Raw genomic sequence first — 135022 nt, 5'->3', positions numbered from 1 at the left:
CAGCACCCACGATGAGGCAGGGCCACCAGCCCTGTGGTTTGAAAAAGGGGATCAGGAGAGCTGCACAGTGGGGATCCCTTCTTCAGGTCAGGCCAGGCAGGTTCAGGGCAGCACCAGCCAGGAGTGGTCCCACCACGGAGGCTCAGGCACTCCGCTGTTCCCAGCAGGGATACAGCAGGATGATTAAAGCTTTCCCACCAGGACCAGCCTCATTCCACCAGCTCAGGGTATGTCACCCCATGGGGCAATCCCTGGGTGCCAACACTGTGCCGTGCCAACCCAGGCACCCGTTGATCCAAGAGTGGCATGCGTGCCCCCCTCTCCTGGCCACACCGTCTCATCCCTGAACAGCAAGTCCCACGTTTATGTAGCGACCTTGGAGCCAGTGTCCCCAGCGGAGGGGAAGGGGGGGTCACTTCATCCCAGCCAGAGCATCCTTCACTGTTTTGCAGGCCAAAGGGGTGTAAGAAATCAGAGTGGATCTACAAGCAAACAGGCGTCCCGGGTGAATACTACAGCCCCGGTGAGTGGGGGGCAGAGGATGGGGCAGAGGCACTTCCCATCATCCCTGCCTGAAGCAGCTGGGTGTCCCGGGGACATGGCCCTCAGGGGTGCCTGTCTGCCTCTCCTGAGGTCCTGGGGTGGGACATCCCTCCGTGGCTGGTCACCAGCTGCAGGACAAGGCTGGTCCATGCCAGGGCTGGTGACCCTCCAGGGCAGCGGACACCCTGCTCCTTCCCCCTGGGAAGCTGCTCTGGGATAAGACAGACACGTTCAGACCGAGCTTAAACCCTGGGGAAAAGCAGGTTCATTCTGCAATGGGGCTGTGGATGGATGCTCCCAAGGGACGACGCAAGAGTGATTTCCCACCATCCCCAGCCCAAGTGTTAGTCTGGCACTGGCCGGGCTACTCCGCTGTCTGCAGCCACCATCCCCAGAGCCTTCTGTGTTCGATGTTCCTGTCGCTCCGCTCTGCCGTGATCTGTGGGCTCCCCCAGGCTTTCAGAGGAGCCTGAGCAAGAGGAAAAACCAGCAGGGGGAGACACAGAAGAAAGACATGTTGGCCGGAGCTGTCCCTGGGATCCTGATTCACGCTCCTACAGCCCATTGCAGTGTGGGATCTCGCAGGGGGAGGTAATTAATTTTTCACTTTCCTCCACGTCCTTTTGCAGAGAGAGGCAATAAAACGGCGCAAGTGGTGGATACCGACGGCAAGACCTACGCAGTTATCTTTGCCTCCAGAGTGAAGGACGGGAAGACCTTGCACATGCTGAGGCTCTACAGTGCGTAGCCAATGGGAGTCTGGCTGGGGTGAAGAGCTCGGGGGTGCTGGGGTGTTTCGAAGTGTCCTGAGCAGCCAGGAGTCAGGAGGCCGGCGGGAGAGACCCCCTCCTCACCACTGCCCTCCTGCCGGCATCTCTTGCCCTGGTGCGGGAGTGGGGCAGGGGAAGGGGCAGGGATTGGGGGCTGGCGGGGGAGGCTGGGGCTCAGGGTTCTGCACTGTGCCAGGAGTCCATGGCCTTGGGTAAGTCTCTTGGTGAAACGGGGTGAAGAGTGGGGGTCCTGCTGCAAGCAGGGCAGAAACAGTGGGGATGGGAACCAAGAGAGGAGACACTGTGCTGGTGCCAGGACCTCCGCTTCATCTTGTCCCCTGGGAGGAGTGTCTCCTGTCCCTGGCCACCACCACTCTCCAGGATGTCCACCACTGCTTCCAGCCTTCTCCCAGGGACCGTCATCCATCCTGTCTTTGCCTGGGCACACTCATCAGCTGCCGAGGAGATGCAGGGACAGGCCATGGCCTGGAGCTGAAGCGTGTCTTTGCCTTTAGGCAGAACCCGGGAGGTGAGCCCCAAAATCACAGCACTCTTCAAGAAGCTTGCGCAGGAGAAGAGCTTTACCGATGAGATGATCAAGATGCTGCCCAGCCAGGGTGAGCACTGCCCAGCACCGTGTTGGGCTGGCTTGGTTGATACGGGGAGCCAGGACGTGCTGGCAGGGACCAGCTCGGCCCATCACTGCCACCACTTTGTGGTCTGAGCTGGCAGGAGAAAGCACGGTGGTTTTGGCACGTTGTGGCTTTCACCCTGCTCAAGTTCATTCCCCGGTTGTCTATTTTGGGTGCTAAATAGGACTAGCCAGACCACAGCCCCAGACTCAGCCTTTCTCTTTATTTTCACAGAGGAATGCAGCCTCGATGAAGCGTAGGTGAGTTGCTGCAGTGCAACACGGTGTTCGCAATGTCCTCAGCTTGAAATTGCCCCCCTTGGTGCCCCAAGAAGGGCCACCATGAACTCCTCGAATTATTCAGGGGCTGAGTCATTTGAACCTGTGCTGGAGCTCGCACCCAGGTAGGACTGTTCCCTTTGGAGCTGCTCTGCAGTGGGGACCCCAGGGTGCAGCGGGGAGCAAGGGCACTTGCACCAAACCCACTGGTTCGGTGGAGAAACAGCTGCAGTGCTCATCCAGCAGCAAGGACTGGGACACCGGCTCTTGCCAAAGGGACCTCAGGGTTGTGGACCTGCAAAACCAGCCAGAGATTGGGTTGGTGTCTCACCACGGTGAACCTGGTTGTTGTTGGCCCACCCTGGCACATGATTTCCCACCACACCAGAATGCATTCAGTGTCGGGCTTAGCTAGAAATCCATTGCTGGAGATGGCTAACCCTACAGAGCTGGAGTGAACTGGAAAAGAAAGCACTGATCCTGGTGGAAAGCCCTGCTGGGCCCTTTCTGTTGGCCTCCTCACCTCAAATACTCAGCCCACTTCTCCTGGCTTTTTTCCAGGAGGTGTGGGCTTGCTGGCGGATGCTCCTGCTGAGCAATGCAAGATCCACGTTCTGAAGATCCAGGCTGCTGCTCCGCCATCCCTCTTCTGAGCTTGGTGGTCAAGGCTCTGATACGTCTCCTCCTCCTCCATCACACAGTCCCTCCTTTTTGCCAAATAAACAGAAACTCACCCTGGAGCTTTGTGTAGCTGTCTGGGGACAACATGGGGTGCTCGGGCACGTGGTCCCTTCTGTTGTCTTCCCAGAGTCTGTGGATGGTGAGCAGTCAGGGGTGATCCTGGACTGAGCTTGCCCAAGCAAGAGCATTTTCAGAGCCCACCAGGATTTTCCCTCCTGTGTGCCTCCTGTGGGGCAGGACCATGGCCAGGCAGAAGTGAGACGAGGGGTGCAGTGAGGCTGGAAATCCCATGGGCATGATGGGCTGGGTGGAGAAAAGCCACAGACCTTGGCCACAGAGATTGAGGCTGGAGTTTGGAGGGCTGCAGCCACCGCCATCATCCAACTGGTCTTCCCTCCACTTGCCCTGATGCGATTGCAGCCCTCTGCTCCCCTGGAGCCCCGCTCGTCCACACATTCAGGCTGGGCCAAGGCAGGGGCAAGACTCAGCTTTGGGACCTCTCAGTCCCGTGGTGCTGCAGGGCTGGTGGAAGGTGGAAGTGGAAGATGGGTGTCTGAATCCTCCAGACCCAAACCCAGAGAGCTGGTGCGGGGCTGCCTGTGGTCTCTGCTCCTGGGCACCGTGCAGAGAAAGCCCACCCCAGGGTCAGATTATCATGGTGTTGGATATCTGCCTCCAGCGACTGTCTTGCTTTGAATTTATATTTCTGAAATCCCACTCCATCCTTCCCTTCCTGCTCTTTTCAGCCCCCCCAAATCCACCCAGGAGAAACCACAACCTGCCCAGGGTAAACCATGTCCCCAGCAAGGCCCCAGCACCTCACACGTGCTCATCTCCAAGAGCTTAGCCAGTGCTTACAGGTACTGAGGTCTAGCAGGGTATGAAGCAGCTTGTGCCTCTCCTGGAAAAGGAATTTCCTCCAAAATCCTCTCTGCTGGCCTTTCCACCTTGATCATCCCTGGCCAGTCTGGCCGATCACCCAGGCATTCGTTTCTGCTCAGGATCTGCTTCGTTGCTGTGTGACAGTAGCAGGTACACCAGGAAGGTGTTGTCCCAGCAACTGAGCACCTTGAGATGTTCCCAGGTACTCCTTCCTCCTCTGAAGCATAGGGAAAATACATTTGGGAAACTGTCCCTCCTGGTCTTGGTGCTGAGCAGGGACGAGAGCTGGACATGTCCCGGCAGCAGCAGGGCAAGGGACCTCTCTGGGACTTCCCAACCCAGCGTCATCTCCACCCTTTTTGGAAGGACTCCAGCATTTCCAGCAGGAATTCTCCCCCGCAGTTTGGACTGGAACAGTTCAGCATTTGCCACGCTCCCAGGAGCACCGGGCCCACATGCAGCTTTGCCTCAAGGCTTGTTTTCCGTACATGTGTTGATGCAGATGAAAACAACCCGCTGCCAGCAACGCCCTTCGCCAAGGGCTTTGTGTGACGGGGAGTCCCGGTGTCTTCACATTGTGTTCCAGCCAAATATTTCCTTCCTGCCGTGTGCAGGCATCACCCTGCCAGACAGCGGTGAGATCATTTCTCTTTGCCACCGGCATTCTCCACTCCTCCTTTTGTCCGTCTGTTTCCTCCCCGTGCCCTGGCGCAGGATGCACACAATTTCAGATCTGTTCTGGGTGTGAGTCCCTTCCACACAGAGCAGGTGGGGGGCTCCCCACCGCAGCCCCTCCATCAAGCCTGTCCCTGTACCTGCTGCTCATCCAACACTCATCGGACCACGCGGCCCCTCTCCCAGCACCCTGCCTTCAACAACAGCCAGGTACAGGGGCAAGGAGAAGCATGCAGGGACAGGGTGAAAACAGGGTTGTACCTGCTCTATTGCTCCAGCAAACCTGGCCAGATGTCCTCATATATGTAATGACACGGGACTTTTCTTCCCTGAATGTTTCTAAGGGCTTCCTGGGGTGAGACACCTCCTTGGCACTGGTGGCATCCTACAGTGAGGAGCTTCACCGCCCATCTCTGCACTGCCTTTCGCTTGTCGCAGTGGTTTCACCTGCCGCTCCTTTTCTGGGTGCTGTGGGAGCGCATTGGTGATGAAGGGCTGGCAGGGACTGGGAGGGTGCAGCAGAGATAAGCCCAGGCACCTGGGTCCCAACCGGCTGCTGGAGAGAGCAGAGAAGTGTTGGGGCAAGGGAGGTGCTGGACCGGCCTTTGATGTATGAGGAGCAATTTGGAGACTCAGAGCTGATGGCTGCAGTGCTTGCTGGGGATGTGAGGCTATTGTCTCTATTCATCCACCTCGTGCTGTTCCAGATCTTAAACCTTGAGCAAGTCTCCTTGCTCTTCAGCCGTGCCTCTCATCCTTCTCTCTCCCTCCCCTGCTTAGGCCATGTCCTTGCTGGGCCTGGGTGACCAGACCTGGACCTCTACCCATCCGAGAAGGTGTGGGTACAGCTTAGATTTGCATGGTGCTTTGTCCTGCTCCCGAGTCTTCTCCTAACTTCTCATGCTGCATCCGCCACCTTTGGCACCTGCTACACGTGGCTGAGATGCTTTACAAGATACCTGGTGGCACGATGAGCTGCCTGAGTGATCCTCCTCCTTTTTTTTCTCTCTCAGCCATTCAGTTATCCAAGTGAGGATCTTCCTCCCTAGCCTGTGGCAGCTTGTCCCCTGACAAGGGGGGGGTCTCAGCTGACTAGGAGATGTTCAACACCCATATCTTGTTGATTCCTCCAGAAACAATATTTCTGAGGTGTGATTTTCCTGTGCAAAAGTTGGATTCAGTCTCCCTGTGACAAAATTTGCCCATATATTAACCAGGTCAGCCATTTATTACAGCTTCTGTATCTGCCCACACTGCATAGTAGATTTACTTGTCTGAAGTCTCTTTACCACTGACAACCTCTTTAAAAGCCAGCATATTTGCTTCTTCTAGTCTTCTGGTGAAAACTAGAGGTAGCAAAGGTGATTCTAATGAGCAGATGGCATGCTGCAGCGAAAAGTTTGAGTTTCATACCTGATTTACTTTGACTGGAAATGTCATCTCCCCTGTCTTACCACTCGCTTGCACTTCTGCATTGGTAGGACAGACTCTTTCAAATGTTTGCAAAACAGATTGTCCAGCCTGGGGATCCATAGAATCATAGAATGATTTAGTTTGGAAGGGACCTTGAAGAACATCTTGTTCCAACCCCCCTGCCATAGGCAGGGACACCTCCCACCAGCCCAGGTTGCCCAAGGCCACGTCCAGCCTGGCCTTGAACACCTCCAGGGATGGGGCCTCAACAGCCTCTCTGGGCAACCTGGGCCAGTGCCTCACCACCCTCAAAGTGAAAAATTTCTTCACATGTCTATCAGCTTATTTTCTTTGAATATTCCCTCTGAATTTGGCTACAGGCCAAACATGTCCTAGTGTTAAATTCCTGCTCCTCGTGCTTTTGAAGAAAGGAATACATGTAAGTGCAGATGTCATTCCTCAGAGTAAAGGGGCAAGGGGACAAATTCTGGCATCTTCATTGTTTATCCTGTATTTTGCCAGTTAACTTACCCGGGGTCGTTTTACTGTCCTCATGTGGATGCAGGTTCAGCAAGTTTGAGAACTCATCTTATTTCTGATCAGCTTCTTTAAACTGATTGAATCATGCTGGCTTCCATTTAGGCTTTCCCTTTGTAACGTTGTTTAGGGTTTGTTTGCTAATATCAGCTTAAGCGCTCAGAGTGAAGCTAAGCTGGTCTTTCCTGACAATCTCTGTGCCATATGTGATATTTAATCCTCTTGACTTTCCATTTTTTCCCCTTTTAAATGCGACTGTATTGGATCGTCTGCAGTTCTCAGCGTAGCACTGGCTGTCATGAGAATGGGGGTTTGATTTCAGCCCATGAGCCAGGTCCTGCTTGCTGCTCAGGATCTGTGGACTCTTGGCCATCCAAATGACCCAAGCCCATGGGTGCCCATCCAACCTGCTTGGAGCAACCGTGTGTTACAGCCTTGTGGATGTTCCTTTGCGTGTGACGGGCTCTGGCACCACCGTCACCAGCTGCCGGTATCATCACCGCAGCAGGAGTCACTCCAGCGACATGCAGTCATCAGGTCTTGTCCGTCCATCTTGGATGGTGCAGAGTCAGACCATGGGGTTCCCCAAGTGCCACTGGACGTGGGACCTGGTGGGTACCAGCCCAGCTGAGCCTTCTCCACCCTCCAGCCTCGGGTCAGCCCCTCCCCGGGATCTGGGCGATGGGCATCGACTCTTGACAGCACAAGCATAAACAATTTGAACTCCCACAGGTCAGGAACCAGTCACCTCTAAATTGCCAATTACTGCTTGAAGACACCTCTGTGCTGGTCTGAGCCCCACAGAGGAATAAACACTGGTTTTGCTCCCTGTTTTGGGAAGGGGCAAATATAGCTCCTGTCCCCAGGCACTGCTGTGGCACAACAAGGGCCCTGGAGCCTTTTTGGAAGTTAAGACTGCAGAGGTTCAGAAACTTTTAACGACACCAACTGAGACCCATTAAAAGTGAAGAAAAAAACTCAGTGCTGCTGGGGCAGCAAGGTGCTCTTTTGGCCACAGCCTCACGAGGCGCTGCCGCCTGAACCGCAACCGGCTTTGGATGATCCTGCTTCCCCAGGTGTGGAAAGCCGTTGAAAGCATGTGCCTATTTTCAACATGGATCATCTCAGGACATGGTTTAATACCCCGGCTCCATGACTGGCTGACCCAACGCGGCTGATGGGAAGTGTCTGGTGGCCTGAAGGTGGGAAGCAATGTGGCTGGGGACTTCCCAAGCTGCCAGGGTCAGTATCTCCTGAAATGTGAAGATGCATCAGTCCCAGCGATGCCCAATATCAGCGATGATGTGCCTCTTGGGGACAACACAGCTTCGGGGACGGGTTGCCATTCAGAGTGACCTCAGCCACCCCCAGAATGGGGTAGCACAAACCTCCTGACGTTCTGCCAAGGCAAATGCAAACTCCTGCCGCTGGGCTGGGCTAACCCCGTGCAACTGGGCAGACTGGGCCTGCAGGGAGACAGCAGCATTGCAGGAAAAGCCCTGTGTCTTCAGCAGGCAACAAGCTGAACATCAGTCAGCAGAGTGCCTTTGCAGCAAAGGCAGCCAGATGCATCCTGGTCTGGGTTAGCAAAGGGCAGCCATCAGCTCGAGGGAGCATTTGTGAGACCACACTGGGAAAGCTGGGTCCAGTTTAGGGCTCCCCAGAACTAGAAAGGCCCTGACAAACCACAGAGAGCCCAGTGGAGGACACGAAGCCAGTCAGGGCCTGGAGCACAGCACGTACAAGGAGAGGCTGAGAGAGGTGGGCTGGTCCAGCCTTCAGAAGAGAAGGCAAAAGAGACATCTGGCTGCTGTCTCCAGCTGCCTCAGGGGAGGATCTGGAGAAGATGCAGCCAGAATCTTCCCAGAGTGCTCAGAGGTAGGATGAAGAGCAATGGGCAGGAGCTGTAACATGGCAAACTCCAGTTGCACAAAAGGAGAAAGTTCTTCATTGTGAAGGTGGTCCTGAACTAGAGCAGGTGTCCAGAAACATGGTGGGTTCCCCATCCTTGGAGGTATCCATACTGAGGTGGACAAGTCCCCAAGCAGCCTGATTGAACTTTAAAGCTGGTCCTGCTCGGAGCAGGACCAGAGACCCCCAAGGTGCCTTCCAGCTGAAATCCTCCTGTGGCTCCCCACGTCATGCAAGTGGGACTCATAAAGAGGAACCCAGCTGAACAAGGCCAGCTGAGCACTGAATGCTCACAGAAAGTATTTATTCATTATTGACCACCCATAAATTATAATTGTGGCCAACACCAGGGAAGACCATAGAATCATAGAATGGTTTAGGTTGGAAAGGATCTTAAAGACCATCTAGTTCCACCCCCTGCCCTGGGCAGGACCACCTCCCCCCAGCCCAGGTTGCTCCAAGCCCCATCCAACCCGGCCTTGAACACCTCCAGGGATGGGGCAGCCACAGCTTCTCTGGGCAACCTGTGCCAGGGGCTCACTGCCCTCACAGGGAAAAATATCTTCCTAATATCTAATCTAAATCTGCCCTCTTTCAGCTTAAAGCCATTCCCCCTCGTCTCATCGCTCCCCTCCCTGATCAAGAGTCCCTCCCCAGCTCTCCTGTAGCCCATTTAGGGACTGGAAGGGGCTTTAAGGTGTCCCCGGAGCCTTCTCTTCTCCAGGCTGAACAGCCCCAACTCTCTCAGCCTGTCCTCACAGCAGAGGAGCTCCAGCCCCAGAGCATCTCCTTGGCCTTCTCTGGACCCTCTCCAACAGCTCCGTGTCCTTCTTATGTTGGGACCCCCCGAGCTGGAGGCAGCACTACAAGGGGGTCTCCCCAGAGCGTAGCAGAGGTGCACAATCCCCTCCCTCAATTCCACTCCTAACAAGCATGGTCTTAGTGTGCCCTCAGCCCTCCCTCCTCTGCTCCGTGACCATCCCCTGCGCTGCTGCCGGACACTTGTGGGCAGAGCAGGGAAAAGCCAAGGCTACTGTGGTGAAATGGAAGGAGGGAGACTTTAGGCTCCAAAAGTCACTTGTGTGCGCTGAAAGTGGGAAGAAGGGTTGAGTTGGAGGGGCAGGGACAAGTGTCGCAGCAGGGAGAGGTGCTCCTGCTTCTGGCCAGCATCCCCATCGCTCTCCCCTCCCCAAAGATCCGCATGCTCTCAGGCCCCACACTGTGTTTTGCAGATTGGTGCATCTGGGAAGAGACTTCCCTTCCAGAGGTGGAAGGTGTCCGAGGAGCAGTTCAGAGAAGCAACACACCTTACACTTGCTAGAGCCCCTTAAGTCACTCTTAAATCTTGGTGAGCTTGTCTAGAAGAAACCAAGGTTATCCAGCAAAGCCAGGAGGTACATTCTTGGTTGCAAAAGTGGGGAAATCAAGCTAGAAAAGGAAAGCACAGGCTGAAGATCCAAATTCTGACATATTCCTGGACTCTCTTGCTTAAGGGTGACTCTGACCCACTTTGGTTGCAGAGCCTGCTGTGCTACTCCAGCTCCACTGCCGGACCACCCCTCTGGGTGTCTCTAGCTGCTAAGAATTATAGAATCGTCTGGGTTGGAAGGGACCTTTAAGATCATCGAGTCCAACCATCAGCCAAACACTGCCAAAACCACACTAAACCACATCCCTCAGCATCATGTCTACCTGCCTGTTAAATATCTCCAGGGATGGTGACTCCACCACTGGCCTGGGCAGCCTGTTCCAGTGCTTGACAACCCTTTTGGTGAAGAACTTTTCCCTAATATCCATCCTGAACCTTCCTGGCACAACTTGAGGCCATTTCCTCTTGTCCTATCGCTTGGGAGAAGAGACTGAACCCTCCTCGCTACCACCTCCTTTCAGATAGTTGTAGAGAGCAATAAGGTCTCCCCTCAGCCTCCCTTTCTCCAGGCTGAACAACCCCCATTAAGAAGTTTAAAGACAACTTCAGTCCCGGCCCCTGGATGTTTGGGGCCCTCTTCATGGGGATGCTGCTGGAGCACCCCTCAGGGGGATGTCCACGGTCAGGCACGGAGCACAGGACTCAGCACACCATATTCCCTCACGGTGTGCTTCCCTGCTCCCACAGCATCCCAAAGCACCATGCCCGAGGGGGCTGTGCGGAGCAATTACGGACTGTGCTGTAACAGGGCATCTTTTCCCAGGTGCCCCCCAGGAGTACATTGAAATCACCCCGGTGTCCCAAACAGCTGGTGCTGCCAGACACCCCTGGTGTGAAGAGAGAAAGCATCTTCTCAAGGTAAGCCGTGCAGGCGCTGGGTGTCCCCAACACCTGTGTGGGGTGAGTGCTTGAGGGCAGGACAGTTGTAGGATCCAGGAGGGAAGAACTCAGCCCCATGCCGGGGGCTGCGAGGCCAGCTCTGCCCTGCTCTGCTCTATGCCCCTCTCCTACAACCAGCAGACGTGGGTGTCCTTGCAGTCCCTCCCACGGTCCGGCAGCCAGAGGAGTACCTGGGTGCCTGGTACACGTCTCAAAGTTCACAGCACCGCAGCTCACCTGCTCACAGCACGGCAGGAGCCCTGCCCCTACTGCAAACACGGCTCTGCCCGGCTGCAGACGTGTCCCTTGTTCACCCGTGCCACAGTCTGCTCCCCGTCGGTGCTCCCGGTCTGCCTGGGATGCGGCTCTACAAACACAGCGAGACGGTGGTGTTGGCCGGTGCTTCACACACAGCAGCGCCCATCAGCTGCTCCCCAGTCTACCTCGAGCTCACTTGTCTCGTATTAGATTTGATTGCAAATCAAATGCAATTTAATTAGCAGAAAGGCAAACAGACACTTCCAATGATGGGCTGATCATTCAGCTAATGACTATCAGATCAGCAGATTTAATTGCAAACCCCTACAGTTATTGGAAAATGAAATGAAGATGCCGCTTGCATCCCAGTTGCACAACACCTTTGACATCTCCTCCTTCCCTGTCTCGCAGGCTGGAGGGCGATGCTGGCGACACACACAGTCTGCTGTGACTCATCTCTCCTGCCCCCTCTACCTCCCAGTGAGGCAACTGGTGCCAGAGATGCCAATCTGGTTTTATAGTAGCCCAGGCTGTGGCGATGCCCTGGGGAGAGTGGATTCCCTGGTTCTGGGGAGGCCATGGGGCACTGGGAGGGAGCTGGGGCTGGGTGCCCTCCTGAGGGGTCTCACGCCGGGTTTGTCTGTGTGTCATCTTCCAGGTGAACCAGGCATGTAGTTTTCCACCTCTGCTTCATTAAACCAACGCAAAGGCTCTGTGGACACCTACTTGTACTTAGAACAAGTTTATTTTAGATAAAGGGAAAAGTTTTCAGTGGTGACAAAGAGATTTAGGAACCAACCCCCCCCCCCCACCTTTGCCCCATGATGTGAACATTTTGAGCCCCAAACCTCTTGAGAAGGCATCAACGTGAGACCTTGGCTCCTTGTCCAAACCCTGGTGTAGGAGATGATTCCTGGGTCAAAGTCACTTAGCTCTTGCAGGCTTGCCTGTGCCAATGTTACCCACAGCAGTGTGCTCCAGCAAAGGGCTCTGCTCCCCAGTGCTGCAGTCATCTCCCTGCTTGGTTTTGCTTCTCCAGGCTGACCACATCGCGCCGTGTCCTCTCCAATGGACTCTCCCCTCTCCAGGCATCCTGGCAGCCCAGCTTGGCTTCCTCCTCCTTGAGTGAGCTCCCTGTGCACCACTCGGCAAGGTCTCGCTAACGTACCACAGCATCAGTATTTTCCCACATGGACTGGAAACCTTTCTGCTGTCCCCATGGCCAGTTTGTCACCCTGTACCACACTCATGACCCTTAACTGTCCCGGGCTGACTGGACCACTGGGTCTCCAGCTGAGGACCCTGTAAGCAGGCAGACTGCTCTGTAGCGCCAAAGGTCTTGTGCCCACCTAGTTTTCTTTCTTTTTGTCTGCCCTGGAGCTTTGCAAATGCCTGGTGCTGGATTCCTCTTCTCCCATCCAACATAGCCCCCACCATGAGGACACTTTGCATCCTTGCTGCAGCAGAAGCAGCATTCATTTTTCCCGAATTCAGGTGCAGCCATGCTCCCTTCCCGCAGCCCTGCTGACATGCAGCAAACCTCTGAAGGCTCTCCTCCCGCCTTGATGCTGCTGTCCCCGTGCCCTCGTGTTGTCACCGGCCACCCTGCCTTTGCCATAAATTGTCATTGTCCTCCTGGAAAACTGGTAGCGGGCGATGTCTGACTTCCAGAGCACTGAACTGCGAAGCACTGCGTGGCTGCCTGTCCTTCAACTACACGGCTGAAGGGCGTATATTAATCGCATAACACTACAAGCAATTTTCCCAGTCTCTCTGCGCTCCTTCGTCTTTCAGTGCAGACTTTACTTACTGCTTTCCAGGCTCTTTTCTTTCCTTGCAGACTTTCCACTCTTTCCACCCATCCTCCTTGGGGTATCTATGTTGCTCCTTTGCTAGGGGAGAAGCCCTGCTCCACCAGCCTCTTCCTTGTGTTCGAAAGGGAGTTTTTAGCTGGGTTTTGCACTTTTTCTTTCACAAAATCCCAGCTTTTTTCTACATTTGCATGCTTGACTACCCAAATCTGCCCAGCTGCAGTAACCAGCTCTCCTCGCTTGTCCTGATTTGTGCTTGTTCACAGCCGCAGCCACCAATCTGCTCCTATTGATCTTCCCATTTACGCAAAATGGCATTGACTCATCCCTACTCTAGCTGAAGTTATTTTCTCAGATAGCTCTTCTAAAAACAGCCTATTTTTCAGGAACAGGTACAAAAAAAAAAAAAAAACATCAGCTCACTTCATCCTGTGACCTGGTGAAGAGATATGTGAGATGTCATATCCAAGGACATCTGGAATGACCATTACCGACAAGGCTGTGATTTATAATACCACCGCTCCTCCAAAGAGTTATTCTTCCTGGAAGAATTTCTCTCCTGGGGCTTTGTCCTCACCCCAGTCTGGCTGGGGGATCTGTGACAAACTCCCAGCACCGTCCGGGCAGACCTTCCTTTCCCTCCTTCCCAAGGCAATTTAGATCAAGGAAGATCTTTTTGATGGTGCCTTGATCTTTTGATGGTGACTTTGAAAAAAGTCTTGTGCTGTCCTACCCTTCCTCCTCGCCTCCTTTTCTTGCCCTCTCCTCCTGTGTTCTCCATTGCCTCTGCTCTGGTCACACCAGCTATTTCTCTGACCTCTGAGATCATCTGCTGCCATGGGTGGCTCCATGTAATAATTTGAGTTCTTCCATACCAGCTTTGCATGAGGGCACAATCATTTGTGTTGTTTGCTACGGACCATCTGCTCTTCCTGAGCCAGAGGAGACACGAGCCTTTTGCTGCCCGTATCGCTCTCCCAGATGATGCTCTTACCCCTACAGGTGCTTCCCTTCCCTCTGTGGTTATGCCCTCGTTTACCAGCTCCTACTCTTCCAGCATATCCCAAACCAGCTTGGAAAGTCCATGCCTCTCCTTCGACCTCCATTCCCTTCGTTGCTCAAAGCCTGACATCAGATCCCTGAAGCCTTCTCCCCTCCCGCTGGCGTGCCTCCTTGCATTAAGAGGAGTGTCTCCTTGGAGGCTTCCAGCTGCTCGAGCACCCCAGCCCTTCCCGTGGCACCCAGCCTTGGGCTGGCTGCTCCTGCCTCCCTCCCTCCCTGCTCACACGCTCACCCCAACTGCTGGGCACCAGCACAAACCCACAGCCCATCCCTGAACCTCCGCATTGTGGAGCACATCCCCAGCATGGTGGAGTTGTCCTCATTCCCTCTTGGAGGGAGTTTGCCATGTCATCTGGGGGTGCTCAAGTCTTCTCAGCCTGGCACCCCCCTCCTCTTCGCATCTGGCAGATGCTCCCACGCTTCTCCCTGGAAGGACCTGGTGACAGCTCTGTCAGTACCAGCAGCTTCTTGCAAGTTTGTGCAAATCAGTGATCACCTCCTTACTGCTCTTCCTGTGGATTCAGTAGTTTCAGGTTCACACTCAAAATCTTCTGTATCTCACCTTCATTTATCCCTGAGCTCCAGTTTCTCATTAGATTCAATCTTCCCCTTTTCCTGAGGGCTAGCAGTTCTGCTTTTCCTCGCCACCCTCAAGCCTGTTTGAATTACACAATCACCTCGAGACGCCTTTCTGGTCCTCCTGAGATCTCTCAGAGGTCCCTCCTCTACATTGCTCTCTAGGTGTGAGCATGAGGCTAACAAGTACAGTGCAATATTTGCAAGAAGACACCTTTGTCTGTAACTTTTAACAATTTCTTTTTTTTTTTTTTTTTGGAGAGGGGTAAGGTCTGCTCCCACAATCTGTGACGGAGAAGGGAAGCAGGAGATCTTTCTGTATCTTCACTACTGTTGTAGACAGTTTGCTCGCAAGCTCAGCAAGGCAGGGTCCAACCTGTTGTGTTGGATGTTTTGTGGGATATTTAGACCATGCTCCAAAACCTGGAGAGGGGAGAGGAGCTGCCCTTGTCTGCCCTCATTTAACAGTCCCTGGGACCCTTACTGACCACAGTGTCCCAGCTCTCACTGGTATCCTTCAGGTGACACAGTGTTGTGGGTTGCCTTGAGGGTTGAAACCCCGTGGGTTGAGACCCACCACCTGCCCCCACAGATACATCCCCCCCCTGAGCCCTTGCAGTGCGGTGTGAGGAGTGCCAGGGCAGCAGCACAGCTTCAGTCCACCATGCAGCAGAGCTGGTGATGTCCCACGGCAGCGGTGAGTGCTCACCCTCCTTCTATCTGTCCTTATCTCCTCCTGCTCTCCCTATAGATGAGCCCTGAATCCCTGCAGTGGGGAAATCTCAGCAGCCCCACCATGTTCCTTCTCTTGGGGTTTTCCAGTGCCTACAGAGCACAGGTGACCCTCTGCCTGTGCTTCTCACTCATTTACCTGGTGACGGTGCTGGGGAACCTGCTCATCGTGACCCTTGTCTGGCTGGATGCCCACCTGCACTCCCCCATGTATTTCTTCCTGGGCCACCTCTCCTTCCTGGACATCTGCTACTCCTCCGTCACCCTCCCTAAGATCCTCGGAGACTCCTTCTCACCGCAGAGGACGATCTCCTTTGTGGGCTGCATCACACAGATCTACTTCTTCCTTTGCTTTGGGGGCTCTGAGTGCGTGCTTCTGGCTGTCATGGCCTACGATCGGTACCTGGCTATCTGCCACCCCCTCCACTACTCGTCAGTCATGAGCAAGAAGATGTGCCACTGCTTAGTGGCTGTTTCGTGGCTGAGCGGCTCCTTATCATCTCTGATCCAGGCTTTCCTCACAGTCCACTTGCCCTTCTGCAGGTCCAATGTGATCGACCACTTGTTCTGTGAGATGCCCTTCTTGCTGAAGGCATCCTGCAGCCCGAACGCTCCCCTCAACAAAGCCGCCTTGTATGCTTTGGCTGGAACTATTGCAATGGGCTCTTTCCTCCTTACTCTTGTGTCGTACGTTCACATCATCGGGGCTGTCCTCCAGAAGGGAGCAGGGACACAGAGGGCCTTTGCCACCTGTACCTCCCATCTGACCGTGGTGTCCCTGTTCTTCGGCGCGGGGGCCATTGCGTACCTGGTGCCTCACTCCAGCAGCTCCAAGGAGATGGACGAGGCCCTCACCCTGCTGTACGCTGTTGTGACTCCCATGCTCAACCCCATCATCTACAGCTTGAGAAACAGCGAGGTCAAAGAGGCCATCAGGAAAGCCCTGCACAGGGGGGTGTTATAGAGGTCCACGGCAGGGATGCGGCTCTCGGTGACCCAACACACGAGGGGTCTGGGGCTCCCGGTCGGGCGGTGCCGTGTGGAGCTGGTGGGGCCACAGCTGTTGGTTCCTCGCTCTCCCTCACCAACGCAACCAATGCTCAGACTTGTTACTGCCTGGTGGGGACCCAGGGGCTCGGTACCCATTTCACAGCGTCATCTCCCTTTGTGTCTGAAAGCCCCTAGCCCAGCTGGCTTGAAATCACAGTGCCATCTTCACGAAGCCCCTCATGATCCCAGGAAGGTCAGGGGTGCCTCATCCCATCCCAAGAGCCAGGTACCACCCTTCCAGCGTGGAGCACTGCAGAAGTCTTCACCCTCTCGGCCCGGTGGCAGGAGGATGGCACACAACATCCTTGGAAGACCTGAATAAACTAGGAGGGGATTTTGTAAAATTGCTAATTGCTTGGCCACAGGAGTTCTCCCAATAAGTAATTCTGGGAACTTTTTTCCTAAGAAATAGGTATTGCCCAGGTAGAGAAGCTGTATTGGCTCCGTTGTGACGGTGCCCTTGGTAAGCCTTATTTTTTTTAATCATTTATCTACACCAGGGCTTTGTCAGGCATTCTGGAAAGAGCTTTTATTCCAAAGCAGAGCCCTTTCCGAGGTGAAACACCGTGCAGAGCACAGCAGTAATGCTGGGCTGTTTGCATCTCCTTTTAAGTGGTGGATAATCTCGTCTGGGCTGGACTTGCAGACACTGCAGAGCCGGATGTCTTTCCCCTAATGCAATAAAATATGTATAAGTAGGAAAAGCATTGTCAGGGGATTGATCTTTGTTGTTTCAGGAGCCAAAGTTAATCCTGGGAAGAGTGAGCTGCTTCCACATGCAAAATGGTGGCGATAAAGCAGGCGCGAGTGGCATCCGAGCGTGTCTGTGAGAGCAGATTAATCTGGCTCATGACATGCCTTCGGGAAGGGTTCGGGGTCTCTCAGCATCACACGGAGCCAGGGAGGCATTACCTGGTGGTCGTAAATAAATGGGTGTGAAAGGATGCTGTGACCACTGCTCAATGTGTGCAAGAAGATACGCCTACAGGAACAGCGAAACGCGTCCGCCTCGGACCACGGCCGAGTGCTGCGTTGGGATTTCTTTACAAATAAGAGTCTGTAAGACTCCTACTTGGCAGAAATAATGGGAACTGGAGCCAGGGCTATCTGCCACCCCTCTGCTCTCTCTACGGACAGGGAAACCTGTGATTTCCTGACTGCTCCTGGCAGCTGTAGCTACGTTAGTCTTTGGCCAGGTAGGCACCTCTGGAGGTGGCAGGCAGGGAAAGAGGCTGGAGAACCCCTGCGGCAAGGAAGGGTCAGGCACGGCAAGTCCTGAGTGTGCTCTGTGCTCAGCCTTCAACTCGTGACACTGATGGGTGAGACCACACCACGCTATGGACCAAGGGAGCTTGCCATAAAGACCAGCAGTGTCACTAGGGATAAAAGAAACATATATCCCTTTCATCGGGCTTATCTGTCAGGGGAGATCACTGCTTTCTCTAGAGCAGCGGTCTCCGAAGTGGGGTGCGGGAAGAAAGTATTTTTGGTACCATTAGTAAATAGACTAAAATAAAATAGTATTTTTAAAACTAGTGTTTATTTAATCTTTATCTCATCCTTTTAGAATTTCTATTATTGTGTACATAGATACAATTTATGAATAAATATACATAAATTGGGGGTGCACACTCAGATGTTTTTCACTGATGAGGTTGTGCGATCAGAAAATTTTGGAGAGCACTGCCCTACAGCACCACATCTGAGCAAAAAGAAGTCTCAGGGAGTGAAGCTTCACCCACAGCAAAGGAAGATTTAGGGATGAAATGGGGTTCACTTATGCAGACAGGATACATGCCACCCCTAGGACCAGGCGGGACGCAGCCCAGGTCGCTGAGGAACTCGTTTGGGGCTCTTCATCACTCTGCAGCCTCTTGCGTTGACCTCACGGAAACCGTCGGTGGGGCAGAAGCTGGCAGGGAATTTCTCGCCCCCTTCTCCCTGCCCTCTCATGGAGAACCTGGGGGATCGCTCTGACTCAGACATCGGCAGGAACATGCTGTTCGGCTGCAGGCAGGGAGAAACCCAACTACCGACGTTATCTCGGCACCGGCCGTCGCACAGATGGGGAAAGAGGAGAGGTTTGCTCTGCTGCGCCTGAGGACCTGGTCACAGGGATAAAAGCTCGGAGGTGCCTGTGAAGCTCATCTTTCTCACAGGTGGGCTGAAGATGAAGGTCATTTTCTTGCTCCTGGAGTTGACGCTTCTGTTGGTGTTTCAGGCCCGGGCAAAAATCCTTCTGAAAGAATGTTTTGATGGAGAAAAGGTAATGCCGCTGGAGGGAGTTTTCCCATGGCGAAGGACAGCGAAGATGCCTTGCTTGGACACAGTCTCCCTGAGGGACGCAAAGTCAGACAAAACCCACCTCCCTGTTTTTGCAAGGACCCCAGTTCCTGCTGTAAGTCAACGTCCCTCAGGCTTCCCGGCATTTGACGTCATGACGTTTGGATGCTTGAACACTTTAGTGGGGGAGTCGGCGGGCTAGTGAAGGTCACAGAGACCTGGGTTTGGCCAAGTGGATCTTGCATCTGGTTAGCTCTTTATGGCAGACCACTGCTCAGCCTGGCAGAAGAGATGCTTGTCCACCTGTAAGCAGCCGGGGCAGAGGAGGGAGTGGGGAGTTCCTACTCTATCCCCAAATCTCTCCTTGCTCTCTGTATTAATCAGTGCAGAGCCATTCTCTCTAGCTGGCTGGGAAGTGGCGTACCATCGCCATAGCTTCCAACTCCAGCTGGATCGAAGACCGCAAGAAAAACGGGAAGATGTCTCTGAGCACCGTATTTCACTGTGATGGTGAACTAATCATCAAAACTTTAATTCCTGTAAGCGTCGGCGCAAATCTTCTCATTCGGTGTGGCTTTCACCCAGGGCTCCTCTCCTTCTTGCTCTTCACCTCGGTTAGTTCTTGAGTTCTTCATAAAACACCAAAAGGAAGAACTACATGGGTCCCTGGGGGGTGGCTGCTTCCCGTCCTGGTAACACACGTGCGCTGAAGGTGCACACAGGAGTAGAGCTGTCAAGAGCTGGTCTCTTGCCTCCAACCTGGAACGGCGATCAACCAACTGTAGAAAAATACAGTGGACTTAGGAACACCCGCCACATGGCTGGAAACCTCAGGAGGTGAGACCAGAGGAGCTGCTGTGCTACAGCTCTGCGGCCAGGCAGATGTCCAACAGCTGCTCCTGCTGCCGATTTGGATTTGAGGTACAGCTGAGTTTGGCAAAAAAGGAGTAAGGGACTGTGCCAGGAACCCTCCGGTCCTTGGGGGAGGTTTGCTCCTTTCGGCTGCAGGTGGAGTCAGAGAATTAATTCACCGCTGGGTGTTGTAAAGCACCTTCAAGTGGATTTTACACATGGAGGGGACTCCATGACAGCATCAGGGACTGGAGAAGCATCACTAAACCATAGAAATTAGAGAGAAACACCTTTGTATTTAATCTACCTTTACCAGTGCAAGACTGCCTCCAATCCCCATTCTGGGACCCTGTCTGAGAAGAAAGGCTGAAATCAACTGTAATTCTCAGTGGAGATGACTGATATGGCTTCACATGCTTTAAAGACCTGATGAGAAAATTAGTTTCTTCTTTTGTCTAGCACTGGCCCCCCCCCACCACCTTACACCTGCATTCAACCCAATTAATTGGGTGATGACCCTGTTCCCCCTAGAAAGGTGGAACCATCTTGTTTAAAAGACGATGAGAGATGGAAATCTTAACATTGCCTTGACAGCTTCCTCACAGCCACCCCGACATTGCTAATTATACCTTGTTTCTAATTGGAATTGCCTGAGCTCAAGCTCCAGCTGCAGCTTCATGCCTCCCCCAGAAGCTGCTTGGGCTGGAGTAACCAAATAACCTCTTGAGCTGCTTTTTGAGGAGTCCCACTGGTAAAGCTGAGAGCTTTGCGTGCCATCAACTGGAGTCCAATAGTCTTCGTTTGCTTTCCAGACTTGCAGGATGCAAGCGGAGGATGATGGTCCTAAAAAAAACAGATCAACCTGGTCAATAGGCAAACTGCCATAAGTACCAGGGGAGCGCAAGGGCGGAGATGGGACCTGAGCCAGCAGCAGGGCTTCTCCCCTTCTCCCAGAGCCATGGCATGAACATGGATGAAAGCTATTCCCCGCTGTGTAGGCAGCAGTTTCATGTACTACAACAAAGTGTATCATGGGGAGCTAGGAATTTCCATGCCATGCTCCCTGGGCTCCCCAGACCAGGCCCTTCAGATAACCATGCTTCCCTGTGAACATCTCCACCCAGGCACAGGGACCCCTGTCACGGAGCCCAGCCCAGCCCCAAGCAACCCCCCAGCTCTCCGGCTCTCTCTGCGGAGCATGCTGGAGTCAGGATGACTCCATGCGGGTGATGCCATCTGGGGCAGAAAGGTCCATTTGCTGTGAGATGCAACATCGCAGGGTGGCCCAGGAGAGGCAGCTCGGTGGCTGTCGGCGTACACTGGTCTACCTTCATACCCAGTCATCGGTGAGGGTCCGTGCTGGGTTAATGGAAGAATTATGTGGGAGCATCCTCAGAGACCCCCAACCTCCAGCATGTGAGATGCAGTGCTGGGGGACCCCAGCCTCTCTCTTGGTGCTATTTAGTCCCAGTGGGTCCCCCATGAAGGGGTAAGCTCCTAAAACTTGAGAATTTGGGCTGTTAAAAGCATACTTTGTTCCCAAGACTAAATAAACTACTTTCTTCGGGCTCTTCAGGACTCAGGAGGTCTGATCATGGTCTGGAGGAATGAAGTGATGCTTCTCAGAACCGTGGTAAGAACCAATGGCTTTTAGGGGGCTGCAGCCCTGGGTGGTCCCTGGTCCGTGGGATCACCCTGAGGGGGAGACATCCCAGCCCGGAGGGCTGGAAGTGACCGTGTCCCACTGCCAGGGGAGAGGCACAGGCAGTCCTGGGGACAAGGCTGACGTGCAAGGGTGTCTCATGTCATGCCGAGGTGGAGGCAGCGGGGACTGGATGGGGAGCTGGGATGTGGAGGCTGGCGGGGAGGCAGAGCGAGGGACTTCAGGCACTTGCTGGAGCGCGCGCACAAGAGGGCAACGAAGCTGGTGAAGGGCCCAGCAGACAAATCCTATGAAGAGCGGTTGAAGGAGCTGGGACTGTTTAGTTTGAGGAGGAGGAGGCTGAGGGGAGACCTCATCACTCTCTACAACTATTTGAAAGGGCACTGTAGAGAGGTTGGTGCTGGTCTCTTCTCACAGGTAATTAATGACAGAACAAGAGGGAATGGCTTCAAGCTCCAACAGGGTAGATTTGGACTGAACATTAGGAAAGAATTTTTCACAGAAAGGGTGGTCGGGCATTGGAATAGACTGCCCAGGGAGGTGGTTGAGTCACCATCCCTGGATGTGTTTAAGAGACGTTTAGATGCAGTGTTGGGGGATATGGTGTAGGGGAGAACTTTGTAGAGTAGGGTAGATGGTTGGACTTGATGATCCCAAGGGTCTCTTCCAACTTAGACAATTCTATGATTCTATGATTCTATTCTATGATTCTCACTCGGTCAGGGGTGCCCAGAGGTGCACAGGGGGTACAGGAGGTGATGAAGGGGGGTAAGAGATGTGCAAGGGGCGCAGTGGAGGGGTGCGGGGCAGGTGGGCTGCAGGGGAGGGGTGTAGGGGATGCTGGGTGCGGGGGCTGTGCGGTGTTAAGGAGGGGTGCACGGTGTGTAGGGTGGAGGGGTTTGCATGTGGGGGGGGCAGAGGAGGAGGGCAGGGTGAAGCCCAGGCAGGCAGGACACGAGAAAATATGTGGCAGCCCAGTGGTGTCTGAGGCTTCGGGAGCTGTTGGAGCACCGGGAGCCCTGTGCATGAGGAGGCTCAGCCTGCATCCCAGAGGGTGGTGATGCCCAAAGCTCATTCCGTCCCCAAACCACATCTAAATCTTCCCACCAGTTTCTCCTGCAGAGAAAGATCTCACCAGCTGTGGCCTGGTCGATAGGGACTGCCCCAGCCACACCATCCACTGGCAACGCCGGGGCTGACCATTGCAGTGTTGGTTCTCTACACTAAGTGTCAGATGAAGCACAAAAAGGCATAGTGATGTCCACGGAGGGAAGGGACATGGGGAGCAGACCCTCCAATAAGCCCTACCAGCAGGATAGGAGCTGCTGGATAGTTTGTCCCACTGCTCCGGGGGTGTTGGGGGGTTGGGTGCTCTGGCAGGGCCGTATGGGACACCCAAAGTGTTCCCGGTGCCACTCCCATGGTAGGAGGAGGTCTGGGGACATTTGGCCAGGCTGCAGCCACATCTCTGTCCCTGAAGGCAGAGACGCTGCAGTGAAACCCAGTGTGACAGAGAAATTCAGAGGCACCATGAGCCAGATGGGCCTTTCCAAGGAGCAGATGATCGCACTGCCCAAAACGAGCAAGAGCAACCAGCAGCTCCTGTCCCCGGGTCCTCCTTGCCCAGGGGTCCCCGCACTCAGCTCTCGCACAGAGTGCAGATGTGGTGAGAGGCGAAGGGTGATTTTGGCACCTTCCCATAGCTGCTGCGCTGAGGACCACGGGGAGCATGGCTGAACAGCCAGGGTGGTGGTACCCTGGCATGCACTGAGCTGGGGCAGTCTCAGCCTGTGTGGGCAGTGCAGGGGGTGGGAGGCAGAAACATTGCAACCAGTTGGGGTCCGTGGGGGATTTTATTCTCTGCATCCTTCTGGGTGGGCGCTGTGCAGCTTTCCTCAGTGCCACGTTGCTCCTCGGGCTCCCCTCTGGAGTAGGAGATGAGCCTCATCCCTCGTTGTCTTTACAGAGGAGTACACCCCACCGTCGGAGTAGGTGGGACATAGCTCCAGCTCTCCCATCCTGGGGCTGGGACAAACCCGCAGCATCTTCCCACCCTCCCAGGCAGAGGCTTGGGCACAGGGACTCCCAGCACAACTGGCCAAAAGCAGCCCAAAAGTGACCCCCAGCCTGAAGCACCATCCTGGCTGAGCACAAGGCAAAGGCCAGAAAAGCTACTTTTTTTACTTTTTTTCTTCCTGCAAATGAAATTGTAAGATCTGAAACTCAGCATTAGCAAGAGATGTGGCCTCAGCCTGAGTTTTGGGAGGTTGGGAACCAACCAAGGGATAGGGAAGCCATCTGCAACGGGCCGGACCCTTGGAGCTGGGGCTGGACTTGTGGCGAGTAGCAAGCACTACTCCAGAGAGGTGGAATGGGATTAGGGCATCTCGGGATAACTCAGGCTCAGGAGAGCAGGTCCCACCTTGCTGCCAGCCCTGCTCACCCCCGACGGGTCAGTGCTGGAGGATCCAGCTCCCCGCTCCGTAGCCCCCAGTCCCGCCGCACTTGGGGCTGTCTCCCGTGGCCCCCTCCGCCTCCCCACCAACCTCTTGCTCCCAAATAGAGACGGTGATCCTGTCCCATGCTGCTGGGATCCTCACAGAGGTACTTCGGGCTCCCAGACATCCCCTGTCCGGGTAGGCAGCATGGGGCGGGGGTCTCCTCCCCACCTTGCCATGACTCACAGACTCCTCTGGACACACACCAGTACCCCCCCCCAGTGACCTCCCATTTCCTCCCACTGCTCTTTCGTGGCCGCAGACTCGATGTGCACATGGGGAAGCAGTTGCACCACCATCCATCCCCACCTGCCTGTCCCACAGAACCCCTCACCGGGGTGTCCCCGCTTGGGGCTGCCCTGGTCCCAGCACTCCTGCGCTGGCCCGGCGCTTGCTGGGTTTGCCGCTGCACAGACCTATCGCTGGTTCCCAGCCATTAGCCATGGGTGGCTTTTGGTTGGTCCCGGCCACAGCCATGCTGCGGACCTGTGATCACAGAATCACAGAATGCTTTGGGTTGGAAGGGTCCTTGAAGATCATCTCATTCCACCCTGTGCCCTGGGCAGGGACACCTCACCCCAGCCCAGGTTGCTCCAAGCCCCGTCCAACCCGGCCTTGAACACCTCCAGGGATGGGGCAGCCACAGCTTCTCGGGGCACCCTGTGCCAGGGGCTCACCGCCCTCATCGGGAAACATTTCTTCCTGATAACATTTCCTCCTTCTACATGTCCCCTCTTCCAGTTTGAAGCCATTACCCCTCGTCCTATCACTACCTGCCCTTGCACAAAGTCCTGCTCCAGCTTTCCTTTAGGCCCCCTTCAGATACTGGATACTTCCCTTCTCCAGGCTGAACAACTCCAACTCTCTCAGCCTGTCTTCACAGGAGAGGTGCTCCACGGTCATCTCTGTAACTCCTCACCACTGCAGATCTGGTCCCCATGTCCTCGCCCCCACCAGAAGCCAGTCCCTGGCCCTGACACCAAGAAGGGGAAACCCCAGGAGTTATGGGGCTCCTGAGAGCCCGCGGTGGGGCAGGGCCACCAACCCCCCCATCGAGGGTGCACAGCACCAGCAGGGCCAGGTGGGCTGCGGTGCCTGGGGGACCTGGCTCATTCCCCTGAGTGAGGGGTCCCAGCCAGACCCTGCCCTGGAGGTGCGGAGCCCTGAACATGTGATGGCACCCTCAAGCAGCACAAGGGCACCCGGCTGGGAGCACCAGTCCCCTGGGTGCAGCCGGAGGTGCTGGGTTGGTGACACATGGGGACAGGACCTGGCAGGGACTTTGCCCACTGACTGAGGTTGGCCTCTCTGGCACTTGGTGACAGGGACAATGCAGGGCAGAAGAGGAGCTCGGCTCTTTTGGAGTGTATTGAAATCACTGAGTTTATTAGGGATTTATGTCAGCATAAATGGGACCAGTTTGTCCCAATAACCCTTTGGTTTGGCCCAGTATCCATCCCTGTAACCCTCCAACTCTGCCTTCCTGTGGGGCAAAAAGCAGCAGGTTGAAGATGTGGTTACTGGCCCAGGTGGGGGCACTTGCCTTGGTTCTCCCAGCACCATCGCCTGGTGAGCTTGCTGGTCTCAGAGGTGAGTGTTAAAAATTGAGAAGCAATTAATGAGTACAGAGCTCCAGCAAATTAGAGAGCAAAGGAAATGCAGGGTCTTTCCTTTGGAAGCAAAATCCCGGGCTTGTCCAGACAGCCGGCAGCAGCGAAAGCCCAAGGAAATTAAGGAAGAAAGAAAACTTTGAGACATCTATTCTGCTGGAGGCAGATGACAAGGCTGCAAAGAGCATTGTCCCCATGGCTGTCCCCATGTGCTGTCAGCCGTCCCTGCCGGCACCTTCCTGCACAGCCTTGGTGGCAGCGAGAGCCGTGGGCAGGCGACAGCCCCTGCCAAAGCCCAGCCCCGCATCCCCGAAATGCTGTACCCCCGGCCGCTCGCTCTCGGCAAACCTTGGAAAGCCACGGAGCAGGCTGACAGCCTGCCAGGACACCGCTGACGCTCTAACAGGGCTCCTGCCGCGAGCGCCATCGGCTGGGGCCGAGCCCAGCCACATAGCGGGGCGCCGGCCATGGGAATCCCTCCACCGAGAATTAGGGACTGAAATGGCAGCACATGTCGGACAGCGGGATCCCGGACAGGGGGATCCCGGACAGCGGGTCCCGTTGAGCATCACGTCGTCTCTTGCCAGTGCCAGTCTCGGGTCCGTGCCCGGAGCACGGGGCTGGAGATTGGCCACCTGAAGTTTGCAAAGCTGCCTGTCTCGGCACCCCCTGCCTCCGTGGGGGAAACCCTCGTGCAGCCCTGAGCAGCTCCGCATCTCACAGGGACACTGGGGACAATAACCTGGGATCCCGTCTGGACATAGCGGTTGGCACAACTGGGGTGTCTGTGGGGCATTCCCAGGGCTGGCAGCTGCGGAAGCACATGTCCACCGAGCATCCGCTGTCCTGCAGCCGGCTGGGATGTTCGTGCTTTGAGGAGGACCCAAGGGTGGGAAAACAAATCCTAGAGAGGTGAGACCAACCCAGTGTACGTGAAGAGCGTTCAGAAGGGAGTTCACGCAAAGGGCCCCGGGGATGTGGCTGTGACTGGGAAAGGAGGGGGTGTTTTGGCTGTGCACAGCTCTATCCAAGGCCAGTGGCTGCAGCTGAGGTCTGACAAACTCAGCGCTCGCAGTCAGGTGCCACAGCTGCCTGGCAGGCAGGGACCAGACACCTCCTGCCACCAGCCCGGGCATTGTCCCAGCAGCAACCTGACCCGCACGCGGGATTTCTCAGCCCCTCATCCCCAGTTCATGCCACTCCTGAGGGGACTGGAGCAGTAACCGGGTCCCAACACCCACCAGCTTCCCCTGACCTCTGTTCCTGCAGCTGGGCAGAAAAAGCATCTCTGCTGCCCCGCACTCCCCACCTCTCTTCGTGCAGATTATGTTTCTGCTTATGAGAGTTCATGTTATCTGGTCGGGGGGAAGCAGGATAAGCCTCGTTACAAATAATGCTTAAAGGACCTTGAAGTAATTTTTAAACAGATCTATTTTATATTTCCTTCAGTGCTTATCTTTGTAGTATTAAAGACTGAAAAAGTATATTATCTCACTCTTTGGGATTTCATAGAACTTTATTCTTCTTTCAGCTTCTTGGAATCTTTATTTCTGTCTCACTGCTTTCTTTTTAATTGGTGAAAATACAGCGGGGAAATATTTTTAAAAGGTAGTTAGGCAATCAGTGTTTGCACTGGTTAAAGTAAGATTCAATTGTAAACACTTCTCTATAGCTCTTGCAGATCGGCTTTTCTTATTTTCGCACGGGTGCTGTTAATGGCATTGTCATAGCTGACTATGACTGCGGCTCCTAGTCACGGGCAGAGATTCGTGTGGTGCGCCCTGCTCTACCGATAGATCTGAAGACTAAGGGATTAAAATCTCGAACACATGACAAGATGAGGTGTTACACCAGGAAAAATTTCTTCACTGAAAGGGTTGGCAACGACTGGAACCAGCTGCCCAGGGCAGCGGTGAAGTCACCGTCCCTGATGGTAATTAACGGCCGGGTGGCTGAGGGACGCGCTTGAGCGGTAACTTGGCGGTGCTGGGTTAACGGTTGGACTCCCTGATCGAAAAAGCCTTTTCCAACCCAAATTATATCCATAATTCGATGACAACCCCTGCTTTGGATGGCCCCGCTGCGGGGATGCTGGCAGGGATGAAGGCTCCAACCGCGATGCTGCAGGAGGGGCGTGGCGTGGCCCGGCGGCGGGGGGGCGTGGCCCACACGCGGGGCGGAGCCCCGCGTGTGGGCCACGCCCCCCCGCCGCCGGGCCACGCCCCGCCGCCACCGCCCGCAGCCGCCGCGGCCCCCACGCCCGCCCGTGTCCGTGGAGGATGGTGGCGGCCCGGGGCGCTGCCCCCCGCCGCGGAGCGCTGCTGCTGCTGCTCGCCGCCCTCGGGACCTGCCGCCTGCGCCTCGCCCGTGCCGGTGAGTGCCTCTCCGTTTCCACCCGTGTCCGTGGCCGCCCTCCCCCGGGTTTGTGTGGATGCTCCTGTCCCCATCCCAAGGGACCCGCGTGGTCCCTCCCACGGCGAATACGGTGCGGTTGTTCTCCCATCCCCACCCCCGCGTGGGCTCGGCATCTGTGGGTGCTCAGGTTCCCAGCTCCCACGGTGCCCCCCCCACCCCCACCCCACCCAGCGCTGCGGGAAGCTGCCGTGGGTTAGGGGCCGCACAGCATCCTTCCCCCCGAGCAGCGTGGTCCACTCATCCCCACGGCCTGAAAGCAGGGTGGGAAACGGCCCGTGGGCTTCCCGCCCCCACGCAGCCCCACGGGGTTTCTCCCACCCCACCCGGCTCCCAGCCAGGCCCCGCAGCGCTCCCCGGGGACAGGCAGCGCCATCGCCCTCCTGCCCGCTGCTGCAGGGTGGCATCGGCGCAGGGCTGGTCCCCGGCAGCGGTTTGGGGTGGCAGGAGGTGCCCACGGCCATGGGGCCTGATCCTGGATTAGGGAGAGACCGTGGACTTGTTGGGAGCAGCCCTATGCAGTGGCCCCCATGAAGCAGCACCTTTACTGGGTGGGGGGGAGAAAACCAAAAACAACAAAAACAAACAAACAAAAATCCCTCAGATAAAGCCTCTGTGGTGACCGCGGTGTCTGAGGGAGCCGCCGGGAGGCTGTGCCAGGCCGGGAGCACCCCGGTTGCTCACCAGCCCTGAGCCGCTCCCTCGAGGGGAGCAGCGGCAGCGTCGCCCCGAGCGCTGAATCGGGCGATGGAGGCATTTCTCCTTTCTCCTGGGGCAAAAAAAAATGCGTGGCTTTCATTTCCCTCCCAGCAGCACCGCCTTCGGCCTTCTTGCTGTTTTCTTAAGGGTTGTTTAGAGGGGTTTAGGGTTTGGATTTGTTTTTTGTTTGTGGGTTTTTTTTTAATTTTAGGGTCTAGGTTAGTGCCTTTCCACTCCCGGCGGGTCTGGCACTGGACGGGCACTGTGTCCCCTCGCTCTGTGCCCTCTGCTGGGGTGTGCGGGGCCACCATGGGTGTAAACACCACCCCTCCAAAACCCCCCCCTGGCCCCGAGTTTTGCTGCCTGCGGGGAAACCTGGGGGCTGCCCGCCTCTGCCTGCCGTGGTGGCAGGGGCCGGGCAGCGCGGTGTCCCTGCCTGCGGGACGGCCTGTCTCCGGGCAGGTGCTTTCCGCCTCGCTGGCCGCAGGAACCGGGGAGCGCCTCCTCGCTCCCAGCATTGTTTGCGGATCCGATATTGTTCTCCCTGCTCCAGCTCGCCGGTGGGGCGGACGCCGGGCAGGCAGCCTGCCATCAGCCGGGGACGGCGTGGCCTTGCCGTGCTCTACGGGAGGGCGAGAAGGTGCAATGTTTTTCTTTAATCTCCCAGCGGTTCAAAACATCCGGGTCTTTCCATGCTGGGGGGCCGGAGGCGGAGGTGGGGGATGCTCCTGCGCTCTCCCTCTTCCCACGTGTGGGGGCCAGGGTGGCCTGGCTGCGGGGACCGGTGACGCAGGCTGCGATGGGAGGAAGGAGATCCTCACGGCTCTGATGCAGCCACCGGCGTATTCTCCATGGCCTCCGAATTTAAGGGGTTGGGGGGAGGGATAAGCTGGCCTGGCAGTGCTGCTGAGGGGGTACCCCTCGAGGGGTTGCTCAGTGCGGCTTTGCCTGTGGGCTGGGGGGGAGGTTGGGGGGGGAGGTAGCAGAGTTTCCCCTTCCCTTCCCAGCCCCGGGGGGTGCTGGGCACGAGGAAAGCGTGGAGGGGCCTCGCTCTGCCGGCAGCAGCCTGCGCCGGCGGCTGGGTTATCACACGCTCTCGGCACAAGCAGGGTTGAGATGGATGGCTCAACCTCTTTCCCCCAGGCGAACGCTGGGGAGGGTTTCTCTGTGCGCCTTTTCCAGTCACATTGTCATACCACCTGGAAATGCTGACGGCAGCATCCCGCTGCTGGGAGATCGGGTTTGTGTGGCACACGGCGCTGGGGAGCTCTGGGCTGGCTTCTCCTGGGGATGTCTGGGGTGCCCGGAGGAGCATCCCTGGGGTGCCCGGAGGAGCATCCCTGGGCTGCCTGGAGGAGCATCCCTGGGGATGTCTGGGGCGCCCGGAGGAGCATCCCTGGGATGGCTGGGCAAGTAAAGGAGTCACTGTCCTGTCCCCGCAGTCTTCTGAGAATGGCAAAGCAGGGGAAACATTGGCTGTTTCTTCCCATTTTATAATTTCCCTTCCTGGGCGGATGAGGCAGAGGTTGGCTTTCTCTGGGGACGGCTGTGAGGTGGAGGTGGCAGGGCCAGGTGCAGCTCCTGCTCTGGGGCGTCCTGGTGAAGCTGGCTCCTGGCGAGGAGAGCCGGGGGAGAAGGTCCCAGACCACCATACCCGCATCCTCCTGCCTCTACAGCTTCAGCGAAACCTTCAAATGGGGGCTGGCATCTCCTCCTCCCCACTTCCATCTGCCAGTACTGCAACCCAGAGACCCCTGCAATAGATGCCATCTCCCGGGACGCCAGCAGCACATGGCATGGGGACATCCTCGTGTTGCCGAGGGCCTGATTCGAGCTGGAGGAGGGGCAGCAGCTAGCTTTGGAGACGGTGCAGCCAGTGGTTTAGTTTTGGTTGGTGGTCCTTAATTGTGTTTTTATTCCCCACGTGCCTCTATCCAGCGCAGAAATGCTTCCTCGCCTGTTTTCTGGCTGCATTTCCTGGAGCATTAGTGAGAGTCAGACTTCTCACCCCTTCTTGAGTAATTTGGTTGCCAAATTTAATCTATTCTTATTATAAACAAAAAAAAAAAAAAAAAAAAAAAAGATTTTCCAAATGGGATGACGGGGCGAGAACCTCTTTTTTTAATAACCCTGAAAACCCCGGCCCTGCTGCCGCAGCCAGCACTTTGCATCAGAAACACCCGGAGAAGCTGTTCAGCAAAAAACGAATGGTCCTTCCTGGTCCAAGTGACCCATTTGGCCACATGTGAACTGCCAGCTCCTTGCTGCCTTTCCTCCTCGTGCCGCTCCTCAGGGATGCAGGTGGGAGCACGGATGCTGGTGCTGCCACCGGCTGCCCCAGCTCTGCAGTGGCGGCCGTCCCCAGGGACCATCATCCTGAACGCTGAAGCTGGGGCAGTCCCTCTTGGGAGCATGGCAGCGGCAGCCGGTGCCATGCTCGCGGCACGGCAAGGGACTGGCTGCCCTGCAGCGCTTCCCAGGGCTCTGCCCGGTGGGCGAGCAGGGGGTGGGCTCCGAGCCCCCCAACATTGTGTGGGTCAGTCTACCGAAAACAGGTATTTCCAGCCCCAGCTTTTTCTTGAGACATGGAGAAGGTCATCTGAGTCCCCCTGGTAGCGCTGGGCAACAGTGGGCAATGGTCCCGCTCAGGGGCGTGCAGCCACCCCTTCCCTTCAAACCCCCCCCCCCGGCTGCGTGTCGGGGTGTCCTCTGCCACACCGGTGCAGACCAACTGTTTCCCGCGTGGCAGCCGCGGTGCCGCTGCTCTTGCTCCCGAGTTTAATTTTCTGTGTGATTTTATTCTTGGAGATAACGTTTCCCCCATGTTCTCTGGGCTTAGATTTGCTCGGCTGCCCTGAGCCGCGAGCCCTCGTGGGTAAGCGAGGGGTGGGGGAGCTGGGGACGTGGGGCATGGGTGTCCCACGGGGCTCCCCGGGTCGGTCCCTGTGCCAGGGGCTCGGGGCAGGGCTCCGTCCGCAGGCCTGGGGAGGGGGAACGGGTGGGGAAGAGGCCCCTCATCTCCGTCATCCCAATTCCCGACGTGGTCAGCACCGTGGAAGAGTTTATGGTTTATGGGAGAGTCGCAGTGAAGGTCCTTCCTCTCCTTTCGCTGCAGCTTGCTGGGGACCCGCAAACGCCTGTGCGCCCAGCTGTGCCCTGTGGGTGCTGGTGTGGGGTGAACCGGAGCTCGGGGTGGGGAGACCGCGGTCCCGCAGCCTGGGAGATGCGGCGGTTACGCTGCGCGGGGTCAGGCCTTTTGGATCCACAATTTCCCTGGCAGCTCCGGGAGCGGGTTTGGGATCCGCAGGCGGTGTCGAGGGTCTGGAGCGGGACATTGGCCTAACCCCGGGGCTGCGCTGCCTGCAAGGGGCTCCCTGGGGCTGCCATGGCCCCGCAGAGCCCACCCCTCCATGGGGTCCCCTCGCTCCTGGGGGGGCGCCTGGGCTCTTCCCACAGCGCCAGGGGGGAGACAAGTCCGGGACGTCTGCCTGAAATGGCTCTTCTGGGCCATGGGGGTATTAAGGGACATAATCGGCTTAGCTCCACTGCACGCTTATGGGGGGGGGGGGGGGGGGGGGGGGGCGCTGGGGACAGGAGGGGTTATGTGGATGCTGGGGACAGGAGGGTTGACAGCGTGATAGGGGCACTGGGTACAGGGAGGTTGATGGTGCTGGGGACTAGGGGACGCTGGGGATAGGAGGGATGCCAGGGTAGCAGGTGTGCCAGGGACAGCAGGGGTGACAGTGTGGCAGGGACCATGGGGACCGGAGGGGTCATGGGGTGGCTGGCGTGATGGGGACAGGAGGGATAGAGGGACACTGGGGACAGGAGGGGTGATAGCATGGTGGGGGCACTGGGAACAGGAAGGTTGCTGGGGTTGCTGGGGGCAAGAGGGATGCTGGGGATGATGTGGATAGGAGGGGTGATAGGGGTGCCAGGGACAGGAGGGGTGACAGGGTGGCCTCTCCCCAGGTGCAAGGCGCTGGGTCCCTGGGCACTGGGGAGAGGAGCTGACATCGGTCCCATCCCTGCATTAATCCCATAAACACAGTGCCCTGCTGCGTCGTCCCTCGAAGGGGCACTGGCTCAGGTCCCCGATGGGTGCAGTGGCTGCCCCCAGAACCCCAGGGCACAGCCCCAGTGCTGCACCAGTGCCGGGGCATCTCCTGCCCGTGTCTGGGCTTTACTGACCGCCGCTGCTGCGGGGGTGACCAGAGCACCAAATGGCGGCAGCAGGCCTGTAATTAGCTGCTGCATGAGCTAATGATAATTGCAACGGGAAGAAACTGGCCGTTAAGTGCCTGGAGTGCGCTTTGAATTGGAGGAAGGAAGCGCAGCCGGAGTAGGTCCCGGTCTGTGTCTCCTCCCGTCCCGGAGCACCAGGGCACCGTGGCCTGGCCGCTGCCCACCCTAACCAGTGCACCCCGTGGTGTGTTGCACGGATGGAGGGGCCAAAGCTCTTGGGGGAGGGAGGTTTGCTCTTCGGTGGGGGGGACGCATTGCTTCAGGCGGGTGACACAAGAAGTGACCTGCCAGCTGGCGTGCTGGCGGGGACACTGGCTTGTCACGGCACAGGCTTCCCCCCGGCTCCGGCTCCCTTCCTATGGAAAGGAGACGGTGATAGAGGTGGAGGGCAAAAGGTAGGGAAGGCACCACTCTTGCTGCGCACCGGTAGCACCCATGGGTGCTGCCTGGGCTCGGCCATGGCTCTCGCGTGCGGGAGGAGCAGCTTTGCCTCGGGGAGCTCATCGTCTCACATCTGTCGGGGATTATTTCCCAGCCACCCTCTAAGCCAGGAGAGAGGGCAGCTCTGGTGAGCTGCCGGTAATGTGACCTGTCCTGCGGCCCTAATTCTTGCCTTCCTGGCTGGAAAGGAGAGGGTTTCCCTGAGCCAGCCACCTCCTGCGGGGGATAAAACCCAAAAGAAATCTCCAGGTCCAGTTGTTTCGGCACCATCTGCAGCCCTTTTCCAGGAGCCCCGGGATGCGACTGCGCATCCCACAACCCCCCCATTTTCTGGGCTTCACCGCCGGTTCCTGCGCTCTCTGCCCCAGTGAGACATGATGCCCCGCAGGTCTTTATCGCTGGTGGCGGCTGAGTCAGCGCAGACACAGCCCGGGCAGGGTGGGGTGATGTGGTCCCTGCTTTTCCGCCTACCTCTCGCCTTGCGTGTCCACCACCACACGGGCTGCCTGCACGGGGCTCCCTGCTCGCGAGCCGTTGGACCGCCGGTGGTCAGTCCCTAATAGCCCCCAGAACCTCACGATAAGTGGCCGTGTCCCCAAACCCCATCTCAGGGTGATGGGTTGATGGGAGCGCCGAGGCCAGTGCCAGGCATGGGGTGGACAGTGGAGGCAGGACAGATGGACTCCCCACCTCGAGCAAAGCTGCCTGTGCTGCCGCCACCGCCTCCAAGCTGCCCGAGGGTGTTTAATCAGCGAAATCGTGCTGGCGCATCGTTACCAAAGGCTGCAAAACGTCTCCTGGCAGCGTGGGATGCAGCGAGGTGTGGGAGGGCTCGGGCTTTGCCAAAGAGCATCTGGCCCCAGTGGGTGCAGCGGTGCTTCACCATGGAGCTGCCGCTCCGGGGTTTTATTCCCAGCCTGGCAGTGGGAGCGCGCCGGAGCATGTGGCTGCTCGCGGATGGCCGAGCCGTGCCGGTCCTTGGCCTGGCGGCTCCTTGGCTGCTCAGCTGGGGGAGGTGGGCTCACATCTCCCACCTCCCCACCAGCAGCAGTGGGTCTGCAGGGAGAGCTCGCTGGTGGCAGTGGCTCTGCTGTGCCGTGGCTCACCGGGCAGGCGGGTGCCCTGAGCATAGCTTGCTCCGGTGCGGGTACGGCAGTGGTGCCAGGGCTGCCCATCCCCTGCGATGCTGGCACAGCGAGGGACCAGCACCGTGCCATGCTGTCCATCGGGGTGTCCCGGAGCACCGCGGGGATGGGAGGAGGGGTCCCCCTTGCTGGTGGAGCCGCCAGGCTGCGCACCCGGTGTTAGCACACCATACCTGTGTGGAGCCGGCCCCGGTAACCCACTTGCCCTGCACTTTGGCCCTAACCACCGGCTGTTTGGCCCGTCGCGCTGTGCCAAACCTAGTAAAAAAAGAATTTAAAAAAAAAAAAAAAAAACAACTCCTGCACTTGCCACAGCCCCAGCGGGCTGTGGGGCAGGTACAAAGCCCGTTGGTATTTGCGTGAGTAAAACCTGATAAACAAGACTGAAAGTGGGCGGGTTGAGCTGTGAAGAACAGCAAGGTGCCTTATGGCATGGGGTGGCACTGGGGACAGCCTGGGGTCCCCACTATGGGTGGGGGCGCACACCTAGCCGAGCCGGGGCCGGTGATGCAGAGCCAGCGGCCAGTTTGGGCGGGCAGCAGCGGGGAAATGGTGGATGGCATCTGGTTTTCTCTTTTTATTTTTTATTAATTATTTCTTTTCTTCCTGAGTATCTGAGGCAAAGCGCTTGTGGCTGGAGACAGCCCTGGCACTGGGGGGGTCACCCCGGCACGGTGAGGGATGCAGTGTGTCCCCCTCCCAGAGGTGGCGCAGCCCTGAGCGGGTGGACGGGGGCAGCGAGCCGGGGCCGGAGCCGGCAGTGCCCAGGGATGGCTGGACTGGGGGACTGCGGGGGTCTCGCTCGGTTCGGTGCCCACCTCACCTTTCGGCTCTGCTGGGGTCTGGAGCTGCCATTTGCCAGAGGAGCCATTTCCATCCATCCGGGTGCCGTCTCCCCTTCCCGCAGTGCCCATCGATCCAGCTCCTCTTCCCCTGGGGCTCCGGGCGGGTTGCCAGGGCAAGGGAACAGGGGTTCTTCTGGCCAGTTAAGGGGTTTGAGTAGCGATGACGCGAAATCCCGCTCCCTCGGCCTGGCAGGGGGAGGTTACCTGGTGCTCCCCCTTCCCCCAGCTCCGGATCGCAGGAGCAGCTTGAGATTTTGGGGTGCTTGTAGACGGGGGTCTGCCCTAGAGCGGGGACAGGCTCCGGGGTGATGCCAGCGGTTGGGGAGGTGAAGTGTTTGGGGCGGCTGAGGGTTTGGCATCCCCCACCCCTGGGGAAGGCTGGCTCAGCCCCTCCGGCCCTCCGCGGCCCCCACGGCGTTGAACCCGGACGTGGCCTCAGGGCTGCAGCAGGCAGCTGCCGTGGGCATGGCTCCGGTCTCCCCTGCCACGCAGCCCCGCTGCCGCCCCGCACTCCCCCCGGCTCTTCCAGCGCCGGGTGCCCGGCACGCTGCCTGTGCTGCCTGTACACGGGCAGCGGCGCGGGCAGCCCTCCCCTGCCCACAGTGGCGTTTTACCCGGGTGACTGCCCGTGGTGGCATTTTCCATCTTTCCTGGGTGGGGACGCTGCCGGTGAGACCGGTGGGAACACGGTGCGGCCGAGGTGTTCGCTGCGCAGGCCGGGGGATGCTGCTGGGGGGTCACTGCGGGGACACCCCTGTCCCCCGCCTGCGGCGCAGGGCTGCTGGTACTGTCCCTTGGCCGTGACATAAGCCACATCGGGGACCGTCTCTGCCGGCGTGCTTTATCGGCTGAGCCAGACCTCAGCGCCCGCCCGGCTGAACCAGAAAAGCTGGAAGCTGGGACACGAGCCCCAGTGGCCTTGGGGACAGGGAGCCGGGCGGCACGTGGCCTTTTCCTGGACAAACCTGCCGAAGCAAAACGCAAACAGGCGGTTTCAGCTGCAAAGTGCTCTCGGGTGGGCCGGCACGCGCCGGTGCTGCCGCAGGAGGGATGGCGAGGGGGGGACACACACAGGCTGTGTGGCCGTGCCATGTCCTCCATCCCCACGAGCGGCCTGACACGGCCAACGTCCCCCTGCTCCCGCTGCGCGGGGGTCAGCGTTTGCGGAGAGCCCCGCTCAGCCGCCTCCGTGCGCAGGAGGGGTCTCCCGTCTGCTGCATTTTCGGGGGCAGGAGCACAGCGGTGACGTGAGCGGCTGCAGGCAGCGGCAGGGCTCCCCGTGGGGGCTGCCGGAGCGGTGGCAGAGCCATGCTGGCCGAGGCCGTGGTGCCAGCGGCTGTGCCCGGGGAGGGGGATCGCTCCCGGGGGGTACGGCCGTGCCTGAAGCCCGGCTCCCCTCCTCCTGCTTTCAGGCGCAAGAAGCAGCGGGCATGCAGCCGGGTCGGGGAGCCTGGTAGGGCTCAGGGCTGCCGGCGTGGTGTCCGTCCCGCAGTCATGGTGTGTCACCCGTGGTTGGTGTGTGCTGCCAAGGTGGTGCCAGGGCTGGAGCAACCCCAAGCATCCAGCCTGGCTTGTGCTCTATTACTATATCTGCTGGTGACCCCCCGGCTCACCCTGGGGAGCGTGTCCCTGGGCATGGGGGGAGCGGGGTTGGGGCTTTCAGGGTGTCTCAGCCCCCCGAGCATCTGCCCCGGGGAGGCTGTGGGGCGGAGGGAAGTGAGACCTCGGGGCCTGGGGCGCGATGTGGGGCAGCACGCCTGGGCGCCCGGCGCTGGCTCCAGCCCTTCAGAGCCCAGAGCAATTCAGGCAGTTCCCACATCACCTGGCTGGAGGAGGAGGAGGAGGAGGAGGAGGAGGAGGAGGAGTGACCTTGGAGTGGAGCTGGCAGACACCACGCCGCCGCAGAGCCCGGGCTGCTAGTGATCCGCCGTGCCCTCGGCCACAGATAGCCCTGGGCCGCAGCCGTGCGCCAGCGTGCAAAGGCTCAACGTGTGAGCGGAGACCTGCACCCCTGTTCCCCGGGCACCCCGATGTCCCCCCATGCCTGGTGTGGCCCCATGCCCTGGCCCGGTGACCATCCCCCACCAGAGGCGGTATCTTGCTGCCATGCAGGGCCGGACCCCGGCGGGCTGCTCCGGTGGGCAGCAGGAGCTCCGTGCCCACTGCTCTGCTGCGGCTGATGCCCAGTGGGCTCTGCCAGCTCACGCCGCTGGCACCGGGGCCCCGTCAGCCGGGAGGCTAGGTGTTGGCACCGCACAGAGCGTAAGCGCTCAGACCAGTGCTCAGCGCTAATTAATTATCCTCTTACGTTAACTTTTATCTCTCTATCGGCAGCAGTGACGCAGCGGGGGCAGTTCCTGCCTTCCCGGCCACCACCCGGACATCCTCCACGGTTTATATTTTTGTTTCTTTTTCACCTGTATGTTTTGGCATGAGTGTTGAAAAACAGCTTCACCCGGACCGTGGCCAGACGCTGCCGGACCCCGCGGCGTGCAGAGGGGCGCGGGGGGCACCCCTGTTGCGGGGGCTCCGCTGACCTCGGGGCACAGCCCGGCTCTCCCCGGGGTGGCTCCTCGGGGCTGGGGGTGCCGTGCTGCACTTCCCCCTGGGATAACCTCTCCGGGGGAAAGCGTGCGTGTGCGCGCACACCTCAGAGCTCGCACGCCAGCATTTCCTCCTGCGCACAGGGCTGTTCCCGCTCCTTCGTGTCCCCGGCTCGTGCTCACCCACTGTTTGTCTTTCCGTGCCGGCTGCACCGTGTCCCGCTCACCCCCTGGCCTTGGGCACAACTCCTGCCTGCATTTTTGCCTGCAGGGAGCCACCCTGCCTTCTCCAGCACCGGCAGCTCGTCCCAGCCCAAAGCCCAGTCCCCAGGGTGGCAGTGGTTGGGGTCAGACATGTCCCCACAGCTCCTGGGTGCCAGCACACACGGTGCTCAGTCCCCGGCACGGCGCAGAGGTGCCCAGTCTCACCAGCCCCGCTGGGGAACAGCCACTGGGCTTTGCGGTGGGCTCAGAGAATGGCAAAACCGCAACAAACCCCCACCCCGCAGGGTGCCCACGCAGTGATATCTGCTCGCTAACCACCAATTGATTACACATGGGGAGCTTAATTAGATCAGTGCCCGCCTGTCTCGCTCCTAATCCCAGCCCGTGACAGCTGGGCAAGCACAGCTCGTTCCTCAAACAGAGATAACGACCTTTTATATATTCCAGGCTGGGGTTTATTTATCCGGTTGCTGGGCGCTGGCTCAGTGCTGCCCCCTCCTCACCCCTCCCGCTGCCCCAAGGTGGCTCCGATGGGGTCTCGTGGTGCTGGGTGGCTGCAAGCGCCAGGTGACCCATTGGGGTGGCTTAGTCCCGCCAGTGAACAGCTTTCGGCACCGCCTGTTTTGGGGGGACGTGTTTCCACAGGTCCATTGCACAGGCGGGGGTCCCCCAGTGCCCCACAGGGATGTGGCGTGTGCCCACCCCTGGGGCTGCACAGTGTCAAAACCTCCCTCCTGCCCCTGAGCAGCCATGTGGTTTTGGCTGTTTTGTGATTTTTAAACAAAGTGGCCTTGAGAGCGAGCCCGGGGGAGGGGGGTGGGGGGGGGCAAAGCAGGCAGCCGAGTCCAATTTCTATACTTAAACGCCTGATTATTTTCCCATTAAGCATTAATTCTCCCCCAGCCATGCCCGGGGAGCAAACCCAGCTCCTGCAGGCACGGGGGTCTCTGTCCCCTGCCCTGAGCGAGTCCCCTCCAGGCTGCTGTACCCAGCGTGGGGTTCAGCCATCCCTAATCGCCGCTGCCGGGAAAACCCTGCCCGCAGGAGCAACCGCTGCAGCAAAGGCAGCTCTGCCCTTTTTTGGCACTGCCGAATGTCTGCGATGCCCCACGGGGTGCAGTGGGGAGGGGTCCGGGTGCAGTCTGGGAGCGATCGGTACCGGTTGCACCCTCTGGTCAGCATTTTAATGGTGAAATAGGGCCTTGCAAAGAGGGGTATGTTGTGGGTGGCATCCCGCATGTGTTGCTTTGGGGTGGCATCCCGCTTGGCACCCGTGCCCTTGCTGGGGGAGCAGAGCTGCCGCGGTGGCCCTGGAGCTTCGTGTTCTGGAGACTCCATCCTGTGCCGAGAGTCTCCACCATGCCATGCCTGGGCACGGCAGCGGCTGCTCCCCCTCACCCCCTGGTGTGCTGCAGGTATGGGGATGCTCGGGAAAGCCCCCGGAGTTGGGGTGCCCCTTATCCTGGGGTGCTCGGTGCCATACTGCGCTCCGGCTGTCCCTGGCACTTGCTGTCGCCCGGGGCGCGGGGACAGGCAGACGGCGGGCGCTTTGCCTGCGGTGTAGGTGTGGGCGGGCGAGGGCTGACGGGGATGGCTCAGGGAGCGTGGGATGGTGCTGGGAGCCGGCTCCTGCCATGACTCACCGCCGGGCCGGGGGCGGCCAGGCCTGGCCCTGCTCCCGGTGAGGGTCCGCAACAGGGCTGTCCTGCCTGCTGCTGCCTGCAGGAAGGGTGCGGGCACGGCCACGCGCGGCAAGGTGAAGAGCAGGGCCTGCACCCCCATCCAGCTGTGCACCCCCGTCCAGCTGTGCCCAGCCCAGGACGCTGGTGCGGTGAGCGGTACCCAGCTCTGCGCTGCCACCAGCTCATGAGGGAGGGACATCTGTGCTCGTGTCCTGGCAGTGCCAGCAGTGCCCCCATCCATCTGTCGCAGAGAGCCGGGATGACGCCAGAGTGTCCCCCCCAGGTGAGACCTGTGCGCTGGCCCTGCGTGTCACTGTCCTGGCTGGTCACGGTTCCTGTCTCCATCTCCACACACATATTTTGCCACCATCACCCGGTCTCAGAACTCAGCTCTGCGTAGGACCCGGGGACTTTGTGTCCCCCTGGCTTGAGCCAGGCTGGAGGAGGACCGGGGCTGCTCCTGGCCATGGCAGGCTGTCACAGCATCACGAGGATGTTGGGTCTGGATGAGGTCCAAGCCTGGGGAGCTCGTGCCTGTCCCCAGGTCCTGGAGAGGTTCCTGGGTCTGATATGGAAACAAGATGCCCAGTGAAGCTACGAAAGATTTGGGCCGTGGTGCATTGCTGGGGAAGGGCTGGGTCATTTTCCCCTGTTACGATGTCAGAAGGATGGAAACTAAAGCTGCTGCTGCCTGTGATGACCTGTCATAGCCATGCTGAGGCTTTGGGGGATGTTGGTTTGTTGTGTTTTGGGGTTTTTTTCTTGTTTGACAGCTGCCACATGAGCATCCGCTTGCGTTGGATGGATTTCAGGTGCCAGCCTGCTCGGGCACTGTCTGCGTGGTGCAGGCAGGGGCTGGAGACCCCTGTCACTGCCAGCTCTGTGGGACTCAGGGTGTCCTGCAGCACCCTGGGGCTCGGGACATCCCATGGGATGGTGACACGCTGGGGCTCGTGGTGTCCTGTGGGATGGCGGCACCCTGGGACTTGGGTCATCCCAGGGGATGGTGGCATCCTGGGGCTCGGGGTCCCCTGCAGGAGGACAGGCACTGCCCGCTCTTCCCTGCAGGCAGCAAACAGCCTTGCGCAAGTCATAAAACCATAGACCATCTCGAGTTGGAGGAGACCCATAAGGATCATCGAGGCCAGCTCGCCAGTCATTAGAGCCCGTGCTTAATTGCAGTCAGTAATGGCTCTGCAAAGGCAAAGCGGGGCCGAGGGGCAGCCCCGGCGAAGCCCATCCACACCCGTTAGCTGCAGTGGGACCTGGAGAGCTGGGTCCCATGCCAAGGGCGGACCCAGGGGAGCGTTTGACCCCTCTCCTCCTCCTGACCTGTTTTCTCCTGTCCCCACAGCAGCATCGTGCCCCCGGAGCTTGGACTGTGCCCTGCAGCGCCGGGAGTTCTGCCCGCCAGGGTCGGGCGCCTGCGGCCCCTGCCTGCCCCCCTTCCAGGAGGATGACCACGGGCGATGCGTCCAGAAGCAGTTCTCACCCAGCGGTAGGTGCACCCACCCTGCAGCAGCCCTTTCGGCGACCCCCTGCCTGCAAACCTGCCTGCAAACCTGCCCTGCACCTCCGCAGCTCCAGGAGGTTCCTACGCCTCGGGGCACCCCGGCTCCCCATCCTCTGACTTCTCCTCTCTGTGGCAGCCATGTCCCCGTGGGGACAGCAGCTCTGCTCCCTCTCATCCCAAGCCCCGGCTCGCTGCTGTTGCGGGGTGGTTTTGGGACCGGCGGGGAGCACGCGGACCCGACCCCGCTCCTTGTGCATCCTCCTGCAGCCGTGCTGGTGACCGCCTGTGCCACCGGCCCTGCCAGCGCCCAGGGGTGCCCAGGAGCCCAGGGGTGGGAAGGGGCACGGGTGGCTGCTGGGGTGTTCTGGGGTGGGGACTTTTTGGAGTGGGGACGTGGCCATGCAGAGCCCCAGCCTTTGCAGGAGCAGGGTAGCGGCTTTTGGTACACAGAGCTGGGACTCGTGCAGACCCCGTGGCCAAGGCAAACGGGTGCCCGTGGCCTCACGCGTCCTGGGGCTGAGCTATGCCGGGGTTTGGGGTCTCTATAGCTGATTCCCATTGGTTTGAGATGTTGGGCTGTGGTTTGGGTCTGCTGTCTCCTCCTCTAGTGATGCCCAGCATCCATGCCAGGAGGGCTGGAGTCGGCAGCGCCGGATAGGAGCCCTGCCTGGCTGCAGACAGGGGCACCGGCTGTTCCTGCCCCGCTCCTTTCCCGAGGGAGTTGGGGGGCTGTGGCATCCTGGGTGGCTGCGCTGTGCCAGTGGGCAGAGAGACGGGCAGAGCATCCCCGGGGAGCAGCCACCCATGGTCACCCGTGCCGCCCCACGCAGAGCTCTCCCACCCGCTGCTGCGGTGGGTGGCAGGTGCTCCCGGTGCAGCCGCGGCAGCTGCAGCCCATTTTGGCTGCACGGACGGTACTGGGGGCCGGGCATGGATGTTTTTTAGGGTGACCCTCAACTCGTCATGTGGCTTGGAAAGCTGAGCTGGTTCTGTGCCCCCCACCTCATGGGTTTTCTTGCAGATTCAACGAGCAGGGAAATTAAGACTGTAGTTATGGCTCCACCCAATTATTTTTGCTTTAACTTAAGTGGAGCGGCTTCTGTGCATGGGGAAGGAGCCGGGACCCGGCCGTGCCCTGGCACACTGCTCCTGGGGGGTTTCGCTGGGGAGCAGCTGGGTGCGGGGTGGGGGCTCTCAAGCACCTCTGAACCACCTCTGCGCCTGCTGCAAAGTGCATCAGCACCTTCCTCCAGCCCACCCTTCTCTGCCGGCTTTTCTCTCCCGCTGCCCCCAAAACCCTCTTGGTGAAGAGGGGGGGCTTGTGTTTTCCATGGCGGGCAGAGCCCACGGTCCCTCCCGGAGCCTGGCTCCTACCCGACGTGGGCAACCCGCAGCGTTGCCTGGCCCCGACGTGGGGCTGAGCTGGTCCTCACCCGGCGCCATCCCCACCGGCACAGCCCCCACCGCAGCCCCTCGCCCCCACCCCAAGGCCTGGGGAGCTCCTGAAAAACGCACAGGGTGGCTCGTCCCCCTGCATCCGAGCTGCTGCCTGCGCGGAGGGGCGCTCTGGGGTTTGGGGTGAGTTGCTTTGTGTCCTGGTTCCTGTGTCTTGAGGATTTTTGGGGTCCTGCCAGGGTGCAGCCAGAGCTGCCCTTCTCCCGCAGCTCAGCCTGTGCTTTGCAGCGGGTGGGCACATGGGGGGATGGCGTTGTGCCCTTCGTTGCCATCAGCTTCTTGGCAGGAGGAGCACCCCTTAAATCCGAGGGGAAACCCCCAAAACAGGGCCTTGGCTGCGCGCAAGCCCTTTGGCTCTCGGGCAGAGGGGCCGGGCTGCACTGAAATGGGGGCGATGGCTGGGGGGGGGGAGGGGGGGACACGAGCGAGGGGATGGTCCAGGCTTGGCGTTTGGTGGCGAGCAGGGGTGGGATGGGCAGATGCTGCCAGCCACAGGCTCGACATGCACGGGTACCGAATGGCTTTAACAGTTGTTTGTGGTTTATTTTTTAATGTGAAGTCTTGGGAGCAAATCCCCCTCTCGGAAGGGCTGCACATGCGCCGGCATCTCCATAGCAACTCCGCTCCGTGACGGCTACGGCAGGGAGAGGCGGCCGCAGTAGCATCTTTGCCCGGTTTGGCAGAGGGATGTGGGACTGCAGTAACATCTTCTCCCAGTTTCTCTGGGACAGTGGTAGCATCCTCTCTCTCGGCTTTGTCAGGGGGATGCGGGACTGCAGTAGCATCCTCTTGAGAGGACGCTGGGAGGATGCCGGGAGGATGGAGACTATCTCAGGGTCTCTCCTAGCCCCGTCCTGTTCTCTCAAGCAATGCTACCACCTTCTGGCAGCTAAAGTCTGGGTATAGCGGGGGCGGGGGGAGGAAGAGGGGGCTTCCCTCCCAAATCCTCTATTTTAGCACGCGGGGGAGCAGTAGCATCCGGAGGATGCCCAGTGGCGGGGAGGTACCGATTTTTTTCCACGGGTGCTTTTGCATCCTGCCTGTACCTCCTCGGGCTGGGGAGCATGCGAGGATGCAGAAGGGCTGTGATAGCTGCATTTTGGGGGGTGGGGTGGTGTGCAATGCAAACAGGGTGGGGGCTGCCACGGCTCAGGGATGCCTAACCCTTTAAAGGGGCTGCCCACGCAGCTCTGCTGCGTGGGCAGCCCCTTTAAAGGGTTAGGCATCCCTGAGCCGCTTGCGACTGCCGGTGACGCCGATCCTGGGATCCCAGCCGCCACCGTACTTGCCGCCGCGCCGTCCCCAAGCTTGGTTGCAGCTCCTGGCAGAAGCGTGGGCAGCAGTCAGGGCTCCTCTTCCCCAGCGTACCCGTGCAGGCGGGTGCCCAGAGCAGCTTTTTGGGGTGAAAAGCGGCGTTTTGGGGTCTCAGGAGGGCGATGCACGTGAGCAGCATGTTCCTGCCATTGGTGACGGCATGCATGGGTGTCTCGGCGTACCCGGCGCAGCACCAGCATGGAGGTGAGATGCGATGCGCGGGACCTCATGATGCGGTGCATCCCGCAGCCGCTTCGGATGGGCGGGCAGCCAGCTGCCTGCACCTCACTGGCGCTGCCTGCACCTCACTGGCGCTGCCTGCACAGGGGGCCGAGCACCCGAAACGCTGCCAGCACCACGGTGCTGCGTGCCGTTTGAGCGTGCCGCGATGGGTTGGCATGATGCGGTTTGGGCTGCTGGGTCCTGTCCCCACTCCTGCCTGCAACGGAGCCAGGGCTGAGCCCCACGGAGCTGCGGGAAGCGCTTTGGGAAGAGCGGGGAAAAGGGGGGTCCCGGCTTGTGGACCTGGGGGTTCCCCCCTCCCTGCTTGCTGTGCTGCCAGCAGCCAGGAGGGCATCAGCCATCCCGGGGCAGGACTATAGCAATAAGTGGATTTGTAGGAATTTTGTGCCCCCCTGTGGAGACTGTCAACATCAGGTTTTCTCTGCCCAGGCAGAAGCCACACATGTCCCTTCTTTTCCACTGCTGTCCCCAAACTCCCCAAACACATCACGGTGACTGGCAAGCCCCTTGTGTGCATCCCAGGGTTGAGCCCTGGAGATCCTGGGGAGGGGAAAGCCCCGAGGAAGGGTCGGGGGTGGGGGGTGGGGGGGGTGGAGGAGAGCGACTGGGATGCTGTGTGCCAGCCTGGCCGGGACCTACCATGAGAGGGCACCCGTGCCCTGGGCAAGCCCTGGGCAAGCCCTGCATGCCCGGTGCAAGCCCTGCGTGCCCCCTGTGCGTGCCCTGCATGCCCACCTCGCTGCAGCGGGGGGGGGGGGGGGGCTCTGGGAACCCGGGGCAGCTGGGCAGGAACCGGGGGGCAACCCCAGCCCCCTGTTCCCTGGGGAGAAGCCCCGGGCCGGCGTTTCACCGCGGTGTTTCACCCGCCTGCAGTGGCCGGCAGGAGCCGGCCGTCGGTGCCGGGCTGCTTCTGCCCCACAAATGTTGCGGGGTGGCAGATGTCGTGTCACTGGGGGACATCTCAGCTGCCAAAGAAAACAGGGGCACAGGGGTTTTTAGCCGATGAAGGGGAATTTGGTGACAAAGGTGGTTAATGCAGGTGAGCGGCGCGGCTCAGGCGCTGCCGGCAACACCAAAACCCACCAAACAGCACAGCTGCCTTGGTTTTCCTTGTGCCGCTTCGCACAGTGGGAGGCTCAGAGTGACCTGGCAGCCGCTCCTGAATGGTTTTCCAGCTTTTTTTTTTCCTTTTCCAGCCGTTTCACATTCATCCTCCTGAAGCGTTGGCTGTTGCAGCCACATCTGCCCAAGGCCAAGGGATGCCCGGGCAGCGCTGGGCTGTGCGCTCTGTTACCGGTGCCACCAACACAGCCCGGTTCCCCCAGGCCAGATGGTGACACACGTGGGCACGGGCAGGGCTGTCCCCTGGGTCCCATGGGAATGAGGATGAGCCTTTTGCTGAGTGCAGTGGGGAGCTAGAGCCGGGCTGTCCCCATCCCGGGCACCGGGATGTCCCCGTACCATACACAGGGCTGTCCCCATGGGGCACAGGGCTGTCACGCTCAGTCCCACGCCAGCTCCCCTGCCCATCAGGAGAGCCTGGCCCTGTGATGGCACCTTGGCGCCATGGCACTCACCCGTTGGGCACAGTCCCAAAGCTGGCACCGGCACCGCGTGGCCGTGGCACTGTTTTGCAAATAACGGGGTGCAAAAAGCCGGGGAAACCTGGGGCACACGGGGGCATGTGGCACTTCGGCTCCTGCTGAGGACAAGGGGCTGGGGGTGTCTGGAGAGACAGGGGGCCGGTGGTGGTGGCTCTTGATGCACTTGTTTAAAGCAAGTGTCCCCCTTTTAAGTTGTTTTTTGGCTTGTGTGGCTCTGAGTCACAGGTTGGCCGAGTGGCCTTTGTGCTTGGCTCCAGAGGGAACTGGGGTTTATTTCCAAACATTGAGAGCGAGGACAGATTCCAGAGGAGCTGTAATTGTTATAACCTTGAATTATCTGGGAACCAAGCTGCCGGTAGCACCTCGCCTTTGTATGTCTTGATTTACCCTGCAGGGCTTCCCGCTGGGGACAGCCTGAATGCAGCAGCACCGGGGCAGAGGGCGCAGGGATGGGGACAGGGACATCTCCTGCCTTTGAAGTTGAGTTTAATCCTGTTAAAAGCGGAGCAGTGAGCAGCAGAGCTTGACTCTGCTCGGCGAGCCTGGGGACAGTGGGTCCCCTCCTGCTCTGCGCTGTCACCCCACGGGTGGGCACCCCCAGGCTGGGGTGGGGGTCCTGCCCGTGCCCCACGGCACAGGGGCACGTGGCACTTTGTGTGTCCCCAGCATGCACCGTGCTTGCTTTCACCCCCCCGTGATATGCCCAGCCAGCCCCTGGGGGGTACCTCGTGGTCCTCGCTGCACGGGGCACCCCGACCCCCCTCCCCAAAGGGACCGCATCCTGTCGGGCGCTGGGCAGAAACTGGCCCCTCAGCTGGAGCGACGGTGCCCACCAGCTCCTGGACAAGCCCTGCTCTGGGGTGGCTCCAGCCCCCTGGGCCATACAGGACAATTTGGGGTGACAACCAGCATTCAGGTGTCCCCTGCCTGTTCTTGAAACGGCCCCACTGCCCGCAGCGGGTCTGCGATTCATCCTGCCAGCACTGCCCTCGCACCCCGCAGCAGCAGGGCGGCTGTGGGGTGTCTCTTCTGGTCCAGCTCATGTCCCTCCTTGCTCGGGGCCACTGTATGCCCCCAGGTGCAGGGACAGAGGGCAGCTCTTGAGCAGCGGGTGCTGGCAGCCTGTCTGCTCCGACGGGGCTCTGCAGGACCCACTGGCTCTGGCGCGGTGGCAGCTGCGGCTGCTGTTGCTCCTGCAGCCTCCAACATTTGTGGGGTGAAAACCACCCCAAAAGCAGCGAGGATGTGGGCAGATCCCAGGTCTTGGCTTTGGGACCACCAATGTCCCGGAGCACTGCATCCGGCGGAGGTTGGACTCCCCAAACCACCTGCGTTTGCTTGTGCTGGGACGTCACCCCCTCCTCGGGGGATGCTGAGTTTGTCCCCGGGGCTGGGCGTGCGGCCGCATCCCGGGGTGCCTGTCTGATGCCCGCTCTCTCCCGGCGCAGGGCGGACGTCCGTTCCCAGCTTGGAGGAAGAAATTGATTTTCTGGCAGACGTGCTGGCCAGGCACGAGGCTCCTCGCCCCCACTCACTGCGGGATGGCAAACCCAGGAGTAAGTGCTCCCCCGCTCCCACTGCTCTCTGCAGCAGTTGCCAGGGACCCGGTGGCAGCCAGACCCTGCACCCCAGGCTGGTTTGCCCTCCAGAGCTGTTCGGGAGCTGCTCTGCTCACGGCTCTGCCTTCTTCTGCAGCCACCCCGGTCCCCGCCGATGGCAGACAGCGTGTGGCCAGCGGGCTGAGAATGGGGCTTCTGCAGCGGGGTCCCGCCGGCAGCAAGGCAGCAGCCACCCTCCCTACCTCCACCAGCGCTGCGGTCCCGAAGTACCCGGTGGAGGCATCTCCCATCCCTTCAAATGACGACGTGGTGCTTGGTGAGACCCTGGGGCTCATGGGAGGGGGTTTCACGTTCACACCATGGAAGCATGGGCTGGTGGCACCGGGCTCACCCACTGTCCCTCTGTGTCCCCTTCCACCTCTGTAGGGCTGATTGTGGTGTGCACGGTGGCCGGGATCTCGGCGTTGATCGTGGCTGCAGTCTGCTGGTGCAGGTGAGCCGGGGGCTGCTGGTGCCAGTCAGTCCCTCGGTGTCCTTGTGCCCACGGGAGCTTGTTCCTGTGCTTCCCGGGCACATGGTGGGGTTTGGAGGAGAGGCAGTCCCCCTGCAGACATGCTGTGGCCACCAGGGTGTGGCATCTGCTGGTCAGGGCTGGAGGACAGTGGTGGGACACCCCTGTGCCAGGCATAAGCCATGAATCCTGGGGGTGGGTGACACCTGATTTGGGCATCGTTGCAGCACTGGGTGCTGACATCCCTGGTGCATTGGTGCCTCGTGCCCGGGCCCAGTGGGATGGAGGTGGCTGTGATGAGGTCCCTGCGCACGTGCAGGGCCACCTCGCCTGGGGATGCCACCCATCATGGGTGCCATTGCAGGGAACGGGGATGTGGGTGGGAGGACTGAGCTCCCCCGGGGGGTCACTGGCTCCCATGTGGAGTCGTCCGCTCTGGTGGCTCCTGCTGACCCCTCTCCTCTCCTCTGGCAGGCTGCAGAAGGAGGTCAGGCTGGCACAGAAAGCAGACTACTCGGCACAGCGAGTGGCCAGCCCCTTGCCCTACGACAAGATCTCGGTACGGTGCCCATGTCCCTCCTTGGGGGGTGTTTGGCCAGGCGTGTGCTCTGCTTGAGGGGCTTCCAACGCAGCAGGGGACCCCTGCCAGCCGGGCTGGGGGGGGTCTCCAGAGCCTGGCCTCCATGCCTGTCCTTGTTCTCTCCGCAGCCCGGGGACAAGACGCTGGCTCAGAGTGCTCAGATGTACCACTACCAGCACCAAAAGCAGCAGATGCTCTCCATGGAGAAGTAAGCAGCCCCGGGAACAGACAGCAGACCCGGTTGCTGGTCCATGCCCTGCCATTATCTGGGGTGCTGTTATTCACCCCCCCCCTGGTCTTCACCCCCTCTCTGCATCCTCTCCCCCCAGGCATAAAGAGGAGCCCAAGCTGCCAGACTCGGCCTCATCCGACGAGGAGAATGAGGATGGAGACTTCACTGTGTACGAGTGCCCCGGGCTGGCTCCGGTACGGCGGGCGCAGGGTGGCCACGGGGGGACCCTTGTGCTTGCTGGGTGGGATCCAACACATGCTGGGGATGTGCAGTTCCTTGCAAGGAACCTTTTAAACACATCCTTCATCAAGCCCTGAGATGGTCCCTGCCCTGGCCAGGTCTCAGTACAGCTCTCCAGTGGGCAGGAGCCCTGGCATGGGTGCCCTGGCATGGGGCCGTTCCCTGGGGAGCGCTGCCCCGTGGCCCGGGGAGCGGAGAGCAGGAGCAGCCCTTGGCAGACCCAACCTGCCGTCCCTGCAGTGCCAGGGACACGGTCACCTCGGGTTCTTGGGCACCGGTACAGGGGAGCTCGTCTTGGTGCCTCCCCAGCGCCTGGACCGGGGGACCTGTGACCCCTCAAAGCCAGAGGGGGGACTTTCCTGGCTGGCAGGGGACCCCGGGGAAGGGCAGCTCCTAACAGCCCTGGGTACAAAGAGCACAAAGAGACCCGAAAGGAGCCTTTCACATGGTAATGGCTGCGGAGCCCAGCCATCAGGGCCCAGATTAAGGGTCATCATTAGGTCTTTACAGGCCCATTAAAGGGCACTTGATGGCAGGCAGGCAGTCTGGGCAAGGAACCCCATTCCTGGCAGCCAGGATGGGGCTCCTGTCCTGGGGTCCCCAGTCTGAGCAAGGAACCCCATTCCTGCTAGCCAGGCTAGGGATCCCATCTGGGGGTCCCATCCCAGCTGGGACCATGCTGGTTTTGCACCAGCATCTCATCCCAGCATCCCCGGCTGCTCCTGGTGGGAAGGCAGTACCTTTCCAGGGGTGATGGCAAGGTCCTGGTGTATGTCACCCCATCCCAGCCCACGAGGTCCCCCCCTATCCTGCCTTCTCCCTGCTGGGCTGGGGTTCAGACTCAAACCCCCTGGGACAGGGCGGCTCAACCCCCGGCTGGTTTCTGACCTCCTGCCTTTTCCCTCCCTCCATCACGCTCCCTCCGCCGCCGCAGACCGGAGAAATGGAAGTGAGGAACCCGCTTTTTGACGACTCCTCCTTACACCCCTCCAACCCCAAGTCGCACCAGTAACACCCCTCCTCTCCTCTGCCCGAGCTCGCTACGGACTGTACGCCCAACGCTGAAGCCCGACGGGGCGGCCGCGCCGGAGGGGCACCCGCAGCTGGGCGAAGGGACGCGGACCCCGTTCTGCCAGACTGTTCGACACCTGCCCAATAAACACCCACTAACAGCTATGGGAGGGGGGGATCGCCCCCGTTTTCAGCGTCCTTGTCCTCTTTGCTGCTGTGATCGCGTCCCTGCCTTGCCCTTTGCTCGCTGCTCTCGGGGACACGCCAACCCCGCGGGGGGAGCGGCCGCTGCCTTGACACCGAAACTGTGTGACCGCAGTGCTGTCCCCTTGCGTATGGCTTCGAGGAGGGGGCTGCTGCCCCGGCTTCGGCTGGTCTGATGCAACAGCAGCTGGGAAAGGACTGGAGAGGGGGTTGGAGAAAGGGAAAGGGGCCAGAGGGGGTGCAGGCATGCTTGTGTCTGTGGGGGAAGGCGGCAGGGCTGCCAGCCTGCCCAGACCCCCTCTGCCAGGGACGGAGACTTCTTTCCCCGGAGCGGGTGGCATCGCTAACGGCTCTGGTGCCTGGTCTGCCCCCTCCTCCCCAGCCCGGGCAGCCCCTGGCAGCAGGGTCCCACTCCAGGAGCCAAGGGCAGGAGCGGGCTCGGGCAGGTGCTGGCATCGCTCCCCGGGATGCGCCTTCATGTGCCACCCTGCGCACTGCCCGGCCGGGAGCAGCGGCTCTGTCCTGGCCCCGGCACCGGCTCCATCCCCTTCTAGGGCTGCTGGTCCTCGGAGGCCCCCGCGCACAGACAGTCCCAGTGCCGCTGTGCCAGGCTGTGCCAGCGGAGGTGGAGGCTTTCCTCGCAGCAGCCCTGGGTGCTGGCTGGGCTCTCACCCCGAGCCCCCATGGGGTGAATGCTCAGAAAAGGCTTGGGGTTTTGGTTTCAAGCCTGTGTGGCCATGGGGGAGGAAGGAGCGAGACTGGTGGGGGCTCAGGAGGCCTGGAGGGGTAGCCAAGGAACGGTGGCTTTGCTGTGATGCTTCTCTGCCCCACGGAGCCCATACCCTTTGCAGCGTCCCTGCGGAGCCCGGCCCGGCGCTCTCTCCAGGCATCCCTCCGTGGCAGTGTACAGACTCTGCTGCTCCATCCCGGGCACGTCCCGGGCTCCAGAGACCCCCTGCTCCCTTCCACTGCCCATGTCTGCATCTGGGCTTACCAGCCCCCACCAAGTCCTTGCTCACAGCCCGGTGCCGTTCCCCAAACCCGTCCAGCGTAAGGCCCGGGATGAGTTTTGGGTTGCTTTTCACAGATGTGGCTTCATGTCCAGACCCTGGCGTGGACTGTTACGGCCACAGGTGACCTGTTGCACGCTTGCACGGGGGTGACCTCTTGCACACGGGTGGCCTCTCGCACGCACGGGAGCTGCTGCATGCACGGGAGCCATTGCACGCTCAGGAGCATCGCACGGGCAGGCAGGCACAGGCAGGGCAGGCAGCAGCGGCAGGGCCCTGTGCCGGTGAGCGGTGGGTGGTGTGGGAACGTCCCCGTCGGGGCTGCTGGCAACAGCTGTCACTGCACAGATCCTTTCCCCGCACTCTACTCCCTTACCCGCGGGCTGCTGCCCTTCTCCCTGCGCCCCTCGTCGTTGTATGGATTGTAGTTCTTTTCAAAGGAGATTTTATTAAACGACCATGTTTGAGACCCATGCGAGTGTGTGGTGTGGGGCCAGGCTCCCCGCTGCGGGGCCCTCGGCTCGGAGCGCTCCTCTCGGGCGCGGGATGGGACAAGATGACAGCGAGGGAGGGTGCTGCGGGTCCCCCATCCCAAAACCTTCCCCAGCGAATAGCGGGAGCAGCTGGGATAGCCTCCAAACCCTTCCCAAGGGGTTGTTTGTTTTTTTTTTCCCAGACCTTGTAAGAAACAGATTTCATTTTCTGGCTTTTCAGCGTTTGCCAGGAGAGGTTCCCCCAGCGAAGGGTTGGATGGGTGGGAGCCCCGGGCTGTGCCTGCCCACCCCCAGCCCTGCAGCACCCAGCACCCACCCGCCCCCATCGCCCCCCAGGGCCGGGCCCTTCGCACCTCGGCGGGGCGGCAGATAAGGGCTATCGGTGTTGTCCCCCCATTGTGTGGAGCCTGAGCTCCTCTCCCGGCCCTTTGATCACGCCAGCCCCCCATCAGGCTGATACAATCTCATCTCCTCCTGGTTTCGGCAGCCTGGAGGGTGGGTGCTGACTCACGGCCAAAGCGCCCGGGCACCCTCGGGGATGCTTTGCTCAGCCCCACTCCTGGGTGGCCCTCGGGGTCTCCAGCTGCAGCCCCAGGCAGGCAGCATGGCACCCCAAATCACCTGGGACAGCCCAAAGGCTCACCCCTGGGGAAACCCAGCCTTGCACCCCCCTCTCCGAGGTCCCCAAATTTGTCCTTTCTTTGTTCTCAGAGCCCAGCAGCCTCTCAGAACACGCCCAGGCGTTTTGGGAAGCTCTAGCTTTGAGGAAAACACAGTAGCTCCTCCTGGGAAGATCCCCTCGCTCAGCCCCCCCGGGAAGCTGTGTCCCCACCGCATGTTCGGGCACAGAAGAGTCGTTTGTCCTGACGCACCATATCTGTGCCATCCCAGGACACCCCGGGGCTGGATGTCGGGGCTGTCTGTGCTCAGCACCAGCCTGTCTGTGCCTCAGTTTCCCCAGCTGTAAAACAGCAGGGAGGACCAGGTGGTGTGTTCAAGCACTGCGGTGATGTGGGTGATACCCAAATTACACCCCAGGCTCTGTAATGCAGAGGCCTTTTTAATGAGGGGACAGATCTGGACCAAATCATCTTCCAGGACTTTCATCTCAGCTGGGTTTGGAAGCACCAGCCCTCCATCCCATCCACCCAGGCCAGCAGCCAAGCAAGCTGCCATGGAGGAGCTTCGGTGTTCCTCCCAGGGATGGGGCTTCTGAAGTTGAACCCACTGCCCAGCCCTCCTCAGACAGACCTGGGGTGAAGACTGTGGCCGGCTCCTGACCGTGCAGCCCCGACCCACTGCGTGCAGGGCTGCGGCCCACCAAACCTTAGGCATGAAGCTCAGGGCGATCCAGCACAGCCCCAATGATGGCTTCTCCATCACTTGCCCCAGGAGAGAGGGTGAGCTGACAGTGAACAAAACATCATCTGTGGTCCTATGCTCTCTTAAAATCTTGTCTCCAAGCCATACCGCTGCCAAAACAGTACACTCAGCAAAGGCAGGGCAAGCAGATGTCCATCTCTGTCCCCCTCAGCCTGCTGTCATCTCAGCGAGCCGGGAAGGACAGACGCCTTTCTACTCCCCTTTTGCTAGGAGGATCCCACCCATCCCTGGCTGGGTTACAGACCACAGAGCTGGACCCGAGCCTGGAGCTCCAGCCATGGGGGGTGATGGAGGCACGCATCCTTCCTCCTCCGCAGCAGGCAGGAGGCTCTGCCCCAAAGGAGAGGGATGGCCAAGCCCCAGCCATCGGTGCACAGTGACTCCGCACAATAACTGGGCGCCTCACACAGCCCCCCCAAACTTGCCCCATTGAAATGTAGGGGGGGGGGGGCACACACCGAGAAACCCCACTGACTCCCTCCACATCCCCCAGCTAAAACCATCACTGCCACAATGGGCCCCGCTCCTACAAAGGGGCCGGTTCAAAGTCAACGTCTCCCTTCCCCTCTGCCTGTATATGAAAGGGAGCAGGAATGCGTTTGAGGCCTTGGCGGGCTGGGGGGCTTCCTGGGGGGATGGAGAGAAAGAGCAGGTTGGCAGGAGGAGGGGGTCTGGCCCGGGAACAATAAATCAAAGAGAAGGGGAGTTACTGCCCGGCCAAGGATCTTCTGAAACCCTGGGCCACAGCGGGAGCCCGGGAGGAGCAGGGCTGATGGCTCCGATTGGAGTCCCGCAGCGAGACTTCCTCTGCCCGCCGGCAGCAGGGCAGGCAGAGGGGCAGGCAGCAGGGCAGGCAGCGGGGCAGGCAGTGGGCAAACAGCGGGGCAGGCAGTAGAGCATGCAGCGGGATGGGCAACGGGCAGGCAGCAGACAAGGCAGCAGGCAGGCAGTGGGCAATCAGTGGGGTGGGCAGCAGGGCAAGCAGCAGGGCAGGCAGTGGGCAGGCAGCAGGGCAGGCCTGCCTACACGGTGCCGGCGCGCTGGCATCCCCAGCAGCACGGTCCATGGCCTGGTTCTCCCCGTGGCATGGCCAAATCCAGCACTGCCACAGAAGGTGCCTCACTGAGTCTGGGCAGTGGTTCCCCCCAGGCAGGTCCCACAGCCGTGGGGCTCATTCAGCACGTTGCCCATGTCCCCGCTGATGGGCTTTTTGCATCCTCAGGTCATTTTCCTGGGGCTGCCCTCCCTCCCCAGAGCAGCCTGGCACAGCCGGGAAGGGCAGCCTGGCACATGCCCAGCCAGGAAGGAGATAGGAAGGGGCTTTAATTCCAGCTCATCCTCTTGGTTTTTATTTTTAATTTACAGGAATATCATTACAAGGGAGGAAATGTTTCACTGCCCCCGCTGTGCGGCGGTGCCATGTGCTGGGCTGGGGGCTGCTGCTGGCACTGATGGGACCAGTCTCTGGGTACAAGTCCCTGGGTGCCAGCTGCTGGGTACCAGTCCCTGCGTAGGAGTCCCTGGATGCCAGTCCCTGGACGCCAGCCGCTGGGTGCCCGTCCCTGGGTGCCAGCCCTCTCGGGAGCTGAAGCAAGTGCTTCATAACCAGCATCAAGAGCCTTCCCCCAGTCCCACCAGCAGCCCCGTCCCCATCCCACCGCCGTGGGGGAGGCTCCTCCAGCCTATCTCTTTGGCATATCTCCAGTGCGAGACGGCCGCAGGCTCCCAGTAATCCGGGTTAATAAACAGGGAGCGGTGCTGGCAGCGGGATCGCCTCTCGCCCCGCTCTGGCCGGGGTCAGGGGGTGCCCGCGCTGCCGGTGGCTGCCCGTACGCGGGAGCCGGCATCGGGCAGGCGGATCCCGGCAGAGCTCAGGATCGGGGAAGCTCCGGGTGCCGCGGCGGGAGGGAAGGGGGAAATGCCCGGAGCCGGCCCCGATAGCGCCATTGTGCAGGGCAGCGTGAGAGGAAAGCCCTTAAGATAGAGAAAATATCAAGCGCGCTCCATTGTGGAGCAGATGGGGCTGATAGCCAAGGCTGCAATTAGCTCGCCCGCGGCACACCCAGAGCTCCGGGGCCTCTGCCTGCACGGGGAAGGGCGCCCTCCCTCCGAGGCAGGGCCTTCCTCTGCCGGGCAAGGGAGAGGAGAGGGGCGGTGGGAGAGTGAGGGAGCCGGGGAGCCCCAGCTTTACCCACGGGGCACTCCGCAGGGCTCGCCAGGGAGCCCCGAGACTCCGCCGCTGGGCCCAGGGCGGGCAGAAGGGCGAGAGGGGATGGCCGAGCCCTCCTCCAGCCCTCCCGCTGCACGACGGCACCAGCGTCCCCGGGGCTTGTCCTGTGGCCAGGGGGATGCTGCGGCCCCGGGCCGGCTGCCATCCCCGCCCCGCCTGCCCCCGCTCCGTCCCGGCTCCCTGCCCGCACCCACACCCTGCGGCACCGGGGAGCTCCCAAGTGGGGAGACCTTGGGGCTGATGCTGCCCCAACATTTGGAGACGTGGGCCCCACCGAGCACCCCCGAGCTACGCGGGGGGGTGCAAGACTCCGCAGCGGGGTCCCTCGCCGGACCCCGGCTCTCTCCTCCCGCGCCCCGAGGGGACGGGTGCGCCCACCTCCCATCGCCCCTTGCCCCCGGGTGCCCCCCCCTCGCCCCCACCCCGGGGATCAAGTTCACGCCCGACCCACCGATGTGGGGCCAATGGGGCCGGGGCCTATTTCCATACGGCCCGGCCCGGCCCGGCCCGGCCCCGCCGCCCTCACAGACCCCGGCGGCGCCGCAGCAGGGAGGCAGCGGCCGGCGGGCGGCCGGGCCGAGCCCCGCAGCCCCCACATGGAGCCCTAGGGCGGCGGGCAGCATGTTCAGCCCGGACGGGGGGCTGCCGGCCGCCCCCTTCGGCCTCCTGCCCGACGCCGGCCCGCCCTTTCCCCGCGGCGGCTTCGACGGGGCGGCCGCCCAGCCGCTCTTCTTCTCGCCCTTCGCCGCCGAGCCCGAGGCCGCCCGCGACCCGCAGCCGGCCCGCGCCTGGCTGCCCCCTCCCGCCGGGCCGCCCGCCAAGGCGGAGGCTCGCCCGGGCCGGCCCTGCCGCCAGCCCTCGCCCGAGCCCCGCGCCGCCGGTTGCTGCGGGCCGGCTTGGCCCGCACCGCCCTGGGCCGGGCCCGCCGCCCCCAACGCCGCCAACGCCGCCCTGCCCGGCCCGCCCTTCCCCGGCCCCGCCGCCGCCGCCTTCCCCGGCCCCCAGCTCTGCCCCGCCGCCCTGCAGCCGGGCTCCGGCGGCCTCTCCGGGCTGGGCAGCAGCGGTAGCTCCAGCGGCGCCGCCAGCGAGGGTGGACACTCCAGCGACAGCGGCGACGAGGTGAGACCCGACGGGACGGGCTGCCCTGCCCCGCTGCCCTCCGCCCTCGGAGGTACCGCGCTCCCCTCCGCGCCCCTGTGCCCTGCGGAGGCGGGGAGCGGAGCCTGGGCTCGCTGCCGTGCCGCCCCGTCGGGGCGAGAAGCCGCCTGGCCACCCCCGGGCATCGCCGGCTCGGCCCGGGCTCTGCCACGCAGGGACCCGCCGATGCCCTCCTTCCTGCCTGTCCCCTCCGCCCGCTGCCTCTGGGAGAGGCCTTAGATCGGCCCGACGTGTCCCAGCGCTGGGGCTCGGCCCGGCTGGTTGGAGGGAGCGCCTCAGGCAGTCTGCTTTGGGGTGAGAAAGGTGGTTTTGGGAGAGCAGTTTTCCACTTGTGTGGACCGTTCCCATATACGCGATGCCGTGTGGCCGTCCCTCCTACATGATGTTGAAGCCCGGCTCGGGGCCATGCATGGGACAGACAGCGCGCTCCCCCCCCCGCCCCGGCTCTGCCCCATCGCGGTCGGGCTCCTGACAGCCCCCTCGGCCGTACGGGGACGGCGGCCGCTTCCCCGGCCGGGGCTCCGCGGGCACCGACGGCTGCCGGGACTCGGGCAGAACCAGCCCGGAGGCGTGGGGGGGGGAGGCTCGGGGGGTGGCCACGGTAGTTATCAGCGTGACTGAGCGCAGTATTTGGGGTTTGGTTTAAATATTTTTAAATCTTGGCATAAATTCAGCCCGTCCCTCCCAGGCAAACACGCCTCGGGGGCAGCAGCGGCAGATGATGCCGGGGTTTGTTGCAAGGTTCCTGCGAGCTGCTGCGGGTGCGTTGGGTGGGATTGTGCGGAGCTGTGCCGGGTAACGTGCCGTGGGGGTTCAGGAGCTCTCCCACGCACGCCCCGATGGGAGCGGGGGGATGCGCGTCCCCCGGGTGGCGGACTGCCGCGCTGGGTGGGGGTCAAGAGGAACGGGTTTCCGCGGCTGAGCGCGGGTGGGGGTGGTGGGGGTGAGGGTTCCCCGTAGGAGGGATGCTCCCGGGCTTCTTGCTGCCGATATACGCCAGGAATTAAAAGCCGAGATTTCGTGGCGGGAGGGACGTCTGTAAAATCCAAAATTGCGCTGCAAATGTGGAAACGGGTAAAAAGATTGCAAAATGCCCCCGCAGCAGTTGACGGCTGCGGTGCAGGGAGGAAGGGAAGCCCCCGGGTAAGCAGCTTTCCAGAGGAGAAAGGGATTTTTTTTTTGTTTGTTTGTGGCGAAGTGTTTGAAGCCCATTGGAGTCGCGGGCGGTTTCATCGTTCGCTTCGTCTGAGCCTTTTCACTTGCCCTGGCCACAGGCGGGAGAGGGGCTGGCGAGGGGCTGCCCCGTGCCCGGGAGCCGTGGGGAGGTGGGTGCCCACACCCCGGGATAGGAGAGCCCGTGGGGACGTGTCGCGGGGCGGTGGTGGGGCCATCGGCTAATGCGGCCATCACTGCTGCCTCTGGTCAGGCCACGAGGCTCTGAGCCCGGGGGCAGAGGGAACATTCCCAGGGCACGTTAGGGCAGATCAGGAGCTCAGGATGCTCCTGGCACCTGCTTTCTGTCCCCGGGTCCTTGTGCCACGCTGGGCCTCTGCCATGCAAGTGTGGTGTGAGGTGGGGTGGTGTGGCATGGGTGGGAGGGGGGGCTGTCCAGGGGTCCTGCGTGGGGCAGGGTGGGGTGGATGCACTTTGGGGTCTCTGAGCAGAGCCCCTTGTTCAGGGGTTGGGGAAAACCCTTCTGCCACCTGCCCCATCGCTCCAAGGACCCCATCGCCCAGAGGGGGCAGCGGCTAGAGGGTGTCGGTGCTGCCACGGGCTCAGCTGAGCACTCTCCTCTCCCCGACCCCGCTCTTGGCAGCCCCTGGGCGCGAATGTCCCCTCTCAAGTTTATCTCTGCCCCTGCCAGGATGCGCCAACCTCGGAAGAGCTGGAGCAGTTCGCCAAGGACCTCAAGCACAAGCGCATCATGCTGGGCTTCACCCAGGCTGACGTGGGGCTGGCTCTGGGCACCCTCTACGGTAAGAGGCCGGTGAGGGTCCCCGTCCCGTTCCCCCCCCCCCCCACACACGCCTTAGGGGTCCCCATCTCTCCCCCCACGCCCGGGGGGAAGGGAGAGGCCTGGGAGGGGGATGGAGCACCCGGGCAATGGAGATCTGTGCTCCTTAACGACCTGCAAAGGAGGCGGTGAGCACCACCCCCAGGGCTCCTGGGGCTCCCCAGCCCTGTTAAGTACTCGCTCAAGCTGGAAGGGTTTGATAACAAGAAACTGGTTTGAAATAGCTACAGCTTCTTATTGAAGAGTGTTTCGGTGCTTTAAATGCCTTTCGTGATCCCCCATCCCCAGGGACAGGGGATGCTAGAGGGGGGGAGGATGCTGGGGGGATCCTGGCTGGGGGGGGGGGGCCATCCATCCCCCGGTGCGGGGGCAGGAGCGGGGTGTGATGCCCTGCCTGCCCGCGCAGGGAAGATGTTCAGCCAGACGACCATCTGCCGCTTCGAAGCGCTCCAGCTCAGCTTCAAGAACATGTGCAAGCTGAAGCCGCTACTGCAGCGTTGGCTCAACGAGGCGGAGAACACGGACAACATGCAAGAGGTACGGGGCTGGGGAGGGCCGGGAGGCGGGGGCGCCGCACACCACCAAGGCATCAACCTGCAGCTTCTCCCTTTTACACGTGCTTTTTAGGAGAGAAAAAAGGTGTCCTACGCCACAGCAGCATCTTGCTGCCATGGCTTCAGTCTGGTTGTAGGGGGAACCACTGGGTATCGCCTTCTGCCAGGCTGGGGGAGCCCAAATTCCCCCACCCGCACCTTGTGACGCCTGTGGCAGCTCCTGTCTCAGAGCAGCCAGATCCTCCTGGAGTCTCACAAAAGGTGGAGGTGCCGCTTGCTGCTCCCTGGGGAGCCTGGAGGGATGCTAGGAGACGTGTCCACCCCACCACGCCCCCCCCCGGCCCCTCCCGCATCAGCTTACAGGCACTGCTGGGACACTGGGAATGGCCCCAGTAGCAGTGGGGTGACAGTGGACAGTCACGGGGACAAAGCCTGTCCCCATCCCTCCCAGACCTCTGCCGCCAGTCACATGTGTGTCCAGAGCCTGGTGGGGCATTGCCAGCCCTGTGACCAAGCATGTGGCCTCTCTTGTGCTTCCAGATGTGCAATGCGGAGCAAGTGTTGGCCCAAGCCCGGAAGAGAAAACGCAGGACCAGCATCGAGACCAACGTGAAGGGGACGCTGGAGAGCTTCTTCCGCAAGTGCGTGAAGCCCAGTCCCCAGGAAATCTCCCAGATCGCCGAGGACCTCAACCTGGACAAAGATGTACGTTGGGAGGGTTTGCAGGGTGGGTGCCCAAACGGCTGCGGTGTCTGAGCATCCGCATCAGGCCAGTTCAATACTGGGAGCTGTGGGAGAGTGGCAAGGGCTGGTAGCCATCATCAGCCTGTCTCAGCCCAGCCCCTGGAGGAGCTGTGGCGGGGAAAATGCTGTGCTGGTGGGTCAGGGTGCCGTGCAGATGCCACCAGTAGAAGGGTCTCCTTGTCACCCGCACGTCGCCACGGATCACCCCCTCACCCTTCCCTGTCTCCCCTCCCTCGCAGGTGGTCCGGGTCTGGTTCTGCAACCGGCGTCAGAAAGGCAAACGGCTGCTGCTGCCCTTCGGCAACGAGGCGGAGGGAGTGATGTACGACATGAACCAGTCCCTGGTGCCCACCGGTCTGCCCATCCCGGTGACATCCCAGGGCTACAGCCTGGCGCCCTCCCCGCCCGTCTACATGCCACCCTTCCACAAAGCTGAGATGTTTCCTCAAGCGATGCAGCCTGGGCTCTCCATGAGCAACAGCAGCCACTGAACCGGGGGCTGCGGGGGCCGGCAGCGGTGCTGGGCTGGCTTGCTGGGGGCAGCTTCGCCCCGAGAAGGCACGGGCACGGGCACAGCCCCTCTCCCGGGGCCTGCCTGGGCACTCGCTGGGCTGCCTTGGGGCTTTTGGGGTGCGAGGGGCAGGGGAAGGGCTGGGAGCCTGGCATGGGGATGGTGCCTGCTCTCTGTGGTTGCTCCCAGCCCTTCCCAGTTAGGCGACTTTACTAGTCCCAGCAGTGTCAGCCCCGCTCCCATCTCTCCTGGGGGGCAGCTGCTCCTGCCCCACTGCACCCCCACTGAAGCCACGTGTGCCCGGGGCGCTGAGGGGAACTGCCTGCGCCCAGCCCCAGCTCAGCCGAGCCGCTCTCATGCAAGACCCGCAAAAAAGTATTTTTTACATTTTGGGGGGGAGTGAGGGGGTGGGGGGTGGGGGGGAGGGGGGTGGTTTTATTATTTTTTTTTTTTTTTAAATGGCTTTTGGTTGTAGTTTTTTAAAAAGTAAAAATCTTTGTAGTGATTCCTAGTTTCCCAGGTGCCCCCTCCCTGTCACGTAGAGCGGGGCTGGGGGCGCTGTGCCCAGGGCCGGGGTCCCCGGCAGCTCTGCCCACCCTCCGGGCAGCTGGGGCGAGCCGAGGTCCAGCGCGTGGGGCTGGAGGTGAACCCTCGCAACCCCAGCCGCCTTTCGCCTCACCGTGCAGGAGAGCTTCACCCATCCGTGGGCAGGCTGGCCGGGCTCATTTTGGGGTGGTGGCGGGGATCCTCCCCGGCCCTTGTGCCCAGCATCACCCCAGGTCCCCCGTGTCCTCTCCACTCCAGCCGTTGTCCCTCTGCCCCAGCCTGGCTGCCCAGGGACCATCTTTCCCCAAGGGGGTTCCCAGCCCAGGGGGGCCGACACCGTCCTGTCCGTGCTGCTAGCACCCCTGTGCCTTTGAGCCTGCTGTAGTTGATGATGATTTTTTTTATTACTTTTTTTTTTTTCCTAATCACATTCCGTCTGGCAATTAAATAAATCTCAGTTCTTTGGGGCATGAGAGCGAGTTAACCCTTTCCTTGCCTCCTTTGCATGCCTGCTCCTGCACGGTACCAGGCAGCCTTGGTGGCGTGGATTTGGCTGCGTGTGGGGGCACAGCGGGGGCTGGACCAGTGCACCCAAATAGGGCTGACCCGTCCCTGTCATGCCACCGACATCCCGCTCTTGGCTGCCTGCAGCCCGGCCCACCACCAGGAGCGGTGGCAGCTTTGCCCTGGGGGGACACCAGCTTGTAGGGACTGCCCTCCCAAATCAGAGATGGTCAGGAGTGGGGGGGGGGGGGGGGAGAGCGGCATCACCTTCCACCCGGTTTGAGCTGTTTTTTCCATAGCTGCTTTTGGGAAGGGTGGAAGCCTAGCGGGATCTCACAGGCTGCTCCAGCCCCAGGGTGGGCAGGGGACAGGTGGGAGAAGCCTGGGCTGTCCTTGCCATGGGGCTGCCAGTGTGGCACCGGTGGGCGAGGAATGCTCCCGCGTGTCACGGTGGCCACGCCGGGTGGTGCCAGCCCGGCTGGGAGAAGCAAGCGTCTGGGGATGACACCCCGGTCTTCGGGCCACCGCCTCTGCAGCCTGGTTTGCCACCAGCCTGTGCCCCCGAGGGATTTTGCCCCTGAGCAGAAGCAATGAAACGACCAAGCCTGTAGGGAAACTTCTGAAAAGCCCCTTTTTCAGCTCGGCTGCTAGTAAAGGATGGGTTTGTGCTCGGGCTGGCCTGCAGCCTTGCTCCCGCGGGCCAGGCAGGAGCGGGGTCACTGCAGGCAGCTGCTGGCGGGGCACCGCGGACCCCGCAAAGGCTGGGGGGGCACACCGGGGCGGGCGCCAGCCCCGTGGGGCAGGATCCCCTTGGCTCGCCCCGTGTCTCTGCTTGCTCCCCAGTGCCTTGGGTGCCCAGGGCTGTGTCCCTGCCTGCTGGCAGGGTGGGGACGCAGCCAGGCACGGCACCCACTGGAAACTGCCCCCCCTCTCCTCCCCTCCATGGCTGCCTGGCACTTTTGGTGGGTGGGCTGGGGGTGCTGGGTGCTGGATCGGTAGCAGAAAGCCTGGGAAGGATGTTGCCTCCTTGAGGTTTGCTTCTCCACATTTCCACCACCGTCTGATTTCCCACTCCAGCAAAAGGCCAGCCCGGCCAGAGCCCCAGCACCCTGCAGGACCCCCCCACACCCCTACCCCAGCGCCCGGCCCACGGGCGCTCAGAGCCCCTCCTGCTCCATTTTCAGTTGACCCAGAAGACAAAACGGAACGGAAGTGGGAAGCCACAGAAATCAGAAGAGCGTGGCGTGCCCGTAACTGCAACTCGGCGAGGGCTGGGCTGGGGACACGGTGAAGCGGCAGCCCGGGGCAGGAATGTCCCGTCTGCTGAGGGGGTGTCACCACGTGCCTGCGCCCCACTGCACCCCGGGCACAGGGAGCAGGTCCCAGAGGGCAGCAGGCAGCTTGTGGGGTGGCAAGGGTGAGGTTGGGCGACTTTGGGGCTGCCGTGAGGGAAACCGGGGGAAACCTGTGACAAAATAAGGCGTTTATATCAGGGGGTTGACAGCACCAAGTCAAGCGGCCCAGAGGAAGGCAGGGATGGAGCAGTCGTGTCACACCCCCCCACCCCGGTCCCATCACCCAGCCCTGACATCTGCACTGATCCCAGACGGGTGCTCTCCCCCGGGGTGTCTGGGCATTGCCCCTGCCCGGGGCACAGGGGGGGTGTGCTGCAGGGCGCCCACTGCGCAGGATGCTCTCCATGCAGCGTGCCCACAGCAGAGGGGTCTCTCTGTGCAAGGTCTGCGTGGTGCGGGGTGCCCACGGTGCAGCGTGCCCTCCAAGCAGAGAGCCCACGGCGCGGGGTGCGTGCGCAGCGCAGGGTGCGCCGGGGCTTGGCAGTGCCAAGGGCACACAGAGAAGGATGCCGGTGCCGCAGGGTGCCCAAGGGACCAGGTTTGCTCTGGGCTCGCTGTGAGGCTCCGGACGCCACCGCCTCACCGGCTTCCTGCCGCAGCAGGGCAGGCGTGCCGACAAGGGAGTGAGAAACCGCAGCATCCCTCTCTGCCTTGGCCTGGCACTGAGCAGGCTGAGATTGCTCTCGAGAGCATCCTGTGTCCTGCCGGTCATCACCGGCACGGTGACACCCACAACTCGAGAGTGGGGGTGTGGGGGGGAAATGGGTGCTGCTGGGCTGTGCCAGGAAGTGGCGGAGCAGAGGTTGTGCTCTCGGTGCCTGCCGCAGGGCGCTGCCCCCCCAACCCCCCACCCCCCCGGGCTGCCCTGAGCTCGGCTCCTCCACATGCCACCATGGGGCCTCTGCCACCGGGGCTTTGCCACTCAGCAGACCGTGCTGGGGGGACACATGGAGCAATTGCAGGGGAAGGTTGGGGAGCCCTGAGCTCTCCCGGCAGCCCCCCCTGGCCCTGCCCAGCCCCTGTGCCGCAGGCAGAGCATCTGCAGCGCTGTGGCTTTTATTTCCAGAGCACCCTGGCGAGGTAGGTCAGCATCGGGTCTGGGGGTGGGGGGGTTAGTCCCGTTTTGCAAGAAATTAAGTCACGTGGAGTTGCTCAAGGTCCCAGTGTGGCAACAGCCGGACTGGGAGGAGATGCCAAGGCTCCCGCATCCCTCCCTGCCCCATGTCCTGATCTGTAGGAGGGTGCCCCACGCTCCCCCCACCCCAGTATCCTCTGCTCAGATGTGTCCCTGACGGTCCCAGCACAGACCAGCCCCGCGTTAGGTGTTGAACCAGCTCTCCAGGTCAGGATAGACACGGCCGCGGGGCAGGCTGGGGTAGGCGGTGCAGATGGTGCAGATCCTCTCCCTCCAATCGGTATAGAGCTTCACGCTGTACCTCTTCTGCCAGGTGAAGAACTGCCGGTAGCGGCTGGAGTTCATAGTCTTCAGGAAGGTGGCCAGTTCTGCCAGGGAACCAAAGTCATCGACGTGAATGAAGGAGTCTGCAGGAATGAACTGCTCATAGTTGGCCCGGGGTGGCCCCAGCACCACAGGCACAGTGCCGGCCATCAGCGAGTTCCTCCAGAGCTTCTCAGTGATGTAGTCCTGGTGGATGGAGTTCTCAAAGGCCAGGTAGAACTTGGACTTGGATGTCGTTGGCAAGAGGCAGTCCTTGCAAAGAGGCTTTTTGTTTGCTTTCCCGTATATGTTCACGTGGAGGTACCTGGAGAGGTTTTTGTAGACTTCAGCTCTTTTCTGAGTCCTGTGGTAGTTGCTGATAACCCAGGACACCAAGTTGGTCTTTGTGGGGATGTTCACAGTGGCTGACAGGTTTGGCACAAGCTTGCCATAGGGGATGAAGATGTCTGAGTCCTGTCTGTAGGTCATCACCCAGTTGAAGGTCTGGTTCCATCCTGCTAGAGCTTTAGTGTTGGAGGGGGATTCCAGGGAAACCCACACCCAGTTCTGCCCTGGTGGCCTCTCCTTGGGCAGCCTGTCCCTGCCGGGCTGCAGTCTGGCGTGGGGGAACACCACCACGTTTGCCTGGCCCAGGAGCTGCCGCTCTGTGGTGAGCCAGCAGCCTGTGATGCCGTACAGCTCACGGCAAACGTCCCCGCTGATGTTGGGGACCTGTTTCGAGGGCCATTTCCACACCAGGACCACCAGCGGCTCAGTCTGCTTGGGGGCTTCTCCAGAGACCTCAGAGGGGTTGAGGAAGTACCTCAGGTTCCAGAGGATGGTTATAAACACCCCAGCGGTGACAACTGCCTTCACGCTGGGCCGGCCCCACAGCCGCCGTGGCAGCGGTGATGCCCGGGCCATGATGCTGGGCTGGCTGTCACCTTCTCGGGTGACAGAGCTGATGCCTGGGAGAGAGGAGAGAACACCAAGGGCCGTTAGCTCAGCTTGCCAGGGCTGAGGGGTGTTGGGGAGGCACTGGGGAAGGAGCGGATGGAGAAAGACCTTCTCCACAAAACCTGAGCCCCATAATCACCCCTGGACCCTCTGTTGGCTCTCATCTCCCCCCAGGGTCTCCTGTGCACCTGGTGTCACCCTACAGTGGCTTTTGTGTCACCCTTCTGTGGTCCCCAGTGTCCCCCCAGGGCAAGCAGGGATGCTGCCAAAGGGGGGCACAGAGCTGATGGGCAGCAGCCATCCTCCCACCCCCCCAACTGCCCGGCACCGCTCCCCAGTACATGCATGAGGGATGCGGTCCTTGGTACTTGCTCCGTGCCTCAGTTTCCCCACCTGACAAACAGCCGCGGTCCCCCTCCACCCTTCTCACTTTGCCTGGGGCGGGTCAAGGCTGAAATGCATCCAGCCTTGCTGCAGCCAGGCTCCGAAGAAAAGTGCCTGAGGGTTTGCAGGATGGGGCCACACAGCAAAAGGTGAGGGGGAACACGCTGAGTCCTGCCTGAATAACCCCACGGTGAGACCCCAGCTACAAACCACAGTGTCCCGGGGAGTGACTGGGAAGTCCGAAACCCCGCTCAGGGCCGGACTGGGGAGTTCTGCCTGAGAAGTGCTCCTTCACTCCAGCACCTTCCTACGGCGATGGCAGGGCTCTCCCCAGCCACCGAGGGCGCGGGGACCCCAAGCAGGCTGGGACCTTGCAGCCTCCCCGGACACTCGTATTTTATTCTCGGGGTGTCACAGATGGCCGGTGCCCTGCGGGCAGGGCAGGCGGAGCAGCGCACGCAGGGAGCCATTTGGGGCTGCACAGCCTGCAGGCGTATGGGAACGCCAGCCATGAGATGCCGGTCCCGATACGGTGCCCATCTGCCTGCCTCAGGCCTCTGCTGGCGGTGGCGTGCTTTAACCAGCAGCACTGATGGGAACAGAGAGCGGTGGCGGGCACAGCGAGGGGGACGCTTGGCCGGGCTGAGGACTGGCCGCCAGTTCAAGCCCACCCGGGAGTGCCGGTCCTAGGCACAAGGCTCAGTGCCCGCGGGCTGCCCACGGCATTCGGTGCCAAAGGCAGTTTCCCTTTTGAGGTAACCTCTGAAAACACATCGGGCTGCCCGAGCCCCGCTGCCAGCCAGAGCTGTGAGGGTTCCTCCACAATTTTGGAGCCTCCTGGAAAGCAGTGCCCTGCTTTGCCACCTCAGCCACTGAGGCTTTGCTGTGAAAAATCCCTTCCCTGCCTCAGCCCGCTCCGTCCGTCCTGCTAAAATACACGAGCTAAGTTTAGGCTCCAGAAGAAACTGGCATCCGAAGCAGGGAGGGTTGGGAAAGCTTTGCCAGCTCCCTGCACCTCACGCCGGTGTTCGGAGTCCCTCTGCCAGCCGGCCCCTGGCAGCGGGGATGCTGCGCCTGTTTTCAGGATGCTCGAAAGGGAACACCCGGCTCCGGCAGTGCCAAGAGCCGACCTGTTTCTCAGCCCCTCTCCCCACAGTGGCCAGCGGTGCGGAGCTCAGACTTACCGGGGAAGGGCTGGCGCGGCGGCGTGCGAGGTGCCTGCGTGTGTCTGCCAGGGCAGCTGCCGGCGCTGGGTTGGGGCACTCGAGGGCTTCCTCTTTTCTGCGGTTTTGCCTCGTCCTGGCCCCACAGCAGGTCCTTCCTGCTGCACGTGGCAGCCGGCACAGCCCTCTCCCAGCACTTCCCCTGTGCCGCCTGGGCAGCGATGTGACCCACGGCTGGGTGCGTGCCCTGGGGGTGGGTGCATGCCCATGGCCGGGTGGGTGCCCCACGGCTGGGTGGGTACCCCGTGACTGGGTGGGTGCCCCACGGCTGGGTGGACACCCCATGGCCTGAATGGGTGCCCCACAGCTGGGTGGGTGCCCTCTGGCTGAGTGGGCATCCCATGGCTGGGTGGGGGCCTCATGGCTCGTGCATGTCCCATATCTGAGAGGGTGCCCCACGGCTGGCTGCATGCCCCATAGCAAGGTGGGTGCCCTGTGGCTGAGTGGGTGCCCCACAGCCGTGTGAATGTCCCATGCCTGGGTGGGTGCTACATGGCTGAGCGTGCACTCAGATGCGCGGGTGCCTGGTGGCTGGTGCATGCCCTGTGACTGCCCCATGGCTGGGTGCTGCACGTGGCAGGGTGCATGTCCTCCGGCCGGGCGTGTGTCCCTTGCCAGCGTGGGACGCAGTTGCTCAGTGCATGCCCCATGGCAGGTGCTGCCCCATGGCAGTGCCTTGGCAACCCCGGGAAAGGCTCCTTTGTGTCACAAGCTCTGTGCTTGTGCATTCCTAGGTGATTCACCCACCAGCCTCCGGCCGGGCTGCGGCTCCCTGGCCAAAGTGCATGTGGCCCCATGCAGGATTTCAGTTCCCAAAAGGGGTTTCACAGGTGCCAGGTTTGAAACCAAGCCCAAATCCTGGCTTCTTTCTGCCACGTGCCTCTCCTGTCCCAGCTGCCAGCCCAGAGCCCTGATGCACGGGCTGGGCTGCAGTTTTCCAAGATACCCGTCCCCCGTTTGCCTGCCAGAGTCGTGGCATTGCAGGGGGTAAAGCTGCCCAGCGGGGGCCGTGCTGAGCGCATGGGACAGCTCTGCTAGCTTTGTGCCAAAGAACACCCCACAAACAGTCTTTTGCTGAGACCACTAATACATCATCATCATCATCATCATTATTATTATTATTATTATTATTATTCTCAAAAGCAGGACTCTCAGGTCTGGCTGCACACCCCTGGCACACACAGCTCCCTCTGATATCACCCATGAGCAGCTGAACAGTGCGATGCTCATTCATCTCAGACTGGAACCAGGTGCTCCCTCAGCATCTGCTGCCATCCACAGCAGAGCTGGTGGGGATGGAGGGGAGTGTCAGCCCCAGAGCCTCAGGCGGGCACTGCCACCCATGGCCGTGGGCTATTCCCTCTCGGCGGGTGCTGGGAAGGAGCCGGTGCCTTGCCAGGGCTTGTGTGCCGGGGGTTCACACGCCCTGCCTGTGCTGGGACGGGTGCAGGCAGGGCCCTGCTCTCAGCCTCACCAAGGTGCCCCCCATCTGCCACCCGCAGCCTGGTTGAAAACAGGATGCCAGCCTGACTTTGGCTCCCACTGAGTCATCTTGCAACCGTCAGCTAAAGCAGCACCAGCAGCTCCTCGGTGCTGCCAAGCCCCGTGCACCTGCCCTGGCTGGGATGCTTTTTGCCAAAAGGGGAAGTGGGCACACGAGTGCCTCGGCAGCATCTGCATGGAGAGCTGCCTCGCGTGCCCGGGCTGTGGACCTGCCCCTCTCCCGCTCTGGCCATGCGCCCCTTTGTTTTCCTTGCTGGCATTGCTCTCTGGGCACCAAGACTCCCCCAAAGCCCTGGCAGGGGAAGAGAGATGGGGAAACTGAGGCAGCGGCAGGGAGGGGAGCCCCGCAGCGTGCAGCGCTGTCCCTGGCACTGGCAGGGGCACACACAGAGCTGGGGGTCCCCCGGGCTGGTCGAGCCCCCCTTGGATCTGCACCTCCCACTGCACCCTTGCTCCCGCTGGGTGCCCACGTCCTGGGAGCAAGAATGGTTGCAGCGCTGGTGGCAGTGCCGTGCCACCATGCCGGGGTGTACCAGGGCTCTGCAGTTACAGGGACGCCCTGGGAGCTCTGGGAGGCCAACAGCAGCTCTGGGGCTGGGTTGTTTTTCCTCCCCAGCCATATCCCCTGTTTCCTGTTATCTTTTCTCACCCCCTTTGTGCATTTCTTCCCCTGCATGATTGAGAGCCCAGATACCGGGCGCTGCACAGCCCGCAGGGCACCGTTCCCAGCCTGGTCTGCCCCAACCCCACCAGCTGCAGGCAGCACTCCCTGCCCAACCGGAGCTGCCAGCATCGTCCCCGCTGCTGTCCCCGTCCCCCCCTGCGCAGCTCTGGGGACTGGGGCCACACAGAAAGGGGCCGTTCCCCTCCACAGAGGACAGCGCTGGAGACAGCAGAGGCCACAAGGTTTCCACAGGGGATGTAGGATGGATGGCGGAGCAGGAAGGAACTTTTCCCTTGCACTTGCTGCTGTCACCCCCAGGTGCTGTCCCAGGACACCCCAGCAGCAGGGATGATGCCTGGGGGGTACTTGCGGCCAGTGGGTCTGGGCACCCTGACCCCCGCAGCCCACGGAGGCGGCAGCGTGATGCTGGAGGCTCAAAGCTGGGCTGTGAGCAGGGGCCAGTTCTGCCCACGTGTGCTGGGCAGGAGCCCCCAGTGCCCGGGGCCGGGGAATGGGACCATCGGGTAACAACAGTCAGCACCAGCGCAAACAGGGAGATTTGTGTGGGAGGGTGCTGCCATCTGCAGATGACCCCACACAGACGGGGGAGCTTGGCCATGGGGCGAGGTGACCTGAGAGGCACCCCTGAGAGGTGCTCAGGGCCCCGGGTCCACAGCAGAGATGGGCCAGCGGGTCTTTGGGGCTGTGCTGCCCCATGGCTCGCTGCTGCTGGGGCTGTCTCTTGCTGGCTCCTACCAGGGTTTCATGGTCATGCCAAGCAGAAGAGGAGCTGCGAAACTCAGTAAGACCCACCCAGGGGCAGCGGGAGGGAGGGAGGCAGGAGACCCAGGTCAGGGCTTTGAGCTCACGTTGCCCACGGCCCCAGCCATGATCCTCCCCACTGTGCCCCTGCGGGCTGGGGACCCATTCTGCTGCAGGGCAGGGTTTTGAGGTGTTTCCAATGTGGGCTGAGGACAACCCACATGCAATCCCCCAGGAGGAACCAAGGGTGCATGCATCCCTCCTTCCCCAGGGACCAACTAAAAGCCACCGCTGTAGCCAGGTCTGGGGTTGGTTGAACCCCCACAGACCAGCTTACCTCAACACCACACCTCTCTGGTATTTCAAAGCCGGAGAAACACCAATAAACCTCGGGGTCATGCTGGCGCAGCTGCCCTCGGGTTACTTGTGCTGGTGGGGTGCAGGTGGAAAGGGGCTGAGACAGCCCTGGCCATCATCCCATGCTCCGCTCCTCTCGACGCCAGGCGGCTCTGCTGCCCGCACGCCCTGCAGCCCTGCCAAAACTGCCGCCCTCCCTGGGGCACAGAGCCGGGGCTACGCTGTGCCTCTCCACCATCGCATCCCCCCCTCCCCCGGGCATCCCTTGTCCTCCCTCACCTCAGCACAATGTTTCGCCCAGAAGTTTTTCAAATAATGGTGCTTTGTGGAAGGACAAGGGGAGCTTTTGTTAGTGCCCGGGCAGCTGTCACAGAGCCTGCCCAAAACGCAGTCGCCCTTAGCAACACCCCTCAGGGCTGGGGCAGCCAAAGGAGTTACTCACAGCTCCTGGCTGCACTTGGCCCTGAAAGCAGCCCGGAGACAGAGATGGTTAAAGATAGCTGCAGGAGAGGAGAGCAATGAAAGAGAGAGGGGGTTACCAGGAGGGAGGGAGAGACAGGTCATGAAATGAAGAGAACCAGAGGGAGGGAGGGAGGGAGAGATGGATGGATGGATGGATGGGTGGATGAAAGCAAGGATGGAAGGAAGGAAGGATGGCTGGATGGAAAGAAGGATAGAAGGAAGGAAGGATGGAAAGATGGAAACTGCGTCCAACTCTGGATCCCCCAACATAAGAAGGACATGGACCTGGTGGAGCAGGTCCAGAGGAGGCCACAAAGATGCTGCGAGGGCTGGAGCCCCTCTGCTGTGAGGACAGGCTGAGAGAGTTGGGGTTGTTCAGCCTGGAGAAGGCTCTGGGGAGACCTTAGAGCCCCTTCCAGTATCTGAAGGGGGCCTACGAGAAAGCTGGAGAGGGACTCTTGATCAGGGAGGGGAGCGATAGGATGAGGGGGAATGGTTTTACACTGAAAGAGGGGAGATTTGGATTAGATACTAGGAAGAAATTCTTTCCTGTGAGGCTGGTGAGCCCCTGGCGCAGGTTGCCCAGAGAAGCTGTGGCTGCCCCATCCCTGAAGGTGTTCAAAGCCAGGTTGGACGGGGCTTGGAGCAACCTGGGCTGGTGGGAGGTGTCCCTGCCCGGAGCAGGGGGGTTGGAAGTTGGTGATCTTTAAGGTCCCTTCCAACCCAAACCATTCTATGGTTCAAAGTGTTCAAGGAAGGATGGCGAGAAGGAAGGACAGACAGAGAGCTGGCCTGGCTCAGTGCTTACTGCTGTTGAGGGCATCCTTCCCAGCCCTGGAGTCACGGCTGGGCTGGGGGAACAGCGTGCCGCAGGCAGGTTGGTCCCCTCCAAGAGCACATGTGGACACCCCACCACTTGTCAGTAGGATGGGTTGGGCAGGACCTGTGGGCAGCTGCGTCTGAGGAGGGCAGGCAGCAGCCAGCGTGTGGGGACAGCAATGCCACCCTCGCACGCAGACCCCCACAGCGATGGGCTCCCTGCTGCAGGTCTGTCCTGGAGGGGCAACGATGGAGGAGAGGCTCAGTCGGGGGGAACCTCTCCGTGTCTCCGGCTCGGAGAGGCGCAGGGGCCGCTCCGCTCCGGGGGCAGCTCCTGCGGACCGAGGGTTTCCCCGCCCCGGCACCTCCGCGGGGCAGGAGCCCCGCTCCCGGACAGGCCGTACCCGGGGAGAGGCGGGTGCCGCGGCGGCCTCCCCCCGCCGTGCCCGGGTGGCTCCGTGCCTCCGTTTCCCCGGGAGGGGCGGGATCCACTACGGAGCGGCAAATCCCCGGGGGCGAGGGCCGGACCACAGTGCTCTCCGGGCCAGGGGCCTGCCCGCGGGGCTCCGGGGTGGGCTGCGGGGACGCCCCGAGGCCCGGCCCCGGGCGCAGCGGCCCGGCCCGGCCCGGCGGTGCCTTTAAGGGGCGGTGGCGGCGGGGGGGCGGCTCTGGGCCGGGGGCGGCGCTGCGCAAGGCCGGGCCGGGCCGGGCCGGGGCTGGAGCCGGAGGCCGGCCCGCTCCCTCCCAGCCGGCTGCGGACAAAGGCGGCGGCGGCAGGGCATGGCAGTGGGCGGTGGGTGATCGGCGGAGCCGAGCCGGGGAGAGGGGGGTCCCTGCGGCGGGGCCGGGCCCGGCCATGGGGTTCCTGCACCAGCTCCATCTCCTGCTCTGGAAGAACGTGACGCTGAAGCGGCGCAGTCCGGTGAGTGGGGCGGGGGGCGGCCGAGGTGGGGGGCCGGGGCCGGGCGGGCGGGGGGCGGCGGTGCGGGCCCGGCCGTGTCCGCTCGCCGCGGGGGGGCGGGCAGCGTGGGCGCCGCCGGTCTGCGAAGCCCCGGAGCGCCCGCGGACCCCCGCGCCGTGCCCGGCTGCCGGCAGGTCGCCCCCCCACCCCACCCCGCCCCGGCTTGGGCCCAGCCCCTCCCCGGGGCAGCAACAGTTGGGTCTCTCCCGCCCCGCTCCCACGCCGTGCCCGTGGGGGAGTCCGGGGCCGTGGGCTGGGTGCCCACCCAACCCTTCGCCCTGTGCGGCGTCTCCCTTCCCCGCCACGGCCCAGACTCCCCGGGCACTCGCCAGCCCTGTCCCTGGTCCCCAGGGCCGCCCCTCCGGGCTGGGAGCCCTTTCCCCAGGCCCTCGGTATCCGCAGGCTATAAATAGGTTTCCAAATCCTATGTGGGTCAACGCTGCCCCTCCCCCGTGGCTGGAGAGGAGCTGCTCCCGCTCCCGGGGCCGAGGAGGGTGGGGGTCCCGGGGGCGCTGGTCCCCTCCCGGGGGTGGCAGAGGTGGCGGGGTCCGCTGGGGTCGCGGATCCGGTGTGTGAGCCCGCCCCGGCCTCTCCTGTACGGGGCGGGCGGGAGGTACCCCCGCAGGGACCCCGGCCCGCAGGGACCCCCGCGGGGACGCGGGCAGGGGGATGGGTGCGCTGGGCGCCGGGTATTTTTAGAGGGTGGGGGAGGGTAGGGAACTGCTGCTCCCCAGCTGGCGATGCTCTCTCCTCTTCCCCCTCCCAAATATCCTGCAGGCCTGATCCTGCCGGCTTTCCCTCGCCGGCAGCCTGCGAGCACCAGGCCCTGCTCTGCCCCGGCGGCCAGAGCACCCGGGGGGCCAAGGCGCGCCGTGCGGGTAGGTGCCCACTGCATGGGCAACCCCGCTGCCCCCAAAACGGGCCAGGGGGATGATATTCTTCGGCTGAGTCATCCCTCCTGAGTACAGCTGCGTGGCCACAGTGAGGGGCTGTGCCACAGACCCCTGCCCGCGAAGGTGAGCCGGTTGGCACAGCTATGCCCTGGCATCTGCTGGCCCTTGGCAACTGACCCGGACCTGCCCGCTGTGGCTGGTGGGGTTACAAACTGAGGGTGCACGTGTCTTTTTGGGGACCTGTTTCTCCTTGACCCTCCTCAGCCCCATGGGCAGCAGTGCGCTGTAGGAGGGTGAGGAGCCAGGCTCAGTCACCCCCATGTGTGGGGACTGTCACCGGAGTGCCCTGCTTGCTGCAGGCAAGGTGGCAGGGGAAGGACGAGCACCTCCTCAACCACCCAGCGATGCTGTGTGTGCATGGGACTTGCAGAGGACCAGCCATGTGCCAGGGTGCGACCTGCCCCCAGTGCCATGGGTACTCGTGGATTCAGTGCAGCCCCCAGGGCAGTCATGCCCTGAGGATGTGTGTGTCACCTACTTCCTCATGCTCCTGCTGCATGCAAATCCCAGCGTCACCTCATGCTCCCTGTCTGCACAGGGGTCATCATCCTGCCCGCTCCTGGGTGAGCGCTGCCCTCTCCCAGCAGCCCGGGAGCAGAGCTGCCAGCGCTGGCCAGCCAGGGCAGCGTTGGTCCCCGTGCCAGAGCCCAGCCTTGTACCTGTGCCGTGCTCTCTGGGGGTGGATCCCCCAGCGCAGCTCTGCCCTGGCCACCTCCAGATGTTTCACCAAGCGAAACCCGCCCTGTATCCCACTGGGCTGATCCTGCTGCAACAGGCAGAGGGATTGGAGCGGAGAGAGGGGATAAGCACGAGACCCCTCCCCTGCTGGGGGTCCACTTAGGGGGTTGCTGGGCTTCTCCCAGCCTCACAGGGAGCGTGGTGTGTGCCGTGCCCTTGCCCTGCCAGCAGTTGCCCGTTGGCACAGCCCCATGCAGTGGGGTGCTGCCCTGGGGTAGGTGCCGCACCATGGTGCGCTTTCCTCCCGGCAACATGCAGAGCAGTGGCCCCATTGCTGCGGGATGGGATGGGGAGCAGACACCTCGTGTTTGGCTGAGGGTGCTGGGCTGGGACTTGAGAGCTGGGGCCAGTTCTCTGCACTGCCTCTGAATGCTGGTGGCCGTGGGGGTGTTCCCATTGTCCCTGGCACCAGGGGTTGTTTGGGGAGCCACGTTGTAGTGAGGCACAGTGGTGGTTTTGGGACAGAATTTGTCTGCAGGCACTTGGTGAGGGTTTGGCTGATCCACTTGAGGACGGAGCAGTGGTGGGTACAGGGAGGCTGCATGTCTTAGAGGTGTGCTTCTGACCCAGGGTGCCACATGTCACCCACTTCTGAAACCCCCTTTGTCACCTGGCGAGGGTGATGGCTGGGCACTGTCTTGTGGCACCTCTGTAAGGTCTCGTGCCCAGCCTCTGGGAGCGTTGGACGTTGCCCAGTGAGGCTTCACTGTTCTTGGGGCTGCTCTGGCGTTTGGCTGTGATTTCATTCTTCCCAGGGCCAAAATTCAGGCAGGAACCTGAATGGGGTGATGGGGGTCTGAGCAGAACAGCATCAGCAGTACTTGGTGGAGGGAAGCCAGGGCTGTGGGTGCCCGAGGATGAGCACCCTGGGGTGTTGATGGCAGCCCTTGGGTGGTGCAGGCTGTGCCATCGTCTGTGTCACCTTGGCTGTGCTGGGACTGGGGTGGGCGAGCTCAGTGGTGTTTATTTTAAGGGATGGGCTCCCCAATGACTTTTTGGTAACTGGTTTAAACCTGCGTTGGATGTAAAATTAACAGGTAATCTCTCAAAAGTTAGGGCAGGCACAGTTCAGGGTATTCAGCCACCTTCCTTGTGGCTCTCTGAGCCCACGTTTGGGACAGGAAGGTGACCGCAGCTCTGAAGTGCTGGTGATGGCAGCGTGCTGCTGGGTTTTGTTTGGCCCTGGGGAAATGTTGGTGGTTTGGGGCTCTTTTGGAGGAATGACGAGCAGAAGCTGAGGCTCCGGGTGCTGCTTTGGTGTCGCAAGCATGTTGGTGCGGCTCCTGGTGCGTGTGCCCTGGGGTTGGGGGGAGGATGAACGTAGGGCAGGGCAGAGCCAGGCAGCGGCGTGGCTGCTTTGCCCTGTGCAGGGTTTGTGCCTTCTGCTCCTTGGCCAAGAGCTGGGAGGCTCTCACCAGGCAGAGGAGTTGTGCTGGCAGCTCTGCCCCTCGCTCCCTGGCCAGTGGGAGCGGAGCTGGGAGACCTTGATGTCTGCAAAATAAGAAAGGCTGAAATTTGGGGTACTGAGGGGGCTCACCCAGCTGGCAGGACTCTGCTGCAGCAGCGACTGTGCCGGGCTGCCGTGTCCCTGGGGGACAGGGCACCCCGTGCCGGCAGAGGCACTGCCAGGTCCTGCTGCCGGGGCTGGGTGGGGGCTGGTGCCGGATCCAGCAGCAGGAATCGATCGGGCGGGCGGGCGCTGCCCTGGCTCAGGGTGCTCTTTGCCCCCTTGCTGTTTGCAGCTGGTGCAGGGGGTGGGGGGACGATGACGGGGACGGGGACACACACGCAGGCTTGGCAGCGTGGTGCTGGCGAGGCAGTGCTGGGCAGTGTTCCTGTGAATCCCTCCCTGCTTGCAGGGTGGCCGTGGAGGCAGCTGTTATAGAGGAATTGGTGGCCCGGACGGTGGGTGGCCATGAGCTGCCAGGCCTGCAGGGCTCTGCCTCGCTCCCTGCCCGCAGGGAGAGGCTACCGGGTGGCTGGCACCTTCCTCCACACTGCGGCTGCCAGCACCATCCCGCCTGTGCTCCGGCCGGGCATCTTGTGCCGGTGGGAGGGGGGGCATTTCCCAGTGCCATGTGCCAGTGGAGGAGCACTGCCGCGTGGCTCCAGGACATGGTGCTACTGATGACATGGCCCCCTCAGCACGGCACACTGGTGCCCAGCTGACACGGCACCGCGGGGCTGGCACAGGGGAGAACCGTGCTCGGCTCTCCCTGGGCCCCCGGCTCTGGCATGCCAGGACCGGGCTCAAGAGAGGTGTTGGCAAAGCCCAGTGGGAATTTCCTCCTCCCTGAGGCACGTCCCTGGGCCACCATGCCAGGGCCACTGGGCAGGGTGCAAGGCAGGGAACGTGCCCTCGCTGGGGGCAGGTGGCAGTGGGACAAGAGGTGATGGGCACAACTTGCTCTGAGCAAAAGTGCTGGGGGGTTGGTGGCCCTTGGGCCCAGCCTTGGCTGTCCCCGTGGGTGAGGGCACAGGCAGGGTGACCTGGGTGGGTGTCTGTGGGCTGGCCAGGGGTGGGGGCTCGGCTTGGCCTGGTGGGTCTGCCTGGCCACGGAGCCTCGCTAACCCACTGGCTCCAGCATTTGTGTTGCCCAATGACCATGGCTTCATCCACCTGCGCTTCCCAGCTGTGGGCAAGTAAGTGGGTATTGAACAGCGATTAAAGTCTGGAACCATCAAAAAGTTGAAGATATCTGGAAGAGGGCAGGTTTAGATTAAACATTAGGAATTTTTTTTTCACTCTGAGGGTGGTGAGGCACTGGCCCAGGTTGCCCAGAGAGGTTGTTGAGGCCCCATCCCTGGAGGTGTTCAAGGCCAGGCTGGACGTGGCCTTGGGCAACCTGGGCTGCTGGGAGGTGTCCTGGTCTATGGCAGAGGGTTGGAACTGGATGATCTTCAAGGTCCCTTCCAACCTAAACCATTCTATGATCCTATGATTTCCACCTGCCTTAAAATGCTGTTGGAAAAGTTGGGCTGTTGATTCTCAAGGAGCTGAGCCCCATCCCTTAGGGCTCCTGTGGGCCGGCACCTGCTGCTGCCGGCTCGGTGGGCAGCACTGGGACCTGCAGGAGAGGCTGGCAGGGGGTGGGCAGCAAGGGAGACCCTGCCCTGTCCGCCAGCGGGTGCAGGATGGAGGCTTCCAAGGCTGGGTTTACCCAGGGCTGTGCATGGTGCTGCTTCACCTGCGTTGGGGCCGGTAAATCCCCATATGGGTGCCAGGCCATGGAGAGAGGGGGGCTGATGTGGCAAGTTTGGGGTGTGGGGGCATCACTGGGGTTGCTGGGTTAGGGGTCTCTGAGTGGGGGCTCCCAGCCCCTGTTGTCCCTCTGCCAGGCTGTGCTGGCCAAAGGCGATGGCTGCAGCTTTGGAACATTCCTGGGAGCAGGCAGGAGGGATGGTGTGGACTTTTGGGTGGTGGCGGTGGACATAGAGAGCTGCCTCCGCCCGGCCTGGCTGCCCCCACGGGGAGTGCCCAGCTTGTCTGTTGGGGCATGCACGTCCTGGGGACGCTGGTGAAGTTGTCCTGCCAAATTCTGTGGCCCAGTGCCTGGCTTCAGCACGTCTCCCAGCTGCCCCTGGTGCTTGCCAGAGGGTGGGCACGGTGGGACCGCTGTGCCAGGCCGGGCCGTTTGCTCTCGCTGTGTCCCATGGGGCTTGTCGGTGCTTTTGGCCTGGCAGCGTGGGACCCGCACATCCCTGGCTGGCGCTGCTGCCTTGTACTCGGGCTGTGCAGCGCCTGACCTCCCTCGTCCTCTCCGCGGCCCCCTGCTCCCATCTGCCAGCATGGAGGAGGGCAGATGCAGGCATCGAGTCGCTGGCTCGGTGGTCCAGGGAGCTGAGCATCCCTCTGCCAGGGAGGTGCCTGCCTGGGGCCAGCACCCTGCCGGCAGCACCCGCCAACCTCTGCCTCGCTTGCTGGGGGAGTCGGGCAGGATCCCGCTGCCCGTGCCTCTGGCCCGTGGCGGGGCTGAACGTGGGGTTCCAGCAGCCACGCGCATGCCTTGCTGTCCGTGGCGGTGGCAGGCAGACCATGCAAAGCTGAGCAGCACCCACAGTCTCGTCGTGCTCACCTCTCCCACAAGGTTGAGGTGAACTTGTGCCAGGGGGATGTACAGACGTGTGTATGGGGTGGATCCCTCTGGCAGCCCAGCTCTGCCCCTGCCCGGGAGCTGCCCCCGGCCCTCCAGTCACTGTCACCTGGGCACAAGGTGGGTCCCACCCCAGCTGCTGCACCCGCACCCCCCACAGGCATACGTGTGAGAGCCCTCGCGGAGGGAGGAGTGAAGAAGGGAATAAATGAGAGGACAGGACAGACCGCGCTGGTCGGTGCTGGCCATGGCCAGCTGCTGGCAGGCACCAGCCCTTCTCCCCTTCTTGTCCCTCTCCTTCTCCAGCGTTTCCTTCCCAGCCACCCAGATCCTGGCCATTCTCCCCTTGCTTCCTCGCACAATGCCACAGTGTCTCCCAGTGTCCTGCACCTGCCGGTGGGGACCCCGGGCTGTGCCAGAGTTGGGTCCCCCTGCTGGGTGCCTCTCCCAGGGGGGGCTGAGGCTCCCTTGGGACAGCATCCCCCCCCGCTTCATGCCCCTGCCTCTGCCCCGTTAGGTACGGGGCAGATGCCTGGGAAGCCCCCACAGGGACAGTCCTGAACACCAGAGGGGCAGGATCAGTCCCAGAGGTGAGGGCTTGTGAGCCCAGCTCTGCTGCCACCTCTGGCCATCGCTGTGTCACCCCTGGTGGTGGGGGACAGCCTGCCCTGGCACTGGGGTGTGCAGGAGGGGTCAGGGGCAGAGGATGTCTCTGGGGAAGGAGATGAGCCAAAGGTCAATGACCCACTTTAAAAAAATAAATAACAACAAGCGGGTCCCTCCTGACACCACCAAGGACCCAGCGGTCCCCAAGGGAGCCTGGTACAGCCCGGCGTGGGTGTGGGGGGACAGTCCCACAGGCGCCTGAGCACAGAGGCCCAATTGTGTGCCTGGTAAACAGGCGGGGGGGGAGCCACAGGGCGGGCAGAGCGGGTTGGGGTGTCCCTTGCCATCCCACCAATGCAGGGATGGTGACAGCTGGGACTGTGCCAGGGACCGGTGGTGCTGTACAGATGGGGATTCCCTGGTACTGCTCCTGGGGTGTTCGCTGTCCCTGTCCCCTCCAGCCCTTCTTCTTCTGGGCTCTGCCTTGCCCCCATAATCGGCAGCTCTGGGGGGCATCCGTGGGTGCAGCTGTACCTGTCCCACAGTCCTGCCAACCGTGGTGCCCCCAGGAGTGCCGCAGCCATGCACTGGCAGGGGTCTGGGTGCAGGGGTCCCTCTGCTCATTGCCGTGTGCTGAGCTGCTGTAACTTTTTGTCAGAGCATTTGCAGCCCGTGGGTGAGGTCAGTGTGGAGGTGATGCTGTTAGGGACAGGAGGGCTTGACCCTGTCACCTGCTGCCAACTGGAAGGACTTCCAGGCAGCCCCTGTCATTTTAAAGCCCTCTCTTCCCACCCCACTGGCATGTACCTTCAAGCGCCTCGTCACTGCGGGAAGGTGCGGGAGCGCGGTCAGAGGTGCCAGTGCTGTAGTGGGCATCTTCCCAGCAGTGGAGCTGGGGTGTGCCCTGCCCATGGTGTCAGCGGGTCCCGGGGTCTGATCTGGCCCTGAAGCGAGCTGAGATTGGCTCACCTCACCCCGTGCCTCAGTTTCCCCACATATAGTAGTTCCCTTCCACTCGGCAGCAGTGGCGATGGGGCCGTGACGTGGTCTGGGCACTCCTGGTGCAAACTGGCGGTGGTTGTGCTGGCAGCGTGCCAGGTGCCCGCTCCTACCGGTGCCCATCCCCAGGGCATGGAGCCCAGCCTGGGCTACCTGTGCGATTGGGGTCAGGGATTCCTGGGGTTTTGCTGTGAATTACAATATGCTGCCAGTGGAAATCCTGCGCAGCCGTAGCCTTTTGGGAGGGCACAGAGAGGGTGCTGGGACCCCCTGTGCTGCCCTCAGGTGCACCCAGTGCCAGGGCCTGGCCAAAGCGAACCTTGCCCTGGCAGCGTTGGGGTCTGGCCCCTGCATGGCCCCACGGGTGGGACCCAGCGGTGGCATAGGTGGCAGGGGAACATCATGCCAGGCAGCTGCCAGCTGTGAGGGCACTGCCAGGATGGGGGCCTGCAGCCCTTTGCTGGCCATAAGGACTTGGGGTCATCTCCCCTGGGCAGCCCCAGCTGTGGTGGCCCGTCGGGGCTGGGATCGAGCCCTGACACCCTGTTTGCGTTACTGGAGTAAGGGTCCACCCCCTCTGTGGTACCCTCGCCTGTCCCGAGGCGCCCCAGGCAGTATGGAGCAGGCAGGGTGCAGGCAGGGGCAAGCAGGAGATCCTTGGGTGCCCAGTGACCCGTTTGCCTCTGGCTGAGCTGTGACAGTGCCACCAGCCACCTGCAAGACACGGGCACAATGCCGTGCTGCACCAGTGCCCTGGGGACCCCCATCCTGCCCATGCTCCTCCTTGATAGCCGTGTCCTGTCCCCAAGTGTCATGATCCCTCTGCTTTGTGTCATCCCCAGTGGGTGCTGGCCTTTGAGATCTTCATCCCCCTGGTGCTCTTCTTCATCCTCCTGGGGCTGCGGCAGAAGAAGCCAACCATCCCTGTAAAGGAAGGTGAGTGCCAGTAGGGTGGTGTCTGGGGCACTCGCACTTGGGGAAACCCTGAGGATCTGGGGAGCTGCTCCAGCACCCTGGGGACAGCCTGGGGGTGGGGGGGGGCTGTGACAGCTGATGGGGACCCTGAGGTGCCTTTTGGGGGGGCATAGCGCTGGGCAGGGGCTGCAGCCGAGGGCTGGCAGGGCAGATATGGGGGTGTTGGAGAGCTAGAGTCAGTCCCAGCCTGGAGGTCCTCCCCTAGTGGTGGCAGCACCAACAAGCCTGTGGCTGCCATTGGCAGGGATGTATTGGGGGTGGGGGAAGAGGAGATGGAGTTGGATGGTGCTGGGACAGCCATGGTCTCTCCGAGTGCTCGAAGAGCAACCAGAGCGGTGCTGGGAAGGGCTCCTCAGCTCCTTGAGGTGCTGGGGGGAAAATACACTCTGTGGAGCCCCACACCTGGCTCCGGGAGGGCTCTGGGGCCTTGGCAATGTGACAAATTGATGGGACTGGAGCTGGGGGCGCCTGGAAATGTGCAGCCGGAGCTCTAGCCGGGGCTGTGGGTGCCGGTGCCCTGCCAGAGGTGGAGGAACAGAGCTGCCGCCTCGCCAGGGCTCCATGTGACATCAAGACAGCCTGTGGGATGCCCACCCTGGCGGCTGCCCTTGTGTGGGTGGCGCGGTGGGGCCAGAGGGAGATGCTGGGAACCAGTGGTGGCGACCCGGTGTAACGATGGTCCAAGCCTGTGTTTCAGTGTGTGCCGGCGAGGGAGAGCCCAGCTGCGAGCGTGGGCCTGGCTGCGGGCGGTGGCGGGCACTGCCCTGGTTCCTGCCCCGGTGCTGATGTGCGCTCTGTGTTGTGTGGTGTTTTGGTTTGATTTTTTTTTTTTCCTTTTTGCTCATGTTTTCTTTTTCTTTCCCACCATCTCCCCTGCCCGCCTGCCCTCCATGCCTCTACTGCATGCGCCAGTCTGTAAGTTGGTGGGGTGGGTGGGCGCCTCCCCCTTCCCCTGCCTGTGCCAGCTACGTATTTTGGGGAGAAAGAGCCTGGTTTGGATCAACTCACTCTGGCCTAATCCACACCTCTGTAACCCTGTCTCCTTCTTCTGTGGCTGGTGAAGATGAGCTTGGGCAGCACAGTGTGGCCCCTGCCAGCTCCTCCCCAGGGGCTGCCCAGCCTGGACCAGCCCATGGTGATGTCCTCACTGAGTTGGTGGTGTCCCCACTGGGTTCCCCAGGTTCTGGGGCTGCTGGCAGTGATGTCCCTGGCCCCTTGGGGCTGCACAGGGCTCTCCAGGCCAGGTGGAGGCTTGTCTTACCCCTGCTTCTTGCCTCCCTCCTGGAGCAGACCTTCCTGGGTGCTGGCAGCCATGTGGTGGCCTGTGGTCACCCAGTCTTGCCTGTTACATCCCCCCTGGCTGGTCCTCAAGGGGCTGGAGATGGCTTCCATCCCTGTATCAACCCCAGGTCCCTGTACTGGCCCCTTGCAGCTGGGAAAAGCCGGGATGTGGCACTGCGAGGAGCCTGGAGGCCAGCAAGATGCCACCCATGCGCTGGCTTTGTCAGGAAAGCATGGCATAGTCACCAGTCTGCCCCGCCACCCCAGCAGGTTGCTGGCCCGTCTCATGCTACACTCATCCCTGCCCTGGGCTGTCCCTTGTCCCTGCCAGAAGCCCATCTTCACCAGCTCCTGCCCGTTGCAGCTGTGCTAACACCACTGACCTGCCTCTCTAATCACTGGGCCACCAGCTGGGGTGGCAAGAGCAGTGTCCCTGCCTGGCACTGCCCAGTGACAACCTCTGGTCACTGCCCAGTGACAACCTCTGGTCCCCTTCTGGGCTTGCCCTGCCCTGGGGAAGGACATGGAAAGACCCCAGAGGGATGATGGCTCAGCTCTGGCGGAGGGGGGGGAAGGTTTGCCATCCCCTTGCTGCTCCTCATTTTTTCCATCTTCCCCCCACTGTGTCTCCATTTCCACCCACCTCCAGCAGCCGCACGTCGGGGCAGCCGGGCAGGGGTGGGGGCAGGGGATCAGGGAGCTGCGGGTGACAACTCTCCCTGTCGTATTCTTCCTTGTCCTCCTCTTCCTTTGGAGATCCAGCAGTGCCTCTGAAATTACTAACAAGAGGAACCAAGAGGCCGGGGGAGGTTGGCAGCCATCCTGGGGGCAAGTTGCAGAAGTTGGCATCGTACTGGGGTGGGAGGAACCTGTCACCCAGAGGGGAGTGGGCAGGGGCAAGGGGACAGGAGCCAGGGTGGCAGGAGCTGGCCACAGCCCCAAGGGGCCACCAGCCAGGTACAACCTTGGTGGGAAAGCTGCAGACTTCTGACCTTGGCCGCCAACCTCCCGTGGGACTCGCAGGGTCCACTGCGCGCTTCTCTGAACTGAGTGTCTGTCTCTCCGGTGGCCCCCTGCCCCCTCCCTGCCTCTCCTCCCTCCCTGCCCGCACCTTGCCCGGCCTCTTCTGCGCTCTCTCGCTGGCTCCAGCTTTCTACACGGCGGCCCCGCTCACCTCAGCCGGGATCCTGCCCGTCATGCAGTCCCTGTGCCCCGACGGCCAGCGTGACGAGTTCGGCTTCCTGCAGTACTCCAACTCCACGTGAGTCGCACGCTTGACGCGCGCTTCCTTATCCCACCCTGCACGCTCCCGCACACTCCCGTGCACAGCCTGCCCCTTCCCATGCTGGCACTGCCCTGCCGGGGACAAGGCACAAGCCCCTGTCCCCCAAAGGACTTGGGTCCAGAGCATCGTGTTCCCAGGGTGCAGGCGACATCTCAGCCCATTCCCCCACGGGCTCCCGGGTGCCTGGTGCTGGGAGGAGGACGGAGGTGGCCCTCAGGGTCACCTGGAGGTGCTGGGGCTCTCCTCTGTGCCCCTGGCACGGTGGATCCAGTGCACAGGCGAGGGCAGCTCCTGGGGCAGCAGTGCCACGTGGCAGGCAGCACTGCTGCCCCATGCACCCGAGGGGCTCGTTCCCACCAGAGCTCTGCGGAGGGTGTCCCCATCCCCCTGTCCCTGAAGCCAGAGTGGTGCTGGGCTCTCGCAGGGTGACGCAGCTCCTGGAGCACCTCAGCGAAGTGGTGGAGCAGAGCAGCCTCTTCGACCCGCAGCACCCGGGGCTGGAGGAGGAGCTGGAGTCGCTGCGCCGGCGCCTGGAGGCACTCAGCAGCAGTGAGCCCAGCTCCATGGAGACCCACTTCAGCAACCGAGCAGGTAGGCTGTGTCCTGCCTGTCCCCCGCTGCCTGCACAGGCAGGGATGGAGGTGCCCACCTGCCAGGCACCCAGCGATGTGGTGGCATGTGACAGTTCCCTGCCACTGTCCCGCATAGCTGCGTGCCAAGCAGGACCAGCTGTGATATGTCCCTGCCTGGGGCTGTGCCATGTCCCCAACACTGGCAGGCTGCTCTGACGCCCCCGACTTGCTCCTTGCCAGGATCCGGCTTCACGTTAGCGTGGGCGGCCAAGGACCAGGGCGAGCTGCACCGCTTCCTGACGCAGAACCTGTCCCTCCCCAACAGCACGGCCGAGCTGCTCCTGGGCTCCAGCATCGACCTGCGGGAGGTGGGTGACGGCCTTCGGGAGGTGGGTGACGGCCTTCGGGAGGTGGGTGACGGCCTTCGGGAGGTGGGTGATGGCCTTCGGGAGGTGGGTGATGACCTTCAGGAGGTGGGTGACAACCTGCAGGAGGTGGGTGGTGACCCGCAGGAGGTGGGTGACAAACTGCAGGAGGTGGGTGACAGCACAACGCTGCAGGGCCAGCTTTGCCAGGGGTCCACATTGCCCCAGCGAATGGGCACATCCTGACCCATATTGAGCCCTGACCACCAGACCTGCAGGGTGGAGGTCAGCAGGCACCTGGCCAGGACTCATCCTATTCTGCCACCCCATTCTGGGGCATTGCTGGGCAAATGAGTGTTTCCGCTCTCGGCACACTTGGCAGCCCCACTCCTCTCCCCGGTGCAGGTGTACCGCCTGTTTTTCGGTTCCTTTCCTTTGGTACCCGATGAGACCCATGAACGAGACCTGTGGGATGGGTTTGGCCCCGGTGAGAAGATGATGCAGCTGGAGGTGAGGAGCGGTGAAGAGGGGACGTGGTGGGGCAGAGCTCATCCTGTGTGTCCCGTCCATGTCCCACCACAGGGCAATCTGGGGGTGTCCATCCCGGCAGGGGGGATGTGATGGGATGCTGTCAGGTGGCCAGAGCAGCACCCAGGGATGGCTGGGTCCTATCCCGGTGCTGCCACCAGTTTCCCCAGTGCTTCCACACCAGTACCTGTGCCTCTGTTTCCCATTGCAATGGGTGTTGGCACCGCCTGGACAATGGCTGTGGAAGGACGGGGGGAGATTGTTCCCTCCTGTGGCTGAGGTGCAGGGGACCCAAGCTCTCCGCATCTGCACATCCCCTATTTTTCCCCTCCCCATGGAGACTGTAGACATGGGTGCTGTGGGGCTGTGCACGTGTGCTTGTGGGGGACCCTGGGGAACCCCCGTACCACCAGCCACCCCACCACAAGTTGGTCCTCTTGCAGAAGAGTCTCCCCAGCAGCTGGAGGAGCCTGCGGGAAGGACTGGTCCACAGGGCACTGCGGGACCCGGCGGCAGCCCCGCGCCGGCCAGCGCTACTCCGCCTGCTCTCCCAGGCCCTGGGCCTCACCAGTGCCGCCCCGGCACCCACCACCTCCGACAGCCCCCAGGCCTTCATCACCGAGATGGAGGTGAGCACCTCGTGGGGCGAACTGGGGGCATGTGGGCAGCTGCCGTGCCCCTGCACCTGGGGCTGCGTCCCCATGGCTCCCTGCCCCGTAGGGTGTCCTCTTCACCGGGCCGGTGCTGGAGCAGCTGACGTGCGAGCAGAGTCCAGGGGAGCTGCGCCGCCTCCTGCGTGTGGCCCCTGGGCAGCAGCCGCTGCTGCAGGCGTACCGGGCGCTGGCCTGCAACGGCAGCCGGGCTGCCCGCCGGGAGCGCTTCGCCCAACTGGCCACCGAGCTGCGGGACCAGCTGGACACCCCCAAGATTGTCAGCAGGGTGAGAGCGGGACTGTGGGATGGGCCTCCCACTGGCTGTGGGACAGGGATGAGTCCTGGGCAGGGTTTCCGTACTCACCAGGGGTTGTGTGGGGACGGGGGGTTCTGTGACATGGCCCAGTCCCTCCTGGTCACCCCTTTACCCCACATGGGCACCCCCTGCCCAGCCCCATGGTGGGACCCCAGATGATTCCCCCTCCTGGCACCCGCTTGGTCACTGCCCATTGGATGGGCTGGGTGTCCCCAGCATCCTCCAAGCATGTCCCTGCAGGCTTCTCTCCCTGGGACTGGCAATGTCTCTGGTGGCACAGCTCCTCAAGACTGGCTCTGAGGTCCCCTCCTCATCCCACCCAAGTCTGACATGTCCCTTGTGGTCACAGAGGACCACCCTTCCTGCCTGTGGGACATCTCATGTCCCCTAACAAGACCCTGCCAACATTTGCCTGCGCTCCCACTGCCTGATAGCCATGGATGCATGGCAATGAGTGCCAGCTGGGCACAGCTCCAACCTTCTAACCACTAAAGCGGACATGCCACTACATGGGGTTCCCTTTGGTCCCCCTCCTGCTGGTGAGCAGGGCTCTGTTGCCCCACCCAGGGGTAACCCCTTGCCCGCTCGTCCTCACAGCTGAAACTGGATGAGGTGAACAGCACGGCCGCCCAGCACCGCCTCCGTGCCCTCCTGGAGGACCTGGTGGAGATGGAGAAGGTTCTCCGTGATGTGGACATTCTCTCAGCACTGGCCAAACTGTTGCCCAGGGGAGCCTGCGCCAGCAAGACCCCCCTGCCCACTGCCAACAGCACCGGCTGGGCTGGCGCCAACACCACGGCCGGCAACACCACGACGGAGGAGGAGGGTGCCGGCGGGGACCCGGCCGGCGGTGAAAACCCCCAGGGACAGTTCTCAGCATTCGTGCAGCTCTGGGCTGGGCTGCAGCCCATCCTCTGCGGCAACAACCGGTAGGAGCCCCGGGGGCTGGAGGGGGCTGGATCCAGGTGCTCTCTGGTTGGGACAGGGATGTGGGAGAGCCCACCTGGTCTCTGCCAGCGGTCGAGGGCCCTGGTCATGCCTTGATGAGCATGCAGGAGATGGATGCTCCACCACATCCTTGTGCTGTGGCCGGGGAAGTTCCCTGTGCTGGGCAGCACCATGCTGGCACAGGAGTCGGTGTGAAATCCCCTCCTGGGCAGGGGTGGGGGCTACTCGCAGCGAGGGGTGCTGGGGCTGGAACGCAGTTGGCAGCCTGAGCCCTCTTTGCAGGACAATCGAGCCTGAGGCGCTGAAGCAGGGCAACATGAGCTCGCTGGGCTTCACCAGCAAGGAGCAGCGAAACCTCGGCCTCCTTGTGCATCTGATGACCAGCAACCCCAAAATCCTGTACGCACCAGTGGGCACTGAAGTGGACAAGGTCATCTTGAAGGTAAGGGGTCAAAGACTGGGAACCCTGTCCTTCCTCTCCCACCAGCCCCGCTCTGCAGGGGTGCCTCTTCCCACGGTGTGACCTTCCTCCCCCCCAGGCCAATGAGACCTTTGCCTTTGTGGGCAATGTCACCCACTATGCCAAGGCATGGCTGAACATCTCCCCCGAGATCCGTGCCTACCTGGAGGAGGGCAGGCTGCAAAGGCGCATCCGCTGGCTCCAGCAGGTAGGATAGTGCAGTGGGGACCAAGTCTGCCTGGGCTTTACTGCCCTGGAGTTTGGAAGGAGATGTCCTGCCCCCAGGCACCTCATGGCTTCTTCATGAGAAGCTCTCAGGTGCTCCTGAGTGCCCACCCTGCTCTCGCGAGGACCAGGCTGGTTCCCTGCGCAGGGTGGATGCTGTCCCTCCATTCCCAGGAGGAGTGTTGGGTCCTGTCTGTGTCCATGGGGAGGGGGTCCTGTCTGTATCCATGGGGAGGGCAAGGAGCTGAGAGGCAGGTTGTACACCAACTTATCCCTCCTGTGTTTTCCTCTGTGACTCAGTTCACCGCTGACCTCCACAAGCACCCGGAGATCCTGAATGTCTCCGACAGCGATGTTCTTCACAACTTTCTCAGCGGCAACTTCTCCCTGCCCAATGCCAGTGTCCTGCTCCAGCAGCTGGACACCATCGATAATGCCGCCTGTGGCTGGGTCCACTTCATGGCCAAGGTGAGTTTGTGCCTGCCTGTGGGAACACGGGTGCTGGAGTGGCACCCACTGCCTGCAGCTGAGGCTCTATGGGGCTCAAGAGGGGTCAGGTCCCCTAAGGCCATGGGATGGGAACCCTGGAGGAGCTAGTGGTTTCTGCAGTGTCAAGAGCTTTGGGGTAGATGTCAACAGTGGAGGTGTGTCCATCCACCTTTGGGTACAGGGGCTTGCAGGGTGGCTGTGGGTGGCAGATGCTGCACTGTATGCAGGGACCGTGTGTTAGACCCATCAGGGGCAGTGGTGTCTTACTGGCCTTCCCCTCCCACTAGGTCAGCGTGGACATCTTCAAAGGCTTCCCAGATGAAGAGAGCATCGTCAACTACACGCTGAACCAGGCTTACCAGGACAACGTCACGGTCTTTGCCAGTATGTCCCCGGGAACCATCCCCTTTGCAGGGGCCCCTGAAGCTGCGTGCTTCTCCAGCTTTGCCCTGGGCTGGGGCCACTGGCTTTGGGACGTGGCTCCCTTGGTACATGCTTTGGGTGGGTGAGCAGACCGAGCATCTCACGATACCCATCCTCTGTCCCTGGCTGAGCCCTGCCGGGCACAGCACCCTGCTGCTGTCCTGGCTCTCCCACCACTGCTGCATGCTGTCCACGTGCCCTCACATCCCATGCCAGGGCCATGCCCACTCTCCTCATCTGTGGCAGCCCTCGTGATGCCCTTGGCCCTTGGGACACACTGAAACTCTCAATGTCCCTGCCTGTCACTGCGGTCTGGCTGGTGTGGCCATCTCCTGTGGTGCCAGCGGGCTACCTGCCTCTCCCACTGCCCGCAGGCGTCATCTTCCAGACCAACAGGGATGGCTCACTGCCCCCGCACGTCATGTACAAGATCCGGCAGAACTCCAGCTTCACGGAGAAGACCAATGAGATACGGCGGGCTTACTGGCGGCCCGGCCCCAACACCGGCGGCCGCTTCTACTTTCTCTATGGCTTTGTCTGGATCCAGGGTGAGTGCCAGTTCCCTGCCACAGCTGCCCGTGAACCTGGCCCCTGCCCGCACTGCCTGCTCAGCTTGGCCTCTCTCTCTCCTCCCCAGACATGATGGAGCGCGCCCTCATCAACACGTTTGTTGGCCATGATGTGGTGGAGCCCGGCAACTATGTGCAGATGTTCCCGTACCCATGTTATACCCGGGACGAGTGAGTAACACCTGCATGGGCAGGGGCAGGACTTTCCCTTTTCCCCTTTTCAGACTAGGACACTTCAGCTGGGAAAAGGGAACAAGTTTGGGGGCCTGAGAAAGGTTGGTGACATTGGGGCTGATGAGCAACCAGTTAAGCCCTGTTCCGTGGACCACCAGGCTAGGCAAGCAGGGGAAGGTCTTTGTGCCCAGTTTGCAGCTGAAGCGAGGAACTCGTGGCTGCGAGGTGTCTTGGAGGCTGAAAGACTTGGGGAGAAAAAGAGGAGTGTGGCAAATGGATGGCACATGGATCTGTCGGTGGTTATTGAATGCAGTGGTCTGGAGGAAGCACCTGGAGAAGTCCCAGAGCCACTAGCCCTCCAGGGCAGGAGGGTGGATAGGGCCCCGTCCACACCAGGGTAGGCAGGGCACTGGGCTGATCCCGTGGCTGCTGCCTGACAGCCAGGACACTACATTGTCCTGTGGACTCATTGGAGAAGCTCTTTCAGGGCACTAAGGAGCTGCTGGACTGGATGGCTGGTTGTCCCCGGGTGGTGGGAGAGCCCTTCCACTGCCCTAGTGCCCCAGGGTCTCCCTGGGTCTCTGCAATGGTGCCACCATCCAGCTCTCCCTTCTTTTCCTTTACCCCACCAGTTTCCTCTTTGTCATCGAGCACATGATGCCCCTGTGCATGGTGATCTCCTGGGTCTACTCGGTGGCCATGATGATCCAGCACATTGTGACAGAGAAGGAGCATCGCCTGAAAGAGGTGGGGATGGTGGGAGAGATCCCTGGGGAGGACTGGCATCTCTGAGCTCTAAGTTCTGCAGCAGTTCTGTGCTGCATCCCTGGGCACCTTCCCCATGTCTCCAGGCTGCGTGAGCTGGGGTGGGTGCAGATCCCACATCCCTGGGCTAAGCTGGTCTTTCTGAGTGTCCCCAGCACAAGCCCTGCTCAGCTCTGGAGGGAGCTGAGCCTGTTGGCACCCTGGCACAGGGTGCTGTGGCCTGCCTGCTCCCAGCAGCCTCTAGGGACCCCTCGGTGCGGCCCATCTATCTCCCAGCCCCAGCAAGTGAGGCAGCAGGGATGGGCAGGGTAGGAGACAGCCCTGCTGAGCAGCGTTGGCTTCGCAGGTGATGAAGATGATGGGCTTGAACAACGCAGTGCATTGGGTGGCTTGGTTCATCACTGGCTTCGTCCAGCTCTCCATCTCGGTCACAGCACTCACCGCCATCCTGAAGTATGGCAAGGTCCTGATGCACAGTGATGTCCTCATCATCTGGCTCTTTCTTGCCATCTATGCAGTGGCCACCATCATGTTCTGGTGAGCTGCCTGGTCCACTCTGTGGGGTGAGGGGGCACAGGCAGTGCCAGAGTCCTTGTGCCATGGGGCAGGGGTGCTGGGAGCTGTGTGGGCAAGGGCTGGTGGAGGGGCACAAGTACCCCCAGCCAGGTGATTTGAGGGGCAAATTTATCACCTCAACACCAGCAAAATCAGATGGTGTGGGGAAAGCCCTGGTGGGGTAGGATCCAAGGTGATGCTGTCCTCCCTGCAGCTTCTTGGTGTCGGTGCTCTACTCCAAGGCCAAGCTGGCCTCTGCCTGTGGAGGCATCATCTATTTCCTCAGCTACGTGCCCTACATGTACGTGGCCATCAGGGAGGAGGTGGCGCATGACAAGATCACAGCCTTTGAGAAGTGCATCGCGGTGAGTTGGCTGCAGCTGCTGGGGAGGTGCTTGGCCCCAGGTTTGCCCTGGGCACTCCATGTCCAGTACACAGGCCACCAAGCTGTCACCAAGCCCTGGGCAAACGTCTGCCTGTATGAACCAACTCCCCATGGGGCTTTGGAGGCATCTCCAGAAGGTTTGGTGCCTCCCAGGGCAGGGACCATCTCCACGGGGCTGGGTGGGGCAGCACTGGGTAGGAATTCGCCCCAACCTGTTCGTCCAGAGGTGGCCTGTGGTTCCCGCTGACGTCTCCTCCCCTCCACCTCTTCGCAGTCCCTCATGTCCACCACAGCCTTTGGGCTGGGCTCCAAGTACTTTGCCCTGTACGAGGTGGCCGGTGTGGGCATCCAGTGGCACACCTTCAGCCAGTCGCCCGTGGAAGGAGATGACTTCAACCTCCTGCTGTCCATGATGATGCTGATAGTGGATGCTGTGGTGTACGGGGTGCTCACTTGGTACATTGAGGCTGTGCACCCAGGTACGTGCGGGCTGTGGGGTATGATGGCACCTCTGATCTTATAGGAGCCTCTTTGCTGGGGATGCTGCTAGTCCCTGGTGGTGTTCAGCCCTGACATGGTGGGATTTGGCACAACGTGCCTTCAGGGTCCCCTGCCTGTGTCCTGTTGGGAACACCTGCCCACACGCCCCGACCCACTGGTGACACCAGCAGGTTCCTTGGAAATCTTCAGTCGTGTGTCTCAGTTCACTGGACGACTGTAAGAAAACAAGATGTCCCTGGCTGGAGCTCTGTTCCCCTTCATCACCCTCCTGGGGAGGAGTCTCACCTGCTTCCTTTGCTTTCCTAGTAAAGCTGAAGCCAGGCCCAACCCAAAGCTCAAAGGACTTTGCTTCCTTGCACAGCCCAGCAGCGTCACCCTGAGCACAGCTGGCCAGGGCATTTGCAGCCCCCACCCCACAGTGATGTCCCTGAGCTGGGGAAACCCCATGCCCATGCCCGTACCTGTGCCAGGCTCTGCCCTGGCCCTCGACTGGCTTCTGCACGGACATGGGTGTAGGGTTGGCCCTGACTCCATAGGGGTTGTGCTTGCAGGCATGTTCGGCTTGCCGCGGCCCTGGTACTTCCCCTTCCAGAAGTCCTACTGGTTGGGCAATGGGCGAGTGGAGACCTGGGAGTGGACCTGGCCGTGGTCCCGCACCACTCGCCTCAGCATCATGGAGGAGGATCAGGCCTGCGCCATGGAGAGCCGGAGGCTGGGTGAGGATGGACAGGGGTGGCATGGTTTGGCCCAAGGATGGCACTGGCTCTGCTGCAGGGTCCTGCATGGACCCCCGTGTGTCCCCTGTGCCCTTCTCAGGGCAGGATCCTGGGCCAGGTGCTGCTGTCACCCATGGTGCGGGAGGGGGGAAGCTGGCAAGAAGGAGAGGGGAAGGGGCCACGAGCCAGCACAGGCACTGGGAAGGAGAAGGGGAGGTTCATCCCCTGGGGAGCCCTGCTCCAAGCCCGGCCTCCCTGCCAGCCCTCGGCTCTTCACCATCCCACTCTCATGGCAGAGGAGACCCGAGGCATCGAGGAGGAGCCAACCCACCTCCCGTTGGTTGTCTGCATTGACAAGCTCACCAAGGTCTACAAGACAGACAAGAAGCTGGCGCTGAACAAGCTGAGCCTCAACCTCTATGAGAACCAGGTGGTGTCCTTTCTGGGGCACAACGGCGCGGGCAAAACCACCACTATGTGAGTGCCCATCAGGGCAGATATGTGCCATATCCTTCTGGCCCGCTGCAGTGGGTGGGGAAGGTGCTGCGTGATGTCCTTGCGGGGCCCTGTGGCATCTGGTGTCATGCCCAGAGGGCAGCCGTGTGGATGTGCGGGTTGCACAAAAGGGGGACAGGTAGCACGTGCATGGCATTGCCCTGACATTGCTCTGCCTGGGGCCCAGCAGATGCTCCTGGAGGTGGTGGTTGGGATTGGGACCAGACGGAGGAATATGAGGTCCCTCATATTGTTGCCTTTCTCCATCCATCCAGGTCCATCCTCACCGGCTTGTTCCCTCCGACCTCGGGCTCCGCTACCATCTACGGCCATGATATCCGGACAGAGATGGATGAGATCCGGAAGAACCTAGGCATGTGTCCGCAGCACAACGTGCTCTTTGACAGGTTGACTGTAGAGGAGCACCTCTGGTTCTACTCGCAGCTCAAGAGCATGGCAGAGGAGGAGATCCGCAAGGAGATGGACAAGTAGGCACCCCCTAGGTTCTTTTGCCCCATCCGTGCCTTTTGCATGAATGGGTCTTTTTCCTGCTGGCTGTGCTGTGGTGGGTGATCTGGGAGCAGAGGCGTCCTCCGGACCACCTCCACCAAGTGTTTTCCAAAACTTGGGGTATCAGGCTGTGAAATCAGCAGAAGATGCTTCTGTAGCCTGGCTGTAGCTGGGCTGTCCCAGCAGCTGAGAGCCCTAGGTACCACACGGGGAAGAGGCATCGCATGCTCCCTGTAGGCACTGGGCGCTGGTACGGCCCCCCCAGCATCCCTGGTGCTTCTCCCCTGTCCCCAGGATGATTGAGGACCTGGAGCTCTCCAACAAACGCCACTCTCTGGTGCAGACCCTCTCAGGGGGCATGAAGAGGAAGCTGTCGGTGGCCATCGCGTTCGTGGGCGGGTCGCGGGCCGTGATCTTGGATGAGCCCACAGCTGGCGTGGACCCGTATGCACGCAGGGCCATCTGGGACCTGATCCTCAAGTACAAGCCAGGTGAGCGGAGGTTGGCAGAGCCCACCATTGCTCCTCTGGCTGCGGTGGCTCTGGTCTTTCTGATGAGGCTCTGTGCCACTGTCAGGGAGAACCATCCTGCTCTCCACGCACCACATGGACGAGGCGGACCTACTGGGTGACCGCATCGCCATCATCTCCCACGGCAAGCTCAAGTGCTGCGGCTCTCCGCTTTTCCTCAAGAGCACCTATGGCGATGGCTACAAGCTGACGGTGGTGAAGAAGCAGTCAGACACCAGGAACGGCACAGGTCTGGGGGGCAGTGGGACTCAGTGTTTAAAGGAGTAAATAGGACCAGCCCTTCTTCAGCCCAGGAAAGGAACAAGAGGTCAACACCCAAGTGCTCCCACCCCGAGTCTCGTCAGGCCATGTGGAGGGTGGAGGGGGACGGGGTAGGGGTGTAGGAGGTGGCATTGTTCAGCCTTGATTTCTCTCATCTGGGGCCCGGCTTAGACCCTGCGTAGTGGCATTTGCCTCTGGGTGCTGGTTCTGTCTGGCCTGTGGGCTGACCACCGAGATGTCCAGTACAGGCTGTGGTGCAGAGCACTGTCTCCAGGCCAGGCAGGGCAGCTGGGAAACCTCCAGCACCCCGTGGTGGAGGCTGGAGGAGTGTCTGCAGTGCTGGGGTGTAATGTGGACTTAGTGGGTCCTGGTGGGAGGCTGGGTGAGAGGTGACCAACCGGTGCTGCTCCTCTGCCGCAGAGCCGGGCCAGCCACACAGCCCCCTGGCCCACTCCTCTGTCAGCCCCTGCTCCGAGCCCCGTGTCTCCCAGTTCATCAAGAAATACGTGGCCTCCTGCCTCCTCATATCGGACACCAACACCGAGCTTTCCTACATCCTTCCCAGTGAGGCCGTCAAGAAGGGCTGCTTCGAGAGGCTCTTCCAGGTGCTCGCAGGGGCTGGTGGGGTGGGCAGGCAGGCGGTCGCAGGGGGCCATGGCGCTGTGGGCACATCCTGCCCTCCTCACACCACGCTTTGCCTCCACAGCACTTGGAGCAGAGCCTGGAGGAGCTGGACCTCACCAGTTTCGGGCTGATGGACACCACACTTGAGGAAGTCTTCCTGAAGGTGTCCGAGGAGGACCAGTCTCTAGAGAACAGCGACGTGGGTACGGGCGGCAGGAGGGCACATGGTGGTGCTGGGACTGGCGAGGCTGTGTGCCTTGGTGTGGGCTTGGTGGCTCCTCTCTGCTTCCACGTGGCTGCAGGGCTCTCCTTTCCCAAGGGAAGGAGTTGTCTCCAGCAGAGCCCATCCCAGCCAAGGGCAGCCGGCCTCTGCTCCACTACGGGTTTCCAGAGCAGATCCGTCCCTGCTCCGTGCCACACCGAGGTGAAGGGTGGCACTGTCAGTGGCAACTCCCCTTCTCCTTCCAGACATGAAGGAGTCCAAGAAGGATGCCCTGCGGCCACCTGCCCCTGAGCTGGGCCCAAAGCCTGAGGCCAATGGGGAGCCCCTTGCTGAAGCAGCCATGCCGGAGAAGCCTGAGGTGGAGCTCAGCAACCTGGTGACCTGCTCCAAGCTGGCGCAGTCGCAGGCGTCCCTGCACTCAGCCTCCTCGGTGGGCTCTGTGCGGGGCGACGAAGGTGGGGCTTATTCCGAATTCTTTGGGGATTACGCGCCCCTGTTTGATAACCGGCAGGACCCTGATAACATCAGTCTGCAAGGTTCGTGCCGCCGGTGCCCGGCCAGCGGCAGGGGCCAGGGGAGGTGCTCGGCTGGGACGCGGAGGGTCGCCGGGGCAGTGGCAGCGCCCGTCCCTGCACCCAGGCAGGGCAGAGCTGGCCCTGGCCTGGGCAGGCGGCTGTGCCAGGGATGGGGGGCTGTGCCTGCTGGGGCAGGACCCCGCGGCGGGTCTGATGATGCATCCGCCGATGCTGTGCCCAGAGAGCTGCAGCCTGGGTGGGAGGGCTGGGAATGGGTGCTTCCACCAGTTTGCACCCCCAAACTGGTCGCATGTGTGTGGGGGGGGCTCCCATGCTGAGACCCGGAGTGGGCGCAGCTCTGCCCTTTGCCTCCCTCAGATCCCACAAGTGCCACCCTGCAGACCCACCCCACTAACGCGCTCGCTCCTCACGCTGGCGCCCGGTTGGGTTGTCTCCTCTTGGTCCTCAGTCGTCTTCCAGCTGGTGGCTTTCCCCTCTGTACCCTGACTTGTGCTTGGGGCTCTCCCTGCCCGACTGCTGGGATTGCTGGAGGATGGAGGGTGCAGGCATGCGCCCGGAGGCTGCTGTTTTATTCACAAATCCTTTTTTTGGGTTATCCCGGTAGCTCTTGTGATTAATTCAGGGATGCGCCACCCTGCCTCCCCGGCCAGGCCTGCTCTGAGCATTGGGATTTGGATTGCAGGAGGCAGAGCTGAGACAGTCCTGCAGCAGAGCTGCCTGAGCCCCAGCCCCGCACCCGCTGCCTCGCTGGGCGCCCCCACCAATGTCCCATCCGCCTGTTCTGACTACGCTGACCTCTCACCAGCTGGGAGAACTAATGGGAAAATTGGGGAGGGTCTATCAAAAAGCATCAATTTAGCTTGTTTTTTAAAAACTCTTGTCTAAATTTCCTATTTTGGGCCAAGAGGAACACACCAGCCAGCTGCCTTGCTTCATGCTGCAGTGCTGCCATGGCTCAGTGGCCATCAGGGTTGGGTGCCACCCTGTCCCTCGGGGTGGCTGTGCCCAGCTTGGTGCCTGGCTCAGCTCCCTGGGGGCCAAGGTGATTGCGGCCATACTGGGGAGGTGACATCCTTCTCTCTTCCCAGAGCAAGAGGCGGAGGTGGAGGCAGAGGACCGCGACCTGGACGGGCAGGGGAGCTTCAAGCTGGAGGGCTCATGGTTGAAGCTGCGCCAGTTCCACGGGCTGATCGTCAAACGCTTCCACTGTGCCAAACGCAACACCAAGGCTCTCTTCTCGCAGATCCTCCTGCCTGCCTTCTTTGTCTGCGTGGCCATGACAGTGGCACTCTCTGTGCCCGAAATAGGTGCGTGCGAGCCACCCACCCTGTATGCTGGGTGCTATTGGTGGCCCTTTCTGTCTGCCCCAATGTGTCTAGTGGGGACACTGGCTGGGGGGAGGACGAGGATAAGGCTTGCAGGCACTTGGCCAGTCTGCCTGTGTGTGGTGGTGCGGGTGTGAGCAGGTTCTGTCCTTGTCCCCACAGGTGACCTGCCACCCCTCATCCTCTCACCATCACAGTACCACAACTACACCCAGCCCAAGGGCAACTTCATTCCTTATGCCAACGAGGAGCGGCGTGAGTACCGGTGAGAGTCTCCACTCGCTGGTGCCCAGTGTCCCGTGCCCCGTCCCCATCCCTGTCTCCATTCCTGGGCCTGTGATGGGAGGCAGCAGGGAGGGCAGCTCGCAGCGGGGCTGGACCCAGGGCCGGCTCAGGCTCGGAGCAGAAACTGGCCGGTGCCACGTCCCCTTGCAGAAAGCAGCCTCCATCCTTCCCAGGGTGTCTCTGGGAGAGGTGCCAGCCCTAATGCTGGCAGCTCAGCTCTGTGTGCCCGTTCAGTCATGCCTATTCAGCTGTAAGTGCCGAGGCCTTGGGGAAGTCCCAGCAGAAGATGGCCAAGGTGGTGAGACCCATGTCTCCTATTCCTTACTCCTCCTCACCTCCTCCTCTCCCTGCAGCATCAGGCTGTCTCCCGACGCCAGCCCCCAACAGCTGGTGAACACCTTCCACCTGCCCTCTGGCATAGGGGCCACCTGTGTACTCAAGACGGCCTTCAACAACACACTGGACCAGCCCATGCAGACCCTCAACCTCAACAGCAATGAGTCCAAGATGCTGGCGGCCAAGTACTTCGATGCCATGTGCATCGACTCCTTCACCCAGGGCCTGCCGCTCTCCAACTTTGTGCCGCCGCCTCCATCCCCAGCTCCCTCCGACTACCCCATCTCAATGGATGAGGACCTGTTCCGTGCCTGGAACTCCACAACCTTCTCCTCCACCATCAAAGGTATCACCTGCCCTCGGTGCTCGAGTGTATCTGGGCCTTGGATTCATCTCCAGGAGGGAGATGATATATGCCCCCTGTAGAAGCAGCTCCACGGACCCCTGGAAATGTTTTGCGTCGCCACAGCAGAGCATCGCATTACTGGGCTGAACTTCTGGCTTAGCACCAGTGCTGGCCATGGAGCAACTCTCCCCATTCAGCCCTGGCAGTGCCGGTGGAGCTCCCTGGGATGGTGACACCATCAAGAGCCCTGTGGCCAGCCTTGTGTCACCCTTGCTGGACCATGGTCCCTAGTCATTGCCTTCTCCAGCCACGCTCCATGTCCCCTCTCTGAACCGTTTCTGTCCCCCAAAGTTTTTCCCCACATCCGTCTCTTGGTCCCTCTCGGTCACTGAGACACAAAAGCCCTCTCACAGACCAGGCTCTGGCTGTAGGGCAGAGCAGCCCTCCCTGCCTGGCCGGGACCCCTCGGATCAGCCTCTTGCCCCCCACGTCGTTGCAGGCAGCCGAGGCAGGCAGGAGCCTGGCTGTAAGCTGCCCTCTCTGCTCCTCAGAGACCGTGACCTCGGCCCCTGCCCTGCCCCGCATCGTCCACGAGCCCATCAAGTGCACGTGCTCCATGCAGGGGACCGGCTTCTCCTGTCCCAGCGGCGTGGGGGGCCACCCCCCGCAGATGAAGGTGGTGACGGGGGACATCCTCGCAGACATCACAGGGCGCAACGTCTCTGAGTATCTGCTCTACACTTCGGACCGCTTCCGGCTGCACAGGCAAGAGGGGAGGTTGCGAGGGTCTGCCCTGTGCCGTGGAGCAGGGGTGGGGGCCTGGGGTCTTGGGGACACCTGCTCGGGGCACTGGTGGGAGCCAGGAGCATGTTTGAGCATGGCCGCGCTCCCGGAGGTGGGGGACAGCAGTCACAGCTTCTCAGTGGTGCCTTGGCTCACAGGTATGGGGCGCTCACCTTTGGCAACGTCCAGAAATCCATTCCAGCCTCCTTCGGGGCCAAGGCCCCTGCCACGGTGCGCAAGATCGCTGTCCGGAGAACGGCCCAGGTGGGACTGCGCTGCGCCCCGTGGCAGCTGGGTGGGAGCTGGGTGGGCAGTGGCAGCCATGGCACGGGTGGGGAGGAGAAGGGGGCAGGCAGTGCTGCCTGCATGGCAGGGACCCCTCACCCACAGCTCTGCAGCAGTGCTTTCAAATGAGGAATCTGGTGCGGCTCTCATGCCATGGGGCGCTTAGCAGCTTCCACCCCAGCAGGTCTGGCCCAGCATGGTCAGCAGTGGCCTGCCCTCCCCACAGCTGGGAGCACAGGGAGCCCGCCCTGTGGCTGTCCCATCCCATCCTGTGCCATCTCATCCTGTCCCATCCCTTCCTTCCAGTACATCTGCCATAGGCCCAGCAGTCTTGCTGCCTCCCATCACTCTTCTCTGTTCCTCCAGGTCTTCTACAACAACAAGGGCTACCACAGCATGCCCACCTACCTCAATGCTCTCAACAATGCCATCCTGCGAGCCAACTTGCCCAAGAGCAAAGGCAACCCTGCTGCCTATGGTGAGGACCTGGAGGTGTTTAAGGGCAGAAGCACATCAGGAACAGCTTTAGGGCATGGTCCAACCATGCTCTAAAGTGCAATGTGCCCCCTTGGACCAAGAAGGCTAGTGCCCAGTTGGAGCAGGGGGTCACACACCTTGGCTATGAAGTCCGGGCTAGGCAGATCTCTCTGGGGTCTGGACTGGAGCAGAACATCCCAAAGTGCTGCCTGAAGGCACCTAGGCTTGTGATGTGTCCGAGGACGCTCTGCCAGCTGGTGAAGGAGGGCTTGGCCTGGGGGTGCTCAGTTGCTTCAGACAGCTCTCCTCCTGCAGGGAGGAAATCTGTCCTCCTGCTCAGCACTAGGACCAGGCAGGCTGGGGGCAAGACTTTTCTGTCCTGAGCCACCTTTCACACTCCTGTGTTTGTTCTTGGACCTTTTTGCAGGCATCACAGTCACCAACCACCCCATGAACAAGACGAGCGCCAGCCTGTCCCTGGATTATCTGTAGGTCCAGGGAGTGTGTTGACAGAGGGTGGCCGTTGCGTGGAAGGGAGGGAGCTCCTCACCCCGGTTTGCAGGGCAATGCTGAGGCTTCTGCCCCACAGGCTGCGGGGGGGGACACTGGGTGGCTGTGATGTGGGGGTCCCTGTGCTGTGTCCTGCCCTGTGCACAGCAACTGTCCCAGGCCAGCACCTTGGGCAGCTGAGGGTGACAGGGCTCCTGCTCTCCTCCTTGCTTCCCATGCAGCCTGCAAGGCACAGACGTGGTGATTGCCATCTTCATCATCGTGGCCATGTCCTTTGTGCCAGCCAGCTTTGTGGTGTTCCTGGTGGCTGAAAAGGCCACCAAGGCCAAACACCTACAGTTCGTGAGTGGCTGCGACCCCGTCATCTACTGGTTGGCCAACTACGTGTGGGACATGGTGAGCAGGGCGCATGGCCCCACCAGCCAAGCCCCCAGGGCCAGGTGGGTGGGTGGACAATCACAGAAGTTTCTGTCTTCTCCAGCTGAACTACCTGGTGCCAGCCACGTGCTGCATCATCATCCTGTTCGTATTTGACCTCCCGGCATACACCTCTCCCACCAACTTCCCCGCCGTCCTCTCCCTCTTCCTGCTCTACGGGTACGTTGCTCAGAGGGGTGGTCAGGACGCACTGGTGGGTCCCCCCAATGCCCCGTCTGCACGGTGCCTGTGCGGGGAGGATCTGGCCTTGGGGCTGCCCATCTGGCTGATATTCTGCAGCTCCTGTAGCTGGTGGGCTGTGAGGGCTGGGGTGGGAGAGCCCAGGGAGGACGGGGGTGGGAGGTGGGTGATCCCAAGGCTCTATGGTTGGCACTGCCTGGTCCCTCTCCTGCCACGCTGACATGCACTCCTGCCACTCACCTTTCCAGATGGTCCATCACCCCCATCATGTACCCTGCCTCCTTCTGGTTCGAGGTGCCCAGCTCCGCCTATGTCTTCCTCATCGTCATCAACCTCTTCATTGGCATCACGGCCACTGTTGCCACGTTCCTGCTGCAGCTCTTTGAGCACGACAAGGTATGGGATTCACAGCTCTGCCTGGGTCCACCAGGAAGGGAGAAGCTACTACTGGGTGGTAGAACAGCTCAGGTTGGGAGGGACCTCAGGAGGTCTCTGCTCCAAACTCCTGCTCCCAGCAGGGTCAGCTATGAGACCTGACTGGGCTGTATCTTGGTGGGGATCCTGATCCTACCATGTATTCACAGTCCTCAGGGGTGTTGCTGATGGTTGTGTCCTCTCTGCCCATCCCCACAGGATCTGAAGGTGGTCAATAGCTACCTGAAGAGCTGCTTCCTTGTATTCCCTAACTACAACCTGGGCCATGGCTTGATGGAGATGGCCTACAATGAGTACATCAACGAATACTATGCCAAGATTGGTATGGCCTCTTGTTCCCTCCCTCCCCCGCTCCAGGGCATGTGAGGCCTGGGGGGGACCATGGTGCTGGCACATCCCCTCTGCCTACCCTGTGTGGCTTCCTGAGAGCCAGGGCAACCTGGAGCAAAAAGCTAGGGGACATGAACTAGACTGGGGTGCAGGAAGAGACAGGTTTGAGGGTCATCCGTGGTGTGGTGCCAGTGATGCTGAAAACGGTTCCTTGGGCTATCCCAAATAGCAGCCCTACAGGGAGAGGAGATTGTGAGCCCTGGCAGAGTTGTGTGTTTCTGCTGCTGTTGTCCACTGCCCGTGGCGGGGCCACGGTGGAGCCATGGTGGAGCCATGAGGGGGCTGTGGTGGGCCATGGGGGGGCCATGCTGTGATATGAAGGAGGAGGACTGCAAGGGCTCTTTCCTTCCAGACGTGGTCTCTTGCTTGCAGGGCTGCGCTGCCCAGCCAAAATGAGCCTTTTGCTACTCGCAGCTTCAGTTTGGCCTCAAAAAGCTCTTGCTGCTCTCTGCTTCTCAAAAGCAGCTTCCATATATAACCCAAGTGCTGCTGGCATCATGAGGGGCAATTTTGGGGCTGGATCTGAGAAGTCCATCCAATACCCACTCTCAGTTGGGTTGATTCATCCTACTGAGGTTGAAAAGCTGTAAGATGATTTCAGTAGCAGACGCACTGTGAATGTAAAGCCTTGTTGTGACCGGCCCTGGTGCCAGCAGCACCAACCAGCCCAGGCAGCTGCAGCAGGGGAGCAGGGGAGTGTCATTGTCACAGGCCAGCTCAAGATGTACGACCGGGTTGTCCCCATGGGAAGGCATCCCCAGCTGCTCTCTCCTCTTTCTCCCACTCAGGGCAGTTTGATAAAATGAAATCGCCTTTCGAATGGGACATCGTGACGCGGGGGCTCGTTGCCATGACAATTGAAGGCTTTGTTGGCTTCTTCATCACCATCATGTGCCAGTACAACTTCTTCCGGAAGCCCCAGTGAGTGCGGCTGGGGAGCGTGGGACAGGCTAGGGGGCATTGGCTGTGGGGAAAAGCTTTGCCATCAGGACCCCTTAGCTTAGGGCTGCCCCTCTGGTGGGTGCGAGCTGCGGAGCTGCCCATCCCTGGCAGGGATGCGGGCAGGTGACTCCTGTGCCTTCATCCTCACCCTGCCCTGTGCTCCCTCTGGCAGGCGACTGCCCGTGTCCACCAAACCCATCGAGGATGACATCGATGTGGCCAACGAGCGGCACCGTGTCTTGCGTGGCGACGCTGACAATGACATGCTGAAGATTGAAAACCTCACCAAGGTGCAGCAGCAGGGTGGCAGCAGTTGGGGGTTGTGCCGTGGCTGCAAGGAGACACCTCGGAGCCGTGCCATCCGAGGGACGAAGGTTGGGGCTGGGGTCCAGGCACCTTCCAGCGGGCTGAGCCCCCATCCCCTGCCCCACCAGGTGTACAAGTCCCGCAAGATCGGGCGCATCCTGGCTGTGGACCGGCTGTGCGTGGGTGTGCGGCCTGGGGAGTGCTTCGGGCTGCTGGGTGTCAACGGTGCGGGCAAGACGACCACCTTCAAGATGCTGACAGGGGACGAGAGCACCACGGGTGGAGAGGCCTTCGTTAATGGGCACAGGTTGGGGGCCACGGGCTGGGTGGAAGGTGGGGACTGCCTGCTGTCCTGGGGGTGGGACAGACTCTACTTGGGGGTCTCCCAGCATGAAGCAGGGTGAGTCTGCCCATGTGGCTCCATGGGACTCTGCAGCCCTGTGTCCTGCTGAGTTGACCATCATCTGGGGGCTGGCAAGTGACACCGGCTGTTAGCCAAGGCTGCCCATGTGCATTACCTAGTAAAAGATGCTCCAGTATAAAGGCGTGTGAAGGGGGGCTGAGCAACAGGGTGCTCCTGAAAAGCATTTCCTTCTCCCCACGGCCCCTCCATCCTCTCCTGCAGCATCCTGAAGGAGCTCCTGCAGGTCCAGCAAAGCTTGGGCTACTGCCCCCAGTTTGACGCACTCTTCGATGAACTGACGGCCCAGGAGCACTTGGAGCTCTACACCCGCCTGCGTGGCATCCCCTGGAAGGACGAGGAGCGGGTAGGGCTGCGGGCAGGTGATTGCCAGCACCCAAAGGCTGGCACTGTGCCTCGGGAACGACATATCATTGGGCAGCAGTGGGGACTGAGCCGGTGCCGCTGCCCTCACAGCAGTGCCACCCCAGTGGTGTGCCCACATGGGATGTTGGGACGGGGCACATACGCTCACAGGCCCCCACTGACCCTCATGGCCATGCCAGGGACTGCTGTGGGGCTCCGCTTACTGGCACATTGCCATTGCTTGTGGTCCCCTTGGCAGCCAGCCCATACCACAGAGCCCAACCACTTGCCCGCTGCTGGCTCTGCCAGCCCCATGGCCTTGGCAGGGTGACAGCAGCCCCCCACGCCTTGCAGGTGGTCAAGTGGGCACTGAAGAAGCTGGAGCTGACCAAGTACGCCGACAAACCCGCCAGCACCTACAGTGGAGGCAACAAGAGGAAGCTGTCCACAGCCATCGCCCTGATCGGATACCCGGCCTTCATCTTCCTGGTGCGCCCTGGGCTCCAGCACCCTGCCCACGGGGTCCTCCTCCCACCCACCGTGTCCCTGGGGCTGGCACTGGGCTAGGGTAGAGAAATGACCCTGGCTGGGAGCTGCCTGCACCTGGGTCCGCCTCCAGTGTCCTGGGGTGTGGAATGGTGAGAAGGGGGTGGCAGGGTCTTCCTGGGGTCTGACGTGTCTGAGGGTGCTGTCTGTCCTGCAGGATGAGCCCACTACAGGGATGGACCCCAAGGCAAGGCGCTTCCTCTGGAACCTCATCCTGGATGTTATCAAAACGGGTCGCTCCGTGGTGCTCACGTCCCACAGGTCCGGGGGAGACTTCTGGCTGCACGTGTGATGCCTCTGGGCATGTGGGGTGCTGCATGGGTGGGAGGGGGCTCTTTAGTCCCCAGACGATGGCATTTGGCAGGGACACGGAGAGCAGAGGGAACCCAGGACACCCTCTGTTGCCTTCTCCCATCCCTGGTGGTGAGGCCATGGCACTGTCCCCCCGTGCCTCCCTGCTAAAGCCTGCCCTGTCTCCCCAGCATGGAGGAGTGCGAGGCACTCTGCACCCGCCTGGCCATCATGGTGAATGGGCGGCTCAAGTGTCTTGGCAGCATCCAGCACCTGAAGAACCGGTAAGAGCCCAGTGGGGATCCAGCACCCCATGTGCGCTGCAGGGTGGGAGGGAGCTGGACCCCCCATGGCAGGGTGATGGCATGGCACCCACAGCAAGGTGTCAGCTCTTAGTGTGGGTGCCGCTTTGGAGGGTGGGCAGGGACGGGCTCACTCGGGTGGGTGAAGCGGTTGCCAGAGAACATTGTCCCATTCCATGGGGTCAGTCCTTCCCTGCAGAGGTGCAGGGCGGGGGGGACAGGTCCTCATGGGTTCCTTTGTCCCCACGCAGGTTTGGCGATGGCTACATGATCACAGTGCGCACCAAGTCCAGCCTCAATGTCAAGGAGGTGGTGAGGTTCTTCAACCGCAACTTCCCCGAGGCCGTCCTCAAGGTGAGCTCCCAGCGCTGCTGGTGGCATCCTCTGCCAGCCCCTGCGTCACAGTGCAAGCAGCCTTCATTCCCCCAAGGGACAGCTCTGTGGGACCCCCTGCAGGGTGAGAGGAGGGGGTCAGGGAGTGAGGGCTTGGGTGTCACCTCCATGTCCCCTGCAGGAGCGGCACCACACAAAAGCTCAGTACCAGCTGAAATCGGACCAGATCTCGCTGGCACAGGTCTTCAGCAAGATGGAGCAGGTGGTGGATGTGCTGGGCATCGAAGACTACTCCGTCAGCCAGACCACGCTGGACAACGTGAGACTGGGAACAGCATGGGTGGCTGGGTGCTTGTCCCCAAGTAGGGTGGCCATACTCGGAGGGGTGGCTGTGACGAAGTGCCTGGCAGAAACCACCTTTGGCACACGACTGGAGCTAGGTGGGGGGCTCGGTGGTGGCCACAGCCTGGTGGGATGTGCTGGGGCCTGTCTCCAGTGGCACAGATGGCAGGCGAGGAGTGGCCAGGGGGTGGAGGTGCTTGAGGGGGTCCCTTGCAGCCTCCTGCCCATTTCGCCACAGGTGTTTGTGAATTTTGCCAAGAAGCAAAGTGACAACCTGGAACAGCAGGAGACCAGCCCCAGCTGTGCCCTGCAGTCACCCCTGGAGCGTGTGCTGAGCCTCCTGCGTCCCCGGGCTGCCCCCACGGAGCTGCGGGCCCTCGTGGTGGAGGAGCAGGAGGACCTGGAGACCGATGACGAAGGCCTCATCAGCTTCGAGGAGGAGAGGGTGAGAGGGTGTCCCTGAATCTGGGTGTCCCTGGTCCCAGCTGTGTCCTTGCCATGGGGCACCAGGGCTGGGTGCCACAGCACTGGGTCTCATCCAGGGAAGGGGACACGGTGGGACCAGAGGGGGCTCTCTGGGGAAGGCTGCTCTCCACCCCAGGCTGGATCCTGGCCCCAGCAGCACTGGGTGTGCTGGGCAGAGCGGGCAGCCCCTGCCCTGCCCAGCCCCTGAGTCCTGCCTGTCTCTGCCCACAGGCTCAGCTCTCGTTCAACACGGACACGCTGTGCTGAGACCCCATGGGCAGCCATGTCGCCTGGCTGTGAAGCCACCGAACCCTTTTGGCCTCTCCTCTCCCTTCGCCCCGTCGAGCGGAGCTGCCGCAGCTGGAGGCGCATGCCAAGGAGGACACGACGGGTGCGGCGCCGGCCTGGACGGTTCCCATGAGCCACTGCCCACTGGATGGCCTTTGTCCCCTTCAACTCCAGGGCAGTGCCGCTGCGTGGTACCGGGGACCACTGTCCTGGGCTGGCTTGTCCAGCCAGCGCGTGCCAACGGACAGAGACTGTGAAGAGAAGGATGTGGCTTGGTGCCAGTGTCGCCGGCCCTGCACGCTTTGTGGTGGGGATGAGGCCTGTGAGTGGTGCCTTTGGTTGGACACCCATGTTCTACCCACCCTGGGGACCCCTGGCTGTGGGGACCCTCTGCCCCCTCCCCGGGCACTGGCACCACCCCAGGCCTGGCGCTGGCAGGGCCGGAGGAAGGACGGCTGCTTTCGCCTTGTTCCCATACCCCTGGCTTGGCGCTTGCCCCTGGCACTGTGGGGGGAGCAGAGGTCTGGCACCGCGGGGGCAGGAGCTCTGGTGCTTCACCCACAATTGGTTTCTGTCACCGATGACCTCCAGTCTGCCTGAGATGGGGTCCTGGGCCTCTCTGGTGCGTCCTGCCTGCCCCCGCTGCTGCCAGCCGGGGGGTCCGGCTACCCTGGCCCTGCCACGCTGGGCACTTGGCACCAGGCAGCGGCGCCACTGTAGAGGGGCACGCGGTGGGGCAGAGGGCTATTTCACAGGGTATTTCACACGCTGGCACCAGCTGTTTCTCCCCTCTGCCCGCAACCACGTCCCTCCTCCCAGACCCCCTCACCCTGCCTCCTGCCTGCTCTCACCGCCCACTTTCCCCACCATAGGGCATTGCTGCAGCTGTGCCACCTTTCCGCCATGTCCCCCTGCTTGTCCCCCTTGCCCTGGCACTCATTGCTCAGCGTGCGGCCCTGCACAGGAGCTGCCTGCACTCTTATTGTTGGGTTACTGGTGGTACTGGACGAGGGGTTGCTGCACCCCAGGATGGCTTTTTAAGCTGGCAGTGGGGTGACATTGAGGTACGAGGACAAGACAGCCCAGCTGAGCACCGGTGCAACCCGGCAGTGGTGCCCAGCGTGGTGGGGAGGGCAGGATGGACCGTGGCAATGGGGCCAGCAGCATCACTAGGGCTGGCAGTGTCACCAGGACCAGCAATGTCACCAGGGGCTGGCAGCGTCACTAGAGCTGACAGCAGGCACCCCCTCGGCCAGCAGTGCCCCTCCTTTCTGCAGAGGGTCCTGCCACCTTGTCACCATGGGGGGCTGTGCCCAGAGGCAGCGTGACAGCAGGGCCCGTTGACACCAACTCCGATCACCCACTCTGTGGGTGCCCCAGGCTTTCGCAGCACCTCGGGGTGGCTGTGCACGGTCCTCCCTCCTTCCCGGAGAGTGCCCAGGGCCAGGCTGCCCATGTGTGTCCCCACTGCCCCTTCTGCCTCCCTGGCATAGGCTGGGCTAGAGGCCCTGGGCTAGATCCTGCCCGTCAGCAAGTGGGCAGCACTGGGCACCCCAGCTTGCTGCCATGGGGCAGCACAGTGCGTGGGGAGGCGGATTGGGGCCAGCCTTAGCCCCACTCGAGGACACAGGAGCAGGGACAGTCCCAGGTGGCAGCTGAACCTCCACTGTCCCCATGCCCCCTGGTCTCGCCAGTCCTGTATGCCACCTGCTATAGATTGTGATACAATATACAGTATTTTCAGTAGGGGAAAAATTGGGGGGAGATAAGCTCTATTTTCAGATTTTTCAGACCATATTTTTTTTAATGGCATACTGGAAACTGGCTGGTCTTGGGGTGGGATGGATGGCACGGGTGGGCAGCTCCCACCCAGGGTGCCCCCTGCTCCCTTGCTGGGCATGCTCTGGGGGACAAGGTGGGCGCTGGGGGGACAAGCCAGCTCAGGGTTAGCCCTTTGCCACCAGGGAGAGAGGGGAGGATGGCACCCTTGGTGCACCCCAGGGTGGGCATGGTGACCTGCTCTGTGCCCTGGCCAGGGCTTTGTCCTCACCCTGCACCCACTCAGCTGCCCTGGGCACCCCGGGCACAGAGCCCCCCCACCCCCAGCCCTCCCATCTGCAGAGCTTCCCCCACCCGCTGCCATGCCACCATCCCTGTGCCCCATGGCTTTCAATGGTCAATGGATATGCTTGTGTGCCCACACAGCCTAGGTGGCCACGGTGGCCTCCCTGCCCTGGGCTTGGGGCTGCCCAGGCGCAAACTGCTGGGGGCACCCTGAGGGTGGCAGCAAGGTGGGAGTGGGAGGGCATCGCCCCCGGGGCAGGGGTGGCCGCTGCCTTAACATGATTTGCTTTGTTGAGTTTGGCCCCGCTTCTCCCATCCCCTCCCTCTGCACGTCCTTGGCCACCAGCTGCGGGCACAGCGCTGGTGCCACGCACAGCCCCAGGCATGGGGCACCCCAAGGGGTGGGGACACCTTGGAGGAGCCTGTACATTGCTAGCAAAAGAAAAAAAAAAAAAAGATGAAATGTGAAAAAATAAAAATGATCGTTTTAAATAAAAAATAGTAACTGGAGCCAGCGAGGCTGCATGGTTGCTGGTGGGAGGGAGTGCCAGGGCTGGGTGCCTGGGGAGGGAGGGACCAGGCTGGGCAAGGGCTGAGGAAGGGGTTCACCGGGGTGCCCCGGGGTGGGAGGGCAGGAGCCTGCACGGGCAAAGGGAGCTGGGCACAACACAGGGCTGTACGCAGCACTTGGCATCTTCCAGGGTGGGCGGTGGGGCTGGCTGGGGACACGAAGCCTCCCCAGGGCGCAGGCAGCGCAGGCAGGAGCTGTCACAGCTGGCGATGCTGCCAGGCACCCAGGCTGGCAGCAGCAGCGGTGGCCGGGGCCCCACGGCAGGGCGTCCCCGGCTGTGCCGTGGGGCCAGGCGTGGGTGGGAGCGGGTGCACCCCAGGGAGGAATGTGGGCTGGGAGGGGCCGCGGCTCCGGCACTCGCACCACAGCCACCACTCCGCCAGCAGCCGCCACACAGCATGGCCGAGAAACCCCAAATCCAGCTCTTTGTCAAGGTGAGGGGGGTCATGGGGGCCTGGGATGCCCAGGCTGGTGGGCACCTCTGGGTGACACCCCGGCATTGCCGGGCTGGGGTGGCCCAGTTGCCCCTGCCCAGCGCAGTGCCCAGACGAGGGGCCCTGGGCAGGCAGTGGGCAGCTCGGGGCTCTTCTCCGGGGCACAGCATGCTGCTGCCTGCCCTGCAGGCATGGGGGTGCTGCGGGTGCTCAACCTGGGGTGTCCCCTCAAACCAGGGCCCCCTGCCTAGCAGCCCAGCCACCGGCAGCATCTGCCTGCCTGCATCTGCCGGGCCCTTCCCCGGCACCGCCCGGCCAGGGCAGTTTGTCCGGCTGTTCAGGGCAGGAGAGGGCCCGCCTGGGATCTTGCCTGGGGGTGACAGGGCCACCAGCATCGCCACTGCCTTCCACTGGCACAGTCCATGCCGCGCTGGGCTGTCCCCTGCCACAACCACCACAGTGGTGCCACCGCCATCGCTGCCCACAAGCCCCGTCCTCCTCAGCACTGCAGGGCTGGGGCACCCTGGGGTGCCATGGCCAGCGCCCGCTGTGCCACGCAGGCTGCTGGGCTGGGGCGCGGAGGCCCCGGGAGCAGGCGGGGGCTGGGGGCTGGCACCCTGCCTGGTATAGCGGGTGCCACAGGCCACCAGCACTTCTCACCGGCCTGTGGCCAGCTGGGGCTTGGCCAGGGAGAGGTGAAATGCACCCTGCCACCCTCACCCTGCACCCACCAGGGGTGCCTGGCCAGTGCTGCCCCCACTGTGGCCATGCTGGGGCGAAGGGGTAGCTGAGCTCTCCCTCTCTGCCTGCAGGCAAGCGAGGATGGGGAGAGCGTGGGCCACTGCCCCTTCTGCCAGCGACTCTTCATGGTGCTGCTGCTCAAAGGGGTGCCCTTCACCCTCACCACCGTGGATGTGAAGAGGTGAGTGGTGCCTCCATCCCAAGGAGGGCACACTGATGGGGGGTAGTGGGTCCCCAACACGTTGGACAGGGGCGTGGAGGGTGGGTACTGTGGGATGCACGGAGCCTGTTGTACTCCCCCAGCTGCCCACTGCTGCCTGAGGGACGTTGGTGGGCATTTTCCAAGGCAGAGCTGCCATGGGCACACACTGAGGCAGGAGCAGCCTGGGGGTACCCCCTCATCCCTTTGCCCAGGACACACACACACACACATGTGCAGTCCCCTGCAGAGCCCTGGGCACTGCCAGCCATCAGCATCCGTCTCCATCTCCCACAGGGCACCAGATGTGCTGAAGGACTTCGCGCCGGGTGCCCAGCTGCCTGTTTTGCTCTACAACAACGAGCCCAAGACTGACACTGTCACCATCGAGGACTTCCTGGAGGACAAGCTGGGCCCCCCCATGTCAGTGGCTGGCACTGCCCTGAGAGAGGGCAAGGGGCCAAAGAGAGGCAGGACAGGCTAAGGCGAGGAGGTGTGGGGCCAGCCCCTGCCTCCTTCCTGAGCCGTGCCCATGTCCCTGCAGGTTCCCCAGCCTGGTCCCACAGTACAGGGAGTCAAGCCTGGCCGGGAATGACATCTTCCACAAGTTCTCCACCTTCATCAAGAACCCAGTGCCTGCCCAGGATGAGGGTGAGGACCTGGGCGGGGGGGGGGGGGGGGGGGGGGGGATGACATCCCATGCAACGTCTCAGGTGTCATCATCCCAAAGTCAGGTCAGGTTACCCTGACCCTTCCCAGCCCTCCCCTGCCCCAGGCCCCCTGCCCCCCAGCTCAGCGTGGCCCTGCCAGGGCTCCCTTGGGAGGGCCGGGGCAGGTACCAGCCTGGGCAAGGCAGGGAGAGCGTGGGCAGGCACTGCCTGGGCACAGGGACGGGCTGGCAGGAGGCCACAGCAGAGCTGCAGGGCCATGCCCTGACCCAGCGGTGCTGCCGCCCTCCCCGCAGCACTGCAGCGGAGCCTGCTGCGGGCCCTGCTGAAGCTCGACGAGTACCTGAGTGCCCCACTGGAGTACGAGCTGGACCACGACCCCCACCTCCGGGCCTCCCGGCGCCGCTTCCTCGACGGGGACCAGCTCACGTTAGCTGACTGCAACCTACTGCCCAAGCTCAACATCGTTCAGGTGAGCAGGGGCATCCCAGTGCTGTGCCCTTCCCCTTGTGATTTTCGTTTCTCGATGCCGCCGGCCCTATACTCCCACCTCCCCCTGGGTGACTGCAGCAACCCCCCACTCCTTTGCCAACCCCTTTATCACCCTGGTGCCCCCCTGGCACGCCCCTCCCCATGCCCCCTGCCCAGCATGGTGCCTTCCCACAGATGTCACTCTTGTGCAGTGCCAGGCATGTCTCCTGGCCCTCTGCCACCCTTCCTGGCTGGCTCCTGCCCATCAATGCCACCACCTGGCCACGGGGCCCACCTTGGCAGACCACAGGCTCACGGGGCTGGGCAAGGGCTCACCCCGTTTCTGCCCGCAGGTCGTGTGCCAGCATTACCGCCGTTTCGGGATCCCCAAGGACCTGCGGGGTGTGTGGCGGTACCTCAACAGCGCCAGCGAAACCAAGGAGTTCAAATACACCTGCCCCAACAGCGAGGAGATCATACAAGCCTATCGCTCTGTGGTCCGGTTGCCGCAGTGAGCCGGGCAAATGCCCAGGTGGGCGCAAGGCCAGGGTCGGGCAGCAGGCCAGTGCCCACCCCAGTGCTGCCGCAACCACCACAGTCCTGCCTGCATGCACTCAGGAGGGCAGAGAACATGAGCACGGTCCCCGGCACCCAAATTTCCCCAACTGGCACCCCTGGCTCAGGTGCTGGCAGCAATCTGCATCACGCTGAGCCCGCAAATGCTTTCTCACCTCTTGTGCCACCATCCCTGCCTGGGCAGGACCCCCTCAACCTGCCCTGCAATCCCTCAAGCATCCAGATGGATGCAAGGGGGCCACAGTCACGGGCACCATCTGTACCAAAGGTGGGCGATGCTGAGGGCAAGGACAGGTGCTGGGGAGGAAAAGCTGCCCAGAACAGAGGGCTGCAGGGCAGAGAGAGGGCAGTGCACTGCAGTAGGCATCCCTTCAGCCTACCTCAGAGGCACACTGTGCCCCCCACCAGGCGAGTGACCCCAGGCAGGGCTATGCCAGGGCAGCAGGCACCACAGGATGCCCCCGAGGTGCTGCACCGGTGAGGGGAACCAGCACAGCCCTGCAGAGCCCTGGGAACAGAGCCAGGGGGCTGGCACGGCGGGGTGGACACAGCCCAGCCCCCATCGCCCTGGGTGAGGGGAGTGGAAGGCACCACCCCCTCAGAACCCACTGTTAGGAAACTCTCAGGAGCAGATTTGGGAGAGGGATGGGGGTGAAGCGGGGCAAGTCCAAGCCATGTATCAGAGCTCCCTGAAATCAATAAAAGCTTTGCAAGAGAGACAAGTGTGAGCCTGGAGTGACCAACCCCAGCAGCTTTCCTCCCTCGCAAGACTTCGCGCTGGCCTCCCCATCCTCTCCCAGTGCCTAGCAAGGACTAGGCACATTATCCCAGCTTTCCAGGGAGCTGGGGAGGCTCTAACCACTCACCCGCCAGCCCCCTGGCACAAAGCTGGCAGGAAAGAGAACTTCTCTGAGGCGGTGACCCTCCAGGTTCAGCTGAAATTAGCCACAGAGTTCCTGGGCAAGGGAAAGGCACAATGGACCGACACATCTGCACTGTCCCAGTCCCCAGAGACCATCTGGCTAAAACCATCTTTACTGGCAATAAGTTAAGCACATGCTATCTTTTTGTTACATAGCGATACAAAAATCTTAAAAAAACCCCACCAATTCATGGCAAGTGAGGTAGAGAGGTGGCCCCTGCCAGCAGGGAAGAGCTGCAGGGAAAAAAGCCACCGCTTCTGTCATCCCTGCCCCGCCTGTCCCCCGCAAAAGCCCTGCCACCGCACCAGCTGAGGGTCTGCTGCCCACTCAGACCTGCCAGGCACTGTCTCCAGTCCTCCGGGTTCTGCTTGCTCCATCCGCCTCTCTGGGCGCAAGAGGCTCAGCAGGCCAGGGTGCAGTGAAACCTCCTCCACGTGTGTGGTTGACAAGGCTCCGGTAGGGCTGTCATCAGGGGACAGGACAGCAGAGGTCAGGAGTCCTCAAAGTCCACTCCAGATGGTGCCTTCTTGCTAGAAGGAGATGGAAGAAGCATCACAGCCCAAAGCCCCACACTCTTCTCCCATGCAGCTACAGAGCAGAGTCCATTGGATCTCTGTGCAGTCCAGCCCCAGCACTCGGCTGGGGAGCAGCAGTTACCTTTTGAAGCCAGGGTTAATAAGAGACTCTCCCCGGATCTTCCTCTTGGCCGGCAAAGCTGAGCCAGCACCCCTATTCTTCCTGGGACTGGGTCCTGCCTCGGTCAGGGACAGGCAGGATGGGGATTACAAAAGGACAGCCGCTTGCTTTGGCAGCCCTGCAAGCCCCTCCACACCCAGGGTGAGCCTTCAGCAGCCCGGCCAGGCTGGCCCGGCTTCCGTGGTGGGTGAGGAAGGGCCAAGCCCCCCATGAGGGTCGCCTCTCCCAAAGGAGCAGGGAGCCGTGGATCTGCCATGGCCCCCAGTCTGGAAGAGCAACCAAGCCTGACCTCCTCCAGGAGGCTAGCAAGCAACCTGCTTGGCAATGCCCGGCATCTGTCCTGAGCACAGAGCATCCCAGACCCCCTGAGAGCCACTGCCCTGGCCCCTTCTGTGTCGGGAAGGGCACCAGAACAGTGGGTTGGCTGACAGCAGCCACAGCTGAAGAGACTCACAGTGTCCCGGAGAGCACATGGACACAGGACCAGCAGCCTCCTAGGGAAGAGAAGGCAAACAAGCAGCGGGACCATGGGAGGTGCCCCCCTGGCAAGTGCTTACCTGGCAGGAAGAGCTGCTGACTCCGGGCAGCGTTCTTCTCAGGGCTGCAGGAAGATGCCAGCGTCTCCACCACTGCTAAGACAGGAGCCAGAGCTTGTGACAACACACCCCAATGCAGCACCCCAGGCTGCCCCAGCAAGCTGCCTCCCCTCCACAGCCAAACTGAGCCATGTTCTCCTACCAACACTCCCAACCCAGGCTGCCGCTGCCCCAGCATCTTCCTAGACCCTTAAAACAGAGACCTCTGTAAGGCGATTCCCACACACAGAGATGACGGTGTGGTGCTGGCCATAGGGACATGGCTGTGTTTCTGCACTGAAACACAACACTGCATTCTCTGGTCCCATGCAGGGCCTCTTCTGCCCAAAGTGGTCAAGTGCAGACCCTGGCCAGCTATGGGGAACTGGCCAGCCGAAACAGGAAAAAGGTGGCTGCACCTCTGCTGCTCAGCCCTCCTGGCCAGTCCACGCAGGGCCGGCGAGGAGAAACCACCTGGGGCAAGGCCAGGGAGGCACAAGCCTTCCCCCATTGTTGGCTGACCCGGGTAACTTGGGGCACCTTTGGGTGGGGGGGGGATGATGCTGTGAAGGTGGCAGGGAACTGCCTGCCCTCCTCCTGCCTTTACCCTCTTCCAACACCCCACCCTCCTCCGGACCTTCCAGGCGTCTCTCCAGGCTCTCGATGCGCCCTGCCATGCCAAACACCAGCGCCTGGACCTGGCTCCTCGCCTCGGTGATGGGCAGCTTGAAGAGATCCAGGGCCGCACACTGGGCCTCCTCCTGCAGCTGCAGCGTGGCCTTCCCCTCGCCCAGGCTCAGCGAGGCTGCCCCCCGCCCCAAGGCCTCCCTGTGCGGGTGAGCCCGGGGTGAGGGGAGCCCTCGGCCGAGGGGCCGGCTCCCGGCGGTCGCGGCACCCACCTGAGCTTCGTGCCGTGCTCCTCCGGCAGGCACCGCTGGGGAGAAGAGAGGGCACGTCCCGAAAGGGCCTGCCCCGGCCCCCAGGCCTGGGCCTGGGCCTGCCCCGCCACCCCGGCCCCGGCCCCGGCCCCGGTACGTACGCAGCCGAGCGGCGGGCGGGCGCCGAGCTCCCCAGCCCAGACCTCCAGCGCGTCGGTCACACTGCGGGAGGCGGCGGCTCAGGCTGTGCTGGGGCCGAGCGGCCCCAGCCCGGCCCCGGCCCCAGCCCGGCCCCGGCCCCGGTCCCGGTCCCGGCCCCGGTCCCGCACTCACTAGACGGTGCCGGCAGGGCCGGGGCAGCAGTAGCAGAGGTACCGGGCCGGCCCGTCCTGCAGCAGGTGGAAGGGCCCGGCCGGCTCCGCCATGGCAGCAACGCCGGAAGGGGCGGGCGAGGCCTGCGGGCCCTCCCCGGCGCCGGGGCCGCCAGCTCCGCCATGGTTAACCTGGGGCTGCGGCGGGTGGAGGACAGCGTGGCCGCCAAGCACCCGGTGCGCCCTGCTGGGGCCAGGGGGAGCGCGGTGGGGGGAGCGGGTACTGGGGGGGCCGGGGATGGGGGTACCGGGATGGGGGTGTCGGGGGTCGGGGGACCGGTGCCCCGCGCTGAGTGTGTCTCCGCAGGCGCTGCAGCAGTACGCGGCCTGCCAGTCCCACGCCTTCATGAAGGGCATCGGCGCCTTCCTGGCAGGTACGGCCCGGCCCAGCTCCCCCGCGGTGCTCCCCGGTGTCCCCCGGCCGCTCCCCGGGGGCAGCGAGGGAGGTGGCAGCCGGGCGGGGGCCGTGGCCGGTAACGGCGCCCGGCCTCCGGGTTTCGGCGTAGGCAGCGGAGCCGCCTTCGCCGCGCAGAAGCTGGTGAACAAGAAGCTGCCGTACAAGCTGCAGTGGAGCCTGCTGCTGGCCGGGGGTGAGCCAGCCCAGCCCTGCCCCTTGCCCAGGCCGGCTCGGGGCTGTTTGTCCTTATCCTGGGGGGGTGATGTTCCCCTGGCTCCTGTCGCATCCCTGCTCCCCACGGCCGTCTGGGGCTCAGAAGCTGGCAGGTGGTTGCTGCCAGCAGTCTTGCGAGCATCTTGGTCTCTTTAGCCGCAGGGTCCCTTGCCAGCTATATGGTAACCAGAGCCGAGACACAGAAATGCTCCGACTTCTGGATTTACCTGGAGACAGGCAAGTCCCCGCAGGAGCATGCCATGGCTGGTAGGGTGTCTCAGCCCGCAGGTACGTTCACATCTCTCCCTACTGCTTTCCCTGGGCTTGTTGTGCCTGTTTCTTCCCTGCTGCAACAATTTGCCATTCCTGCCTCATTAATTGAGCTGGTGACTGTGCCAAAATCCCCGTATAAGTCCCACACTGGCACCCTGCAGCCGAGGGATGGGAGCAGGCCCCTGAGGTGGCAGCAGTGCTAGGGTGGCCGGAGTTCCCTGCCTGGTCTCATGGCTCCCATGTCCCTCCACGCTCCGGGCCCATCACCTGCACTGCAGGTACCTGCGGAGGGCTGGTGGCATGTGGCAGGAGCGCTCGCTTCTGCCTGCTGCCCTGCCTGTTTTGTGGATTCACAAGAGCCAGCATAAAGGGCTTGTTTGCTGGAAGAACAGGGTAGGGGATAGAGGGGGGCAGTAAACCCCTCCACACCCCAGTTGCTCCATGCAGTGGGCAGAACTGGAGTGGCTGCCAGCTGTGTTCTCCCACTGGTACCGTGAGCTCCCAAAGCTGGGCCTAGCTGAAGAGGCTTTAAATACTTCACCAGGGCTCTGTGGTTCTCTGCCCGCCCCTGGCAAATGCTCCAGGATAGTTGGGGAACCAGGGAGCTTGTTCTTTCTGTTGCAGAAAATCTGCCCAGCCTAGAGGACAGAGAGAGCGTGACACCACCAGTGAGGAGGAACAAGTACGGGGACGTTGTGGAGTAGCTAGCAGAGCACAGCGCGTTGTGCCCGTGTCCTGCTTCACCCCTTCCCGCCTGCTCGGCCTGCCTGTGCTGCCTGCGAGCCTGGTGGGCTCTGTAGCACTGCCTGGGAGCTCGGATGAGTTGATCTTGCAGCGAGAGCTTGGTGGAGGCACCGTAGGGGTTGCTGCCCCCCAGGTGGCCTCTGAACATCATGCATGGGGGGGGCGCAATAAAAGTCACGAGCTGAAAACACTCATTGTGGATGAAGCGAAGGCTGGTGGTGGGACAGGAAGAGGTGGGGTGCAGGTGGTAAATGTCACCCTGAGGCAACCTCTGCAGTAGAAGTTGGAGTAGAGAGTTCTGGTCCGTCTGAGGCCATGGCACACGCAATCTGACAGCACAGGGCTGTGAAATGACTGCAGGCATGGACGGGTCTGGGCTAAGCTGTGGGAGGGCAGAGCTGTTGCTGCGTGCTCTGTTTCTTTAGCCTAGCCGGTCACAGTGTCCCTGCCCCCATGGCAGCAAGGCTTTTCTCGCGTGCCCAAATGGGGCTGAGCTGAGCCCTGCAGCTGCGTGGCCTTGGGGGGTGTCCTCTCTGCCCCCGCAAAGGGGTGCACGTGTGCCCAGAGCCCCTCTGTGCGGTGCCTGCTGTGCTCTCAGGGCATGCCACCCGGCCAGTCCCAGACTGTCCATCCAGGTCCGTAACCAGCCGGCAAGGGAATGTTCCTGTCTCAAATCCCACGCATCCAGAAGGGCATGTGGGAAGATTTAAGAAGCCTCTTTTACTTCATTTTTTCCTAATGGCAAACTCCAAGTCATGACTAGGGCAAACGGGCTGCTCTTGGTGGATGTCCAGCTCTGATTCAGCTGCAGCTGAATTTCTTAGAAGGGGAAAGCCAGCCCGGGTTCTGGAAGCTAGCTGGTGTCTTAGAGCAGGGCAGCAGCGTTTCAGCTCCAGAGACCAAAAATGTCTTTCCACATGAGAGCTGGAGACAATCCCCAAGCCTCACCACGGGAGGGAGTCCCTATGCTGGGGAGAGGAGAGGCTGGGGGAGGAAACTGGGTTTGGGGGCTCAGAACATCATCTGAAGTGAAATCACGCTTGGCCTGTGCAGAGAGATAGGGAGCAGCCACCAGAACAGCTAGAAGCAAAGTGGCGGTGGGGAACAGGTGGGTTAAGCCAAGCACAGCATACCGGGAGCTCGGCTGGAGCGGAGAGCGGAGCTTGTGCCACCTGCAAGAGCAAGGAGGGCAGTGAGAAACTGCAGCTCTCGCTGGAGCCGCTCCTCTCCTGGGGTATGCGGAGGAACGCGGTGGGGCAGGAGGCTCTTTCCAGATGGGGTTGACAAGTTGGGACTGGCCCTGCACAGCTGCCTGGTGGCTGGGTGCATGCCGCGGTGGCTCTGAGTTGCCAGTGACTGCACAAACAAATTGCCAACCCTGCGGGCTGCTCTCCTGCCCTGCTTGGGTACCAGACCCTCTCCCCTGGGAGCAGAGGTTCCCTACGTGTTTTCCTTGCATGGAGGCTGTGGTGTGCAGTGGTGAATGAACGGGGCAGAGCTTAAGCGCTGCCTGCTCAAGCTTTTGGGGTGACTGGACCTCTAGCGCTTCGGAAACCTCAACTTTGCAACCATGGCTGGTTGAAACTCTTCCGCCTCCAAGTGGGCCTGAGTCTGGAGTGAGGTTTCAAGCCCGCCTTCGTCTGTCTTGGGGGATTCTCCAGGCTGGTAAAGCGTACGAAGCTTGATGACACCATCAGCACTGGGCAGGCGCCAAGGGATTGAGACCTTCAGGCTGAGCCTGACCTGTGTCTGTGTCCGAGTAGACCCCGTAAGTGGCTCTACCCCTGTGGGACAGCCAGGCTTGACCAGCCTGTGCCTGATCAAGAGCTACAGAGCCATAGAAGTGGTTACAAAGTTTATTTCTGATTATAAAAAAACCCAAACAACAAACAAACAAAACCAAACCTCTGCATGTTTGCATGTCCCTGTTCTTACTCCGTTGGGAATGGAGGTGCATCCTCCCAGCTGCCTGTCGTGGGGGTGATGCAGGGCTCAAATCCTAAAGCAGCACAAAGCCCCACTTCCGCAGCGAGCCCATTGCCGCTGCGCTGGCACAGCCACGCACCAGAGAGCCGCAGGGACCTTTTGTGCCATTGCTGGGGGGACGGAGGAGGCTCTGGCTGTGGCAAAGGCAAGACTGGCTTACGGACCACAGGAATGGGCAAGGCACCGTGTTTGGTTGCTGAAGCGGGACCTGGGAAGCTGCCTGCTCCCCACATCAGGTTGTTGCTAAGCCCCTACCCAAAGCCCCTGTGCTGAGGCTGGTGGAAGTCCAGGCTAAGATCTGGCCCTCAGGAAGGCCAATGGGGTTTGTGCATCGGCCAGGAGGACAGGACAGCATGGGCTCTGGGTGATGCCCAGCACTCCCCAGGAGGCAGGGCTGATGCTTCAGGGACAGGTGAGAAGTCAGGTATAAGGACTAGCATAAGTAATACTCCCCACCCACCCCATGCACATGAGCATAAATCCTGCTGTTGACTTACTGGCCCCTTCCAGCCCAGGTCTGATGGCAGAAAGATGCCCCAGGTCTGAACGTCCAAATCCCAAGCCTGCTCCGGGGTCTATCCCTGAGTAGCACTGGGGAACCCTTAAGCCCTTTTGCAGGGTCAGGGTCCTCTTCTGTCCCCCCCTTTCTGCAGCTTGAAAGCAAGGGGAGGGCAAAAAGGGACAGCTTTCCTTCTGGGCCAGGCAACATCAGGTATTGGAGAAGGACATCTCTGAGCACTTGCTGCATCCCAAGTGTTCAGGCCATGGAGACCCTGGCAGAAAGGATGGTGCTGGGTCCTGCAGACAAGGCCCACCCTGTCCCTGCTGTTAGATTGCACTGGACTTGCTGCGCCGGAGCAGGCAGACGGCAGTCACCAGAGATGTCAGGGTGGTGACCACAAAGAGTAGGATGAGGATGACCCAGTAGTTGTACAGCATGCTTTTGTGGGAAGAAGGCTTCTCCGCTGGGATCATGTTGGTGAGGTTCAACATGTAGCCCAACGCCCAGCCGATGGAGGTTTCTCCTGCCTGTGGAAACAGCACGGCATGGTCACTACCCTGGTCAATGCAGCTCCATGGGCCTCAAGGGACCTTCCAGGGGCCACCTCAGTGTCAGCCCAATGAAGGGGAGGGATCTGGGGGAGTCCACAGCATCCTGAGCCCTCGCTTCCCCATAGGTCCAGCTGACCCAGGGGCCGTCCTGTGCTGAGCTGGCTTCATCTGATGGGAGCAGGATCTTATCTGCTCAGGCCAGTCCTGATCTTGCTGCCCATCTCACAGTTTGTGCAGGTGAGGGCACTTGGCAAAGGTATGATCCCAACAAGCCTGAGAAAAGCATTGTTTAAGATGGTTGGTGTCTCATGGGCCAAGGAAGGACTGGAGGACCTGACTCCATGGCCACCCTACAGTCAGCTCAGCTCATTCTATTTTTTTTTTTTTTGCATCTCCCAGAAGGAAGAGAGTCCCATCCTGCCCTCGTTCCCCAAGCTCTCTCCTCACATTGCTCAGCTCTTTCTTGGTGTGGGATCATCTCTCCCCTCCTTTTTGGCCTAACTCCAAACAGACACCATGGCAGGAGTATGTGCTCTGGTGTTACCCACCTTCTTCTGGAAAGCGATGTTGGGGAAGGAATGGTTGTCGAAGTTGTAGCCTTTGGTGGTCAGCAAATAAACGAACGTGCTGACAGCGCAGTAATCCGACAGTCTGTTCTCCAGCTTAGGGGCTTTCTGGAGCAGCTGGGTGGGATGCATGGAGGGACAGAGAAAAGGGGTCAAGCCAGCAGGATCCAGGCTTTGTTTCTGTGGCCTGAAGCTCTGGGTGGTTGCATCTGGCTGGCCAAAGTGCTGCCCATACCCACCTGAGCCTCTCCTGGTCCCATGTGGGAGCTGTCACCCACCCTCCCCCTACTCCATGGGTGCTGGGACACCCAGTCACCTCCAAGGGCTGCTCTCAGAGCCTGGGTGATGCCCCACATGAAGCCGCCCTCTCCTCCCTGCCATGCCTGAAGAGCCCACCTCGCTCCAGCTGGTGGCACAGATGGTCTTGGCAGCATCCTTTAGGTCGCTGGGCAAGTGCACGGGTCTCCCCATCACTGTCTGGATGAAGTCCACTGTGTAGAAGAAGGCAGAGAAGGCCTGACAGAGGAAAGGAGGCAGCTGTGGGGCAGGCTCAGAGCAAAACCCTCTCACCATGAACAGCAGCCCTGAGTGGCCTTGTGGGCACAAGGAACTGCCCTTGGAGAGCCAAGGGTCTGGCTTTGCTGCCACGTGATGCTGGGGGGCCAGGGACACCTGCCCACCCAGCAGCCAGGAGACCACCCCAATCCATGCTAGGACTTACAATGAAGTTTCCCGAAACTTCTGGCTGGAAAATGCCATCGAAGGAGCAGCGGGAGAAGGAGCAGGTGGTGAAGTCGAAGAGCTTGCTGACGTGCAGAGCGCAGAGGCTGCCATTCCCGGTGCCAACCACAGTGATGGTGGTGTTGAGGGCAAGGCTGGGCCTCTCCTTCTCTGTACAAGGGCTGTCGTAGACGCTGCTCAGTGACAGGCTCTTGTCATAGCCCGTGGGCCAGCAGGGATGGTGGACAGTAGGTTGGTAGCTCCCAGCCTGTCGGAGAAGTGACACATGGGACATGTGAGCCATGCCATAGCCCCAGTTTCCCCTGTGCTGCATGGCTGTCCTGGCACTGCTGCCTGCCTGCCTCCATGTCCCTGCCAGGGAGATGTGGAGGAACTTGGGGAGTGGGACACAGAGCTGGCAGTTGCCACAAGCGTCTTGAGATGACTTGGGACATCCCGGCTCTGGCCAAGGGGTGCAACATCTTATGGAGAGGGCAGCAGGAAGCCTGGGGACCATGGGAGAGGATCAGGGGGCAAAACCCAGAAGTTGGCCGGGAAAGGTGTGCAGCTGGCCCCGCGGGGCTGTCCTAGAGCCGGGGCTGGGGGACTCCCCTGTGAAAATAGCAGGGTGAGGGGGCAACCGCAGGGTGATGACAGCTGGCATCCCCATCAAGCACATGCTGGTACCTGGAGAAGCTTTGAGAGCAGCCTCTTGAGGACCTGATCCCTTCCGTAACAGAGGAAGCTGTGGGTGTACACTTTGTACGCCTGGCCATACAACTTCAGCATCACCTCATTTCTGGGGTCTTCGATGGTGTCCCTGGTTTCAAAGGTGATCTGTGTGGAAGCTCCCCCAAAGTCCATGGCCCCCAAGGTCTTCTTCTGGGGCTGGATCCATTCCCCGAGCCACCCGCGCTGAGCAAGGGAGACAGGAGAGGGTGTAAGGATGTGATGAGCTGCGGGACAGCCTGGCCACCACAGCCGTCCCCGCTGGGTGCCATGCTCCCCTGCCCACCTTGATGAAGTTCTCCAGGAGGTAGTTTGCGGTGACCCAGCCAAAGACCCCTTCCTCTTCCCCTGAGAGGATCTTTGCCCCCCGGAAATTGAAGGGGTACGACTTCAGCGTGGCCGCCACGGCACTGAGGACGGCGTCCGAAGCCTGTGGGTTCGCGATGCTGCGGGCCAAGCAAGAGGGCACAGTGTCAGGGCTGCACCAGGGTGCCATGAGCGGAGCCCCCGCTGCCCGCACAGCCCTTGGGGCCCAGCCCCATCACGGCACGCGGGGTGGGAGGAAAGTGGGTCCTCCCCCAAGTGCCTGTAGCGATGTCCCCCTGAAAATACTCCCCTAATTCCCCTTCTCTCTGCTGGAGAAGGAGGCAGGCAGCAGGGATGGAGGTGATCTCCCTCCTCGGCCATACCCCGTGGCTGGGTGAGGTGGGCACGACTCCCTCCTCTGTGTGTTTTTCAGGGGGTAATGGCAATGGGTACAGGGGGACATTCCTCCTGGCTCGCCAAAAAGACTAGGTGGGTTAATCCCAGTGCTGGCCCCACGCTGGCCTCTTTCCAGCCAGGGATGTGCTGGCTGTGCCCTGTAGAGCATCTCCTGCTCTGGAAGGCCCAAGTACCTCTGCAAGGGACATGGAGCTGGGCAGCTGGGAGGGTTAGGAGCTTTGCCTGGCAAAGGGGAGATGTTGGAGTTGTCCTCTGCCATCTCCACCCATCATGGGTGGTGAGATGGCAGGGTGACATGGCAGGCCCCCCCCCCCCCCCCCCGCAGCATTTGAGACCAGGCAGCTGGCATGGCCAGAGCAAGCACTCACTTGAGCAAGCGCATGCCGGCCGTGGCACCCAGGTAGAGGGGGGTGCCCGCGTGCTTGTCCTTGGGCACGTCTCTCAGAGCCTGGTTCAGGCAGTGCACCAGGCTTGTCCCGGCAGCCGGAGGGTTGGAGCTGTAGCTGGAGATGCCAGGACCTGGGGAGAGGAAACAGCATTGCTCCCTGCAGATGGTAGGAAGGTGCTTGGTGGGAAGATGTTCGGTGGGAAGACTCTCAGTGGGCAGCTTTGCCCTTCCCAGGCTGTTCAAAAGGCAGGTGCTGCAGGTTTCGGTGGGCATGGAGCCACCCAGAGTCCAGCCACATCTCCCGGCCCCCGCCGCATCCCCCACTGCCTGACAGATGGGGAAAGGTTGCTTAAATAGAGAAAAAAAAAACACCATCCCTCGCTGGGCTAGGCAGGGAGCTGAATTGTTTCCTGGTGGTTCAGTGCATGCCAGGAAAAGATAAACCACAATCATGCACAGCTTCAAGCCTTGGGGGGAGATGGGGGAGGTTTAGGGAACAGAGGTGGACCCCTTAAAACACCTCACTGCACTGGTGAGTACACAGGGAGGCAGCTGAGCATGGCAGGGGCACTTTGCATGGTCACGATCTGCCCGCAGGGGACCTGACGGGCCCTGCCACCAGCCACCGGCTCCCGGGGACTGGGACAGCCCTTACCCTTCACGTCGCACATGCTGTGCTCGCTGACCACCCCGGTGTCATTCTCCTTGTCTGCAGGCCACTTGTAGACGAACATGGCCGTGTGGGAGGACCCGGCGTCCAGCACGATGCCATACTGTGGGGAGGGGGAGGCAGCGGGTCAGGCCAGAGGCTGGAGACCCCCCCAGCTGCCCCAGACCACCCTGAGGGAAGGCACTGGGGCTCAACAACCCGCTGTACCCAGCCGATCCTGCCCTGCCAGTGCCCTCCCCAGCAGCTTCGGGAGCATCATCCAGCAGTGGCGAGCGCTGCTCAGCCCAGCATGGCCATGGCCTTGCCCACATCTGCCTGCGCGGGCCCCTGCCCAGGGTGCGGCTGGGAGCGGGTGTTCTCCCCCGCCGGGGACACCAGCCACCCCCAGACACCGCCGGACACAGCACAGGGGGTCTGGCATTTTGGGCATAGGGACCCCCTTGCCTCCTCGAGCGCCCCCCACACCCCCGCTTGCTCCTGTCTCCCCACAGCATCACTCGTGGCCAGTGGGCACCTGTGCTGAGCCGTGCCAGGGGGTCCCTGGGGCCAGCGGGGAGGGGGACATGGGGACAACACCTGGGAGTGGCCCCTCAGGGATGCAGCTCGCCAAAGAAGGGCAGCCAGGCACCTCATCCCTCCTGCCCTTGTATGGCTCTGCCATTCTCCGGCTATAAATAACCCCGCTCCCTCCTGCCAAACAAGGTTACCCAGCTCCCAGGGAGGGGACGCCCTGTACTGCCTTCAGCCCCCCCCAGTCGGACCCCTCTGCCCATCACCCCCCCCCCGCCATCACCCAGGGGCTCGGGGCTGCCTGCGCTGGCCCCATCCGCGCCCTGCTGGAGCTGCTTCGCTGCTGGAGAGGAGGCTGCAAATTTGGGGAGGGGGTGTGCGTGTGGAAAGCAGCTGAACATCTCTGGGGGTGAAACCCCTTGAGGCTTAAACCTGGCTCCTACGAAGGCTCTGTCTGCTGCCAGCCCTGCCGGTACCCGCCTGGAGGCCCTGGGCTGGAGCAGGCAGCTCCTCTCCCTGCCCAGCATGCAGGAGCCACCTCAGCCCTGCCTGCTGGGTGTCCCTGGTCCCATCCCTGTCCCCATCCCTGTCCCCATTCCCACCAGCCGCAGGGCGGGCTCCAGCCCTGGTGGCTGCAGGGTTGGGTTTTGGCCAGCTCAGGCAGAAGAAATAAAGTGTCAGGGCACAGGCAGGGACGCCTGGAGTCCCCGCTTTAAATGGGTCCTCCCATTCCCACGTGAACCCATGGCCCCATACCAGCAGTGCCCCCTGCTCCCCCAGGGAACCATTTCCAGTGGGTGACCCCCCAGCCTCCCCCGGCTCCCATTAACTGTCAGTGGCTTGCCCCATGTTCTGGGCCAAAAGCTAGGAACCGGTGGAGAATTCCCCTCTGCGGCCAGACTGCGGCCGGCGTGCCACAGCACTGGTGTAGGGGAGCAGCTCCTGGTGATGCTGAATGCTGCAGAGAGGAGGAGGGGGGGAGCTCTGACAGCCTCCCCCTGCCCCGCAGCTGATGCTCCAAAGCACAAAGCTGGGGAGAAGGATCCCCAGTTTGGGCCATTTCTGGGCTGGGTGCTGGGGTCAGTGCACTGGGCAGCCTCGAGGGGCTCTCAGCCCCCTCCTTGGCTCAGTGTGCCACAGGCCATGTCCCCCCTGGCACTGAGTATCCCCCCAGGCCCTCCTCGCTGTAGCACCCTCTGCCTCGCCTGCCCCGGGGCCCCGTGGGCACCGCCTGCACCCCCGGACGGATGGGCAATCACCCACCAGGCAAAGCACAAGCAATAAAGGATGTTGAGGCTGCCCCAGCAAAGCTGCCTGTCCCATGTCACCACCAGCTCCCACCCCATGGTCCTTTCGGCATGTCGCCTTCACTGTCCCAGCCCTCACGAGCGGGTGCTGGCATCTCCGTGAGGTGTCCCCGGGGCCGGGGTCCAACCCCAGCAGACCCCTTGCCCGCCTCTGCCACGTGTGTCCCCTGGCATCCTGCGGACACCATGCAGATGTCCCTGGTGTCCTCACAGGGCACCACCCCATGTCTGCACCACTCCAGAAATCACCTGAAGTGACATTAGCATTAGCAGGGTGACAACACTGTCCCCAAACGGACAAGTCACCCCCAAACCCGAGGCTGAGCACAGCCGGGACACCGGGAGGGGTTTCCAGCCCCGGGATGACATGGGGGGGGGTGGCTGCAGCCTGTGGAAGGGGACGAGGCTGGAGACCAGGGTACCTGTGGGGTGGCAGGAGCTAAGAAATGCTGGAGCAGGAGGCAGTGAGGATGACCCGCAGCACCGGGAACACCGCAGGGGTGGGGACAGCCCGGTGGGAGCAGCATGCACACATGTAGGTGCACATGTGCATGGATGTGCGTGCATGTATGTGTGCGTGTGGTGTTTGTGCCTGCAGGGGTGGGTGTGCGTGGGAGGGGTGTGCGTGGACATATGCACGCGAGTGTACATCGAGGCGTGGAGGTGTGGGGAGGTGTGTGCACGTGGGTGTGCACGAGTGGGGTGCACAGGCCCATAGGTGTGCCGACGCGTTTCTGTGCACGTGGGTGCATGTTTGTCTCTGCAGACGTGCATTTAGGCGGGTGTGCACGCGTGGGTCTGCGTGGGCATGCATGCGAGCGTGCACCCCTGCGGGCACGCGTGTCGGTGCGTGCGTGCCTGGGGCAGCGGCACTGCCTGCTCAGGCCCGGGGAAGCGGAGCACACATGGCTGCAACTGTGGCTCTGCCACCAGCGCAGGGTGGCTGGCAGCGAGGGGCGCCGACCCCGCACCGCGCGGACGTGTCACATTTAGGGTGACAGTGACAGCATCGGGGCAGGCTGCAGAACCAGCCGCCCCACGCAAGCGCGTTCTGGTGCCCTTTTGCTGCCAACGCCAGTGGGTCGGGGTGGGGGTGTCTCCTTTGGGATCCGGCGTCCGGGTGGGCAGAGCCCATCGCTGCCAGGTGTGGAGCAGCAAAGATGGTCTTTGAGACAGCGAGGGATGGTCTGTGGGACCCCCTGACCAGTGGTGGCCTGGCCCCAGTGGTGGAGGCAGCAGCGCTCAGGCCCAGCCGAGGTAATGACATGCGGCAACATGAACCGCCGCAGCGCGGTGGACGCTGCCAGGCGCAGGGAGTGCCCGGCGCCCAGCCAGCCGCCGACGCCACGGCTGGCTCCCTGGCTGCCGGCATGAGAGGAGCCACCACTGCCTCGCGCCACCCCCCTCTGCCCCGCTCCCAGGGGACACGGGGTTTTGCACCCCAGCCTGTCCCGTCCTCCCCAGTGGCGCTGGTGGCAGTGAGCAGGGGTGGGAGCCACGTGCACAGGCGCGTGTGCACACAGGGGCTAAGGCAGACCTGGATGGCCAAGAGGGTCCGCAGGGATGAAGGAGAGGTCCCGTCCCCTCCTCCAGACCCTAGGGTGCACACACGCCTCCAGCACCTGCATAGGAATCGGGGATGGGGCCACCCACAGTAGGGCTGTGATGGGACCAGCCGCTGTCCCAGCTCCTGTCCCTGTCCCAGCCCCTCTGCCCGGGCATCGAAGCCACTGCATCACCCAGCGCAGAGCGAGCTGCCATGCGGGCTCCACCCGTGGCCAAGCTGTGGGCTCACAGCCACGTGGGTGGCACAGGCAGCTCATCTGCAGGGGCCCTACAGACAGGAAGCCCAGGGAGGGAGAAACACAGCTGAAAGCCCATCTCATTAGTGATTCGCAATGTAAGCACTGCCCTCAGCTCTTCCAGCTGATGTGTCCCATGCCTGCCAACGAGCAGGCTGGAAATGAGGGCTGGAGGGACACAAGGATGTCCTGGCACACTCCTGTGCTGGTGCCTGGCTCCCACCATCACTCTCATCTGCCCCAGCACGCTCAGCTGCTGGTGCCTCGGGGTTTGGCGGGGCATTGCACACATGTTCGTGGTCCTGGCCCCAGCCCGTGGGACAGTCCACAACCCCAGCATCTCCTGGTAGCACAGGGATGATGGATTTTTCTGACAACAGGATCCCCTGAGCAGATCCTGGTGGTTCTGCAGGGCTGGGGGACACGGGGATCCCCAGTGCGGCCTCTCACTGGGACAATGTCCCTGTGCTGCCCCAGCCCCACTGTGTCCTGGTCACCCATGGCCCCATAGGTTCTGCCCCACCACAGCACCGCTCAGCCCAGCCCAAGCCAGGGCTGCTCAGTCCTGAAGCCCCCGCAGAGGGGACACAGAGGGCAGGGATGTCCCCAAAGGCCACAGGGCAGCGAAGACAGGAGTAGGGCTCATGTCTCCTGGTGAGTGCACGGCTCTGCCCAGAAACATCCCACACACCAGGGGAGGAGGCAGAGGGAGACGCTGAGAACTGCCCAACTCGCTGCAGCATGGCACCATGCCCCATGGCTGTGCCTGAGCCTCCAGCTCCCCACCCCACAGGCTCTCTGGGCGGCCCCACAGTGCAGCAGGGGCTCAGCCCAGTCCCACAACGCCCCACCTCCTTTGAGGACAGTGAGATCTGTGGGACCCTCAGGTCTGCAGTGGGTTATGATGACTTTCCTTCCCACCTTAGGAGCTACAGTTCCCCTGGGATGGCTGGTAGAGAAAAAGCCCAGCGGGTTTTGTAACGGCCAGTGAAAAGATTTGCCAAAAGAAGGGTTGTCAAGAGAAGGGAACAGCTCCGAGCTATCAGGCAGCGGTGCTCTACACTCCGCTGCAGACCCACGAGGGAAGGAAAACGCCGCACTCCTGGGATCACTCCCTCTGGCAGCAAGATAAAGAATCCAGGGTATTTTTAGGGCTATATTCCAAGCAAAGGAGCTGGAAAGGGAAGATGTGGAGCTGTAGCTCAGCAGTGAACAGTGCTATCACCCAGCAGCTGCTGCTACAATCGACTGAACCAGCAAGGACCGTGCCTTTCCCAGGCGGGTGGGGAGGATGTGCCCGGGGTCCCTCAAAGCAGGACCAACCTCCTCTAAATCATGTCAGCATATTTTGGGCTGAGTTAGATTAAGACAAAGCTTTGCAGCCCCGGAACAGCCCCGACCTTTGTGAAAGAGCAAACCTCCTCGCTGCCTTCCTGGTGCCAGCCCCATGGGAACAGGCACTGCCGTTGCACCGGTGCTGAGCTCCGGTGGGCAGTGCCTCACCACACACACCGCGCTGCACCTCACATGTGTTTGGCACATCCAGGAAAGATGCAAGACCTCAGGTCCCAGGGCCGGGCGGTGCAGCCTCAGGTGGAGCAGGGCCAGGACCCACATGAGCGTTCGGGGATTCTCAGCCCCAAACCTCACCGCTGCCTGCAGACTGGAAGGTACTACCACCCGGAGAGGGAAAAAGCACAAAAAGGCTCAAAAACTAGATTTCTGGGAATGCACCTGGCTTAAAAGCAAATCTCCAGCTTGGAACCAGGAGGAGAAAAGACTTCCCAGCACATAGGGCTTTCAGCAGCAATCCGCCTAATTCCCCTATGTGCAAAGAGAAAATCCGTTTTGAAACCAGCTGCAGGCACTGCTCAATACGCCCCAGCACGTGGCAATGCACGGCAAAAAAAGGTGTTACAGGGAAAGAGTTAATCATTGCTAGTTATACTAACAGCAGTGAATATCATCTTGGCTAAGCCAGCTCATTTTCTCAACCTAATCTTCATTACATCTGACAAACCCGGAGAGAAGGCAACACATCTGGCATTCAGGCTGGCTCAGAAAGTTTCCAAGACAATTGCTTGGGAGGAGAAAAAGGGGGTTTTGGATGAACCATTTCCCAGGACAAGAGCCTGCTCCCCATGGAATAGATCCGTCTGTCACTAGAAAAAAAAAAAAAAAACACCAAAAAAAAACCAACCAAAAAAACCCAACCAACCAACCCCCAAAAAGACTTTTTTAAAACAAAAGACTTGGGCTGCAAGAGAGTCAACTGGGGGACTTGGCCAACAAGAAATTGGTTGGGAACTTCTTTCAGCATCTGAATTTACAATGAAAAAGAAACAAAACGCAGCTTGTTTTCATAGGGAAGTGCATCTCTCCTGCGGCAGCGCTGGCTCAGACGATGCAGTTGGAGCCCAGGAACGCAGGGTGACACTGGGGTGCGCAGGGGGACCCCGGCCCCCGACACAGCCGCGGGAGCAGATGCTGACACGGCTGCTTTCGCTCGGGGGAGGCGCAGCCAGACATGCCACCGCTATTTTTTAGTGTGTCCAAAAGATTCCTCTCTCGAAGAGCAGGTCTGAGGCTGTGGGGCTGGGCAGCTGGGTGTCCCCACAGTCGGGGGGGGGGGGGGGGGGGCTCGGTGCCTCGCTGCTGGACCCTGCCACCCCCACCCCGCAGCTCGGGGACACCCCCCCTCCCCCAGCCCCGGGTGGCTTCCCGTGACGCCGGGGATCCCCTGGATGCCGGAGGCTCTCCCGCACCGGGCATCCCGCAGATCAGGATGCCCACAGCGGCTCCCTCAGCCCCCGGTAGCCCAGGTACCCCCGGTGACCGCTGTTCCCGGTCCCCTCCGTGCCCGGTGCCCCCGGTGCCGGCCCCGCTCACCTTGAAGCCCGGCGGGCCCCGCGTGTCCCCGGAGCCGAGGCACAGCAGGAGGATGCCCAGGAGGCAGCCGAGGGCAAGGAGAAGGAGGACGGCGGCGACCCGGCGGGCCATGGCGGGGCTGGAGCAGGGGCAGGTGAGCGGCTCCGCGGCGGCTGCGGCGGCTCCTGCTGCTCCTCCTCCCCCGCAGCCTCCTCCTCCTCCTCCTCCTCGCCCGCCTCTCCCGGCTGAGTCACCGCCGCCCCGGCCCACCCGGGCGGGACACCGGGCTCCGTCGGGCTGCGGGGGGCCGGCCCCGGGCTGCGGGTCCCGCGGCTGCCCCTGCCCCGGGCTCGGCTCCGTCCTCCCCGCCCCCCCCCCCCCCCGCCCCGGGCATCGCCCCTGCCCGGGATCAGCCCCATCTCCCCCCATGGGCATCACTCCTGCCCCGGGATCAGCCCCATCTCCACCTGCGGGCATCACTCCTGCCCCAGGATCAGCCCCATCTCCACCCGTGGGCATCACTCCTGCCCTGGGATCAGCCTTGTCCTGCTCACTTCCACCTCTGGCTCAGCCCCAACCTGTCCCTCCTCCCCAGGCATAGCCTCTGTGCCCAGGATCAGTCCCATCCTCTCCCCCCACCAGGCGTTGTCCTTGACCCAGGACTCAGCCCCATCCTGCCCCACCAAAGCATCACCCTTGCCCCGGGGCTTAGCCCAGAAATGGGTTCAGTAGGATGTGAGAACACCCTGAGTAACAAAAAGCTCCAAGGAAGTGTCTCACCCAAAGCTATGAATATATTACTGCTTTTAATCATTACAAGGAGTTTGTGACAGCCCTGAGGAGTCCAGATATATATTGAGATTGTTTTTAATATGGTCACAAGTGAATAATGTAATGTGTTTCCACGTAGAGCAACGAGCCAAGGAAGGTTGGGCCCCTGGCTCTGAGCTTGCTTACACAGAGGGATAAAACAGTGAACAAAATAATAAACAAGGAGATATCACCAAGGAGAGGAGGCTGAAGGAGGACGCAGCTTCCAACCCAGCTGGGTTGCAGGCTGGAGGGTCACACTTCAGCTGCTTGCAGCCTGTCTCACTTTTTAGGTTTTTTTCAAAGCAAGCCACTTCTTCTGCCGCTCACAGCTGCCCTGCACGGAACACGCATTGCCCCAGCGCTGGGGTTTCCGCAGAGCTCCCCGCCACCGCCGCGGTACCAGTGTGCAGAGGCGCTCGAGGGGCCCAGCCTGTGCCAAAGGCTTGTGGTTGGGGGCCCTTGGCCCCGACGTGCTGCTGTGTCGCAGAGGCTCTGCCGCTGGAGGTCCCGCCAGGCACGAGCTCCAGTTTTGTCCCCCAAAGCAGTGTCCAAAGCAGAGTCTGGGGAAGAAAATGGGTAAATAGAGGCACAAAGAGTGACCCTTGCCTGGCCGGTGCCCATCACTGCAGTGCAGGGCTTCTCCGCAGGACCGCTGTGTTCAACCTGTGAGTGTTTGCAGGTGTGTCTACCTCCTCACTTCAATTCATCAAGCATTTAACCTCTGGAAAACCTGTGTCGATCAATTCTGAGACATTAGTATACTGATTTATGTGAAAAAATTATTCCCCTTTACTGCTGCTGCTGCTAATACCGCAGGAGACCATAGCCTTGGCTCTGAGGATCTGCAGAGCATCATTTCCACTGCCTTCCTGCATCACTGCTGACTTTAAGGCTCTTCTCAAGTTTCCATGGGGAAATACCTGCCTATTTCTCACTTTCCTTGCCACCTTTCTCATGTGTCCAATATTTTTGAGGCACACATCTGCAACCTGACAGGTATAGCCGCACCAGGGATTAACAAAGAAGTAGAAAGATCTTCTCTGGATTGCACTTAATCCCTTTCTTAATATCTGCCAAGCCTCCTGTTTGTCTTTTTGACTAGACAAGCAGTGAGAAGAGGTCTTCAGAGACTGAAAAGGAACTACAAATCTCTTCTGGTAGTGAGCAGAGATGGGGCTGGGAGAGCCCTGTGGGGGTAGGGATGGTCCTTTCTGTGCTCCTCATCCTTATTTTGCTTTTGGGGACTTTGAAGTAAGACCCTTTCTGGCAGGCAGTTACTTATGTGGTGGGAACCTACCGGGATTTGAGTGGAGCTGTGAGTGTCTTCCATACCTTGGTCTTGCGCAGACTTGGCCTCCCTGTTCCCAGGTAGCCCGTATGCGGCATGGAGCAGGGGGTTTGCATCCCTTCCCACTGCAAGAGGGGCTCTTCCTCCTCTGCACGGGGTCACATTTGCCACCCTCTGCCCAGCCGCACAGGGTGGTGGTGGGGGGGGAATTGAGCCGAGGTCTGAGGAAGCCTGTGCCCAGCCCTGCCCCATCACTGGTGTCTCAGGAGACTCAACCTCCAGCACAAACTGGGAGGAGCCAAGAGCTGGGGCGAGTTGGGCTGGAAATGCTCCCAGCCACGCAAGGGCAATGCCAGCCACGTGGATGACCCATGTACAGCTGGAGAAATATCCCCGCGAGGGTGCGTTCAGGCGGGGAGCACACCGACTCCGCTGTCCCGAGTTTAGCCTGTTCAGGGTCAGACGCTGGCCGCTTCGGTCCCAGCGAGGGGAGGCTGCCACGAGCAGCCATTTCTCATCACGCCCCGTTTACAGGAGGCCCCACCGGGCAGGAGAGCAGGCAGGGCAGGGTGGCAGCACCTCTGCCCGCACCGTGCAGGCAGCCCTGGCCACTGACAGGGAGAGCTCAGCCGCGTCCCCGAGGAGGAGCAGGCGCCTGCACTAGGGTGGCCACCCCAGGTGGGCACTGCCTGGCAAGGAGCATGAAATGAGCTCCAGGAATGAACAAATTCAGTGGGAAAAAGAAAGTGAGGTGCAGGGAGGGCTTTCTCTGCGATGGAAGATGGAGCGAGGGATCCCCCGATGCCATGGGAAGGAGAGCGTAGCTTTGTTTGTCTGAGGAAACCAGGGACACGTGGATTTCGGATGCCAGGAACGCAAAGCTGGCACAGATGTCACCTCTGCGGGACTCCAGGTTGTGAAGCAAAGGATCTGCCTGAACGAGCAGGTTGGATGCACAAGCAGCTGCGTGGGGAGCCGGCCTGGCGCAGCCCGGTTGTCCTGCTGCCCTGTCACCTCTGCCACCCTGCCACCCTGCCTTCTACTGCCTCCCTGCACCCTGCCACACTCCGTGTTGTCATCGAGCTGCACAGCAAGGCAGGGGCGGAGGAAGAGCAAGGCCAGGTCTCAGCGCCCTGTGCTCCAGTGGACAGCAAGGCTGTCCGGTGCCTCTGGCATCCCACTTCATGCTTCATGGGGGCTTCATGCCCCCGGTGCCTTGTCTGCTCTTCGCCGGCTCATGTCCAGCTTTTTGTCCACCCGTATCCCCAAGTCCTTCACACACAGGGCTGCTCTCCATCTGTCCGTCTTGCCTTGAGCGTCCCCAGGGATAGAGGCACACGGTGAAATTTTAGGTAGCCTGCTTTGATAGCAGCGTCCCCGCTGGGCCTGTCCCCACCCCAGGGGACTCGCAGCTGAAATATTCACTGGGGACAAAGTGGCAGGTGGGGAACAAAGAGGAGAAGGTGGGGAGCGCGTTACTCACCCAGCAGTGCAGGAGAGCTGCTCTCCCGGACAAAGGAGAGAAGTTTTTTCTAATCCACCTCTTCCAACAAAAGCACCTGACCTGGAGCCACCTGGGTGAGGGCTGCCTGGGTTGAACGAGTGATTAGTGGGGAAACTGGAGCAAGAGAAGGGACTTGCTGGCTGGCCCTGGGAGATGGCACCTGGGGATGGTGAGTTTGCTGGTGGTGGGGCTCAGTGCTTCTCAATGCCTTCATTAAACATGGACAAGCACGTTTGAGAGCACTGGTGGGCGGCACTGCAGCTCCATATGTGGTTGGGAAATAACAGGAAGAACAGAATGAGCCTGGAGACAATGCAACGGGCCGAGATCCAAAGGGAGGGATTAGGGACTGGGCTTTCTGCGCCCATCTGCAAGCTCCTTGGCCAACAGCAAGTGGAGATGCATCCAGGAGCATTCAATGATCTTGGGATTAGGATGAACCACCGGTGTGGGCCAGCCATGAGCAATCCACCAGCAGTCCCACGATGCACTCGAGAGCTGCTAAAGCAAAACACTCATCTCAGCCCCACTGGGAGGAGCCCCAGGGCAGTCCCTGTCTGCTCCCAGGGGAGCACAGGAGGGCAGTGGGTGCCCTGGTTACTCTGCAGAGGCACTCAGGGCAAGGAACAGCAGGTAGAGAGAGGGACTGGTTGGAGAACAGCACAGTCCCTGTGGCAGCCAGCAGCACATTTAGGATGGCGGGAGGCTGTGAAGGTGTCCCCAGCAGGAGCTTCATGGGCAGCTCTTGAGCGGTGGGTGAACAAGGGACAAGGGCAGGGACTCGCTCCTTGGTCACAGGCCGGGCTGAGACTTCTCTCAGGGCCCTGTGCTGTCATCCATGGGAGGGGAAGTCCCCCAGCCCTGCTCTCAATCCCAGCCTTAAACTTAATCCCAACCCTAACCTTAATCCCAGTCCCAATCCCAGTCCTGCCTGGGAGCAGCACTGGACCCACAGCCAGGCGGAGGGATTGTAACCTGCTCCCAGTCCCCAGGGCTCAGCCTGGCCAAGCTCCGCAGTTCTCACTGGAATAGGGAACTGGACTGACCCAAGCCTGGGGACTCGGCTGAGAAATCAGGTGTAGTTTTTTGAGATCTCAGGCCAGCGCAGGCCAGCCACCCCGCCAGCCCAGAGCTGTCCCTTCCCCAGGGACCTCCAGGCAGGCTGAGTCCTGCACCAACCAAAGGACTTGGGTATCGGGGCTTCCCAAACTGCTGGTGCTCTCTCTCTCCCCAGTGTCTCATTGCCTTTCATGGGGGAGTCCCAAAATTGTACGAGGTACTGGAAAAACCTCTCAGCAGCCTGTCCCGCTGGGGAATCCCTCAGCCCAGCAGAGATGTGTCTAGCCAGGGCCAGAAGGATGCTTTTGTCCAGGATGCACCCACCCACATCTCCACCTGCACGGTGTCACCAACACGGCGAGAACCAGGCAAGGTCTGGCGAGGGGAGCGAGCGCCGGTCCAAAATAGCCGGGGGTGCCCACACTGGTCTCCAGCATCAAGCAAGGCACAGCCCACACAGGCAAGGTATTTTGTGGTTTGTTTTTTTTTGAGTCTGTGGGCAACAAGACTGCAAATCCAACCAGCGTTTCCATGGGTAGAGGTAAAAAATAAGGGGGTGCAACAAACCAAAGTGTGACTGAGGGCAGCTCCTGCTGAGCCAGTGGCTTTGCATCAACAGCCCACGGGTGGGAGCTCCCCAATGCACTCGAACCTCGGCTTCGCGCCCAGAGCTTTTCCCCTTACAGGCACTGAAGCGTTCCAGGACTGGAAGGATCCCAGTGTATCCAAGGCTATAATCCTCATCCTGGCAAGGATGCTTGCCTGGAAGGAAGATCAAACCCAAGCACAAATCTCCATTCTTGCCTTACTTTCTAAAACCTTTTCTCTCTCCTGTTTCCCAGGACAACGTCTCTGCGCTGCCAGCTCGGGGGGGCTCCCATGGGACAGGATCTGGTCCCTGTTGCCCTGGCACCAAACAGCCAGGAAATAGTCGGCTTCTTCAGAAAAGCCCCACCAGTTTTCCCTGGCTGCCTCTCCAGGAGCCCTCTCGTTACAGGGCAGAGGGCCGGGAGACGTCTGGCCACAGGGTGCTTGCTCCTGGCAGGGCAGGCGTTGCAGTGAGGAGCCACCATGGGCTGGAGGGCATCCTGTGCCATCGGCTCCGTGGCTGTGGCAAAGCACCTGGTGGAGCCGCTTCCCCATGTTCATGGTATGAGGCTGCGGATCCCAGCACAGGATCCTTCCCCCGTGCCATGGTCCTAGGGTGGAGGTATGCCGGCGTGTGAAACCCCGGGGCCATGGTTGCATTCCACTGGCTCGGTGCAGCCGCCGTGGGTTCACCTTTCTTTAGGGATGGGGTGTGTGGGCAGGACGGAAGCACACACCATGAAGGAAAGGCGCACCATGCACAGACCC

At 61.5% G+C, this 135022-nt stretch overlaps 10 protein-coding genes across 11 annotated transcripts in view; 7 read left to right on the top strand and 3 right to left on the bottom strand.

The window, feature by feature from the left end:
- LCNL1 (lipocalin like 1) overlaps positions 1-2963 on the top strand; it is a 3716-nt gene extending 753 nt beyond the window's left edge. The window contains exons 3-7 of the mRNA XM_082492609.1: positions 453-523; positions 1173-1283; positions 1829-1930; positions 2180-2205; positions 2785-2963. Coding sequence (XP_082348735.1) covers positions 453-523; positions 1173-1283; positions 1829-1930; positions 2180-2205 — 310 coding nt within the window. The 3' untranslated portion in view covers positions 2785-2963. The remainder of the gene's footprint in view (positions 1-452; positions 524-1172; positions 1284-1828; positions 1931-2179; positions 2206-2784) is intronic.
- Positions 2964-15088: 12125 nt separating this feature from the next.
- Positions 15089-16033, top strand: LOC309679259 (olfactory receptor 2D3-like; the record flags this gene model as incomplete). The annotated part of the gene is made up of 1 exon (XM_082492537.1): positions 15089-16033. One exon carries the CDS (start codon positions 15089-15091, stop codon positions 16031-16033), a length of 945 nt encoding a protein of 314 aa, XP_082348663.1.
- Positions 16034-27287: 11254 nt separating this feature from the next.
- On the top strand, positions 27288-51205 carry NPDC1 (neural proliferation, differentiation and control 1). Its single transcript, XM_082492575.1, has 9 exons — positions 27288-27398; positions 40617-40760; positions 46840-46947; positions 47087-47266; positions 47377-47443; positions 47936-48020; positions 48170-48249; positions 48371-48467; positions 49448-51205. The coding sequence occupies exons 1-9, from the start codon at positions 27305-27307 to the stop codon at positions 49523-49525; spliced, it is 933 nt and encodes a 310-aa protein (XP_082348701.1). The 5' UTR covers positions 27288-27304; the 3' UTR covers positions 49526-51205.
- Positions 51206-55466: 4261 nt separating this feature from the next.
- On the top strand, positions 55467-59883 carry LOC309679202 (POU domain, class 5, transcription factor 3-like; the record flags this gene model as incomplete). Its single annotated transcript, XM_082492461.1, has 5 exons — positions 55467-55964; positions 57868-57979; positions 58424-58554; positions 59112-59276; positions 59555-59883. The coding sequence occupies 5 exons, from the start codon at positions 55467-55469 to the stop codon at positions 59804-59806; spliced, it is 1158 nt and encodes a 385-aa protein (XP_082348587.1). The 3' UTR covers positions 59807-59883.
- A 3415-nt stretch (positions 59884-63298) lies between these two features.
- FUT7 (fucosyltransferase 7) lies at positions 63299-64593 on the bottom strand (the record flags this gene model as incomplete). The annotated part of the gene is made up of 1 exon (XM_082492823.1): positions 63299-64593. The coding sequence occupies one exon, from the start codon at positions 64591-64593 to the stop codon at positions 63550-63552; it is 1044 nt and encodes a 347-aa protein (XP_082348949.1). The 3' UTR covers positions 63299-63549.
- A 7063-nt stretch (positions 64594-71656) lies between these two features.
- ABCA2 (ATP binding cassette subfamily A member 2) lies at positions 71657-104865 on the top strand (the record flags this gene model as incomplete). Its single annotated transcript, XM_082492535.1, has 49 exons — positions 71657-71722; positions 79994-80087; positions 82557-82668; positions 83117-83283; positions 83505-83632; positions 84035-84139; positions 84601-84786; positions 84878-85096; positions 85724-86055; positions 86357-86516; positions 86614-86742; positions 87060-87227; positions 87536-87632; positions 88046-88219; positions 88309-88411; positions 89047-89161; positions 89526-89716; positions 89949-90099; positions 90394-90598; positions 91172-91336; positions 91633-91813; positions 92107-92319; positions 92636-92832; positions 92918-93100; positions 93553-93737; positions 93839-93959; positions 94225-94515; positions 95604-95822; positions 96003-96105; positions 96479-96807; positions 97359-97572; positions 97749-97854; positions 98242-98353; positions 98780-98840; positions 99084-99258; positions 99344-99459; positions 99729-99876; positions 100114-100237; positions 101094-101226; positions 101420-101537; positions 101682-101860; positions 102179-102320; positions 102674-102808; positions 103023-103126; positions 103348-103440; positions 103710-103812; positions 103973-104110; positions 104372-104578; positions 104830-104865. The coding sequence occupies 49 exons, from the start codon at positions 71657-71659 to the stop codon at positions 104863-104865; spliced, it is 7533 nt and encodes a 2510-aa protein (XP_082348661.1).
- A 2995-nt stretch (positions 104866-107860) lies between these two features.
- Positions 107861-110549, top strand: CLIC3 (chloride intracellular channel 3; the record flags this gene model as incomplete). The annotated part of the gene is made up of 6 exons (XM_082492630.1): positions 107861-107955; positions 108768-108877; positions 109193-109318; positions 109440-109546; positions 109860-110035; positions 110388-110549. Exons 1-6 carry the CDS (start codon positions 107920-107922, stop codon positions 110547-110549), a joined length of 717 nt encoding a protein of 238 aa, XP_082348756.1. The 5' UTR covers positions 107861-107919.
- Positions 110550-111612: 1063 nt separating this feature from the next.
- Positions 111613-114107, bottom strand: PAXX (PAXX non-homologous end joining factor; the record flags this gene model as incomplete). The annotated part of the gene is given in 7 exon segments (XM_082492588.1): positions 111613-112063; positions 112191-112284; positions 112787-112858; positions 113442-113691; positions 113694-113738; positions 113844-113904; positions 114016-114107. Coding segments are annotated over 7 exon segments (654 nt in total). The 3' UTR covers positions 111613-112023.
- Positions 114108-114138: 31 nt separating this feature from the next.
- TMEM141 (transmembrane protein 141) lies at positions 114139-115865 on the top strand. 2 transcript variants are annotated; one of them, XM_082492586.1, is made up of 5 exons: positions 114139-114230; positions 114361-114427; positions 114560-114643; positions 114820-114951; positions 115561-115865. In XM_082492586.1, exons 1-5 carry the CDS (start codon positions 114177-114179, stop codon positions 115638-115640), a joined length of 417 nt encoding a protein of 138 aa, XP_082348712.1. In that variant the 5' UTR covers positions 114139-114176; the 3' UTR covers positions 115641-115865. The 2 variants fall into 2 exon arrangements, with proteins under 2 accessions (XP_082348712.1, XP_082348713.1); XM_082492587.1 differs by having other exon boundaries at positions 114158-114230; positions 114820-114900.
- Positions 115866-118446: 2581 nt separating this feature from the next.
- On the bottom strand, positions 118447-129134 carry ENTPD2 (ectonucleoside triphosphate diphosphohydrolase 2; the record flags this gene model as incomplete). Its single annotated transcript, XM_082492436.1, has 9 exons — positions 118447-118695; positions 119268-119402; positions 119682-119801; positions 120007-120273; positions 120693-120920; positions 121021-121180; positions 121826-121976; positions 122501-122618; positions 129024-129134. 9 exons carry the CDS (start codon positions 129132-129134, stop codon positions 118495-118497), a joined length of 1491 nt encoding a protein of 496 aa, XP_082348562.1. The 3' UTR covers positions 118447-118494.
- Positions 129135-135022: the final 5888 nt, after the last annotated feature.

This window comes from Vanellus vanellus (assembly GCF_965231255.1).
Source record: "Vanellus vanellus genome assembly, chromosome: 18".
Classification (NCBI taxonomy): domain Eukaryota; kingdom Metazoa; phylum Chordata; class Aves; order Charadriiformes; family Charadriidae; genus Vanellus; species Vanellus vanellus.
Note: the sequence above shows the minus strand (reverse complement) of the source record. Positions and strands in the feature narration are given on the sequence as shown.

Excerpts from the sequence above, each read along its gene's own strand:
- NPDC1 (XM_082492575.1), top strand. The coding sequence starts at position 27,305 with ATGGTGGCGGCCCGGGGCGCTGCCCCCCGCCGCGGAGCGCTGCTGCTG. Across the intron at positions 46,948-47,086 it reads GCGGGATGGCAAACCCAGGA|CCACCCCGGTCCCCGCCGAT; the intron begins GTAAGTGCTCCC and ends CTTCTTCTGCAG. Across the intron at positions 48,468-49,447 it reads AGTGCCCCGGGCTGGCTCCG|ACCGGAGAAATGGAAGTGAG; the intron begins GTACGGCGGGCG and ends CCGCCGCCGCAG.
- TMEM141 (XM_082492586.1), top strand. The coding sequence starts at position 114,177 with ATGGTTAACCTGGGGCTGCGGCGGGTGGAGGACAGCGTGGCCGCCAAG. Across the intron at positions 114,428-114,559 it reads CATCGGCGCCTTCCTGGCAG|GCAGCGGAGCCGCCTTCGCC; the intron begins GTACGGCCCGGC and ends GTTTCGGCGTAG. Across the intron at positions 114,644-114,819 it reads GAGCCTGCTGCTGGCCGGGG|CCGCAGGGTCCCTTGCCAGC; the intron begins GTGAGCCAGCCC and ends TGGTCTCTTTAG.